General features: G+C 47.5%; 1 long non-coding RNA gene across 1 annotated transcript; it reads left to right on the plus strand.

The window, feature by feature from the left end:
- The first annotated feature begins 14,278 nt into the window (after positions 1-14,278).
- LOC138565835 (uncharacterized) lies at positions 14,279-110,900 on the plus strand. The gene is made up of 3 exons (XR_011301646.1): positions 14,279-14,343; positions 19,522-19,638; positions 110,137-110,900. It is a non-coding gene; the product is annotated as an uncharacterized lncRNA (long non-coding RNA).
- Positions 110,901-144,179: the final 33,279 nt, after the last annotated feature.

Below are 144,179 nucleotides of genomic sequence, written 5' to 3' on the forward strand. Positions count from 1 at the left end.
ATTGAATTCAACACAGACCCAGCTGATGCACACGCCATCGCAACCTCAGTGCTCTCTGCAACTTAACCTATTTCTACACTATGAGGGTAAAGATGTCACATAAGGCGACACAGTTCAGCTTACTGAACTGTGCACAGGGCGCTTTGAAACAGTATTTTCTTATTGTATAAGTGCTTAACAATAAATAAATCACTCTTGATACTCATCTGTTGACTAAATAGTTTGCCAGCCCAATAAAATGCACACTGCCCTCACACAGAAGATTCTGTGCATCCTCCACAGGGCTCATGCTGTTATGAGCATGTGTGCGTCCCCCAGTACCACTGACATAGGGGCCCTGATCAGCAAGCATGTCCTCGGTGTGCCACGTAATGCCACCCAAGTTCTTTCTTCTTTGACACCTTTTTGGGGGGTACATTGGGCAACACCAGGAGCATTGATGTGGGTCGAGAGTTCCTGCATAGGGCATTTCTTACTGCCATGCTGGACCGTTGCCCGTGCAATTGGAGCAGTGAAACCTCATGCTCAGCCATACACTCATTTATCAGTTCCACCTCTAGCTCTGTGAGGTTCTTGGCACTTCCGCCTTTTTCTCCATCCTGGACACCCTGGCTGCTCTTGGATACCATTTACTAGCTCCTTTTTGCAGTTTGCTGCCTTCCAAATGATCCACAGGTGATTTGTATTAATAGTTTCTTTTTATAACCACTTAATACGTGAGCACCTTATTCGGTTTATAAACGCAGATCCGGGATTCGAGCCTCTGTTGCTCTGCGTGGTCTTGCACGTTGCCCCTGTGCTATTCTCCGTTTGCAGGCGTTGAGGCTACTGTTAGGCTATCACCAACTCTCATACATTCACGCACAATCATGAGACGGAGCCTGGCCTGCAGTGAACTGTCTTTATTCACCCATACAACGTAACTGCCATTTTCCCTGTCTGCCCCTCCCTTTCCGCCCTCTTCCCGCTTCCCTATGTGTCTGTGTTCTTAAAAGGGCTATGTCCCTTTAACTCATGTATAACACCTTCCCCATGCTTAACACGAAAGTCCAGTTACATCTGTTCGATGAGTCTCACTGGTTTCTTTATTGTTCTGGGGGGGTCTCCCTGGGGATTCTCTGCTCTCGCCGGTCATTTCGACCAGAGGTTCTGTTTCTTCTTCCTCGCTTACATTCTCTTCTGCGGTCTCCTGTGCCTCTGGTCCTTCAAGATAGAGTCTCTTGAAGAATGAGGAGTTTCGGGTGATGTCTCCTGGTTCTCTGGTCGCTGTGATCATGGGTCTTTTAATGGCTTTGATGACCCGAGGCTCGGGGTTGTATCGCGTGTCTGTTTTATTGTGCTGGGTTTGTCACACTAGGACGGTTTGCCCTATTTCTAGTTGGTGTTCTCTCGCTCTCCTCTTTTTGTCGGCCCACTGTTTGGCTTTCCTCTTCTTTTCGGCATCCCGTTCTCTGATGGCTGTGTCCTCTTCTGGTGTGTAGTCTTCCCATCGGGGAATGCGTGTTCGGGGTTGGTACCTCACCATGAGTTCGGCTGGTGGCTTTCCCGTTGCATCATGTTGAGTGTTTCGGTAGCTTCTGAGCATACTGCAGATGGCTTGCGGGTGAGGTGTCTGCTCTGCTACTGCTTTCTGTCTGGTTAGTTTGATGGTGGCCATGAATCGTTCCACCATCCCATTGGCATGGGGCCAGAATTGTGTAATCTTCTGTTGGTGGAATCCTAGGTGGCTTGCAAGCCTTGTAAATTCTCGTCCTTGGAATGGGGATACGTTGTCTGTTTTGACAATGTTGGGGATGCCCCACTCGCTGAACAGTTCGTCTACAATGGGTGCTGTTTCCGTGAATGATGTTGAGGGTATTTGCTTGATGAATGGAAACCTTGAGTATTCGTCTATTATTACTAGCAGGTATCCCCCTTCTTCTAGTGGTCCATAGAAGTCCATTGCTACTTTTTGCCAGAGCCTTGTTGGCAGTGTGGTTAGTTGGAGGGGGTTCGGGTTTGGCCCTTTTGCTGCCAGTTGGCAGGGTCTGCAGTGCATGAGCATATCTTCTACTATCGCGTCCATATATGGAAACCAGACGTAGTTCCTGAGCATTCGTTTCGTGTTGTCTATTCCCCTGTGGCCTTCATGTGCCAGTGTTACCAGGGTCTTCCTTAGGTCTCTTGGGGCTACTAGTCTCCTCCCGCGCAGCAATATTCCCTGGTCCATGGCTATGAGTTTGTGTACCTTCGCTAGCTGATTAAGTTCCTTCTGGTCTGCCTCCTCCCCCTCGTTACCTCTTTTCTGGCGCTCTCTCCATTTGTTCGAGCAGGTGAGAGAGACTGCGGCCCTGATCGTTGGGTCAGCTTTGCTCCTTTCCTTGAAGGTTGCAGTTGAAATCTTTGGTGGCATCGCGTTTGAGGACAGGTAGGAGACGTAGTCAGTGGCCTCATGGGCTAGTGTGTCGTCCTTGTTCATCAGGGGGTGTCTGGATAGGTAGTCCACTGGGTTGGCGTCTCCTCCAGGTTTGTGAACGATTACGTATTCTTGTAGTCTTATTCCCCATCGTTCTATACGGGGTGGCATCTTGGTTTTGGGGTTTCCAAATATTGAGAGGAGCGCCTGATGATCTATCACTAGAGTGAACTTCCGGCCGATGATGACGTGATGATATTTTTCGCAGGCCCATACTGCAGCTAGGCTTTCCCTCTCCACTTGCGAGTAGGCCCTTTCTGTGTGTGAAAGGTCGCGGCTGGCGTATGCTACCACCGCATGCTGGGTGTTGTCCGTGGTGTCGGTCTGGGCAAGGATTGCTCCTAGTCCTACTGGACTGGCATCAACCGTAATGATGGTGTGCCATTCTGGATGAAAGTATGCAAGCTGGCGGTTGTTGGTGAGGCTTTCTTTTATGGTTGTGAATGCTTCTTGGCAGGGTGCATCCCAGATGAAAGGTTGGTCCTTTTTCAGGAGGGTGCGGAGTGGGTCAGTTGTCGTGGCATAGTTCGGGAGGTAACGTGCGCAGTATCCTGACATTCCTACGAAGGAGCGCAGTTCTGCGGCATTCTTGGGGGCTTGGAGGTGAGTGATGGCCTTTATTTTGTCTGGGTCGGCTGTGATTCCTTTGTTGGAGAATATGTGCCCGAAGAATTTGAGGCTGGTCTTGTTGATGTCACATTTGGATTTATTGAGCGTCAACCCTGCCTCTTGGAGGATGTTGCAAACAGATCTTGGGGCTTTGTCGTGCTGTTCTTGGGCTTTTCCAAATATTAAGATGTCGTCACTATAGTTTAGTGCGTTCATTTCAGATGCTATCAGGTGTCTGATCGTCTCCTGAAAAATCTCTGCAGCAGATGATATGCCAAAGTTTAGTCTTTTTTATCTAAACAGTCCGTCGTGGGTTGCAAAGGTGGTGATGGGTCTCGATTCCGGGTCCAGGACGATGTTACGCTCACCTGGCTCCCACAGAGGCGTCCATCGGAACTGGACAGCGGCGGTCTCCACGAATGTGACACGTAGGGCCGAGATGACGGACTGGACTGGCCCACCTAGCTTCGTTTGCTTGGCCCATAGGAATATTCTTCTGCAAATGGAGAAAGGGAATTAACCACCCGTGGAGTTGAGCGTAAATCCACCCACACCCGCTGTTCTCCCCACAGATCGCCTTTGATGTCCCCTCTTATAGTCTCACCTGATGGTTTGAAAAGATGAGCTCTCCATCCTGCATTGTGCGCAGGGGCGCGTTGATAACCAGTTGCTTCACTGGCTCAAAGGAATTGGTGAGTTCCAGAACAATATTGACTCCGAGATTCCCGACAAGACGCCGTAAGTATAAAGTTTGCAAGAGTTCAAATGCCTGACTTTCACTCTTGTCCGATTCCTTGCAGGTTGCAGCTTGACCCTAATGAAGAGTTCCTCGTAGCAACCGGTAGTATTCTCGTAAGGATTTGTATTTTCCAACACAGTTCGATAAAATAATGTCAATATGTAACCTGTTGCTTTCTCCCTTATTCAGGCGCTGAGAGAAAGTATGAAGTCTTGGGGAATAATACCTCAGGCGGTAAAATCAGGTAGGTCTATTGTGGTGAGGAGGGTTCCCCTTGTTAGTCCCTTTGTTTCACCTTGCTGTCCTTTTGTTTCCCCTTAGGGGCCAGGGTTCGGCGAAGATGCAGTGGAAGCTGCGCCGACCCGTGAAGAGGAATAGTACCCCCGGTGGTAAAATCAGGTAAGTCTATGGGGGGGTAACTATTATTCTTCTGTGTATTCCCTTGGCTCACCTTGCTGTTCTTGTCTTCTCCTTAGGTGCCGGATTGCGGCGGGAACATGCAGGAGGATGCGGCAGAATGTGAAGATGCTGCGAAGGCCGGTGAGTTCAGCGCAGCGCTGCAGCAGGCGAGGCGACGTGCATAAAATAACTTCTTTCTTCCAGCTCGAAGGCGCGATGGATCGGGAATTCAGGTAAGGATTAAAGGTATTGCTCTTGTTCTAACCTTTTCTCCTTCTTTCTCCCTTTTTTTAGGAGCTCCAAACTCGAAGCGGGCGTGGCAGAAGGCTGGATGCAGACTTGCAGGCACGGTGAGCGTTACGCTGCTGGATGCAGAATAACGCGAAGCGTGTGCTGCTCTTCGGCCGTGGTTTAATTAGCCTCCAAAGTAGTCCCAGGTAAGTATTCCTCCCCAGCCCCGCCCGAGTAAAAAATAGTCCCTAAGTAAAGTAGTCCCGTCCAAGCCTCTTTTGGCTTCGAGCTCTTGCAGCATGGTCTGCATCAGGTAAGTTTTAATCTATGAGCCTGGCGCTTATGGCGCCAGGACTGACTCTCCATATGAGCCTGGCGCCATAAGCGCCAGGACTGGACCCAAATAGCCCCTAGCAGGGGTTGTTGGGCTTGCTTAGGATAACTTGATGCCTGCTTCCGGGGTTACTGGACGTGGTCTGGGTCCCCGGGGTAGGCATCATGACAGCACTCCCCCCCCAAGGCCCCTCCTAAAGTCGTTCATCCCTGTGGTTTCGGTTTGTCTGGGAAATTTCAATGGAATCTTTTCACCAATCGGGGTGCATGAACATGGTCACTAGGTTCCCATGACCTTTCCTGTGGTCCGTAACCTTTCCAGTCGATTAAATAAAAGAGTTTTGACTTTATTAGCTTGGAGTCCAGGATGTTCTTAACTTCAAATTCGGGTTCTCCGTCTACAAGGATAGGGTCTGGTGGCTTGGTTAGTCTTGTCCCTGGTTGCACTGGCTTCAAAAGTGACACATGAAAGACGGGGTGAATTCGCATATTAGCAGGTAAGTCCAACTTGACAGCCACCGGGTTGATAATGGCCTTAATAGAGTAAGGTCCCAAATATCTACGGTTAAAGGTCTGTGTTCCCTTTAGAGGTATATGTTTTGTGGCTAACCATACTTGGTCCCCTATCTGGTATTGTGGAGTATCACTTCTATGCCGATCAGTATCTTTCTTGTATTTTTCTTTCGCCTGTTTTAAATGTGTAGTTGCTTCCTTAAAGGCTTGGGTAATCGTAGCGTGCAGATGGTCCACTGCGGGCATTTCTAAGTGTTGGGGTGAGTCAAGGTCTGAGATTCGAGGATGGTGCCCATATAAGGTATAAAAGGGGCTTTGTCCAGTTCCCGAGTGTACTGAATTATTGTATGCATATTCGGCGATCCAAAGAATGTCTTTCCAATTACTCTCAGTCTGATGTAACATACAACGCAGGTATTGTTCGAGAGTCTGGTTGGGCCTCTCCGTTTGACCATCGGTCTGGGGGTGGTGACTGGTCGATAACCTCACATCGATTTGCGCCAATTGACAGTATTTTTTCCAAAAATGTGAAATGAATTGACTGCCCCGGTCAGAGACCAATATGGACGGAAATCTGTGTATGCGAACCATGTTTTCGAGGAACTCCTTGGCCAGGATTGAAGCTGAAGGTAATCCCTTTAAAGGAATAAAGTGGGCCATCTTGGAAAAAAGATCCACAATAATTAGAATGGTGTTAAATCCATTGCATGGGGGTAGATCAGTAATAAAGTCTAACGATAAGATGTGCCATGGTGTAGGCGGAATGTCTAAAGGTTGTAAGAGTCCAGCTGGTTTTTTCTTTTGACTTTTGTTTTGGGCGCAAATGCCACAAGACATCACAAATGATTTAATATCCTTTCGCCAGGTGGGCCACCAGAATTGTCTTTTAATTTTAGCTTCGGTTTTTGCAATACCTGGGTGCCCCTCCATTAGGGTATCATGATAACGGGAAATTACTAGCTCTTTTAGTTCCTTGTGTGGCAGAAATAGCCGCCCTTGGTAATAAGGCAGATCATTGGTGACAGAGTAGTCCGGGCCTTTTTTTATCCAGTCCTGCAGGGCTGTAGGATCAAAGAGTTGCTGGATCTTTACCTGAATGTCCTCTAGTGTCTGTAGAGTAGTCATGCCAAGAATTCTTTGTTTGTAAATTATAGATACTGGTTCTGTGTTCACTTCTGCCTCTCCCATCCCTATTCGGGATAAGGCGTCTGCTTTACCATTCTTACAACCTGGTCGATAGGTTATTACAAAATCAAACTCGGCAAAGAACAATGTCCATCGGAGTTGACGTGACGATTGGGCCTTGGCTGTCTTTAAATACTGTAAGTTCCGGTGATCGGTGATCACAGTAATGGTATGCCTGGCACCGGGAAGATAGTGCCGCCAAGCCTTGAAGGCGGATTTAATGGCTAATAACTCCTTGTCGGTAACCGCATAGTTTAACTCGGGTGCCGAGAACTTTCTGGACCAAAATACTACTGGATGAAGCTGGACAGTTTCAGGGTCCTTTTGAGACAGGACAGCTCCCATGGCTAGACTGGATGCATCGGTTTCCACTATGTATGGAAGTTCAGGGCGCGGGTGCTTTAATACAGGTGCAGACGTGAATTTCGCTTTCAACTCTTGGAAGGCAATTTCAGCTTCTTCAGTCCACATAATGCGTTTATTTTTTCGCAAGAGTGCTATGATGGGATGTACAACATGTGACAAATCTGGGATGAATCTGCGGTAGAAATTGGCAAAGCCGAGCATGCTTTGTACTCCTTTAACTGAACTTGGTGATGGCCACTTAAGGATTGCGTCCACCTTTCGTGAGTCCATTCGGACTCCCTTTGGGGTCAGGATAAACCCAAGGAATTCAACTTCTGTGGCATGAAAAACGCATTTTTCCAGTTTTGCATATAGTTTGTGCTGGCGCAATTTCTCAAGGACTGCTCGGACGTGCTTCACATGGTCAGATTCTGAAGAGGAGTATACTAGAATATCATCGATATATACGACAACACAAACGTCAATGAGTTCACGAAGGACATCGTTCATGAAGTATTGGAAGGCTGCTGGTGCATTGCACAACCCGAAAGGCATAACCTGGTATTCGAATAACCCATACTTAGTGCGGAAAGCAGTCTTCCATTCGTCGCCTTCTTTTACACGTACCAGATGGTATGCCCCCCGGAGATCTAATTTAGTGTATATACAAGCGTCCTTCACTTGGTCTAGTAGTTCAGGGATCAGAGGCAATGGGTATCGGTTCTTAACAGTTATCTGGTTCAATGCGCGGTAGTCTATGCACGTTATGAGGTCACCTTCCTTTTTGGGCACGAAGAACAAAGCTGATGATGCAGGGGACTTGGATGGGCGAATAAAGCCATTGGCAAGGTATTGGTCTAAGTATTGTCGTAGGTGAAGGTTTTCAGGTTCCGTAAGGGCATAGATTCTGCTACAAGGGGGTTGTGCACCGGGAATGAGATCGATTTGACAATCGTACGATCTGTGAGGAGGTAAGGTGTTTGCCTGTTCTTTTTGGAAGACATCCTGGAATTCTTGGTATTCTGGAGGTAGTTGCATGACTGCTGTGGTTACTGTGGCCAGGCCTGCGTTCTAACTTTTCTTTGGGTAACAGGTTTGTGCACAATCCGGGTAGGTTATTCTCTTCTCTCGCCAATCAATACTAGGATTATGTGTTTCCAACCAAGGTATCCCCAGTATTATTTGGAACTGTGGGGCTTTGATTAGATCAAACACAATAGTCTCTCGATGCCCATCCTGACCCAATAGTGTCATCTCTTTGGTGGAATGAGTTACAGGCCCAGAGGCAATTTCAGTTCCATCGACTATGGTGATGACATCTGAAGTGGTGTTTTGGCAGAGAGGTAGGTTCATCCTGGACGCCAATTCATAGTCCACATATGGCCCCGCTATCAATGTATGCCCTTACTGCGTGCATACGCGATGGCTGCCCTGGATCTACGAGGACCATTGGTATGATGAAATGCGAGGTCTGAGTATCCTTCTTCAAGCTTGGCAAGCGGACCTCTACGCTTGTCGGGCGTGGTCGTTTCCCAAGTCTGACTCCATATGGCTTTATCAGCAGCTCCTACCACCTTCTTGGGTGGTTTTACAGGGCAATCCCGTAGAAAATGCCCAGAAGTTCCACAATATAGACACAATTGCATTTGCCGTCTCCTTTCTCTTTCCTTCTGGGTTAAGGATCCTTTAACCTCTCCGATTTGCATGGGTTCTGAAGCATCTGCTCCTTTGGGGTTAGCGTGGGTTTTGACCAACACCCGATTCTCAAACTTGACTCGATCAGCCTTTCTGTTCTGAAGTCTGTGATCTAACTGGACCACTAAATCTATATATTCAGCGCAGTCTTGAGGTGGGTTCACGACTTGAGCCAAGACATCCTTGAGTTCTCCTCGAAGCCCTCGATTAAATAACGTGATTCGTTTTACCTCAGGCCATCCAGTTTCCACTATCAACCTATTAAAGGTTGCGATGTAGGACAGAAGGTCCTGGTTACCCTGTCATAGGGACAAAAGTTCGTTATCCAGGGCCTGTCCTTGGGAGTGCTGGGCAAATAGTCTTTCCATGCTCGTTTGAAAGCCCTGAAAATCCCGAAGAATTGGGTCATCCTGAGTAACTAGTGGAATTGACCAATCAGCTGCACTGCCGCTGAAATATAACAATACAAAGGCTACCTTGGCTTGATCGTTTGGGAAGGCTCCAGGTCTACATAAAAAGTGCAAGCGGCATTGGTTCATAAACACAGCGAACCTTTTGGGATCTCCGGCAAAGTGTTCGGGTGGAGCTAATGGAATATTTCCTGGTAGGTTTATTTGCACAGGGTTACTCGATAACACAGGAGCTGGATTTCCCCCGGAGCCAGGTAGGGGTGCTTGTCCAGTCTGGCTTTGCAATAGTTGCCTATCAAGGTCATCAGTTTGCTCCTTTGACAAAATCAGTTCTCTCCTAAGAGCATTGGTTTCTTGACGGGCGGAATGCACTTCAGCACTCAGTTCCCCTAGTAATTGGGCCAATTGGTTGGTCTCTGAGGTATCATAACGCCTGGGTGGGAATTTGTGGGTTGTCTTCGCGTTCTGTTACGCTCACCTGGCTCCCAGAGTCGTCGATCGGAACTGGACAGCTGCGGTCTCCCCGAATGTGACGCGTAGGGCCAAGATGACAGACTGGACTGGCCCACCTAGCTTTGTTTGCTTGGCCCATAGGAATATTCTTCTGCAAATGGAGAAAGGGAATTAACCACCCCGGAGTTGAGCGTAAATGCCCCCACCCCCGCTTTTCTCCCCACAGATCGCCTTTGATGTCCCCTCTTATAGTCTCACCTGATGGTTTGAAAAGATGAGCTCTCCATCCTGCATTGAGTGCAGGGGCGCGTTGAATAACCAGTTGCTTCACTGGCTCGAAGGAATTGGTGAGTTCCAGAACAATATTGACTCCAAGTTTCCCAGCAAGGCGCCGTAAGTATAAAGTTCGCAAGAGTTCAAATGCCTGACTTTCACTCTTGTCCGATTCCTTGCAGGTTGCAGCTTGACCCTAATGAAGAGTTCCTTGTGGTAACCGGTAGTATTCTGGTAAGGATTTGTATTTTCCGACACAGTTCGATAAAATAATGTCAATATGTAACCTTTTAGCTTTCTCCCTTATTCAGGCACTGAGAGAAAGTATGAAGTCTTGGGGAATAATACCTCCGGCGGTAAAATCAGGTATGTCTATTGTGGTGAGGAGGGTTCCCCTTGTTTGTTCCTTTGTTTCACCTTGCTGTCCTTTTGTTTCCCCTTAGGGGCCGGGGTTCGGCGAAGATGCAGTGGAAGCTGCGCCGACCCATGAAGAGGAATAGTACCCCCGGTGGTAAAATCAGGTAAGTCTATGGGGGGGGTAACTAATATTCCTCTGTGTATTCCCTTGGCTCACCTTGCTGTTCTTGTCTTCTCCTTAAGTGCCGGAGTGCGGCGGGAACATGCAGGAGGATGCGACGGAATGTGAAGATGCTGCGAAGGCCGGTGAGTTCAGCGCGGCGCTGCAGCAGGCGAGGCGACGCGCATAAATAACTTATTTCTTCCAGCTCAAAGGCGCGATGGATCGGGAATTCAGGTAAGGATTAAAGGTATTGCTCTTGTTCTAACCTTTTCTCCTTCTTTCTCCCTTTTTCTAGGAGCTCCAAACTCGAGGCGGGCGTGGCAGAAGGCTGGATGCAGACTTTCAGGCACGGTGAGCGTTACGCTACTGGATGCAGAATAACGCGAAGCGTGTGCTGCTCTTCGGAAGTGGTTTAAATAGCCTCCAAAGTAGTCCCAGGTAAGTATTCCTCCCCAGCCCCGCCCGAGTAAAAAATAGTCCCTAAATAAAGTAGTCCCGTCCAAGCCTCTTTTGGCTTGGAGCTCTTGCAGCATGGTCTGCATCAGGTAAGTTTGCAGCATGGTCTGCATCAGGTAAGTTTTAATCTATGAGCCTGGCGCCTATGGCGCCAGGACTGACTCTCCATATGAGCCTGTCGCCATAGGCGCCAGGACTGGACCCAAATAGCCCCTAGCAGGGGTCTTTGGGCTTGCTTAGGATAACTTGATGCTTGCTTCCGGGGTCGCTGGACGTGGTCTGGGTCCCCAGGGGTAGGCATCATGACAGACGAGCCGGTGGTAGCCCCGATTGAGGTCCAGTTTTGAGCAGAACCTTGCTTGATTTTGCCGTATTAGCATGTCTTCAAGGCTCGGGCCTGGGTGCCTCTCCCTCTGGATGGCAGTGTTTGGGATGCACATATCGACGCATATGCGGAGGCCTCCATTGTCTTTGGGCACGATAACTATTGGGGATACCCATGGCAATGGTCCTTCTGCTTTTTCTATGATGTCATTGAGAAGGAGGAGTTGGATCTCCTTCGACACCTGTTCTTAGAGGTGGAAACCCACTTTGCGGGGGGTGTTGTGGTACCGGCGCGATGGTGTCGTTGATGTGTAGCTTGATGGGTGAGTTTTTGAGCATCCCCACACCTTCAAATAGTTTGAGGAATTGGCTTTTGAGGTCTCCTTTCCCCAGGGGTCGGTCTATTATCGCCATGAAGGACTCACGTGTCGATGGGTGTCCTTCTATGATTTTAGACTGGCCGTAGTGTAGGTCAATCAGGGCCAGGACACTGGCTGTCCGGTAACTGAGGAGGCAGCAGCCGATGGATGGGCTCTTTACGACATGTATTGTGGAAGTCACCGTGAGGTCACGATGTCGTAGGTCACATTGGAATTGTCCTCTGGAGGTCATGTGTAGGGCCGCCCCCCATTGAAAGATGTGTGTCCTGGATTCCCGTAGGGGGTGTGAAAAGGCGATATCCCGGTGTAGGTCTTTGTTCATGACGTTTACCGTCGCTCCAGTGTCGATGATGAATTTGTTTCTGGTGTCCCCCATTTGAATTGTTACTCTGGGAGCTGAAGTGTCTTCCACGTCAACACTGAGGAGGCGGACATACTCCCTGTCGTAGCCATCTTGTAGGTATTCAGTATGTTCGTGTTCCCTTGACTGATATCTTGGCGGGGAGTTGAGGTACGGGTTTATGTCCTGTTCGTGGGGAACCAGGGCTTCGCCCATGTATGTCGCCCCTTGCTCTGGCGCTTGCATGAAGTCTCGCTGACGGATGTTGTATAGCTCATGGTCTTTTCTGTCTGGTTCGATCTGGAGTCTTTCTATCTGCAGGGCGATGTTGTTCCGTGTGTGTCTCTATCATGCGGTTGGCAGGCCTCTGACGGGTCGAGCTTCCTTCGGGTAGGTGTTCCTTGCACCTCACTTGGAAGTGGTTTTCCATTTCACATCTTAGGCAGCGCTTCCCGATGGCGGGGCACGGGCCTCTGTGTGGGTACTCAAACCCACAGCGGTAGCATTGGCAGTCGTTTTGTGTCCGCTGAGCTGTGTATCTTGGGTTTGTTTTGTTTTGTGAGGCAGGGTGTCTGACATAGGGGTTTACAGCTGCGATAATGTTGCCCTTCTTGGGATTTTCAATAGCTGCAGCTTGAATGTCCACTCTTTCATAAACTCTGGCCAAGTCCAGCACTTCTTTTAGAGATAAGGGCTTCTCTAGGAGGTGTTTCCGGAACATCGAGGATATGCATCTTTCAATTATGCGAAGCCTGATGGCTTCGTCGTCATTAAAGTTGGCGAAGTCGCACTTCGTTATTTTTCTTTGAAGGCGAATGACAAAGTCTCCTATTGATTCATGGGGGAGTTGACCACATTGATTAAAGGTGTATCGTTTATAGTCGCGGTTGGGTGAGATGACAATTTTCTCATTTATGGTTGCAGGAGCTTCGCATATGTGGTGCGGTCCTGCAGGGGGACTGTGCGTATGATGTTTTTTATTTCTCTCCCTGCAACATTGGCAAATATGCTGAGTATGTGGAGTGGTTCTTGGGTGCCGATGGCACCTATGAAGTCCTCAAATTCTTCCACCCACTCTTCCCATCGCTGACCCTGATCGTGGTGCGGGTTTAGTGTGAAAGGGGCGGGTCTCCTCATTAAACTAGCGTGGGAGGAGGGTGTTCCTGGTGGTCCTGGTGGTTGGGCATTGGGTGTGCTTTAGTAGCTCAGGTGGCACGTGGATGCCGGTTGTTGTTGTCTCCTGTGACACTGTGGTCGCTTGTCAGGTGTTGGTGTGTGGCCTTTCCTTCTGGGCACTTGAGTTGGCTGGTCTGGTGGGGCGGGTCAGTTCTGGCGTTTGTCTTTACTTGATGGTATTCACGTGGGTCGTTAGGCCCTGTGTTTTGCCCTTTTCCATGGGTATGCGTCACTGGGTGGGAGATCCGGGGTTTAATCCTGTTGGGTCCGTAATACGTTTACTTAGGCGTGTCCCGTTGTGGGAGGCACGGGGCTTCCCGCCTATTTCCTCTGTTCAAGTGTCACTGGTTGAGAGGCACGGGGCTAAGCCCTGCTAGGCCTGTGGTACGTTTGCTTTTATTGGTGGGTCTGATTTCCACACTCTGTAATGTCACGGTGTGTGCGACGCGGGGTTCCCACTTTGATTTATTATTTATTTTTGTGTGTCACGGAGCGGGAGACGCAGGGTTAACCTCGCTGGGTTGTGTCAGTTTTTTTTTTCCAGCTGTCACTCTGGGAGACACGGGGCTTCCCTCGGCTGTGGCATCTTGCTTTCCCACCTTGTTTGAGCTCCTTACTTGGGTTGTTGTGGCCACGTCGGGTGATTCTACTCGTTCACTCCGGGCGGCGGGATGGATCAGCTGGGCTTGTAGCGCGGTCGCAGGCGTCTTCTCCTCACTCCGCTGGCGGGCGCGACGGATCAGCTGGGCCTGCAATGCGGTTGCTGGCGTCCCTCTTCTCTCCGCTGGCTGCTGGTACTTCCGTCGCAGGCAAACAGTCCGCTACCTCTTCACAGGGCACACGGGCCTCTGCATTCACAGGGCACACAGGCCCACCACGATTGCTGGGTGCACGGGCCCTTCGGCAGGGCACACGGGCCTCTGCGACTGCAGGGCACTCGGGCCCTCCAGCAGGGCACACGGCCGCTGCACCGTTACAGGGCACACTGGCCCTCTCAAACTGCCGGGCACACAGGCCCTCCAGCAGGGCACACGGGCCACTGCTTTGTTACAGGGCACACAGGCCCTCTCAAACTGCCAGGCGCGCGGGCCCTCCAGCAGGGCACATGGGCCACTGCTTTGTTACAGGGCACACGGGCCTCTCAAACTGCCGGGCGCACGGGCCCTCCAGCAGGGCACACGGGCCGCTGCTCAGTTACAGGGCACACTGCTCTTCAAACCTGCTGGGCTTACAACCCTCCGCTGCTGCCGACACATGAGGGTTTGTCGGCCTCGTCGCCAGTGTTAGGCTATCACCAACTCTCATACATTCACGCACAATCATGAGACGGAGCCTGGCCTGCTGCGAACTGTCTTTATTCACCTATACAACGTAACTGCCGTTTTCCCTCTCGGTCCCTCCCTTTCCGCCCTCTTCCCACTTCCCTCTGTGTCTGTGTTCTTAAAGGGGCTATGTCCCTTTTACTCATGTATAACAGCTACTTTCACTTCAGAGAGTGCGTTTGAGGGTAAGTGCCCTCATATTTGCTACTTCGGACGCAATGCACACATTTTAATACCACATAATGGACAGATTGAGAGATGCATTGGATACACGCCAGAAATAGGCTCCTCGAGACTATCGTGCCCATTTATTTGCACGTTTTCGATTCATGTCGCGCATTTTCAGTGGCTTTTTTTTCTAAATACATGCGTCTCTATAAGATACGCGATGGCGCATGAGCCTCTTCGCAGAATCACAGATCTCTTTGAGAAGGCCTGGTTTGAATGGATCCGTCCCATATTACCTGTGAGTGAGACTTTATTGGTTGGTGCCTGTCTTCATTTGTGTTGTGACCCCCTTTGTGTGACCGCCCTGTCTAGAAGTCTGGCCAAAGAGGCAGTTTCCAGTCCACTTGGTGGCCAGAACGAAACACTACAATGCCCCCAACCCCCCTGATCTGATTGGCACACGTCACTCCCAAACTACACCTCTGTGTCACGCAACAAAACCCTTCTCAATATCAATACATCTTTGCTAAACCAATAAAGTTGAAATTGTAATTTGTACTTTACAGAAGAAGTCTAATGTGAAAACACAGCTGTTGCTGCCAAGTAAATGGGTTTTCTGTCACCTGCCCTTACGGAAGGCCTTACCTGAATGTGGTTTCAAACTACCCATGCTAGCACACTGTGGTGTGACCAGCCGGTCTGAGGACCCACTAACCACTGGTCCTGAGTTGCAGGCATTCTGTTTGAACCACCTTACTTGCAAGTGGTAACACATGACTAACCATATGATTTAATTTCAGATAGAAGGTTATTATTCCAAGGTGGACAGTCTGGTACACTCCTATTCAAAATACTCTTATGAGAGAAGGAAAGGGGACAAATAGCACCAATGATTGTTCCTGCCTGCTTTACATTAAATCACAGAGCAGTTCAGGAATATAACAATGATTAGATATCTCTATATAAAGGGTTACATGTATGAATCAGTAAATACATAACAGAAACATGGCATGGTGCTCACATCACTGTTCACAACATTCACCCTAACATTTAAATGTTTGTAACCATGAACCATGCATACTCATTCTGACATCTTAGGTTTTTTGATGTGAGGATACAATGGCTGCAACAGCAGCCACTAAAATGGTGTATACAGGCTCTTTTGCTTCTTGTTTATGGAGAATTTTAGATGAGGAGGGGCTGGGTCTTAGTCTGAGCATGTCCAGTCCTCAATACAGAAACCTCTTTAGGGAAAACTATTCTTAGACCATAACGGATACCCTACAAGAAACACCAAATAAAGTGAGAAAAATGTACAGAAAGGATTGTACTTCTTACAAACGTTAGCCTTACCAGTAAAAAGCTGATGAAGCGTTTAAAACAATACCGGCTTCTAATGCATGGTAAAGGGTCCACAGTTTCTTAGCCACTACCTCCTCAGCATTCCGCAGGCCTCAGGGTTTATTTATGCAAAATGAGAGCATGCCCAGGCTTTATATAACTGAACTGGCATTAGCATCTCTTATTAGTGCTGGCCTGCAGTTAGTTAAAATCATGGTGTGGCGGTGTAGAAAGGGTGTTTGGCTTACTGGATGTACTATTTGAGGCAACTTCTTTGATAACGTTATGTGTTTACGTGTGGGGACAGTATGGCACTCTCGTTAGAGCTACATATACAAACAATTCCAGTGTGCTATTTAATGGACATGGGACACATCAGACAAAAACAGTCATACGTGCTGTTACATAGAGGAGCAGCACATAGAAGCCTCCATAAACCGGGCGGCGACTTGGGCAGCACACAAATCATTCCTGCACAATATCACTGCATTGATTTGCCACGGACTACGGTCTGCACTGATGACACAATGAACCCTGCTTTCCTAATCCAGGTGCCAAGTCACACTGAGGAGTAGTGCAACAAGTGCCTGGTTCCTCATGAGTCTTACAGTGGCCAGGACGTCCTTGACTAGTCCCCCTTCTTCCCCGCAGCACCCCTACCAGCACTTACCCTCAGAAACCCCTCCCGGACTAGCCTGAATCTGGTCCACCCCTCCTTCGCACTCCTCCGTTTCCCACATCACCTGCTCTTGCCCTTCGTGGCCCCCCTCAGCACTTGCTCAGCCCACTGGGCACCCAACTCCTGCACTTCACCCACTCCCCTCTACCCCTGTCCCGTTCCCCAGCCCTAACCCTACTTCCTCCCACCCTTGCTCCTTTTGTCTCTGTACTTGCACAGGAAGAATGTCACAAGTATAAAAGGTGTAGACCTTTTAAAAATGTATTTACACGACTGTTACTGTTGGTTCTTTTTTCCCTTTGCCCCCCCCCTTTTTGTCGTGTGGTGCCTTGAAACAAACGACTTGCGCATAGGCGCCTTACAAATGTCCGAAAAATCAGTATCTTGTAATTTGTATTTAAAATGGAAACTGTATGTACTTGTCTTTTTTTTATATCAAGTTTGCTAAAGGTTACTTGTAAACCAAATAACAATAAAAAAAAGCACAATAAATAGAATACATTGAGGAACCATCTGCAGAAAATGAAAAGTTCTGTGATGCGGAGCAGCCCCTAGACCACTTAGGCAAGGAAATGGCAGTTAACTTTCTCAGGCATGCGCCATATGTACCTAAAAAGTCATATTCAAAAATAAGGTTTTGGCACGAGATTAAAGAACATAGTTTGAAACTTTTTCTGTATGGGACATTAATTCTCCTGGAAGATTGTGTAGATTTGGAAAGCTTACTGATGCTTTGTGCTAGTCTTCCGAATAAAAATGCCCCATGTTCAGCCCTTATCACTGTAGTGTGAAAACAATTGCCTGTTAAATGAGCCATCACTTATAAATTGCCCCCACTTTAAAGGCTCTGTAAACCGGAAGCTGGAGAAGGGGGTTGGAGGGAGTATGTCTTCAATGCATCCCAGAGGCTGCCTATTTGAATCAAAGGCAGGCTAAACTTGCAGCTGTCTGGGTGGGCCCCTTCCTGCCCTCCTCCCCCACCTTGAGCTGCTTTAGCTCTGATCCCTGGGCAGCCGCCCACTCCACCCCCACCCCCCAGGAATCTGGGCTGTTTCTGGATGCGTCAATAGTCCCCCTTAGGAATGTTTGGCGATCATGAAAGCACCACAGCCACAACTGTGACTACAAGAGGTACTGCGGTGAGGCTCCAAAAAGTTGACTTATTACTCTTCAAAGTGAAAATATTGTATTTAGAAACATAGCTTTCCAACTGGAAAAGAAGAAAACATTTGGCAGGCTTAATAAGTTTCAGTGTGCACCGGCATTTTCCTCAAATACTGTTTTTATGAAAGATGGGCTGGACAGAGCCACACATCCTATGTTCCTTTCGGAATAATGTGGACTCTTGTTTATTGTAGCAATAGAACCCAATACCGGTCGGGTAATGTCCCTGATGCTCGAGTTAACGTTGGCCCAGGGGCATTACCCGACCGGTAATTGCCCGTCACCAAGGGTTTTATTGCTATTAGTACCCCCAGAGTGTTTCTAGGGGTTACGGGCAGAAATATATCCCTCAGCTTAGCCTTATTAGATGTAGGCATTTGTGTTTGTACTCAGCGCAGATATGAAATGGCTGCCGGCTGTCATCAGTCGAAATGGAATGAGAAGACTGGACTCTCCTTCTATTCAGAGTGGTGATGGTGGGCGGCCATGTTGGAGGTAGTAGAGAAATGCTAATCAGTGGTCTTTGTAAAAAATACAAAGTAAATAAACATCTACTCAGCATGCGAGCTGGGAACCCGTCTGGAGTGCCACTCCTGCTCCACTCCCAGAGCAGTAATCGGGGATGGCAGCAAGAGCAGCTTCTGGTGCTCTTTATGTGTACTCATATTCCTCGATTCGGGCAAAACCAAACCACTGGTTAGCATGCTTTTCTAAAATAATAATGCAAATAGGATACAGGAACCAGGCGCACAAAAAGAATAATTAATAAATAACAGAAGCAGAAACCGCATGAACCCACCCAAAACGTATGCTTGTGCACGCTGAGCTAAACACTAAACCAGACAACACATTTTAAACATTAAAAATAAACTTTATGATTAGTTCAAAACAAATTCCAGAATGATGTGCACAGCTGAGCTTTAAAAAAAACCCACTGTGGAGCAAGAAAAAAATGTAGTGCGTTAACCGAGCAATGAACAGGTAACTTGTATTGTGAGGAAAAATCACTAAAATACAGTAGCACAGAGTTACTGTGGAGGGTTATTCAATTGGACAATTCCATAAAATGTAAATGAACAGTTAGCGAATTGAGGATTAGTTGAAACATTAGTGAAGGAAGTAGAAGAGGCAGTAGTGACCTAAGGAGAATTTGAAGGAAGGGAGAAGTTTAGTGCTGGATTAATGGAAGGGCACTCAGAAGTAGGTGAAGGAGAACCAGCATGATAAAAGATGGAAGACCAATTATTATGTTCATTGGTGAGAGGATTCCAGTAGCTATCAATAGACGAGGCACTTCTATGGCCAGTGACTGACATGATTAACCAGCATTGACTAAGAGTTGGACAGATGTTGCCCGAATAGAATGATTTTGTGTAAATAGTAGGTAGATTGGCACGTTTACAAATTTTGGGAACACAATTGCCAAGACTGGTCTTTTTCAGAGGATGGTTGATGTACCAGATATTTTCAGATGTATACTATTTTGCTTTGAAAGAATGTGCCATGAAAACAAGAAGCATCTGGTGCTAGCTTAGAAATATAAAACAAAAGATATTTTACAGGAGAGTCAGGGTCTTTGGGGGCTTCATACATTCTCCCTCGCAGGTCACTTCGGTGGCAGTATACAAACAAAGGATGATGATTTTGGGTCACTCCGTTGTAGGATATAGTGGCGTATTTCTTTCTTTTTCATCGGATAAAATCTGAAAAGCATGAGCAGGAAGCAGCCGTTGACCTTCGCATCCATGATGAGCGAAGCGTAGCTGTATGTCAAACCACACCTTGAATTGTAATGTGGTGGGATTATTTCCATTGAAAATGCCTGAAATGTTGTCAAGGAGCATGTCATTAGCGTTTATGTGTGCTTTAGGAATGGATAAGTCTTTACCGTCACGGCAGAGACGTTTGATTACGCTGATAAAGACATTGTTGGCACTAATGAATTGTTCATTAAGCATAATGTCAATTTTGCGGGAGTATGAAGGGTTGTTAAAGTGATGGTTTCTTCCAGACCGCAGCGAAATGAAAGTTTGTGGTTGATATTCGGCGCCAGACACTGAACAGACTTCGGCATAAAAATGTTGTTAATAGGTGGCAAGAGTTGTAAGAGATGCAGTTTCGAAACTTGGTGAGTAGCCCTTTTGAATTAGCCAGCGTTTGAAAGTGTCAGTAGCCAATTTAGCGGCAGATTGTGTTTTGATTTCTTGTTTGCACAGTTCAATTCCATCCAATTCAGCACCATTGACATTAGCATGTCGATGAATTGTCATCATGGTTGAAGATGAAGGCTGGACTACATTGTCCTCTGGGCTGTCTTCAAGCCACTCTTCAATATTCTAGTCACCAATAATTTGGAAGTTTATAGTGGGTGACACTTCAATTTCAACAGATGGTTCTATTGTACAGGCTGCAGTTGTAGATTTGGTTGACATTTTATTTCTGGCCACTAGATGGCGTGATGGAGGGCACCTGTGGATGTTTATTTTTTTTTATAGGCGGTCGAGCACACACTGCTCGAAAGTTTCAGAAACTGTCTTTCGTTTCTGAAATTTGAAGAGTGATGCCCGAGAGGATGATCGTTGCACAGATTTTAGATTCTGCGGTTTATTGATTTTGTTTCCAATAGTTCGCTTGATGCTGCATTAATGCTGGCCTGCAAATAAAATGCCGGACGGAGCTGAAGAAACACTCACCTCGCACCAACAATTGAATGTTTATGGTGTGCGCGTGAAGAAGAATGCATGAACAAGGAGCAACGTCTTACCCTTTGAGGTAAGGACTGGGCGAGGGCCAATCATGTTGCACCTTTAGACATGATTGTGCCTTGCCAGGTACTAATTAAGCAATATGCCCCAAGCGGTGGGAGCATTACCGAGTCAGGCATATTTCTATTAGTACCCCGGTCCACAATTTTTGCGAGACCGGGCTACTAAAAGCATTTTTACTCTGCAGCGTCTGGAACAGAAAAAAAAAAGAATGACTCAGAAAATGGCCACCGGGGAAGGGAAAACAGTCTGTTTTCCCTTTCCATGGCGGCCATCGGGAGAGGACGCGCTGGGAACACTTCTGTTCCCAGCGCGTCCATTCTCGAAAAAAAAGAGAAGAAGGTAAGTGGGGTTGGAAGGGTGGAAGGGATGGAGGGAGGGGAAAAAAAAACATACCTAGGTCCCCGGCAGGGGACAATGGAAGCCTCCAGCCATGTGGAGGCTCTGAGCGGGGATGGCCCGCTCCAAGTCTCCACATGGCTGGAGGCTGCCATCGTCCCCCACCGGGGACAAAGCAGGCTGAAGGTAAGTGGGGTTGGGAGGGCAGGGAGGGGGGAGGGAGGACAAAAAAAAACAAACCTGAATCCCCAGCAGGGGACAAAGGCGGCCTCCAGCCATGTGGAAGCTCGTAGCGGGGATGGCCGTGCATCGAGCCTCCTCATTGGCTGAGGGGCTGCCATGCCCCCACCGGGGACAAAGGCGTGGAATCCGACGGGTTCCCAGCCGGGTAATGCCCCAGCGAGGGCCAATCAGAATGGTTCTTTCATTCTGATTCTCCCTCGCCGGTACTAATGTTGCTTAGTCTTAATTCGACTGTAAAGTCATTAGGTACAAAACACATCCACATATAAAGGCACATTAACAATTAATTACATTATTCATAAAACCATTATTCACCAAAACAAGATTAAAATCACAATTAATAAAATACAGGTATATATGTATAAAAACAGACCTTACTCAGCATTACTAAAATACTAATACAAAAAGTGCTCATGGGATTGCTACAGACACCACATGTATACTTGTGTTGATAGACGTGGCTGTGAGTAACATCTTTCTCCTTTACCATGCCCAGTAAATATATCGCGATACCAAAAATACGACATTTGGGTTGGAGGTAGGTTTACAAAAAACAAGGGTATCCACTATGAGGCGGATGCCATACAATCGAAGTAGGAGTTTGAGATACATCACAGTAAGTGATTTAAGCTCCTCACAGATAAACATGAAGTGAACAAGCGTCTCAACCTCTGCACCACATAACAAACGGCTTCAGTAATAGATTTCCAACAGTTAGTATGTTTACGTACTTTGGGACAACCAAAACGAAACTCCAAATACAAAGCCTGTGCAAATAATGGGGCTAATAATGTCTAGGTAGTCCTCAAAGCCAAAGGTCATTTTGCAGAGGAGATAACCTGTCCCAAGGGCAAGTCAAAAGCAAGAACTCTCCATTGTCCTCTTTCTGTTCATGCCCATAGCCACCTTTGCCCCTTGCTTTAGATTCCCAAGTGATGCAGGGTGGCTCGTCCCAAAGGCTACGTAGCCCCAGCAACACCAGGCTCTTAACATGAGTTAACCAGGCGTTTGGTGTCCAAAGACATGATACGGGTCAGGGCTTTCTTATATTTACTCAGCGTGGGACTAGCCGGGATCTGTAACCAATACAGGACAAGTCTTAGGGCCTCATCACGACTTGGGCTATCTGCCCTACCGCCGAACCCCCCGGCGCTAATAGCGCCGGATCACGAGTTCGGCAGTAATGGTATTCCCCATTCCCCATTGAGCCCATTCGGGAATGCCCCATTCCCCATTGGGCTCAATGGGGAAATCCGCCGACGGTATGAGCGCGAATTTTCAGTGGATTTCCCCCCAGCTCAGAGCTGGGGCGAAATCCGCCGAAGCCCAGATTTGGCGGACCCTTAAATCGGGCGGTAATAGCACTACCGCCGGATTTAAAGGGTTACCGCCAAAGTCGTGATGAGGCCCTTAGACTAGCTTCATCTTCAATCAGGCTCAGATCACTTTCCATGTGAACATGCGCAGTTGGTACACCGCGTGATAGATGGAGGATGCTTTTTATGGATTTATCCTCTATTTCAGTCAAGGATCGCGCAGTAACATAGCACCAACTGTCGGACCCATATAAGGCGTAAGACTTAGCCTGCATCTTATGAAGCTCAAAAGCGGGTTTAATTGTCCCTCCTCCATGACCTTAGTAAAACCTTTCGATTGCTCCACTAGTTTTCTCGAGGGCAGAGCTGGCTTTAACTAACTGCATAGACCACTTTGAGTGGCTTGCAAAGCGAAAGCCCAAAAAATCGTACCATGTTACTTGCTCGAGTATGACATCACCCACTCACAAGTGCAAAGCTTTAGTTTTTGAACTCTTGGGACTAAAGACCATGAATTTGGTCTGTGCTGCATTAATTTCCAGCCCCAACTCAAATCTGAATTTAACCTAGAAGGGGTTGTTGACAGAAGGACTGCGTCATTCGCGAAAAACAGTGCTGGAATTTTGTCAGGCCTCAGCAGGGGAATAAGAGCTACAGGTTAATAACCCATCTATAATGGAATTAATATAGACACAGAACAAGTGGGGGGCTAAAACACAGCCTTGTCTTACACCTCTGGCCACATCCAATGGTTGTGTATCGTCCCCAGCCAGACTCCATCGCTCTACTGCAGACTCTTGTAATTCAAATGAAATCAGTTTCTTATATTGCACTTCATGGCAGACTCCAGACTCTAAGCGCTGTACAGATTCCGAATCCATACTGCACAGTCTAGGCTTGCTTACAACACCAGAGCATTGACCTGAGATATCCATCTCAGTATGAATGAGCCAACACATTGTTGCTACTTTCCTGGACTCTGCGGCAATGGACCCTTATGTTTGACATAGATATATGCAGTGCTTAAAGTGGGGCCGGGGACTGCCGGGCTCCGGCAGTCTCCAAAAAGTGGGACTGAGCCGGGGCCCTGCCGGGGCCCCCCATCCCACACAACATTGGCGGGATGCATTATGCCGCCGCGGCCGCAGCCACGACGTGAGATGCGCCCGCCAGTTTAATTTCAGGCGAGATGACAGAAGTGCCAGCCAGGCACAGCTGAGGCTGGCTGGCACTTCTGTCAGTCACTGTAACTTCCCTGATGACCCCTCATCTGAGGGGTCATCAGGGAAGTTACAGTTCCTTTGTTTGCCCTCACCAGGTCACTGACCCTCAGCGAACCTGCGGGCTCCATGATCTAATATGTAGATTAGATCACGGAGCCCGCGGGTTTGCAGAGGGTGAAAGGCGCCTCGGGCTCAGTGATCTATCTGCTCTGAGCAGAGATCACAGAGCCCGAGGCGCCTTTCTCCATCGGCAAAGCTTTATAAAAGATGCCTTGAATTGTATACGTTTCAAGCCATCTTTTATAAACGTAGAAATATTTCTATGTTTATAAAAGACCGCTTGAAACGTGCACAATTCAAGGCATCTTTTATAAAGCTTTGTCGATGGACAAAGCCACCTCGGGTTTTGTCCGTCCTCAACGCTTTATAAAAGATGCCTTGAATTGTTTACGTTTCAAGTCGTCTTTTATAAACCTAGAATAAATCTCTATGCTTATAAAAGGTGGCTTGAAAAGTGCACAAACCATAGTAAAGTAAGCACACAAGTGTGCGTAAATTACTATGGTTTGTGCACTTTTCAAGCCACCTTTTTATAAACATAGAAATACGTAACATTGGTATGTTTATAATGCGTGAAAGGTACACAAACCATAGTAGTACGCATACAAACATATAAATGCTCACATACATTTATATATCTGTTTGCACACCTTACAATGATTTGTGCACGTTTTAGGCCACGTCCACAATGGAAGCCACGCCCCCAAACTAGGCCCCCCCTCAATTTCTTACCCCACTTAAAGCACTGGATATATGAGCTGAGAAGTGCTGTGTGCTGTGTTGTGTGCCTGGTTTTATAAAGTGCAAACCTTGCTGTGAAGCAACACAGTGCTGTACATGAAGAGGATACAGTGGTACACAAACGTCGTTAAAATTAGAAGGATAGCCAATGGACAGAGGGGATGTAAGGTGTTACAGTCACTGTTTAATTATTTGTTGGCGGTTCCACAGCTGTGCTCCTGTTGTAGCTTCATGTGATCAGACCTTCATAGCTGCACTGTTGAGTTCCCGGGTCTGCATCAACAATCCCTCCATTTCCTTCTTCTCTTAAGTGTTATGTTTATTTATTTATAAAGTGCATCATACGCCACAAGGGCATCATGGCACAGCTCGACAGGACACTGGACAGACAGAGTTAGAAAAGGTGAGTTTTCAAAGCCCATCAGAAGAAGAGATGATTGGAGAAGCTGCGTAGCTCATGGGGTAAGGAGTTGCACAGCGAGGAGACTGCACCTGAAAATGCCCGGCTGCCGATTCAGCTGAGTCTACATCTAGGAAGTGATAGCGGGCAGGCATCAGAGGAGCAAAGTGCACGGCTCGACACATGAGGGCGGAATTTCTTCTGGAGATACTCCACCCCTTGACCATAGTGATGGTCGCACTACACCAAGCAAGCTGTTTTAAATTTAATATGCTGGGCAACAGGCAACCAGTGAAGTTGGCGTAATATTGGTGAGATATGGATATATGTTTATTTGTTTATATTGCGCCGGAGCCCGCAAGCATCAGGGCGCAAACACAGAAACTGAAACCAACGGGACAAGCACATTACAATCTAGACAAACAGTAGTGTTTTGAGGCTCTTCCTAAACATGGAATTATTAGCTTCCCGACGCATCTCCAATGGGTGTTTATTCCACATCACTCCAGCCTGTGAGGCAAAGGAGCGTTCATTACCTCAGACTCTTCTACATCTTGGTTGAGCCAAGCGCCTAGAGTCCTTTGATCGAGTGACTTTGGCAAGGCGTTCCACAGCCAGTCTTTCCTGCAAATATTGAGGTGCTATTCCGTACAGACACTTATGTTCAATGTGTTTAGTTTAATACATATTTTGGCATCCATTGGAAGGCAATGGAGCTCTCTCTTATGTATGGATACTGGGTCCTGTCTTGTGTAGCGGGAGGTGGCCGTGGCGAGGCAGGCTGCAGAGTTCTGGAGAACTTGGAGGCGTTGCAAAAGATAAGTGCCAGAAATAGAGAGTTACAATAGTCGACAGAAGAGATCACCAGGGCCGATATCACAGGGGCTCAAAGCTCAACGGGAGTGAAAGGAAGAACCTTCCGTAGGAGCCTCAGCTGGCAGTAGCCCCGCTTGCATACAGCGGATCCGGGATTCAAACCTCTGATGCTCTGCGTGGTCTTGCTTCCAAGACCAGCACATTGCCCCTGTGCTATCCTTCGTTCATTTTATGTTATAAAATGTATTAGGCGCACATTCGCCAAAAGGCAGCTCAGTGCTAATGTTCAATCCAGTTAGTTAGTACAGGTCTGGATCAAAAATAGGGTGTGACTAAACATACAGGTCGGACATCTCGTGGACGTGATCTACAGCTCAGCGATTTACAGAGAATGCACGTCCGCACGTCCCGATAGCTTAGGGTAAATGCGCTTGTCTCCAAAGCAAGACAACACTGAGCTGCATGGATTTGAGGCTTAGAGGCTGGACTCTGGCAGGAAGCTCGATATAAGAACCCAATTTAATGTTGCCACTTTGGAGGAGTGTGCTTCAGGGAGGGTGCTCCTCTTTGGATAACATTCAGGTGCCTTTGCTGGATCTATGTTAATTTTTTTTTCGAGAAAAGAAATACTGAAGCCAAAAATACTGAATCATTATATCGCAAATTTCCACGCAATCATATGCAGGAGGAGACCTCCCCCGCAGCCCTCCCCATACACCCCATACATTATGTATTACCCTAACACACACACCCACACATAATTGAGTAGAAATGCACAGTTAAATATTCTCTGAGCATTTTAATCCACGAAATGATGAGGTGATGCCCCTTTGCTCACCATTTGGGGTGGGTGCTGGGAGTTCTTCTTGCAGAAGCCTCGGGTTTGTGGATATCCATTGTCCGTCAATTTCAGGATGTTGAACATTATCTTTTGTTTTATCAGAACTCAGGGCCAAACGTAGGATCACCTCCCAAATCACTGGCACATCAGATTTGCTCATGTACTCTTAATTATCACCATGCAATTCTTCAGCTTGGTGCCATGAATCAATTAACACATATCGCGCTCGTCCTAATTCGGCGATGAACACACTTTCTCTCTTAAAAATGAATCATGCAGAAAGATAAAAACAAAAAATGATTGGAAGATTCTAGAGCACTGTATTATTTGTATATATATTTACAGATGTGTGAAAGGTGCAGGGTGCTGCCTTGTGATTGCTACAGTGTACATTGGCAAATCTCAGATTGCGTTGATCCGCCAACACCTATTGTCCCCTGTCACAGATGGACGCAAGAACACACCAACTCTCGGAGACTGTTCAAGGGTTTTAATTGAAATGATCGAGAGAGGACTCACTAAAGACAGCCCCTTTAACTCCCATCGCCCATGGGCTTTCCGTCCTTTGCCCAGGCATCTCTAAATCCCAAAATGGTCACTAGAGTTTGGTAACGCCTACCATCTAATAGCTGACTGGCCAGTTGGGTTGACCTAAAGGCAAGCATCTTATCTAGGTGAATCTAATCCAGGGTAGCCACAAGACTAGAAATGGTCTGAGAAAATGGGCTAAATGCCTTTCAATTGCCCAGGCTTCACTGGGGCTTCCTCCCTCATCCTTCTGCTGTTCGCCATAATCCTATCTCTGTCTCTCTATCTTTTCTCTTCCTCTGCTCTCCATTTTTCCTCCCACTGCATTTCCTCCATCTATCTATCCCTCTTTTGTCCCTCTAATATTTCTCTCTCACTTTTACTTCTGCGTACCTCTTCTCCCTGCTTCCACTGCTCTCCACTCCTCCCACTGCCACCGCCCACTACTCTCCATTCTCTGCTCCCGCTACTCTCCCTTCCTACTACTCCAACACATCCTGCTCACTACTCACCACTCTCCCCTCTTCACTACTGTTTACCCCTTCCTACAACTACGCTATCCTCCCACTGCACCACACTCTACAACACTACACCACACTCTCCTGCCCACTGCACTACACTCTCCTCCCACAATCATCCTCCTTTGACTCTCTCTGTCGGATTTCCCAACCACTCACTCACAGTTCTACTCTCTCTCTTATTCTCACTTAGTCACCTTGCACACACTCTCACTCCTAAGTACCATCTTATCTCACCAACCTATACCTCAGCATGCACACGCCTTCTATAATTATGCACCATCCTTTCTCCGTCTGGTCTCTTGGTCTGCCTTCTCCTCCTTTGACCTTGACCGAACAATCCCCCCTGCCATGATCTTTCTGCCCTCTTTTATCCCCCTCCTCCATTGATTGGTTCTCTGTGTCATGTGGTTCCCTGTGCCAATTGCTGCCTTTGGTTTCCCCATGGGCCGGGTTACAGGTATCCAAAAACATCAAACAGGCCTTACGCCCGACTCCATTTTGTGCACTGATGAGCCAGCTGAAATCACAGCCCATTTCCCAGTCTGTGTTCACCTGGGATGAAGCATCTACATTGCCTGTTGGACTGGTACAGTTGTGGCCGCCTCTCTCTCTCGAACTCTGAAGTCGGGCCTCAGTCGCAAGGATCTTTTGTAGCTGTCAACCTACGGGACAGGGAAAAGTAATACTGGCCAGGTATGGCCAAGCAGAAATGGTACTTGATACATGCAAACATGTGGAAGGGACATAGAATGAGGTTCTCCCAACTCCCTCATTCCTTCCTCTGCGGAAGGACTGGCTCTGGCAAGTACATACATGTTTCTCGTTGGATCAAGTTGGCTAGGGCAAAGTGCACGTTCCCAGTGGCGATATAGTAGGTTGCCCATAGTCTCAAGTGGTTTCAGCACCTACTTGATAAGGCCTTGCAAAGCGTTTCCAGGAACTTAGATTGCATTCTTTGCTCCAATGGGAGCTATTGAGATTCTCTTTGTTGAGGTCCAGGCATGCTCTGGTTTGTTCATTCTGCTGTTTGAGAAGACCAGTGCAATAAACCAGCTTTGAAGGATCCAATGATCTCATAGAGTACGGTGGTAAGACATGTGTTTCATCACAGTACTAATGCGCAGAGTGACGATAAACTCTGTGACAAAGAGAGTACGAAGATTCTGAACTCGGGTCGAGAGCTTGGGGATATCCCCAGATGAGGAGGGCAGCAGGATGGCAAGAAGACTATTAATGCAATCTCAGTCTTAGAGCTGTAGAGTTGAGATAGGGCTTAAGGTGTAGGTTCGCAGGGTATCTGGTCACAGATGAGTCTGGCTGCTTGGTTTCCTGGAGTAGTGAAGAGGGCCAATGTACAAGAATCAAGTCTTGTGGGAATCATGGCTTGTAGTAGTTAGGCCCTACGAGAGCAGGTGATGTAAGGTGCAGTATTTTGGACTGATGGAAGGGGAAAGGTCCACGCCTAGGTTTTTGGCACAAGGACCCTGTGTTTGTTTGTAGTTGCAGGAGTTTTCGTCATGAGCTCTCTTCTGAGGCCTCATCTGAGAAATGACTACTTACTATGCACTAAAGGTATCCCAACGTCCCCTTTATTTTTAAGGCAAGTCTCCTCATAAAGACGGCTGTGTGGGCTCCACGGTTGTATACGAATTGTTCGTTTTACAACTGTTCGAATTACAATTGACCTTTTCACAATTGACCGAATTGTGAAGGTCAATTGTAACATATATGTGGGGGGAAACCCCCCACAACCCCCCACCTAACGCCAAACCCCCCAAAACCCCTATATATATATATATATATAAATATATATTACCAAACAGATATATATATATTTATATATATATATACGGTCAATTGTGAAAAGGTCAATTGTGACCCTTTAAATTCGGTCAATTGTTCATTCGAACAATTGTAAACAAACAATTTGGGTAATACCAGCTCCACTGGGTGATGGCAGCTGTACCCGGGGAATGTCTCTACTGGGAGCCCCAGTGTAAATCCAGTACGAGCTCAGCAGAAATGTGCCTTCTTTCTGGCTTTGCAGCCTGCTGTAATGTTTGAAAGTGCTAAGAAGCAGCGGTCAAGAAGCGTTTTAGTGCTATAGAAAACACCAAAGGAAAAAAACGATCAGACATTTCTCCCACAAGAGAGAGGGAGTGGGATATGGTTTTGCCCATTTAGGGTCATGGCTACTCCATGGCCCACAGTGCAATGGCTATGCTTGGCACAGCCAGGTGTGTCTAGTTGTGTGAATGGTGTTTTGTCAGTATTAGCATAAGTGATCTAAAAACATTTCACCTAAAAAATGTAAACACATGTTTTTAACCTTTTTTTCAGTCACATTTAATTAAATATATATATGGGGCGGGTAAGGGTATAGATCAGTGGTCTTCAAACTTTTTTGGCCTGGGCCCCCTGAGCAAAGTTTGGGCAAGCCGGGCCCCCCCAAAAGTGCCAGATGGACAGTATGTAGAAATCGCTATGAACTTTTGCGTGCCGTCACCGCACCCTACTCCCAGTACAGACCCTGAGCTCCCCCAACCCTACTCCCACCACTATCCCAGTGCTGCCGCCCATCCTGCTCCCACCACAGTCCCATAACACAAGCATACACATATTTAAATAAAAAATAAATCGCCATAAACGTACCTTCTGCAGGGGCCTGCGCGTGGTTGCTAAAATACCCTGCTCCAGGTTGCTCTGCCCGTATGTGCAAGGAGGCGCAGGAACACCCCCTCGCACATACATACATGCAGTGCCAAAGCCAGCATTTCCAATGAGCTATGCAAGGCCTGCGAAGCAAAACACCCCCAGCGTTGCATGGCTCAGTGATCATGTGTGGCTAAGGAAATTAACTGTCAAAGGCAAACAGTGTTTCCCTTTGACAGTTCAGCCAGCCCAGTAGCACTCCCTCAGCTGGAAAAAGCAGTTGAGGGAGTGCTCAGTGTTTCACTGGGCTGGCTCCTCGGCTCCTCCATAATGGGTGAGGTGGCCAGTGGGTGGACGTCCTCTCACCCATTATGGATGAGCCGGCAGGCTTGGACTTGCCTATAGGGCAATAGGACGATGACCGTACCAAAAATGCAAAATTCTAGTCTAGGCCAGTGAAAATGTGCCACTTTTTTGGCCAATGTGGGCCAGTTTGAGGAGTTACTTCACTATGCAGCTAGTAGTTTTGACCATTTTTGCTGAATAAATATTCTTTAAATATCACAATTTGTTTATATTTGAACACAAAACAACCCCTTGGGGACTATTCAAACAGTCTGTGACTAAAGGACTGAATATCCATTTGCAACTCCTGGCCATTTTTTCATTGGTGCCCAAGACCGTTTTATGGTCCAGTCTGACCATGTGAGCTGCCCCTTCCCATTTCCTTCAATCTAAAAAACAAAAAAAACAAAAACAAGTTTTTTTGTTTTTTTTTTACATTTCATGCTTGCCTCTGGCGCGGACGTGGCCCTCAGTTTGAAGACCTCTGATATAGATTAAGTTGAGGGGAAGTAGGGAGAGTTGTGGGGGGTCTCCCCCTGCATTTTAGACCGAAAAAAGGTCAAATAAATTCAATCAAATGTGATTAGGTCAAATGCTTTAGGTCAAATAGGCCCAAACCGTTTTGTCTAAGTGTAAATCCTCATGAGAGATATCCTTGGAAGAAGGTTGCAATGGTTGACTCTGTGAGGGGCCCCCATTGACTGGGTGGCTGACAGAATGTTTGAATTAATTCTTCCTTGCAATTGGGGCCTCTATTCCCTTCCCAGCGCCATTCCCCAGCAAAGTGGAGGGATCCTGGCCTTACCTTGGAGCTCTTGGGAATGTCTCAAAAGCGCAGGGGATAATGGAGATACACCTACCTAACGCTGCCAAATTGCAGCCTTATGAATTGGAGAATTTTAACTTCCAACCAATCTCTGAAGAAGAGATGGTAAAGGTGTTGTCTAAGATGAAACTGTCCTCTTGTGCCGAAAATGTAATTCCTCCCAAAATAATTGTAGAGAACAGGGAACTGTTTTCTCCAGTCCTGTCAAAAATAATCAATGCTTCCTTCCATGACGGCATGATACCCCAAGACATTAAAAAGGTGACCATTACACCTTTGCTTAAAAAATCACGTCTGGATCCTACGGACCCTGGCAACATGCGCCTGATTACCAATGCCAATTTTATCCTGAAAATCATGGATAAAATAGCGACGGAACAACTGCAATCCCATGTTGAAGCCAATAACATACTGCACATGCAGCAATCGGGCTTCCGGGCTGCACACAGAATGGAAACCGCGATGCTCGACCTACAATCACAAATGCTATCCATAGTGGATAAGGGCAAGACAGGGATGCTAATGCTACTGGATCTAAGCGCGGCTTTCGGTCTTGTGGATCACCAACTACTACAGCAGGTCTTGGAGAAAACAGCAGTATGTTCCAAAGCAGCATTTTCCTTGCTGGCATTTTTCCTCACAGATGGAGTAGCCAGAGAACACTGGGAAGAGAAGTTTTCGACTCCTGCCCATATAAGTGCAGGGGTGCCACAGGGAGCCAGTATATCCCCTCTCCTCTTTAACCTCTTTATGAAATACTTATGTGTACTCTTAGAATCCATCGGCGTATATTTTACAAACTACGCCGATGATACACAGCTGGTGTTGGAACTAGAGGGCGATTACCAAACAGATAAGGTTAAGATCATGGCTATATACGACCTAATTGACAAGTGGTGGAAGAAAACTAGATGTGTTTAAACAGCAAAAAAAATGAGCTGATGATTTTCGCTGCCGACAAGAGAGAGAAAAGCTAGGAGTAGAATACGAGGAGTTTGTGGTTAAAGATTCTTGTATTAAGGTAGTCACCTAAGTAAAAACACTTGGGATGATGATGGAAGCCACTCTGGGTACGGAGCCTCAGACTAACTACCTGCGCAAAAACAACACCTATTACATTCGGCTCTTGAGAGCCATCCGCCTGCTCCTGACCGAAAACCACTCGGCCACGATTGCCAGGGCTATCATTTTATCGTGCCTTGATTATGGCAATTCATTATTACTGGGAGCCTCTAAAAAATGCATTAAGAAATGCCAGATAATGGAAAATAATGCGGTTTGGGTGGTAAAAGGGATCAACAGAAGAGATCATGTGACAGAAGGAAGGAGAGCACTTCACTGGCTCAGGGTTGAGGAGAGAATCCTTTTTAAATCCATGACGCTAGTGCATAGATGCTTGTATGGGGTGACCCCGCATGTATCTCAGATCTAAGTTCACTAGATACATTCCTAACAGGACTCTGAGATCAGAAGCACACAGCAAGCTGCAGGTACCTCCGGCAAATCGAGCTATGGGTTTCAGAAAATCTTTTCCGGTTCAGGCGGCCCAGCAGTGGAACAACCTCCCTGTGGCTTAGCGCCTAGAACCGAATCATAGAATTTTCAGGAAGCACCTTAAGACCCACCTCTTTAAGTAAATCTCTGCATAGACATAATTTCCACTAGTAACCTGGCTTTTTGTCCACTGTACCCTGTTTTATATCTCTGCGCTCTGATGCCTGTGGGCTTTCGGTGCATTAAAAATGCATAAATAAAAATAAAATAAATGGAGACTGTTCATGGCAGCAAAGCTCTGTTCTGAGCCCGGTTGCTCTGAACTTCCAGCTACGGGTGAGAAAGATCAGGTTTTGCAGTCGAGGCCTCAACCTGACGGGCAAGCTGAGCTGCAAGCCATAGAGAATCTCTGCCCTCAGGAAGCCTTACTGCTCATACTATATGGAGCTGACATGAAGCAGTGAGGGGACCTGACACCAAGTGCATCAGTAACCGAGAGCGACAGAAAATGTCTAGTTTAGCAACACTGCACCTCCAGTGGCACCACGGCTCCTATACATGATGGAAGAATGTCTGACAGCTGCTCCAACACCATCTCTGGTGAAGTGGAGCAAAAGGAACTGTTGGATCAGAGGTTTTACTGGTCATGGTCAGAAACGTCTCAAGATCCCCAACAGCATGGGTCCGAACACTCGGTTCACTCCCGTAAAGGTGCCCAAGTGGACCTAATTCTAATATTGACCCTATCACTAACATTGGGCCTATACTTAATTTTGGGGATCACACCACATTAAGACCAGGATTGCAATCAGCCAATCAGATGCCCGCCCCTCTTCCACCCTATTTCTTATAGGAGACCAGACCACAGTTAAGTATAGATCCAGAGGACCAATGATGAACTTGCTAAGGCCTAGTTGACTTTGGACTTTCTGGTTGACACTAGCTAAAATGGTCAAGATTCAAGAATACTCCATTCAAAGATTTGGGACTTCCTGAACCTAAATTACTCAACTTTAACAACACTAAAACATATGTGATAGTAACGTCCACATCTAACCATAGGTCCCAGGGTTTCTGTTCGGCAACTAGTTAGAGGTGATAGTGACAGGGTTGTTTGTAATGATTGATGTAATTCAGAAGAGCGTATCACTGAAATGGATCACCAGAATGAAGACAAGCCTGGAGGTCACAAGGAGGTCATAATTCAGAAGGCCAGATAAATGGAATGGGGGCATAAGGGTGAACGGATGCAAGGATGAGGATTTCCATGTTCTCGCTACTTGAAAGCAAATTTGCTAATATTAAACCATCTGTGTATTCCAATAGGATACCTGGAAAGGGAGCTGCGAGTTGGAAAAGGCTTGCTGACGTTACTTGGCGCACACCACAAGCTGAGGGTCAGATGCATACATGTGAAACAATGTGTAGCTCCTGATGGTCTCTGGCGTCTGACACGCGTATGCCTAAAAGAGAAGAGGGGACAACGAGGGACTCTGAAGCGCTCTTGTCTAGAGGAAAAAGGAATGAACCCAGTTTAACCTGTTATGAACAGTTGGATAGGAATGATTGCGGAAACGTGCAGATAGAACCGGTCAGGCTAAATCAGACTCCTAGACATCCAAGGAGTACCTCTGAATGCGGCAGACAGGCATAAGAGTATTAATACTAGTATACTAAATATTATACTAGTATATTAGCATTAGTAAAAGGGCTGTTATAGCAGAGTTCCAACAGTTGAGGAGGGTCCATATTGTTCTGTTTGATTGCCTTGAAGCCAGATTCACAAATGTCCATGATATTTTCGCTCACAAAATAGGTGCAATATGAATAGGCGGCCAGTTTCTCCAAAACCTTGCCCATGCTGAGGCGTTGGAGATATGAGACAGTGCTGCATGTGCTGGGCAAGGAGCGGTCCAGCAATGTCTTAATTTCACTGGAAAAAAGTCCCCTCTCTGAACCATTTCTGAATGGTGATGGTCAAGTCAAATTTTGAAAGCTCAGCCACAAGGATGAAGGATGTTCCTGGGCAAGGATCTGTGAAGGTCCGTGGTGGCTGGGCATTCTGATGGCCTTTATCATGTGGCGGAAGTAAATGGACCAACGTTACGGACGTGCGAGCTGGGAAAGCCGGGGAGATGGACAGAAGAACTCCCTTAAATCTTGAGGGGGTCATGTAGTGAAATTGAGTTTAAGGTTTCAAATTCTTGGGGCATAATAGTGTTGGGGGTGGCTGCAGTTGTCTTGGGAAGAATTGAATTGAGTTGATTGTTTATTTGTATAGCGCCTATACACAATGTGTTTCAAAGCGCTTCAAGGAGGAATGGAACAAGGGAAAATACAATTACATTCTTACAAGTCCTTGAAACAATTTATAATGTGAAAAGCAACTATCATAATCAGCCTGGCGACATTTCAAATAGTGCAAGTGCAAGAAACAATTAAGGGGACAATGTGGAGGGAAGAATGAGACAAAACCAGCAGTAACATTACTGTGCCTGACGACAATTGTTGTAGTGCATGAATAACAAGAGGAGGGGGAAGAGGCGGTGTGTGGAGAGAGGGAGGAGAGAAACAAAACAAGTGGCTATCATAATAGGTCAGAACGACGAATTCAGAGAAGTGCTGAGGGGAGAGGGCGGAGAAAACGAGGAGAAAGGGGGGACAGACATCAGAGCTCAAGGGACAAATGATAGGAGTAAGTGCAATGGACATAATTGGAGGAGAGAGGGGAGGGTGGCTGCAGGATGGGAGGGGGGCTGGTGGATGCAAAGGACAGGCGGCTACGATTACTATGCCTGACAGCAATTGAGATAATCCCTGAAATTAACAGGAGGAGGGAAGGTCAGGGGAAGTAGTAGGAATCCAAGACAATCACAGGGGGTGGGGGTGTCATTGGTTTGAGTGTTGGGCACACAAGACACTCACGATGGTTACTGGGGTAGGTGGGGTGCAAAAGACAGGTGGCTACGATTATTATGCCTGATGGCAATTGAGGTAGTGCCTGAAATTAACAGGAGGAGGGAAGGTCAGGGGAAGTGGTGGGCAACCAGGACAAAAATACAGGGGGGCATTGGGGTGAGTGGGGGCACACAAGCCACTCACTGAGGCATTGGGGTGGGTGGAGCACACACAAGACATTAACAAGGGGCATTGGGGTGGGTGGGGAGGCACACAAGGGACTCAGGGGGGCATTGGGGTGGTGGGGCACCCACAAGACACTCACGAGGGGCATTGGGATGGGTGGGGGCAAACAGACACTCATGGGGGGCATTGGGGTGGGTGGGGGCACACAGACAAATACAAGGGGCATTGGGGTGGGTGAGGGGCACACATACACTCACGGGGACATTGGGGCAGGTGGGGGCACACAGACACTCACAAGGGGTATTGGGATGGGTGAGGGGCAAACAGACACTCAAGGGGGGCATTGGGGTGGGTGGGAGCACACAGACAAATATGAGGGGCATTGGGGCAGGTGAGGGGCACACAGACACTCACAGGAGGCATTGGAGAGGGTGGGGTACACAAAAACACTCGCATTGGGGTGGGTGGGGGCACACAGAGACTCATGAGGGGCATTGGGGCGGGTGGGGGACACACATACACTCACGAGGGGCCTTGGGGCGGTTGTGGGGCACACAGACACTCACAAGGTGTAACTCTCACAGGGAACGGCTATGCAGCGTACCGTGGTGGACAGGAGTAGTCAGGGCCTTCGTTGTGGGCCTTGGTTCAATGGACCGGCTCCCGCCGGGTTGCTGCTATTGGCTAATGAGGCCAGGGGCAACCAATGGGAGGGGGAGATGGGCCAGGCTCAGATGAGAGGCACACAGAGATCGTGGTGCGGCCATGTTTGAAAGGCCAAGCCACAGTAAGACAACAATTTGCATAAAGCACCAAGTCAAATTTAAACACAACGAAGGTCCTTGTGGGAAGGAGGAATTTGGAAGGTGGAACACCCTTTGAGTGCCGAGGTGCTGTTATCTGTATTATCAATGCTGTCAGTGAAGAAGTCCTTTTTGGATCTGGTGAGTGGTTGTTGGATACTTGCCTGCTTTATGCAGCAGGTGAGTTTGCCAAGTTCATCCAATGTCGTTCCAGTCTCCTGCGCTCTCTCCTGATAAATTGGTTAAAATCATGTTATGGATACGCCACCAGTTTAGCCTTGGGAGGTACATGAATATTTAGGAGCTCATATTCTAAAAATTCTTAGCTTGGTTGCAGGGAGCTGTTAAGTGTGCACTGCTACGTAAACGGCTATCCGCCACCAAATTGCAGGTCGGGGAGGGTTTAATTGTAATTGTACACGCCTCCTGCCATGCTTGAATGCAGCGAGTGTGTACACATGAATTCCTATGTGGTCCGCCTGCTTTATGGTGATGCATGAAGCAGGCGGACCCCAAAGAGATATCCAGCATTTACGCCGGCATGAAAATCACTGCCAGCGCAGATGCTGGAGCATGTGTATGGTGGGGAGGAGACCGGCGCGGAAACACAAGTTGCATTCCACCCCTCCTCTCCGTGATACAAATGAGAGAAAATGGGCCGTAGTGTGAATGCAAGTCGTACTCACAGAGTCTTTGCTAAGGGGGCTGAGGGGGCTATAACCCCGGGTCTTTTGGTTGTAGCCTAGAAAGCAGCTAGCTAGCCCCGAGTACCAACATTAGCATAGCCCCAGATCTTTTCCAGACCTATCAACACCCCTGCGTACTCAAGGCTTGTGTGCCTTCCATTCACGTTACGGCTCAATAGAACGTGAGCGACTTAAAGTTTCACTAAATGAGGAAAGCTGTTCATCCACTACTTGATGATTTGCCCAGGTGATATGATATGATATAGCATGTATAACACGCTTATACACAAGTGCTTCAAGAACCTAAGGATTGAAAGGGTTGGAGGCAGGGGAGAAGAAATCTGCAGACATGTCACACCAAGGGAGGAAGACAGTCATCTGTTGACACAAGGCATAATTGTGCACTGAAACAGGAGATGAAAGTGAACAATGTGCTGATCAGACCGCGAAACATACATGGTGAAACATTGGGTTATATGAAGGCCAATCACCTCTCTCCATAGGTCAGATAATGTTTTTACGGAATCCCTTGCTTGCCTGCAATGGTTATGGTCTTGGACTCACAAACCACTTTCCTGAGCTGCCAGCATTCCCCATGGTCTCTTCCCACCCGGCCGTGGCTTGTTTCTCAGTTCCTGCTCCTCTTTTCTGCTCATCTGTAATATGCAGGACACCCAGCTGCCACTCTGGAGTTTGCCTCACTCCCAGAATCTCCCTAGTTCTTACTGCAACAGACAACTCTTATGGAGTTCTCCATCTGCCAACCGTGCACTTCGCACAGCTGTCATGCCATGCACAGCGTCTCCTCCAAGACTGGATGATGAACACTCCCATTTCTCTCAGCAGAGTTTTTCAATTGCCGATGGTTCTACAGGTTCCCTCACGTGTCTCTGAAAAAAGGAAAACGATTTAGGAGACAAGTATATCTTTGTTTACTCTACTTTCTCAAAGGAGCAATGCATATCTACTTAGACTATGGAATAAGAATGATAATATGTTCAAAATGGCGATGAATCATCTAGAAAACCAATAACGATGATAAAATGTTCAAAATGTCAATGAAAAATCTAGAGAACACATAAGAATGATAAAATGTTGATGCATAATCTAGAAAAAACAAAAAGATGATAAAATGTTCAAAATGGCGATGAATAATCTAAAAAACACAAGAATGATAAAATGTTCAAAATGTCGAGGAATCCGCTGGAAAATAAAGATGATAAAATGTTCTAAATGTTGATGAAAAACCTAGAAAACACAACGATGATCAAATGTTCAAAATGTTGATGAAAAATCTAGAAAACACATAAGAATGATAACATGTTCAAAATGTCAATGCATGAATCATCTAGAAAACCAATAACGATGATAAAATGTTCAAAATGTCAATGAAAAATATAGAGAACACATAAGAATGATAAAATGTTGATGCAGAATCTAGAAAAAACAAAAAGATGATAAAATGTTCAAAATGGCGATGAATAATCTAAAAAACACAAGAATAATTAAATGTTGAAAATGTCAATGAATAATCTAGTAAACACATAGGAATGATAACATTTTCAAAATGGCAATGAAAAATCTAGAAAACATATAACAATGATAAAATGTTCAAAATGTCAATGAAAATCTAGAAAACACATGGAGAAAATGTTAAAAATGGCGATGAAAAATCTAGAAAGCACAATGATCAAATGTTCAAAATGTTAATGAAAAATGTAGAAAACACATAAGAATGGTAACATGTTCAAAATATCAATGCATAATCTATACAAAACAACAAAAAGATGATAAAATGTTAAAAATGTCGATGAATAATCTTGAAAATACATAAAAATGATGAAATGTTCAAAATGGCGAATAATCTAGAAAATACATTGGTATGATACAATATTCGAATTGTCGATGAAAAATCTAGAAATAGGATGATAATAGGTTCAAAATGTCAATGAATAATCTAGAACACACAATAAGGATTATTTTATAAGAAGTACTAATTGTATGCACGGGACCAGCAATGTTAGCTCTTATGTGCTGTTGGCATTCCGTGCATGAAATTTTAAAGGTTCACAATGCAGAGAGGAACATTAAAGAGTAAAACAGGGTGTATACCCATTTACTTTTTAGTTTTCCTCTCCGTCTTGTGAAAAATTAAATAACGCCAGAATATTACGCTTTACAGGCCCCATTTATTATTGGATTCCTATGGAATCTGCCTTGTCTTGAGTAGGTGCAAAATGGAGGCGTATTCCATAGGAATCCATTCCTATTACGCTTGCATGAAAATCCCATTGAAACGAAAAACGCAGTGACAAGGTGTAGGAGGCCAGTGCTTCAGAGATCTTATGTTTGCTCCGCCCCCTCCTCTGCCTTGTCACTGATACAAATAGGTCAGAGCGGTAAATGGAGCATTAAGCCTCCCTTTTACGGCTCAATTTCCACTCCGCCCCTTTTAAAATGAGGCTGAACACCTTGAATTTGTAAATTACAAAATAAACATCCAGAGACTTGAGGAATGAAAGGAAAGAGTATTTCGGCAGGTGAGAGCAGTATTGTTGTGTAGGGACTCAGTGAGGGTAGGAAGTGTATGGGATTCCAGTGCCAGCCGTCAGGTCTGACAATGCCCTGCGTGAGATTTGTGCACCCCACCACCACAAATCCAGAACAGCAGGGGGTTCAATTCTGTTGTTTGGCTGATACTAGAACATTGGTTTCTTATAAAGCACATAATACCGATACGAGTTCGGTTTCTACGCGAGAATCCGAGATTCGAACCTCTGTTGCTCTGCGTGACCACCACGTTGCCCCTGTGCTATCCTCCGTTCACAATGAGATTCTGAATCCGATGCTGTAGTGCAATCTGTTGCCCTACTTCGAATTACACACAAAGTGCGGTCCCTGAACTGCTTGCTCCCCCGAAGAAGACTTGCCTTGTGTGCATGGAGTCGAAATGTTGGGTTTTATGAACAAATATGCATTAAAACTATGAAAAACTGTTAAGAACTTAGCAAAACGCCTCTGTGATAGACTTTGAGTCTTCAATAGAATGAAATGATTGGTTATACAAACTATACATTATAATAAGACCCCTATATATGGTAGATCCTACTAGAGGCATAGCACATTTGAGTCATTGGATTTGAAACCTTGAATTGTCGCTTGAATTTAAATGTTGTTATTTTTGTGTTCTTGTATGTGATATATGCTTTCTCAAAGGCAGGTAGTTCAAGTGGGTCTCCGTATTCACCTTTTCTCTATATGTGCAAATTCAATAAAATGTTGGTCGGATCAAATACTTCATATTTTTCTGAATCGTTACACTCAGGAATTTTCTGGTTTATACCTACTTTGAGGCCTCTAGTGTTTCCCTGTTTTTTATGTAATGCGATCCGCAGCATTTTGGACTGTGGTTGCACCTAATTATACCAATAGGACCATAGAACAATCCATGCGACTAGTAGAAGACAATCCACATCTTGCGGATTCATGATCCGTACGTCCTTTGCCGCTATTCTTCTAACAAGACTTACATTAAAGGGCGGGATCATCAACACTCAGTTTTCTTACTGTAGCATTGTCTAATTATTCAGGCCTTATAGCAGTAGCCACATTAAACCCCAACACTCTCTACTCTCCTACCTTTGTGGCACATCCTCCTGGGTATCCTGTGATCTACGCCGCTACCCATCTCTACTTGGGTGCCCTTCAAAGCTGCACCCTCTTCTGCTCACTACTCTACTTGGTCCCTTACCAACACTGTCTCCTCTTATCATTAACACCACTCTGTGGAGGATCCCAAAAATTCTTCTCACTGACTTCTTTGCCATCTTCCTTCCAAAGCCCCCAAAACAAACTCCCCTTGATGCCATTCATCACCTGCGTCCCTTGATGCCGGACCCTGATAAGATTGCGATTGTCTGTCGATGCTCATGGACAGACCCAAAACTCTCTCCTCTCCCAGCCGATTGACCCTAAATTAATTATTCCTGATATTGATTCCTACATTTTTAACCGGACACCTTGAAGACCACTTTAGCAGGGAATTGCGGCTTTCCTTAATCAGTTGCACTTCCATCATCAAGAATCAAGAATCTACCCACCATGCCCACAATCTGATCCTTGACGGTGTGCTGTAAAATCCCAGAACAATATCTCTGGTTTAGATGTATATTATTTTAATGAATGTAACTGTATTTTTAACTTGTTGTGTGGCTAGTTTGTGCCTTATCAGAATGGAAAATAAAAAATACATCTGCTAATCATCGGCGTAATGTTATACTTGCAGGATGGGCCAGGCCGAAGGAAGGTTATGATTCCAATAAGGTGCTTTTTGGGATGTTTATTAAGGCACAACCATCATATATGGAAACTCAGGACCGGCCATTAGCACCCCTCCTGGTCAGTCCTACAACCGATCCCCCACCTCCTTCATCAAAGTCCTCTTCCACCTATAACCAAAGATATTGCTCTAATGCACTGGGGAAAGGGGGTTGTGGCTGCGGACTCACTAGGACCTAACACATCTCCCTCCTCTTATTCAATTATTATAAACAAACATAGTATAAAATAAAGATTCAAGTGTTACAGTTTAAGTATGCAAAGCTTTTCTACAGAATGCTGTTGCAACACTCGTGCGTTACGCTTTGTCGGGGCAAGAAGTAATCCTCTGGATAGTAGAAATTGAAAACCTCCAACCGCTGGTTGTATTATGATGCTGCAGCTGGCACTAGGAAATGGGTGCTGACTCTGGGAGGTGGGTCCTGGCATAGCTGAGCGGTGCAGGGCAGACAGGGGCAAGAATAAGCAGAACAGAGACAGGTTAGACACCGGTGGGCTCAGGATGCATTGGGACTAGGAGGCGGCAGATGAACTCTTAAGTTTAATACTGAGATGGAAGATGAACTAGGACTGGGGACATGTGGCCAATGGAGACGTAGCAGGAGCAATAAACACTAATAATGGACAAGCGGGAGGACGCTCTCTAGGGAGAGAGCAGGAATTGACCAAGACTGTATTGGCTGTTAGGGCCAAATGGGTAGTTGGTAAGCGGGCAATCGTAAACACCTTGGATGATTACAAAAGAATGTTAGAGTAATCAGAGGAGTGAAGGGAGGTTGAGACGTGGACATGCTGCCGGTTTCTTACACTCCTCTGCCTCTTGTTGCTGATCCGAATTTGCTGTGTGGACTCTGTTTTCCCTAACAAGCAAACCACGTAAGATGACAGACAGTCATTCACTGCTTTGTTTCAGTACTATTAAACACTTCTTGTGTTGTACCGTGCAAAATGCCAGTCTAATGGCACTCCCCAGTTCTTGTCTAACCTTGACGGCTTCTACGATTGGGATAATCCTGTATGTGCATGCCTGGGGAACTTGGTCTTCACCCAAGGGCAATGTTCCAACTGTATCTCTGTCTGGCATCATACCTCTTCTTGGCCATTTTTTTACTGAGCCCTAATCCTCCCTTTTTTCTCTTCTGTCTAGCAAGCAGGTCCTGCTCATCTGTTCTGGTGCCCTGCCTTCTACGTCTCAACACCTGAAATGCTGATGTTGACACCTACGACATGGCATGCTCGCCCCTCCTGTGTTGAAAAACCTGCCCTCACTGAGTTACCACCAATGCGCACTGCTATCCTCACCACATCCATTATGGTGCTGTTGAACTGCTCTGCGTAATCATTGGCCCTGGTATGATAGAGTGATGTACCTGCATGAGAGTTGCCATTTTGCTTGAGTAAAGCCTGCAACTCACTCAAGAGGAATTGAGTGCCAGTATGCAAGAGGAATTGCGTGCCAGTATCCTGAGACATGGTTCACGGCCAGCTCTGTCACCAGCTTTGACACACTCCTACCTGACGGCTACAAGATCCTCTCCGTGCCCAGGCCCAACCGTGCTGGGGGGGGCGTGGCCCTTATCTTCCCCGAGTGGATTCCTGCCACTGCTATTCCCACGTAGACCTACTCCTCTTTTGAATGTCTTGTCTGCCGACTCTCTCTCTCTCCTAGCCATTCCCTTACCGTGGTTACTATCTATCGGCCACCTGGTCAAATTTCCTCCTTCCTCTCCGAGTGGGCGGACCGCTCCTCCTCACTCCTGTCCTCAACCACTCAACTCCTCTTTCTTGGAGACTTCAACATCCACCTGGATGCCTCCTGTCCCCCCTCTGGACTCTTTCGCGACCTCTGCGACTCTCTCTCACTCTCTATTCTCCCGTCTGGGCCAACTCATTCTGCTGGGCACACTCTTGATACCCTGATCTCTTCTGACCTTCCCCTCTCTGTCCCTCACTCCACTCCTCTCTCCTGGAGTGATCACTTTCTCCTCTCCTCCCACCTCACCCTCCCTACTCCACAGGCAAAGCCACCCTCATCACTGCCATCTTCCTTCTCGGTCATCCGACCCATGAAGCGTGTGTCAGTTGAGGCTTTCGCTGCCACCTTCTCGCCCCCTCTTCCCCCCTCGGCTGACTCCCACCATGACACAGCCCTCTCCACTCTCTACTCTGCTATATCTGATACTCTTGATATCATTGCCCCTGTTATGAGAATCCGCCTGAAGCGCAAAGCCAAATGTAACTCCTGGTATGACTCGGATCTCGTCACCCTTAAACACTTGTGCAGGGTGGCAGAGAGGAAATCGCGTGCTTCATGTTCATCCTCTGACAAATTGGCCTGTCGCCTACTCCAAAGGCAATACCGGCTCTCCGTTCTCACCAAGAAGAGAGCCCTTATCCAAGCCTGCATCACTGCGGCATCTAACAATTCGGCTGAACTCTTTAAAATCTGCAAGGAGCTGGCCAACCCTGCTGCAGTCTCTACCTCTCCTGTCCCCTCCCAGGCCCTCTGTACGGCACTGGCCTCTCACTTCATTTAAAAAACTCAGGACATCCTGTCCTCACTCTCCTCCCATCACCTCCCCCCCTCTATTCCCTGCCCATCCTCTGGCCCTTCTGCAGCCACCCCTCCTCTCTCCTTCTCTGCCTTTCCCCTTTTTTTTGCTGATGAGGTTTCGAGACAAGTCCGATCTATGAAAGTCTCGTCAACACAGGTCCACCCCTGCTCCTCCAAAACTATTAAGGACCACATCGACTCCTTGGCTCCTGCCCTTGCTGACTTCTGCAATCACTCCTTCGCCTCTGGAGTCTTCCCATCCCCTCTCAAGCACTCCCTTGTGCACCCCCTTCTTAAGAAACCCACTTCCGACCCGTCCTGCCCAGCTATCTATCGCCCTATCTCTATCACTCCTTTCCTGGGCAAGCTCCTGGAGAAACTTGCCATCTCCCAGCTTAATCTCCATGCTGAATCTGTTTGTAGCCTTCATGACCATCAGTCTGGCTTCAGAGCTGCCAGAAGCACGGAAACTGCTCTCCTGAACATCCGTGAGGACCTGCTCTCGAACCTTGACTCTAACATTCCATGTGTTCTCATTTTGCTTGATCTCTCTTCTGCCTTTGATACTGTCAACCATACCATCCTGCTCAACTGTCTCCGTGATAACCTGGGTATCACTGGTCAGGCTATGGCTTGGCTGACCTCTTTCCTCTCAAATCGACCCTCCCAGGTCCAACTGGGGTCTTTCCTGTCAGACATCTTTTTCTCTACCTGTGGTGTCCCCCAGGGCTCTAACCTATCTCCCTGGCTGTTCAACCAGTATCTGGCACTTCTCGCCCACCGCATCGCTGCTCTCTGCCCCAACTTTCAGTGCTATGCGGATGATACCCAGCTCATTTTCAGGCAACCCTCGGCCTCCTCTTCTCCTTCTCTTAACTCTGACTGTCTTTCTGCTATCCAGGAATGGTGTGCCGCCAACGACCTCTGCCTTAATGCCAGTAAGACCGAGATTCTACTCATCGGCACACCCACTCCCTCCTTCCCTGCAGCTCTCTGGGGGGCCTCTCTTGGCCCTCTTCCTGCTCCTACCTGCAAGGCAAAAAACCTCGGGGTCATCTTCGACTCCACACTCTCCTTCTCTCCTCACATTTCTGACGTTTCTAAGAAGTCACACTACCAGCTGCACCTCCTCAGAGGTATCCTTCCTTTCCTCTCCTTCCCCCAGAAGCTCACTGTCTCCAGAGCCCTGGTTCTCTCGAAGCTGGACTACTGTAACAGCCTCTATCTAAATCTGCCTGCCTCTACTCTCCTCCCTCTGCAACTCATCCGGAACAGGACTGCGAGACTTGTCCTTTGCCTCAAGCCCATGGACCGTATCTCTCCAGGACTGAAATCGCTACACTGGCTCCCTGTGGCTGCGAGGATTAAGTTCAAAACCCTCTGCATTGTCCACAAGGCCTTCTAGGGCCTGGGGCCAAATTACCTTCAACTCTCTCTTCCTAAATATCTTCCTTCTCGAGCACTTCACTCTTCCGCCTCCAACTCCCTCCGGGTCAGCCGCTTCTCCAAGCAACGAGCTGGGGGGAGATCTCTCTCCGCAGCTCGGGCCTCCCTCTGGAACAGCCTTCCTGCCTCCCTGAAACTTGAGGAGAACCATCTCCGGTTCCGGAAGCACCTCAAAACCTTCCTCTTTGCTTCTGCTTTCTCTCTCCCTCTCCCCTGCTAAATCACTGAAACTGTATTGAATCAGGAACTGGGCCACTCACCAATCCCGGTCCTTGGCCCAGCCACTCTCCCCTGCACTGCCTTCCTGGCAACCCCTGCACTGCGGGACTGTCTCTGTATCCCTACAGCCCCCCTTTGCAGCACTTGTCTGCACTTATCTTGCACTTGGCACCAGCTGGCCCTTATTATTTATCTTGTTCATTACTAACCCTGTACTGCACTTTCCCCTCTCCCTTTCCCCCTTGTACTTTTCCCGTCCCCCCTACCCATGCACTTGCGCGATCTGAATGACACCTGGCCTAGTAGGATCATTGTCTGTCTCCCCTTGTTCCCCCCTCCCTGCCTCGTCGCGCCTTGAAACACTTGTGTATAGGCGCGTTACAAATGCCATATCATATCATATAATTGGGATCTTAGTGGCAAACGCGTCCCTCCAGAATACTCTCTGTAAAACTGTGACCATTGCTTTGACACTATTGTGGCCACCAATAGTGTTATCTGAGTAATCCATTGTTTGATGGACAGTCTAGAATGTTTATCATGGCCTACACCCACGGATTCTGGATCTTGGAGAGGTCGGGGTGTTGATTCTCCTCGACCTCTCTGCAGCCTTTGATACGGTTGACCATGAGATTCTCTTGCAGCGACTGGAGGAAGCCGGCATCTCTGGAATTCCCTCTGCCTGGTTCTCCTCTTTTCTATCAGACCGTGTGCAATCAGTGTCCTTACGGCCCTCTTGTTCTGCTCTGACTACTCTCTCTTGTGGGGTGCCCCGAGGGTCCTCCCTTTCCCGTCTTTTATTTAATCTATATCTTCGCCCACTGTCAGACCTTATTGCTCACCATGGGGTGCATTTCTATACTAATGCGGATGACACGCAGTTGGTGGTTCACCTTGATTCGCCAGTACTGGAGCCACCAGGTAAACTGAAAATATGTCTCTCAGCAATAGGGGACTGGATGGCAGAAAACTGGATAAAACGGGGAGAAAACTGAGGTTCTGTTGATCAGCTCCCTGTGATGCTGGAAATGCATCGGAGGGACAGAGCATCCGAATCCTTGTCCTTTACTGCCTTTTTATCGTGTGTTCTGTCGTGTTTTCCGCGCAGGAGTTCATGCGGGACTCCTGGCGGTGCAGCTCTCTCTCTTTTGGTTTGGTGAACAGACCCGTGGGATACCCTTACGGCACCCATGGGTGGGGGCACAACCCTGTGCCCCTAGTGTATGTTTTTGGGCACCTGTGGGTGGCACGCAGAGCAGGGTATGGGCTGGTGGCAGCTCCATGCTGACTTTGACAGGTGCGCTGAGTATCCTCCATTTTGGGGATCCACAGGCCCTGCCATTGGAATCAGTTGATTCCTGATGAAAACAAGATGGCCCCTGTGGCCTCTTGCTTTCTATTACCTATTACCTTGTTTTCCCAAAGTCCTGGGAAGCCCTGACTCTGTCCCTTCCCTCTGACTGGCTGTTGGGTGGAAGTTCCATATGGTGTTGTTGTGAAGTCCAGTCCAGACTGACTGGAGCCTTCCCAGTGACTGTATGTTGTGGGTACGCCCTGTGGGTGGGACCTGGGTGAATGGAGTGTGTGACCAATATGCACTTCTTGTTGTGGCTGTCTGGTTTCTGGTATGAGAGACAAAGACTGAGACAGCCCTGCCCGAAACTGGCCTGAATGCAGAGTGTAGTGTTGAATGGCTGAGTACTTGTCCCAATCCACATTCCTTGTTGTGAGTGTCTGAGAGGGAGGAGGATGGCCTGAATGCACTGTGTGCCTGATTGGCTGACTGACTGCATGAATGCCCTTCTGTATGATTGGCTGCTGAGAGTGTCCCAGCAGTGTGGATGAGAGACAAGATAGTATATCTGGAGACCTCTCACCACTGGAAATTGTTCAGAAGCTGTGTCTACACTTTAAGAGTAACTGGAACTGCTGATCCTCGATGCCCAGCTGGAAGACGAAGACTTGCTGTTGCATTTGCTTCAACCCGATCTGAAAGCTGCCGAATTCGTCAAGGACTGATCCGAGAGAGGACCTGGTAAGGCGCCCTCTTCCCGTGCTCCGAGGGACCATCGAGCACCGCTAACCTTCGCCAAAGCTCCCTGGAAGTCAGACCCTCGAAAGGCTGCCGACCCGAGACGGGACCGCTGAGGAGAACGAAGCAAAGCACCCGGACTTCACCGCTGTTGAAGTCTATTGCCGTCGACCCGGGTTTGCAGGTTTGTGTAACCGCTGAAGGCCCGTCGAAGTTGTGTTGCCCAGCCGTGGGGACCACTTGACGCCGTGCCGCCAACGACCAGAGCCGCCCGCTCCTTTGCCTAAGTACATTTGAATCCAAGGACTCCCTTGTCCGCAACGTCGACCGTTTTGTCCCGCCCGAGAAAGTCGAGGACGACCAACGCGCCGAGGAGAATCCGCCGGTGGGTTTCCTGCCACCTGAAGGCCACAAAGACTTCGACGACTCAACGCCCTTGTTGGGCCACAGTTCTTCTGAAACTCTTAGCGGTCCTGAACAATCCATTGCCAAGGTGCCCCGCACACCTCATCCTCGCAGGACTTCGCTGACGAGCACCGCCTGGATCGACATCGGGGTCTCGGCACTCTTGAACTTCTCATCCCCACCGTCGACGACAAGTTCACCATCTTCGACGCCTCTCGACGATCCGTGGCTCCTGCTTTAAAGGGAGTCACTCAAGAAGGATCCTTCGACGCGTCTTCGAAGAACTCTCCTGCACCAGGTACATTGGGGGGGGGTAAAACCTTAATAGGAGGAAATAAGGCTATTGAACAATATATGGACTGTGCTTTTGCTTTATATCTTTATTTTACAGGTTGCCCGGGTGGGGGATCTCCACACAGAACTGCGTCTATCGGTATAGGCCCGCATTCTGCCTATTGTGTCAACCATCTTACGTTCCATCCTATCTCTATTGCTGGTGTCCTCGTTATTGATCTGTGTGACATTTTAACCGTACAGTTGATGCACTTTAATGAGATTCGATAACATTGGTGGTACCACTTTAGAATTGTATATATTTATCATTGTTGATTTCTGAATACAAAGTGCGTTATTGTGATCTTGTACATACCTTTGAATATTAATTATATAAAGGCTGTGTTTTCAGTAATACAGTGTGTGAACATTCCTTTGTGGGGGGTTCGGGGACTACACTGTACTTAAGAACCAGCCTGCATCACCTCCTGAGAAGCTAGGCCTTGATTGCTCGACTATGTTACCAATAATAGAGAATCTTGGCTGGGGTCCTCTGTGCCTCTCCTCTACCATATAGAGAGCGCAAGTACAGACACCCCCTCCAGTCTTCACACTCCCCCTGCCCCAATTCCAACTGGAGGTCAAAGTGTTGTCCAGATCCTTTTGGACCCTAACCCGAGTAGTTCAGTAAAAAGTGTAGGGTGAAGCTTTTACCCTCCAGCTCAAGAGACTCCAAAGCTACTGCAGTATTTAATGCCGGCTCTGCTAGATTGAGAAGTATCAGGACGAGTCTCCCTTTTCTCCCTTCAGAGTGCAGAACTCAGCTAGTCACGTCCTCTATTATGGGGGCGCTTGACTACTGTAATGGGATATATTTGGGACAACCCGCGTGTCAGATCCAGCGGCTGCAAGTTCTGCAAAATCACTTGACGCTCCATGCGTTTCTTCAACACATGCCAGGTTACGTCAGCTTCACTGGCTTCCAATGAACTCCTGTAGCAAATGTAAGGCACTTTGTATGACTCCCCATGCAATGCATAATGTAGGTCTAAATTATTTACAGGTCAAGGTTTCCCGATACCAGCCTAGTAGGCCCCTTCAATCTGCTTCTTAGAATTGGTTAAACATACCTTGTTAACAGAGAGCGCGTCTAGGCGGTCGCTCTTTATCATTTCTGCTCCATCTCTCTGGAACGCTCTTTCTGCTACATTGTGTGAAATGACCGACCATGCCCAGTTCTGTAAGGGGCTGAAAACATACTTGTTTTAATGGTTCTCTTGCCATGCGGCCTTCCCAGCTCCCGGTCTTTCCTTAGCGACTTGATGCCTTCGCGTCTAAGATTGCGCTGTATAAATGCCCCTACGCACATACATCATTTAACGCATGCTTAGGGGAGAGACAATGGAAAAGTTGATACAACACTGATACAGATTCTCTGTCGCCAAGAACACACTATAGTCAGAGAGAAGAAGCAAAATACCAAGAAACAATTCTTGGGGTTGCAGTGAGGGCCCTATGTGTGACTGACGCACCCAGACATCTGGACTGATTCCGACTGATAGACTATTTAGGGGGGACCGCTAGTGGGGTTCCTTCCAGTTACTGTGATGTTACAAGTTTGATCGCACCTGAATTACCACAATTGTCAAGACAAGAGCTACCCCAAGCATAGCTAACCGACTCCACCATTAAAGAAGTTCACAAGGCGAAATAGAATGGAGCAGAAGGACCCCTGAAATGTAATGACCTTGCAGACCAGCAAGCTTTCACTAAAGAATGGAAGGCACTAGTCAGTAAAGTCAACTGCAAGACCGCCTGGTTCATCGCCTAATGCTCCCCCGCCAACTCCAGTAAGCCACATTTCATGCTACATGATCAACATGGCCATCTAGGCAGTGAACACACTCTTGATTTAACAAGGAACTGGTTTTTGTGGCCATGGCTGGGCACAGATGTGGATACCTATTGCAGAACATGTGCCCAGTGCATTTCCAGGAAGTCACCCATTCATCCGGCCGCAGCACTGCAACACCTGCAAAGCTCTGGACCGATGGATTTAGTCTGTGTTGACTTCCTGAGCCCAGAACTAGACAGAAGCAGGATTCAAAATATATTAGTAGTCACGTATCATTGCACCAGATATGCCCAAGCATACCGTAATAAAGATCAGAAAGCGCGACCATAGCCAAGGTACTATTGGAGACATTTTTCATCAACTATGTCTGGCCCACTAGGCTCCATTCTGATCTGCGGTCTGATGTTGGATCCAAATTAATCAAGGAATGAATGCAACTGAAGGGGGTTGTGCAAAACAAGAACCTTACCAAACCATGCTCACGGTGACGCACAAATGGAGAGATTTAATTGCACCCTCCTGAGCATGTTGGGCACCCTTACCGAAAAAGTTAAATCCTGATGGATACAGCATCTGTCCACATTAGTACATGCATATAAATGCACTAAAAATCAACAGCACTGGTTTAACTCCCTATGAACTCATGTTTGGAAGAGACGCCAGATTACCCATGGACTTGTGTTTTGGGGTATCTTAGGATGGGACCGGAGTTGAAAATTACAGAATATGTTAAGAGCTACAGGAGCAATTCAACCAAGCTTACCAATTAGACCAAGCTGCTGCCGAAAAGCACGCTACTGAAAAACAAAAGACAATATGATGCCAAAGTCAGATTTCAAAAGTTGGGGGATCGTTGGGAGTTTGAGCCCTACATCCTTGATAGACAGCTGCCTGGACTGCCAGTATTCAGGGTAAGAGAAGCGGCTAATCCTCGGGCTGTTAAGACTCTTCACAGGAATCACCTCCTGCACATAGGAGATGCTGTAAGGTGCACCCGGGCACTACTGAGGTTTCTCTTTCCCCTGAAGGATGACTACCAGAAGTAGGTCAAGGGAGTCTGGCAGTGAAAACAACTCTAAATCCACAAAGCCGACTACTGGACCGCACTCAATATCCAGCTCAGAGAACTGAGATAGGGACGTGGATGGTGAAGCGCTAAATCAAGAAGGCATCAATAGTCCTTTTTTCATTCAGTCAATTCAAGAAGAGGAGGAGGATGAGGGTCACAAGGAATCAGAGGCCAATAACATAGCTTACTGGCAGGAACCCAGACCAGACATGTCTAATACCTCCATTCCTTTAATACACCCTGAGGCTGGACACAATGGAGGCACTGAAGGGGTGCAGAACCTGTCCCCCTAAGGGGAACAGGTCATGAACGTCCCCTCCAAGGCACCAAATCTGGCATGAGAGACCCAACTGCAGATTCAAGGATTGGAAGAAGGAGCCAAGCTTCATATGGAAGCACCATGTGAACTCAGGAGACCTCATCGAGAGGTCAGACCAGATATGGTGCTGAGTGAGGATGCTCCTGGAATTCACCAGAGGGGACACACCTATACAAGTTTCTCACTGCACAAATGTTAGCACTCGGACACAAGGTTCCAGTATCCAAGCATGGTGGGGCATACCCCTATTACAGATTGGGACGCTATATTTGATACCACCTTTGCCACAGAGATAGTTTGAAAACCTTAGGGACAAGGTTTTTTCATCTGAGGGGGAGGTGAATGAAAACCTGGACTCAGGGCAGAGTTGGGCTCGGAGCCAGTGTTCCTATGTACGGAAACGCAGTACGCTCCGTGACTTCATGGCACTCAGAGGTTACTATTGTTGAAGCAAAAATGAAAGTAAAATTGTGCTACTGTAAAATGTGCTCAAAGACATTTTTACACTCCTGAAACTGTAATGTATGGGTCTTATTTATGCACCTGTGTGCTATGTAGTATATATGTTGTTCTAATGGTGTGGAAGGAAGGTTTAGCCCATGTTTCCATACCATAATAGATATGTTTATTCATTTACTATGTTCTCCATGTTGATCTCGCAGCGGAGATCCTCGTTTGCTAAGGAGATATCGAATGGCAGGTTTTGGTGCAGGCGCGTGGACGGAGTTATTGGATGTACCTGAAGAGAAGTAGTATTTTCTGACCACTGCGCCCCCCCCCCACCCTCCCCTCTGGGATTAGCGAGATGGGATGGACCCGGAGGAGAAAAAAGTCCAGTGTTTTGGGAGACCTGGAGAGAAGAGGATGAGTTTGACAGGCAAAGGGTGCACACACCTTTGGCGTGTTCCTGTCAGTGCTCGACAGACCTGTCCGGCTGGTCCATGTTATGGGGAGCGCTGCAGGCCGCTCCCCCACCCGTCACATTCATGCAATGAAACTCAAAGCCGGGAATTTCAATGTTAGAACTGGTGCACAGGGAAGCGTGCGCCCCCTTTATTGAACACGGTAACATAGAACGCCATGTGACTTGACCACGACCTCACCGGTACCGTCAGGCAGCGTCTTGGGTCACAACATACCATCAGGCAGCGTCTTGGGTCACAACATCCAATGGACAGGGTATCAACAACCAAACCATACATGATTTAATAACAACTGAATAAACGGCTTCTCAGAGTTCCAGCGCTCTCCGCTATCTTTGTCCTATGGCAGTCTTATGCAGCTGCACCGCCACTATGATGCTCAACCTTCTCCTTGTCGCGACCCCAGCACTGCTCTCCAGGACAGCCTAGGCCCCTTCTGACAGAAAGAACCCCTCTTCATCCTCTTGCTTACGTATAGCCAATGCACCACCATTGCGGCCATCATCGTCCTGATGTTCCTCCCCAGGCTAGGCACGCTCCTTGGCAATGAACGGTATGTTGGCCGCCACTTCGCAGCGCCTGTTCTTCCATTGATCCACGTTCTTGGGAGTTCCTATGGATGACCATACCGTTTTGCAGAGAATGGCAAAGTGCCCTGATTTGTGGCATCTCCCGCATTGCGGCAACATTGCCGTACACTCACCGACGTGCGGCATCACTCCGCCAAAGTACTTGCATGCCCGTGGGGCGCTTCTTCAGTGCCAGCCTTCTAGGCTGCCCCTTTCTTCGCTCCGCTCTTCTTGCTCTGCACCCGGCCGGATATACTTCGCCCATCTTCAGCCCCTTGATGGCATCCTCCATCATCGCTGACTGTGTTGTGACCAGATCCTGGGCTCTTCCCTGCTCTAGCTTCCTTACTAGGGGCATCCCTGGTTCTTTCAATATCTGAGAGCACAGCTCGTTGGAGTGGCAGGCCTGTATTATTTGGCTATGGAGCTCATCCCCTCCATCCACAAACGCACATGTGGCGGCCAGCAGTCGGAGCCTGGTGTAAAACCAGTCAAGGGACTCGTCTAGGCCTTGGGCAGCCTGACGCTGCAGAAAGCAATCAAAATCAATACTTCACATTGGCACAAAATACTCTCTTAGCGCCTTTATCGCATCATGGTACTGTTGGGCTCACTCGTACCCCGCAGGCATTCACACGCGGTAAGGCTTAATGAGGCCAGGAGCCATTTAACATATCAACCATTCTTTATTCGTACATCTCTTGACTGCCTGACTTCCCCCTCGTCCCTCTCGTTCCGCCCTCTTCCCTCCCTGGCGTGGTTCCATCCTTAGCCACGTCCATTTTCAGTCACAACATCTCCCCCGTGCTTATCATGAAAGCAGGGATCACATCAATTCGATGAGCCTCGCAGGTCTCCGCACTGTTCTGTGGGGTCTGCCTGGGGACTCTCTGATTTCACCAGTTACTTCAATCGGAGGGCTCGCATTTACTTCAGGCCCTGGGTTCCCTGTTGCATTCTCTGATGTTTCCGGGTCCTCGAAGTATAGTCTTTGAAGAATGATGCATTCTGTGTTATCTCACCTGGTTCTCCTGTTGTGGTTATCATGAGTCCTTTTACAGCTGTGATGACTGGAGGTTCTGGGCTTTAGCGCGTGTCTGTTTTTCTCAGCTGTCTTTGTCGGACTAGGACCGTCTGTCCTACTTCGAGCTGTGACTCTTTGGCTTTCTTTTCTTGTCGGCCCACTCTTTGGCCTTTGCTTTCTTTTCAGCAGCTCATCTCCTTATGGTGGTGTCTTCTTCTGGTGTATAGTCTTCCCATTGAGGGATGCGTGTTCGGGGTTTGTATTTCACCATTAGTTCTGCTGGTGTTTGTCATGTCGCATCATGTGGTGTATTTTTCTGTAGCTTCTGGGCATGCAGCAGATTGCCTGTGCGTGTGGTACTTGATCTGCAAGGGCCTTCTGCCGGGTTAGCTTTATGGTTGCCATGAATCGTTCTACCATTCCATTGGCCTGAGGCCAGAGTGGTGTGATTTTTTGCGGATGGAAACCAAGGTGGTCTGCTAGTTTGGCAAAATCTCATCCATGGAACGGGGGACCATTGTCAGTTTTGACGATGTTGGGAATGCCCCATTCGCTGAAGAGTTCATCTATGATGGGTGCCGTATCACAGAACGATGTTGATGGCATCTGTTTGATGAAAGGAATTCTTGAGTACTCATCAATGGTCACAAGCAGGTAGCCTCCGTCCTCTAGGGCAGGGGTGTACAACTGATTTTGACAGAGGGCCAAAAGTACCTTACATGAGGGTAATAGTGCGCTGAAAAGTAAAAGTGGGTGGGGCGGTTGGCGGGACATGTCAGGAGGCTTTTTCAACCCCCAATTTGTATTAAACACATGGAAAAAGAATATGTTTTTGAGGGGTAACGATTTTTATTGCATTTGAAACTTACATTTTGTACTACACATTTTCCATTGTTATCATTTATTTCAATGTAGTTATTGTATATCGTCTGTTTAATTAAATTTTATATATTTTATTGACCCTTGATTGGACATTCCGTTATTTTGGACTGCTATAGTTTGCTGTTTGGGTTGCCCAAGAGGAGTATGGCTTTCGTTGATTCAGGTTTCCTCAAAAAAGCAAAGGATGTACATCTCCTAACTGTGCCTGTTTTAGATGCATTATTGAGTTCACTCTTGGAGTGCAACACTATGCCCCATGGCCCCCTCACTCCCAACCAAACACTGTGCCCCATGGCCCCCTCACCCCCAACCAAACACTATGCCCCATGGCTCCCACCCCCAACCAAACACTATGCCCCCTGTCCCTCACCCCCAAGCAAACACTATGCCCCCTGTCCCTCAACCCCCCATGTGCCCCTCACCCCCAACCAAACACTATGCCTAATGGCTCCCACTCCCAACCAAACACTATGCCCCATGGCCTCCACGCCTCAAGCAAACACTATGCCTCCTGTCCCTCACCCCCAACCAAAACACTATGCCCCATGCTTCCCTCACCCCCAAGCAAACACTATGCCCCATGGCTCCCACCCCCAACCAAACACTATGCCCCCTGTCGCTCCCACCCGCAACCAAACACTATGCCCCCTGTCCCTCACCCCCCAAGCAAACACTATGCCCCCTGTCCCTCACCCCCAACCAAACACTATGCCCCATGGCTCCCTCACCCCCAACAAACACTATGCCCCATGGCTCCCACCCCCAACCAAACACTATGCCCCATGGCCCCCACGCCTCAGGCAAACATTATGCCACCTGTCCCTCACCCCCAACCAAACACTATGCCCCATGGCCCCCTCACCCCCAACCAAACACTATGCCCATTGGCTCCCACCCCCCTACCAAACACTATGCCCCATGGCCCCCACGCCTCAAGCAAACACTATGCCCCCGTCCCTCACCCCAACCCAACACTATGCCCCTGTCCCTCACCCCCAACCAAACACTATGCCCCATGGCCCCCTCACCCCCAACCAAACACTATGCCCCATGGCCCCCTCACCCCCAACCAAACACTATGCCCCATGGCTCCCACCCCCAACCAAACACTATGCCCCATGGCCCCCATGCCTCAAGCAAACACTATGCCCCCTGTCCCTCACCCCCAACCAAACACTATGCCCCATGGCTCCCACCCCCAACCAAACACTATGCCCCATGGCTCCCACCCCCAACCAAACACTATGCCCCATGGCCCCCACGCCTCAAGTAAACACTATGCCCCCTGTCCCTCACCCCCAACCAAACACTATGCCCCCTGTCCCTCACCCCCAACCAAACACTATGCCCCATGGCCCCCTCACCCCCAACCAAACACTATGCCCCATGGCCCCCTCACCCCCAACCAAACACTATGCCCCAAACACACTCAAGCATGCACCCATACAGACCCGAACCCCCCAAATCAGCACACTCTCAAACATGCACCCATACAGACCCGAACCCCCCACCCCCAACTCAGCACACACCCTCCCAAACATGCACCCATACAGACCCAAACCCCCCAACTCAGCACACAAACTCTGAAGCATGCACCCATACATGCATCTCAACATACACAACACAAACATACAAAAACAAACATTCATACACACCCAAACCCCCCACCCCCCCCAACTCAGCACACACTCTCAAACATGCACACATACAGACCTGAACCCCCCACCCCCCAAATCAGCACACTCTCAAACATTCACCCATACAGACCCGAACCCACCCACCCCCCAACTCAGCACACACTCTCAAACATGCACCCATACAGACCCGAACCCCCAACCCCCCAACTCAGCCCACACTCTCAAGCATACACCATGAACCCATACAGACCCGAACCCCCCACCCCCCAACTCAGCACACACACTCTCAAGCATGCACCCATACGGACCCAAACCCCCAACTCAGCACACAAACTCTGAAGCATGCACCCATACATGCATCTCAACATACACAACACAAACACTCAAAAACAAACACTCATACACACCCGACATGCTCCCCACCCCCATCTCAACATACACAACACAAACACTCAAAAACAAACATTCATACACATCAGACACGCCCCCACCCCCATCTCAACATACACAACACACAAACAAACATTCATACACATCCGATACGTCCCTCCACCCCCCAATCTCAACATACACAACACAAACACTCAAAAACAAACATTCATACACATCCAGCACGCCCCATCCCCCATCTCAACATACACAACACAAACACTCAAAAACAAACATTCATACACATCCGACACGCCCCCACCCCCCCATCTCAACATACACAACACAAACACTCAAAAACAAACGTTCATACACATCCGACATGCCCCCGACCCCCCATCTCAACATACACAACACAAACACTCAAAAACAAACATTCATACACATCCAACACGCCCCCCATCCCCCATCTCAACATACACAACACAAAGGGCCTCATTAGGACCCAGGCGGTAAGGGGTTTACGCCGGCGTAAACCATGCCGCCCCTTACCGCCTGAGTACGAGTTCCCTTAGCGCCATGGTGATTTTAACGCCTGCTTTTAGCAGGCGTTAAAATCCATGGCGCTAAGGGACCTTGTTGTTAATTACGCCACCATAATTTACGGTGGCGTAATTAACGCCTTCCCCACTCCCATTATGCCCTATGGGGCCTAAAATGGGAATGGGGAAGGGTAAATGGGGATTGGGGACTTACCGCCCCGCCAAGGTCGGAATGGGGCGGTAAGTCCGCCAACCACCATGGCGGAGTTGGCAGCTTAGCGCCATGGACCATGGTGCTAATAGCGCCATGGTCCTCCGCCAAGGTCCTAATGAGGGCCAAACACTCAAAAACAAACATTCATACTCATCCGACACGCCCCCCACCCCCCATCTCAACATACACAACACAAACACTCAAAAACAAATATTCATACACATCCGACACACCCCTCAACCCCCCATCTCAACATACACAACACAAACATACAGCAGAACAGACCCGACACACAAACACACAGACCACTTACCGGAGACGTGCTGGAAGGCAGGTAAGCTGGAACACTGGTGAGGTATGTGGAATCGTACTACGGCTGGCGTGGCAAGCAAGGCTGAAATGCCTTCCGGCATCAAGCTTTACTGGCCACACCAGTCGTAGTGCTGGCCCTCCATTGGTGCAGCACACACGCACTACGTGGCTCGTAGGAGTGACGTGGTGTGTGTGTGCTGAGCCAATGACGGCCATTGTTTTGTCCGGCCCGGAAGACAACAAAGACTTTCCTAATGGAGGGCGGCCGATGCTGCTTGCGGGCCGCCCTCAATTAGGATAGTCTTTGTGCCTCGTGGGCCGGAAGAAACAGCATGGCGGGCCGCAACTGGCCCTTCGGGCCATATGTTGTGCACCCATGCTCTAGGGGTCTGTAAAAGTCCATTCCGACCCTTTGCCAGGGTCTCTACGGAAGTGTTGTCAGTTGCATCAGGTTTGGATCTGTCTTCTTCGCTGCTAGCTGGCAGGGTCTGCAGTGTGCTAGTATGTCTTCTACTATGACGTCCATGTAGGGAAACCATGAATGATTCCTTAAGATCTTTTTCGTGTTTTCAATCCCCCTGTGACCTTCATGGGCTATTACTACTAGTGTTTTCCGCAGGTCTTTCGGGGCTACTAGTCGATTGCCTCGTAGCAGTATACCTTGATCGGTGGCCACTAACTCTGAGTGTATCTTGGCTAAGCGGTTTAGGTCTTTCTTGTCCGTCTCCTCCCCTCTGTTTCCTCTTTCGTGCACGTATTTTCCTTTGTTCGTGCGCGTGAGGTGTATGGCAATCTTGATGGTGGGGTCGCTTTGCTTCTGGCTGCAAAGACTGCTGTCGAGATAGTGGGAGGCATGGCATTGGATGACAGATATGCAATGTATTCTTCTGCCTCGCAAGCTATGGAGTTGTCGTTCTCTGCCCTTGAATGTCTTGACAGGTAGCCGGCCGGATTGGCTTCTCCTCCTGGTTTGTGGACAATATCGTAATCGTATTCTTGTAGTCTTATCCCCCATCGTTCTATCCGGGGGGGGCATTTTCGTCTTGGGATTTCCAAACAGAGATAGGAGTGCCTGATGGTCCGTGACCAGTGTGAATCTTCGTCCAACTATGAAGAGGTGGAATTTTTCACAGGCCCACACGGCTGCAAGGCTCTCTCGTTCTGCCTGTGAGTAGGCCTTTTCGGTGTGGGATAGGGCACGGCTGGCGTAGGCTACTACCGAATGTTGTGCGTTGTCCTTGGAGTTGGTTTGGGCCAGAATGGCCCCGAGGCCGACCGGGCTGTGATGACAGTGTTCCACTCGGGGTGAAAGTACGCTAGTTGGCGGTGGTTGGCAAGGTTTTCTTTGATGGTCAGAATGGCTACCTGGCACCATGAGTCCCAGTCGAAGAGGCTGTCCTTTTTAAGGAGGGTTCCGAGTGGGTCGGTGATGGTGGCTTAGTTTTCGAGGTACCTTGTGCAGTATCCAGCCATTCCTAGGAATGATCGTAGTTCCGCTGTCGTTGTGGGGGGATGAAGATCGGTTGATGGCTTTTATTTTGTCCGGGTCAGCCATTATGCCCTTGTTAGAAAATATGTGTCCAGAAACCAGAGTCTAGGTTTGTTAATGTCACATATGGGGCCGTTAAGAGTCAGACCAGCTTCTTGTAGGATCTTGCATACTGCTATGAGTGCCATGTCATGTTGCTCCTGATTCATCCCAAATATAAGGATGTCATCGCTATAGTTTAGGGCATTGACCTCAGGTGATATTAGTCACATGATTGTCTCTTGGAAGATTTCCGCGGCCAAGGATATGCCAAAGTTGAGGTGCTTGTATCTGAAAAGTCCCTCATGTGTGGCAAAAGTGGTTATTGGTCTGGAGGCCGGGTCTATGGCCAGTTGGTGGTAGCCCTGGCTGAGATCCAATTTGGAAAAGTTTGTTGCCTGGTTCAGCCTGATGAGCACGTCTTCCAGGCTCGGTCCGGGATGTCTCTCCCTTTGAATGGCGGTGTTGGGGATGCACATGTCGACGCATATGCGTAGTCGTCCATTGTCTTTGGGGACAATTACAATGGGGGATACCCACAGTGTTGGTCTTTCAGCTTTTTCAATGATGTCATTTTGTAGTAGGAGTTGCAGCTCTTTGGATACCTGGGCGTGGAGGTGGAAGCCCACTTTGCAGGGGTGCTGCGGTACTTGTGTCACCATGGGGTCAATGTGCAGTTTAATGACGGAGTCCTTGAGCATGCCTACTCCTTCAAATAGTTTTGGGAATTGGGCTTTAAGGGCATCTTTGGTGAGGGGCCGACTGGTTATTGTCATCACTTCACAGCTTTCCGATGGGTGCCCTTTTATTACCTTGGTTGGTTCGTATGATAGGTGAATGAGTGCCAGAGCCCTGGCTGTTCTGTAGCTGAGGGGGCACCGCCCTACCAAGGGGCTCTGTATGACATGTATCGTTGTGGTTGCTGTGAGGTCTCTGTGTGTTAGGTCACATAGGAATTGTCCTCTGGCTGTCAGGCGTAGCGCCGCTCCCCACTGGAAGATGTGAGTCTTCGATTGGCGTAGGGGGTAGAGATCTGCTATAGCACGGTACAGTTCCTCGTTCATGATGTTAACGGTCGCTCCCATGTCGACGACAAATTGGTTTCTGGTGTTCCCCATTTGTATTGTCACTTTGGAGGCGGGTGTGCCTTCGGCGTTTACACTGAAGAGCCTGACGTATTCTGTGTCGTAGCCATCTTGCTGGTATAGGGGTTGTTGTATTTCCACTTGGAGAGACCCCGATGGGGAGTTGTTGTATGGGTCGTAGTCTGATGTCGTGGGGTTTATTTAGTTCCCTTGTTCCTGTGGTGTTAAGTGTTCCCTCGTGTAGGCCCCTTCGAGGTTGGACACTTGCGTTTGGTCGTAGCGGTGGTAGTCATATAGTTCGTGGGGTTTCCTGTCAGGTTTGAGTTGTAGTCCTTCTAGGGCCCTCACAGTGTTTGGGCGTTGTTGAGCTCCTGTGTATGTCATCCCTCTCTCAACAGGGTGTCGGTCATGCTGTTCTCTTAGTGGTTCCGGAGGGATTTTCTATGGCCGCAGCTTGAACGTCTATCCTTTCATATACTCTGGCCAGGACGAGTATTTCTTTGAGAGAAAGGGGTTTCTTCAGAAGGTGTTTTCTGAACATTGATGAAATGCATCCTTCAATTATTTGTAGTCTAATGGACTCGTCGTCTTTGAAGTTGGCGAAGTCGCACTTTATGATTTTCCTCCGGAGACGGATGACGGATTCACTTATGGATTCGTGGGCCAGTTGGGCACATTGATTGAAAGTGTAGCGTTCATACTCTCTGTTGGGTGTTATTACTAGTTTCTCGTTGATGGCTTCTAGAAGGCGTTGACATGTAGCACGTTCCTGTGGAGGAATTGTTCGTATTATGTTTTTGATTTCTCTTCCGGCGACATTCGTGAAGATACTAATCTTGTTGGGAGGATCCTGTGTGCCAATGGCACCCATGAAGTCTTCAAATTCTTCCATCCATTCTTCCCATCGTTGACCCTGGTCATGGTGCGGGTTGAGGCTGAATGGGTTTGGTCTTCTCATAAGGCTAGCGTGAGATGTGAGGCTAGCATTGGTAGCTGCGTCCGCAGCTGCTTGTGCTTGGTCTGTCATGGTTGTACTCTGGGTGGCATGGCAGAGTCTCGGGGTGGCCCTGTGGTCAGTTAGGGGTGGTAGTGGTATCCAAATGGAAAGTTTCTAGTTTGGTTGTTTGGTATTTCTTGTTTATGAGGCACTTGCTTGTTCCTCAAGAGTTCTGTGTCTGTGTTGTGTGGCCTGGTGGAAGGCTATCTGAGGGGCCTTGTTGGTTATGGGATTTTTTCCTGTTGTGTCTGAGGACCTTCCAGCACTCACACGTGTTGCCCGTTCTTGCATTATATATATATATATATTTTTTTATTTTTTTTTTATTCCTGCTGAGGGCCATGTGGCGTATATGTGCTTGTCCCTTTTCCTTAGTCCTGCCGGGCTCATGTTGTTATATATTTTGTTTCCCGCAGTGGGGGAGGGGCACAGACTCCTTACCTGTGCTCCACTGCTCCCCTATGGATCGTTGCAGGCTTCTGTCGTAGGAGTACGCGCGTGTCCTGCGTAGTACTTTTCCCTGGATACTGTCGGGCCCAACGCTGCAACGGCTGGTTCTCTCTGCTGTGGCTGAGTCGGACACTGCTCCGGTTGCGTTCTTTTGCTGCTGCAGGGCTCCTGCTCTGGCGGTGCCCTTCTGCTGCTGCTGGGCTGTTGCTCTGGTGACACTTTCCTCTGCTGCTGCTGGGCTCCTGCTCCGGCCGCGTCCTTCTGTTGCTGCTGGGCTCTTGCACCGGTGGCGTTTTCCTTTGCAGCTGCTGGGCTCTTGCTCCAGCGGCGTCCTTCTGTTGCTGCTGGGCTCCTGCACCGGCAGCGTTTTCCTCTGCTGCTGCTGGGCTCTTGCTCCGGTGACTTCCCTTCATTGCTGCTGGGCCTGGCGCTGTTGCGGCGGTCCACCTCTGCTGTGGCCGTGTGACCGCGTCACTCCTGGGCTCGACTCTCTCAGCTCACTGACATGCCGTAGATATGGCCTCTACTCTGTTGTCCTGCTGGGCATGTGTGCCCTCCCTGCTGCACGCCTGGGACGGCGGCTTCGTCGCCAGTTGTTGGGCTCACTCGCACCCGCAGGCTTTCACACGAGGTACGCCCTAATGAGGACAGGAGCCTCTTTAACATATCAACCATTCTTTATTCGTACATCTCTTGACTGCCTGACTTCCCCTTCGTCCCTCCCCTTCCGCCCTCTTCCCGCCCTGGTGTGCCTCCTTCCTTAAAGGAGCCACTTCCATTTTCAGTCACAACAGGTACGTTTCGGCTCTTGGGGACAATGTCTTATAGAGCCTATGAATGTAACTCCCGACGTAAAACAGGAGGAGGGTCTTCATCTTGGCATCATCCACTATCTCTGCCACCTCGTAAAACATATCCAACCTCTCCAGCCAATGTGCCCACTTGGCACCCCGGGATGCAGGGCTCCCTGTCACACTGAACTCTGGGCAACGGGTGGCTGTGAAACAGATAACCTGGTACATGGACCTGTCCGCTTGTCCCCTGCCATGACGCCTGGTCATCACCTGGCCCCTGACTCGGCCCACGGAAGTTGCTGGCCCAGGCGTGCTGAATATAGCATTGCTGGCGGCCCTCCTGTTCCCACTAAACTTTTGATCAGTATACATCTTCCCACTCACGCCATGCCTTCCCCTTTAACCTGGTATCCGGGGCACCTGTACCACTCCACACAAGCACCCCCCAGTGATGGGAGCTGCGGCAGACAGGATGAAGACACACCTCGCTGGCAAAGAGTGCCTGCCCGTCGTACCTGCTGATGTCTCCAACCGACTTCCTTCTGCCTCGACAGCCTGCCATACCCCTTTAACCAGACACCCACCCCCCTGTGGGTCTGGGCCAAACCGCACAAGCATCCTCTTGACATGAGCCGCAGCAGGTGGGAATTGGTGCAGTCCAGCTTTCTCCCTGGGTACCTCTGGGCTACTGTGCTTCTTATGGCAGCCCACCTCAGCACACACCGGAGCTTTACCCCGTTGCTGCAGCAAAATATCTTTATTTTGTTTTTCATACACTCACCAGGTCCTCCAGAGGCACACTTCCTTGCCGTGTGGTCTATCTCCACGGGAGCAGGCTTGTTGCTAGTAATGTTCTTACGCAACAGGGCCAACACGCGAGCGCTGCGTGTAGCGCCATCCAAGGGCATACCGGGGACTCTGGCAACACCCGCCTGCAGGCAGCGGGACCTCATCAGGAGACTGGCGGTTGCCGGACCCTGTCAGACCGAGACGGAGCACCACGTGGCAGCCGCTCTTCCATACATGCACCGGCATGCAGACAGGGTCCTTCTACATCCGTCGTTGCCAGTTGTTATGAGGGGCAGTGCAGCGCCCCCACCCGTCATATTCATGCAATGAGACTCGGAGCTGGGGATTGCAGTGTTAGATATGGGGCACGGGGAAGCATCCACCCCTTTTATTGAACACTGTGGGCCTCATTACGACTCTGGAGGAAAGGGTTTAACGGCGCCAGTAGAGCTGCCGGTGCCGTTAAACCCATTCCGCCCTATTACGAGGTCCCCTTGCGGGACCCGCTCTGGACATCTGGTCAGACCACAATGAGGCCCAAAGAGTTCATTCTTTTACAAGGGCCTTAACAGTGTGATGAAGGCATCGAGGAAGCTATTACGAATTGCTATGCTTGAATCTCTGCTCTATATATCATCAGTGGGTGAGTGCACCCACTCCACCCTTCCTCCAACACCTTTTCCACACCTATTTCAGGGTCTGCCCACCCACCATGTATAATAGAAATGTGATGGTTGCCTCCTTCTCGTTTGCCTGTTCTTCCCTACCTCCTGGGCTTAGTTAGGATTACATTAGTAAACATGGGGAAGTTGGGATGAACATCTCTGTTGAAAATGTGCTATAAGTGTCTTACAAATTGCTGGGAACTGGTAGCTTTCTGACCATTAACAACAGGTTGAGCTAGTACAAGGAACTACATAACTGCCCATTACTTAGTGGTAATCTTCATTTCAGATTCTGTCAATTTCCTGAGTGAGACTGTACCTCAAAGAATAAGGACTGTGACGAGGAAGAAAAACCAGGAAGTAATGGAGCCATTTAAACCCTCAGATACAAAGAATCCCATGTTCTGTTACTTCAATTGTACATTTGAATAATCTTGATTAACTCGCGGGGGAAGGGCAGCAAATACAGGTAGATGAAGAGGGTAGGGGCTAAAAAGCACTCTCGGACACAAAGCCCTTCATGGTGTCCTAGATGGACAAGACAGTTTTAAGGATTCCTCAGGCTATCCTGCCTAAGATCGTTTCAGATTTTCATATAAATCAGGAAATATGCTTACCTACTTTCTTTCCAAGCTCGGCTTCAGAGGCAGAGAGGGCCGTCCGCTGTCTTGATGTCAAAAGGGCTCCAAAGTGTTATCTTCAAAGGCCAAGTCAGTTCAGGAACTCTTTCATGCTATTCTCCACTTATGCTCAGCCTAATCAATGCAAACCAACATCCAAATCCACCATCGCAAGGTGGATTGTCAATTGCATTACTGAATCTTACAGTGCCAATGGAAATCTCCTCAAGAATGTCTTCATGCACTTCATTCAGATCGTGGCAAAGGAATCCTTGGCAGCTTTCTAAAGACATATGCCCATAAAGCTCATTTGTGAAGCAGCTGCCTGGGCTTTGGTCTCATCTTTCTGCAGCACTATTTGTTATTCTATGTTGGATATCATTCTTTGTTGGATATCAGCTAAAGAGCAGATAATAGGTTCGGCCCAACAGTTCTTCAAACCTTGTTTGGGTAGATTAATCTTCAATCCACTGTATACATCTTCCATAAGTATGTAAGGGCCAAGGTGGGACGCTGGAGTATGCAAAAGTTACTCACCATGCCGACTACTCTATTCCAGTTCTTCCAAACATCTTCGGGTAAATTAATCTTCCATCCCTTTACATGCAATTATAACGAATGGAATAATAACTAATGAAAAAATAACGAATCAAGAACAACTAATTCCAAAATAACTCATTTCTTTTTTGTTGTTTTTGGGGGAGTTCCTCCCAAATCCCCCCTTTTTTTTGATAATACTTTTCTCCCACCCACAAAACCACTATTCCCTCTCACAACCCAATTTTTAGTTTTTTCCGGATTTAGTTATTATGTTTTTAGACATGCTGTATACTCACTGTAATGACTATATTGCTTGTCTATGGTATGGTATGATATGATATGATATAATATGATATGATATGGCATTTATAACGCGCCTATACACAAGTGTTTCGAGGCGCTGCGAGGCAAGGGAGGACAGAGACAGCGGTCCTACTAGGCCAGGTGACATTGAGATCACGCAAGTGCAGGGGAGGGGGGAAGCGGAAAAGTGCAGGGGCAAGGGGAGGGGACAGTGCAGCGCATAGGATAACAGAAAGATAAATAAGAACAATAAATAAAAGTGCTGCAGCTGGTGGCAAGGGTAAGTGCAGACATCAGGTGTCAAGTGCTATTATGGGTTGTGGGGATACAGAACAGTCCCTGAGTGCAAGGGTTGCCAGGGGGAAGTGCAGTTGTGCAACTGGCCAGAAGGGGACCTGGGATCAGAGGGTAGCCAGGTAACCAGTGCAGTTTCAGATTGAGCCAGGAGATCAGCAGGGGAGAGGAGGAGAGAAAGCAGAAGCAAAGAGGAAGGTCTTGAAGCGCTTCCGGAACTGGACATGGTTCTCCTCAAGTTTCAGAGAGGCAGGGAGGGTGTTCCAGAGGGAGACCCCAGCAGAAAAAAGAGATCTACCACCAACTCGCAGTTTGGAGAAGCAACTGACCCTGAGGGAGTAGGAGGTGGATGAGCGAAGAGCTTGAGAAGGAAGATATTTAGGAAGAGAAAGTTCAAGGTAGGGAGGGCCCAGGCCCCAGAAGGCCTTGTGGACAATGCAGAGGGTTTTGAACTTAATCTTCGCAGCCACTGGGAGCCAGTGCAGAGATTTCAGTCCTGGAGAGATACGATCCCTGGGCTTGAGGCCAAAGACAAGTCTTGCAGTCCTGTTTTGGAAGAGTTGGAGAGGGCGGAGAGTAGATGCAGGCAGATTTGGAAAGAGGCTGTTGCAGTATTCCAGCATAGAAATAACCAAAGCTCTGTAGACATTGAGCTTCTGGGGGAAGGAGAGGAAAGGAAGAATACCTCTGAGGTGGTGCAGCTGGTAGTGTGACTACTTAGAGATGTCAGAGATGTGAGGAGAGAAGGAAAGTGTGGGGTCGAAGATGACCCCAAGGTTTTTAGCCTCACAGGTGGGAGCAGGAAGAGGGCCAAGAGAGGCCGGCCAGAGAGTAACAGGAAAGGAGGGAGCAGGTGTGCCAATGAGGAGAACCTCGGTTTTACTGGCATTAGGGCAGAGATCATTGGCAGCGCACCACTCCTGGATGGTGGACAGACAGTCAGTGATGAGAGAAGGAGAAGCGGTGGCAGAAGTGAGCCTGAAGATGCGTTGAGTGTCATCCGCATAGCACTGAAAGATGGGGCAGAGAGCAGCAATGTGGTGGGCAAGAAGTGCCAGGTATTGGTTGAACAGCCAGGGAGAGAGGTGAGACCCCTGGGGAACACCACAGGTAGAGATAGAGGAGAGGAAGGACACAAGTTGGACCTGGGAGGGTCGATCGGAGAGCAAAGAGGTCAGCCAAGCCAGGGCCTGATCGGTGATACCCAGGTTATCACGGAGACGGTTGAGCAGGATGGCATGGTTGACTGTGACAAAGGTAGAAGAGAGATCAAGTAAGATGAGGACACAGGGGGTGCTGGAATCGAGGTTGGAGAGCAGGTCTTCACGGATGTTCAGGAGAGGAGTTTCCATGCTTCTGGCAGCTCTGAAGCCAGACTGATGGTCATGGAGACAACCAACAAATTCAGTGTGAAGATTAAGCTGGGAGATGGCCAGCTTTTCCAGCGGTTTGCCCAGGAAAGGAGTGATGGAGAATGGGCGATAGTTAGCCGGGCAGGAAGGGTCGGCAGAGGGTTTTTTAAGAAGAAGGTGCCCATGGGAGTGCTTCAGGGGGGATGGGAAGACACCACTGGTGAAGGAGTGGTTGCAGAAGTCTGCCAGGGCAGGAGTCAGGGAATCAATGTGGTCCTTGATGGGTTTTAGAGGAACAGGGGTGAACCTGTTTTGACGAGACTTTCATAGATAAGACTTGTCTAGAAACCTTGTCTGCGGAGAACAGAGGAAAGGCGGAGAAGGAGGGAGGAGAGGTGGCCGCAGAAGGGCCAGAGGAAGAGCAGGGAGTAGAGGGAGGAGGCGAAGAGGAAGAGAGAGAGGACAGGATGTCCTGAGTTTTAGAGATGAAATGAGAAGCCAGGGCCGTGCAGAGGGCCTAGGAGGGGACAGGAGAGGTAGACTGCAGCAGGATTGGCCAGATCCTTGCAGATTTTTAAAGAGTTCGGCCAAGTTGTTAGATGCCGCGGAGACGCAGGCTTGGATGTGATCTCTCTTTTTGGTGCGGACAGAGAGCTGGTATTGCCTTTGGAGCATGCAGCAGGCCAGTTTGTCAGAGGATGTACCGGAAGCACGCCATTTCCTCTTAGCCACCCTGCACTTGCGTTTGAGGGTCACGAGGTCTGAGTCATACTAAGGGTTGCACTTGACTTTGGGCTTCAAGCGGGTCCTCATGACGGGCAAGAACATCGAGAGTATCAGATATAGCAGAGTGGAGCATGAAATTGGCTGTGTCAGGGTGTGAGTCAGCCGGGTGGGGGGAGTGGCGACAAAAGCCTCAACTGACACACGATTCATGGGTCAGATAACCGAGAAGGTAGGTGGCAGTGCTGGAGTTGGCTTGGCCTGAGGGGTAGAGAGGGTGAGATGGGAGGAAAGAAGAAATTGATCACTCCAGGAGAGAGGAGTGGTGAGAGGGATCGAAAGGGGAAGCTCTGAAGAGATCAGAACATCCAGAGGGTGCCCTGCAGAGTGAATCAGGACAGAGGGGAGAATAGAGAGTGAGAGAATCGCAGAGGTCAAGAAAGAGTCCAGTGGAAGGACAGGACGCATCCAGGTGGATGTTAAAGTCTCCAAGAAGGAGGAATTGAGTGGTCGAGACCAGGAGGGAAGAGGAGAGGTCTGCCCACTCAGAGAGGAAGGAGGATATCTGGCCAGGTGGCCGATAGATGGTAGCCACAGTAAGGGAGTGGACAGGAGAGAGAGAGGGAGCCAGCAGACAAGGCATCCGAAAGAGGAGTAGGCTTGCGTAAGAATGACAGAGGCAGGAATCCACTCTGGGAAGATCAGGGCTACACCACCTCCGGAACGGTTGGATCAGGGAGCAGAGAGGATCTTGTAGCCATCAGGGAGGAGAGTGTCAAAGCTTGTGGCAGACCTGGTCATGAACCATGTCTCGGTGAGACGGAAGACATTGAGGTCAAGTTCCTCCAGGAGGCAGCAGATGTCAGAGGAGTGTTTGACAGCTGAGCGAGAGTCTAGAGTGACAATATGGAGAAGGTTGCCATCCTTGAAAGTCATCCGGGGAGGGGTACAAATCAGAGGTATGCCCTGCGGATGTGTAGAAGAAGCCTGAGCGGGGTCAAAAGAGGAAGGAGGAGAGAGCAAGGTAGCCAAGGAGGAGACAGCAGGGGGAGGCAAGGAAGCCGTGGAGGGAAGAGAGGGGACAGAAGGAGAAGAAAGGAAATTGATGAGGTGCGGGAAGCATCTATCCAAGAGGAGGAGGTTGGCTTGAGGGCCTTGGACCAAGAAGGTACCATTCAGGTAAACATTAATGACGACCTTAGAGCAGTGGAAGGAGGCCAGGAGGGCCTCCCATCGGGTGCCACCATTAATGGGAGAAGAAGAGAAAGGAGAGAGAACAGAGACCATATGTAGAGTCCATAGGTCTGGCGAGGGAACGACAAAGAGGATGTTGGTGAAAGTTTGCCTGGAGGAGGCACTGGTATAGGTGTCAGCGAAAGGGAGGCCTGGGTTGGAGACCAGGATGTCCTTTTAAAACTTCTTCCTACCAGATTTAGTGAGAAGAGCAGGATAGTCAATAGAGAAGCAGTTAGAAAAGATAGGAGAGACAGAGAGCACCATAGAGTAGGTAGGGAAAGAAGAGGAAGGGAGTGGGAAGGGAGGACACAGGGCAGGGTGCAAGCAGACGAGACAAGTTGACAATAGGACAAGACGACCGCCACTTAGATTTAAAGACTTTCACAATGTAATTTTAAAATCAGGAGGGGAAACACCTAAGTTTGAGAGTCCTGAATAGTGGGGAAAAAAGGCCTAGGTTTCACAATGCAATTTTAAAAACAGGAGAAAACACACCTAAGTTTGAGAGTCCTGAATAGTGGGGAAAAAGGCCTAGATTTCACAATGCAATTTTAAATACTTTAACAAAGCAATTTTAAAAACAGGAGAAAACACACCTAAGTTTGAGAGTCCTGAATAGCGGGGGAAAAGGCCTAGGTTTCACAATGCAATTTTAAATACTTTCACAATACAATGTTAAATACTTTCACAATGCAATTTAAAAACAGGAGAAAAACACACCTAGGTTTGAGAGTACTGAATAGGAATATAGACCCCTTTCCTTCATCCGACCTACCTCCGGTGCCACTTCTACCTGTTATTATTCTGACCATGATGGTCAAGTAGACTGAGTGGAGCCAGCTGGCGGGCCAAGCAAAGTGGTATTATGCGCCATGTCATTCAAGTTGGAGTATTTTTTCTTTTTTTGTGCTGACAAAAAAAGCTCTTATTCCTTTCCATACGGAGACATCACATACGTAAGGAGGAAAGGGAATGGGATGTAGGAGCACCTGATTTTAAATTGATGATAATTTCAAAATGCAGGAAAAGGGGGGGCTGGAAAACAAAAGGCACCATTTTAATACAGTTGACTCGATGTAGGGCAAGTGTTTCGGCCAAATATGATGTTGTTGAGGCTTCATCGGGATATCGTACATCATACGTTCAGCCGCTGAGTTTTATACTGCATCCCACTGCCATGAACAGGACTCCTGGCACTAAGGGATACGACATGAGGTAGGTTGGGCTTGATGAGTATGGATAGAGGGAAAACAGGAGCTAGCTTTACTCTTACTTTGGAAGAGCCTGGTTTATGTGGGCAGGCAGTGTAGAAAATGGCCCTGAACAAGACAGAGCAGAGCTCCAGAAAAGTTTGTTTACCGGAGCTCTGCTCTGTCCTGAGTTCCAAGGGGTGGGGGGTAGCCTTGGAAACGTACAAATCTGCTTCCAAGCCAATGGGCCTCATTACGAATTTGGCAGTAGCCATGCCGCTATTGGCGGCCGCCAAAATCGGGTCCGGGTTCAGGTTCCCAGAATGGGGAATTACAGGGCCATTCCGAGTTCAGAGTGCCCAGTAATTCCTCCCTCCAGGAACCCGGGCCCAGACGTTCCCCATTCCCATTCCCATTTCAGCCCCCATAGGGCTGAATGGGAATGGGGGAGGGAGCAAACAACGGGCCAATTATGAGCGGCCTGTTTGCTCCCTCTTCCCTCGCAGGACTCGGTAAGCACGCCTGGTTTGACCGGGCGTTACTTACCGGGTCCGACGAGGGGAGCTTGTAATGAGGCAGAACGGTTTTAATGGGCAGAACGGGTTTAATGGGTCCACCTCCTTTAGTGGGTCCCGTTAACCCGTTCCGCCTCACTTGTAATGAGGCCCAATATCTTGGCAGGTGATCCTGAATGCAGAACCAGCCAAAGCCTTGCATTCTCCTCCAAAGTTCTCCAAATCTTTTTGTTAGAGTAAATATTTAGACCAATAAAAAGAGCTAAGTTCAACTTATTACGCAGTAAAAGAGTTTCTTGATGAATCACAATCTCAGACAGGTTTCAGTTTTAAAATTGTTGCCATTCTTATGTTCCCAAAAGCCCCTTTGATTTTATGCAAATCGTCAGGCATGGGTTCCACGAAGAGATACAAATGTGGCGGAAAGGCAACAACGGCGCTGGTAGTGCTACCGGCAACTTTGTTACCTCTCCACCATATTACGAGTTCTGCTCGCGGGTGCCGGACTGCACGCGTGGTCTGACCAGCAGACCGGGACCCGTGAGCAGAACTCGTGATTGCAACAGCACCGTTATGAACGGGGCCGGTGCAACCATGCTCCCGACCCCCATTCTGCCCTATGGATGGGGAATGGGGATCGGGAGGCCGACCATACCAGCACCTGCGAATGAGCAATTACCGGCCCATTCATCTCGTAATGGGCCGGTAATTGCCCATTCGCGGGTGCCGGTAGCGAGTTTGGCGGTAGCCGGGCCCCTAATAAGGGCACGGCTACCGCCAAACCCGTAATGAGGCCCACTGGGTTGCGCGACCTGGCCGAAGGAGGATAGGAGGAAAGGGTTCCCACAGCCGTGTGTGCCTACAGGGCAAGGGTGAAAGGAAAGGAAAGGAAAGGAAAGGAAAGGAAAGGAAAGGAAAGGAAAGGAAAGGAAAGGAAAGGAAAGGAAAGGAAAGGAAAAATACAATTCCTGTTGGCTGTCTTGATCAGTATGCATATTATCAGGTGTAAGGTAGAATTTGATAATGTTAGTGAGGGGATCAAGCAGCGAAGGGTCCTATCGGTATTTGGAGTATCTTATCCGCAGTAGCCATGTAGGTGTCCTTGGAGTGGTGCATCTCAGAGAAGTGGGAAAAGCCCCAGGCCAGGAACTCTTCTCCATTGCCTTGGCCATATTGCTTACTACTCAAGTTCTCCCCAACAGGTCAAATGGCCAAACACACTCCTCGGCCTGCAAGATCCATGTAACCTTTTGGTCTTATAATGTCCAACATTTACCACAGATCGGATGGTGTCATAGCAGCTCACCCCAGATTCTGTCCTCCCTGCCTCTGCATGCTGGCCGCTGTGCCTCTTCATTGGGGAGGGTCTTTCTCTGCATGGGGAAGACTACTGCCTCCCCTCTGGTGGGGTAACTTTGAAAGGAATGCAGCGGTAAGAGCACCCGCCGCAGCCTGGTTTTGTCACTCAGAAGCACTGTCTTTTCCTACGAATCTGTAGCATCGAGTGATGTCACTGATTAGCCTTGTGGTATATGTTGTGTGCGTGGGGCGGTGTCAGGCCCCACGCTAGCATTCACTCATGTGCTCCGCATTCGCACAAGGAGACACGCCGGAGACGTGTGGTTGCTCGGGTCCCCCGGCGCGAACTGCCGGCGGCCGGTCTTTATTTTACACTGCGCATGCGCGATCCTCATTATCGCTCGCGCATGCGCGCACTCGCGTATTACTACGCAACATCCCTCCTTTTCCCCCCAAACAGTAAACTTTAACAAACATTATATTTAACAGTGCACTCTTCAAACCTTCTCTGTCCATAATGTACTGACTACGAGGCACGGTCCATAATGAAGTCCTGGAACCGCTGTGGCAGCTTGCGTCCCGCCCGGCTCGGGTATCTGTGTGCCTCGGCCTGAGGCACATCTTGTGTCCCTTGAGTCTCTGGCGGTTCATCGTGTCTCAGTGTCGGTCCTGCGTTCGGCTCTGGTCCTTGTGTGTCGGTCTCCTCCGTTTCCGCAGCTCTGATGCGCTTGAAGAACGAGACGTTCCTGGTGACTGTTCCTCACGCATTGGCGGCGGTAACCATCGATCCTTTGACATGTGTCACTCCCAGGGGCTGCGTTTCGTATGGTAGCGACAACTTCCCTTCTGCTTTCCTGTTTCGCACCAGCAGTGTCGCCCACGGCAATCTCTTTCTCTGGGAGTCTCCTTCTGATTGTCTCCCTTTCATTTTGAGCGGCTCTCTCCGTTTGCACGTGTTCATTATCAATTTCTCCCGGATGACGACCTTCAATTTCCGGGAGCAACCCTCTTGGTATACGCTTGAAGAGTGCCTCTGCTGGGGCGACCCCGGTTGATTGATGCGGGGTCGAGCGGTATTCTCGAAGGAATTCAAATAGGTTGCGTCGGATGTCTTCTCACCCATCCGCCGATATGCGAAACACTTTGTTGAGCGTTCGCATGAAGCGCTCTACCTCTCCATTAGCCCTCGGCCAGAGGGGGGTGACTTTCCTGTGTCGTATCCCTCTCTCTTCACAATAGCAGGCAAATTGTTGTCCCTTGAATGGTGCCCCATTGTCCAAACATATCTCCAGGGGAAACCCATGTGTGGCGAACATTTTCTCCAAGGCCATGATGGTGTGGTCACTGGCCGTGGATTCAACCCGCTCAACCTCTGGATAGCGCGACCACTGGTCTGTCACCGCCAGAAAGTATAACCCTCGGCCTGTGGACCCGAAGTCAGCATGAACCGTCCCCCATGGCTGGTCGCTCCTCTCCATGGCCTGGATCGGTGGGCCCTTCTCCACAGGGCGTGCTGCTTGGCAGGGGATGCAAACTCTCACAAACTCCTCCACTCTGCTTTCCAGGTTGGGGGGACCAGACTTTTAGTCTCAGTCGTGCTTTCATCTTGGCCATCCCCTGGTGGCCATTGTGGGCGAGGTGTAGGACCTTGTCAACCAGTGTTCTTGGAATCATAGTCTGGTGACCCCTTAGCAGGAGGCCATCCTCAGCTACGGACTACTCGTGTTGCACCCTCCAGAGGGCTTGCAGGTCTTTCTGTGCCCCTGCGTTCCTCCGGGAGTTATCCTGAAGGACCTCGCGCCATTCCCCACTTGCCATCGCAAGCTGTATCTTTATGAATGTCTCGTCCTTGTTGGATTCTTCAGCGATCTCCTGGCGGGCCAGGGCGACGGGTAGCGCCGACTCAACTGCTAGGTGAACTGCCTCTACGCCGTCAGCCACCTCCATTGAGTCACGTGGTCGCCCAGCGCCTGGGTGGCGGGACAGATAGTCTACTGGGTTGTCTGTACCCGGCCGATGTAGTAGTTTGACACCGTACTCCATTAGCGAAAGCATCCATCTTTCTATGCGAGGTGGTGGTTTGGACGAAGTCTCTGACAAGATCGGGATGAGTGGTTTGTGGTCCGTTACGACGACTACTGGTTTTCCCAAAATGTAGATCCGGAAGTGCCTGCACCCCCATAGTATGGCCAAGGCCTCTCGTTCAATTTGGGAGTACCGCTTCTCTGTCTCTGTGAGAGCTTTGCTGGCATAGGCGATGGGTCTCATGGTCCCCCGATTGTCTGCCTGCATGAGGACTGCTCCCAGTCCTACGGGGCTGGCGTCAACCACGATTTCCGACTCCCGGTCAGGGTTGAAGTAGGCCATTGTTTTGTGTCCTGATAGGGTATTCTTGATGTCGTTGAACGCCCTCTGTTCCTTACCGCTCCAGTTCCATGCAGCGTCATTTCTGGTGCGCGCTCTCAGGGGTTCTGACAAGGAGGCTAAGTCACGGATAAAGTGACCACAATAAGTCACCATCCCCAGAAAGCTCCTGATTTCCGCTGGTGAGGTTGGCGGGGTCGCTTCTCGGATGTCCTTTACCTTTTCGGGATCCGGGGAGATGCCCCCAGCATGGAAGACAAATCCGAAAAACTCCAACCTATCTTTTAGGAACTCACATTTTTCTTTGTGTAGTGTTAAACCGAGGTCACGCAGCCTTTCAAGGGTGTTCTCTAGGCGCTTTAGGTGTTCCGCCTCCGATCGGGCAAAGACTAGGACATCGTCCGACATGTTGATCACCCCCTTAAATCCAGACAGGGCCCCCCTGATGGCATTCTGGAAGACCTCTGCCGCAGACGAGATCCCAAATCTGAGTCTTTTATATTGATATAACCCCTTGTGAGTCATAAAGGTCGTAATGTATCTTGACTCGGGGTGGAGCTCTAACTGGTGATACCCAGATCTCAAGTCCAGTTTCAAAAATACTTTTGCTCCCTGGAGTTCTCCAATAATGTCGTCCAAGGTGGGCGTTAGGTGGCGTTCTCTTTTAATTGCTATGTTGGGCAGCCTCATGACCATGCAGATGCGTACTGCACCCGGCTGCTTGGGCTTTGAGGCCATCACGATTGGAGAGACCCATGGGGTGGGGCCTTCCACCCTTTCAATGATGTCCCGGTCAATTAGGGATTGTAATTCTTTTTCCACCTGTGCCCTCAGATGGAATGGGATGCGGCGGTGTTTGAGTGCTTTCGGTCTCACTGACCCATCGATGTGGAGGCGTATCGAGTCGGCCTTCAGTTTCACCACGCCTCTGAAAATCGTCTCAAAACGCTGCAGTATACTCTCCAAGTCAGCGCGGTAAACAGCAAATGAGAAATGTACAATGTTTAGTGCCTCAGCTGCGGCACAACTCAGAAGGGAGTGTGGGCTCACGCTTGTGACAAAGAACCTTGCTCTTATTTTGTTCTGCCCATGAGTTACTGGAGCCACGAACACTCCTTGGATGGGAAGAGGTGTGTGTCCTCCGAAGGCGTATATACCTGCTGTGGATTCTGCCAAGCCTGGCGGACCAGGGAGTGCGTTGTAGTGTTCAGTCACCAGCACACAGACGGATGCTCCAGTGTCTATCAAGACTGGCGTTGGTGTTTCCCCAATGTATACCGTGCACGTGGGTTGTTGTCTTCTTCCTGGGCCCTTGGCTATGCTTGAGATGAAGATTTCATCCTCCTCCTCCTCCTCCTCCTCCTCGGCGATGTTTAGATCTTGCATGCCTTGTTCGATGGACGACACTCCCCTTATTTTCCGAGTGTTTCCTCTGCCAATGCTCTCGTGCCCTCTAGATGCTGCGACTGGTGTCGTTGCCCTGCACACCCTAGTATAGTGTCCTGGTGTGCCACACCGGCCACATACTCTCGATTTGGCTGGACACTCACCCACGTGCGGCAGGTCATACCCACAGTATTGACACGATGGGGCGTTGCCACGCCTCGTGGGGCTCTCACCACCTCTTGATGCCCATCTTGTCTTTCCTGGGGTGGAGCGTCCAATTGCAAAAGCTTCATCTTCCTTTCTCCCGTGTGTGGCTGCGTCCATCTTCGCTCCCCTGGCATCTGCCAGTTCGTACGCTCTCCCCGTGTCTAAAATCTGTTGCAGAGTCAAACCTGGTTCCCTCAGGACCTGTCTCGTCAGTTTTCCCGAGCTGCAACCCTGCAACAGCTGGTTCCGAATCATCTCCTCTTCGTTCCCCCATCTACAGGAGCTTGCCAAAATTCTGAGCCGCGCACAGAATTGGTCCAACGACGTCTCCTCACGTTGCTTCTCCGCACTCATGACAAACCTGTCAAAGTTGACATTTGCCATGGGAAGAAAGTGATCTTTGAGTGCTTGTTTCACGGCATCATATGTGGCGACCACAATGTTCAAAGAGTCATACATTTTGTGGACCTCCGCCCCTGCCGAGTTCACCATGATGGCAATCCTTTCTTCATCATCCGTAATCCCCGAGGCCCTGAAAAACATCTCCAACCTCTTTACCCACAGGAGCCATTTAGGTCCCAGTTTGGATGGAGGGCCCGTGGTATCGAATTCGGGCATGGGAGCTAGCGTACTGGTCATCCTGCGTGGGATGGGGGCAAGGGCGTCTTCCTGATCATCTTATTCCCCCATTCTGGAGCGTGGTACTCACAGGTAGTTGTCGAAACTCTCCAGTGATTGATGTTCTGGTCAGCCTAGTCCACTTGTGGCGTGGTTCCTTCTTCCTGCACCTCTTCTCACCTCCAGGCAGTATGCCACAGCCTTGCAGCTGCAGAGGCTGTGGGAGTTCCAAAAATTGATGCTTTGCGGTGCAGATTGCAAATGGCGCACGAGCACCCTCACGGGCCGCAACCACTGCACTCCGCGTGCGATCCAAAATGGCCACCGGCCACACCTGTGGGTCCGTGTCGACACGGAGCAGCGTTCGCCTCCTCGAGCGCTATCGGAGCGGAAGACTGCTCCCGCGCCGTCCTCGTCGCCAGTGTTGTGTGCGTGGGGGCGGTGTCAGGGCCCATGCTAGCATTCACTCATGTGCTCTGCATTCGCACAAGGAGACATGCCGGAGACGTGTGGTTGCTCGGGTCCCCCAGCGCGAACTGCCGGCGGGCCGTCTTTATTTTACACTGCGCATGCGCAATCCTCATCATCGCTCGCGCATGCGCGCACTCGCGTATTACTACGCAACAGTATATATTCCCCAACTCCTACGTCACTGATCTCACATGCTGCCCTGTGGCCAGCATCTTTCTGACTGCTTGCTATCTATAAGTGCTTCATGTCTTGGGGTGTCACCACAGTAGTGTACGGGGGCATAGAAAGTGGTAGGCGTATGCACCTCACACACATTGGTGGAGTGCTGGGGGTCTTAACGCCCGCTTTCCAGAGTAGAGGGCAGGGAGAAGTTATCCTTGTGGAGTTTGCTTTTTGCTATGGTACTTGTAGGGGCGCGCGTGCACGCGTGAGCGTGTGTGTGTGTGTGTGTGTGTGTGGTCACTTGGTTACCTGCTAGGTGTGTGTTAGGTCACAGTAGCCTACATGGAGATGTATTCATGGCAAATAAAATGGACTCACCCTCTACCTACTGGTGACTCTGTGTCCATTACCTCCACGTCCACTCCTCCTTGTCCGTATTGTGACGAGGAAGAGTAGGACTTGGAGTAATGAAGATTACCGGTAAGTAATCAGAGCCTGTGTCTACCCGCAACACTACTCTCCTAGAGACACAGGTAATCAGCATTTGAGATGCAAGCCGTGTCATGCTTGGCCAATTAGCATCTTCTTACCTGTGTGTGACAAGGCCACAGGAGAAAGCATCCATGGAGCTACCAAACGATTTGCTGATTGACCTGTTTTCGCCGTTGGCCTTTTAGTTGGTGTATTCAGAGTTAGCCAGGCGGATCATTTCTGGCCAGTCAACCACATGCCTGCCATGCCTTGCATGGATGAGAAGGGCATTCCTCTCTCCCAAGTGGTGGGCGCTGGAGGAGGCGCGCGTGCGCGCTTCCTTCAGTACGAATAATAAACAGGGAACATGAACATTTCTTAATAACTACCTTTACAAGGTGCACAGCGTGGGTGTGTGTGGGTACGTGTGTGTGTGCGTTTGTGGGCACTCAGACATGTGCCAATTTCATGAGTGCCAATTTGCGGTGGGATGGGTTGAGTTATGGCTTCTCCAGGCCCCTCTCAGAATTTGAGCCTTTCCTACGCCCCTCCCCTTCGGCACCGAACGCAATTAGAACTGCCCATCATCAGCTCCGTCTATGCAGTGAAAGAATGTGCATAGCGTGCACGAATTCGCCTCCGGTAGGTTTCTATAGAGGGGCGGGGCGCCTTTTCCATTTCCATCAGGGCTCCTGCATTCTCTTCTGTCCCCATAGTAACCCGTGTCGGCAGGAGAGGGGAGACAAGGGTTGCCTGGCAACGTGATGCTGTAGAGCATGGATACTACTCCGAGTATATGGAAATGAAGGTGATTCACAAATTGGAAGTGTTCTAAATTAGAGGCCTAGCTCGCTTCCGCCCCCTCCCCTTTTACCAACAAGTGAATGAACGCTCCATGGTGCGGCGCGTGGGCATCGATGGGGTGACTCATATATACAGAAACGCTATAGTGATGGCATTGGCGGTGTATAGATATGCAGCGGTTGATGAATTGGTCAAACCAGGTCAGGTGCATACTTGAGTGCTTAATAATAATGTATGCAAATAGGTTCTATGTAAGGCGCTTTGGATAAAAGCGCTATATAAATAACAATTTATTATAGTTATGATATCAATCGATCTATCAAAAGATGAGGACCAGAGAACCAACAGGGATGCAGTGCATCTATGTGATCACTTCGAACACGAAAATATCGATGTTCCCCCCTCACATTTCCCCACAATTATATGTGTAGGGAGACCACCGCATACGCCCACCATAGTCCCCTTATATTGCTTATTACCCTATACCGCCCGCCCCCGCACATATAATTGTGAGTAAATCATGTGTAGTTCGAAATTCGGTATGTTCGTCTTTGAAATGTTCCGTGGCTCAGTAATTGACAGACACCGCATGCGGCCGCTCAACACCTGGTGGAACGCTGCTAGTCGTTGGTTCAAGGCCAGAGGTCAGCGCTACTTATTAGGTGAAATGAGTTTGGCGGTATCTGCCAAGTCCCAGAGATTGCATTTCCATTTATTTCAGTCTTAGGAGGCGCCTTGCTCACAAAACCACCCCTTCAGCTCAGGAAGACTGGGAATAAACATGTTTCAAAAAGAAGGGAAGGCTGGACCTGAAAGCATAATGACTGCATCTCTATCTCGCATGTGGCGAGGGCCTTCATTCTACAGCCTTCATTTATAAAGGCAGGGCGAGAAGGCAGGCACAACAAGGTTTTTGTATTTGGCTTCCACCATTAAAGGTACATATATTTATGTATTTAAAAACACAATTACAATGAGTCTTACATACAAATGCTATAACCAACCCTGAGCTGCATTGGATTATCAATGAAACGAGACACATCCTAATTGAACTGTAAATCGCGGGAGGTCCAGATTGTGTTAGAGCTTCCCATTTTGTTTGGCCTCAAGGTCTGGAGAGATGAGACTTTTCCTTACAATCGTGTATTTTCTAAAAAGCAGCAGAAAGGGCGATAAGTCATCAGTTCCTCCAATTTTACACGCACATATCTCGCCAGACAAGAGTTAACCCAGCACCAAGGCGTGTCCCAGGTAGGGGCGACATTTAGAAGCATGTGGGCTCGCAATGACCTTAACCTCGGAGAAAATATGGAGATCATATCTTCAGAAAGTAGGGGGTCCTTCATTGTTACCCACAGTTGTAAAGAGCTAGGATTATTAGTGGGGGTGTTGCTAGGTCAGGAAAAGATCTGGGGCTACTCTAATGTCAGGACTGTAAGGACTTGGGGCTATCTACAGCCTTTTCGTTGTAGCCCCTGAGCTTCTATCTTGGGCTATAACCAAAAGATCAGGGGCTATAGCCCCCTCAGACCACCCCTAGCAACGATCCTGGATTAGCATGAGCCTAACCATTGGCACACCATTCCGCCGCTGATGCCATCTTGATTTTTCTCAGATAAACTCAGCATGCATTAGCCATGGCCAGCTAGAATCTAGAAAAACAAGTCCAATGCCATTGGTGCCAAGTCCTTGTAATCCGGCGCCATTCCTTCGGGTGCTCCGACTCGTGACCTTTCGTTATCCTTTATTCTACCTTGGAATGTCTCGGACGTTTGGGTAGCTTGGATCTTATCTTCACGTATAAAGCGCAACATACGCCCTAGGGCATCTTGGCTCTAACTTCATCAAGTAAAGGAACAGAGAATTAGAAATGATAGGTTTTCCTTGATCGCCGAAGGAAGGTCTAGAGGGAGAGCGTTCCACAGAGAGGCGGCAGCCACTGAGAAAGACCGGCTCTCCCCAGCGCATTGGTTCTTGTCCCTTCTGACAAAGTTGCTTCTCACTTGGTGATCTACCTAGCGCCACAGTGCTGCCGAGGCGGTGCTCAACACAAGACAAGCGTATAAGAGGTCACAGGAATTCTATGATGGTTCGGTTAGACGCGAGTAGTGGGAGTGGCTATACATGTGCTTGTGAAGGGAATAGCTGATGGGCCGTTCTGGTCAACAAAGGGCGGTGTTTCAGGATTTTGATCCTCCTCTCCTAAGCAGGGGCAAAGGGAACTCAAATGAGATAGAGCACAGTCTCTCCGAAGAAGTACAAATAAAACAGGCCGCTGCGTCTCAATCCCGTTGTGCTAAATAGAAAGGAACATTCTTGCACAGTCCTTGGGTTGGGCTCTTTTGGGCCCTAATTTACAGTCTGTTAGAACATCCTTGTTGTTTGTTCTATGGCTGTGCATTTGGGTATCACCAAGCCTATTCTTGGCTCTGCAGGAAAGTCCATCCATGGTCCCGACATCCCGGGTTCAGTCCATGTCTCTCTCCCTTGGCTGGGATGACTTAGGTCTTGGTCCCCGATACTCGCCACTCCTTTCTATACCTGACATAACTTCTCTGACCCCCGATGCCTCCTCCCGTCTGTGAAGTCTGCCATAACCGACCTGGTCCACTGAACCCTCACCGGTTTCTCTGTTGCTAGTAAATTCCCCTGTTATGCTCCTGCATATTTACGTTTTGTCACTTTTATCTCCCCTTTGCTTTCCTCCCTCCAGATATCATGCCTCTCTTCCCACCTTCTCAGTATGCTAGGTGGTGGTACTCATCCTTGAACCTCCTAATGTCATTCTCCCTCCGGCATCCTCAATACTCTCTCTGTCTAGGTGGTGTCACTCCTCCGCCATCTTTCTCAGTACTCTCTCCTCTAGGTGTAACCCATTCCTCTCCAACTTCCTCAATCTCTCGTAAGTACCAACTCCTCCTCCAACACCCCCATACCTCTTTCCACAACTTCCAAGTCTCTCCTCCAGCATGCTTCTCATTTCAACGATAGCTCTCCAAACACCTTCTTCCAGGTCCTTCTCCAATGCCCGACACTGCCAGACTGTACCATCTGCTTTTTTAACGTGGTCTTCACTGCTCATTGGTGGTGATTATGGGTATTGATTGTACCCGGGATGTGTGGGCCTGGCTGCTTTATGATTAGGCAATTTGCTAAGAGCCATGTGGACTGAAAGAGGGCTGGCCTAAGTTTATTTGAAGCCCTGGAGACATTTTGGATTTTAGAATTGGCATGGGTATGTGTGAGGACTCCTTCAGCCCTATTTCCACTGATCTACCATGGGCCCTTCCCCTTGTCTAGTGTGCGAACTACAACTTAGGAAGCCTCCCGTTGAGCGTATGAGGCTGTCTGGTACATGTACGTCTTCTTCGTCACAGGAGAGTTGCAACTTAGCCACTCGAGCAGATTTCACCGAAGTTTGAGAATGGGCTTTATTTATTTTATTTTCCTTACTCATAAATCTGTATCAGTACTCGCCACTCTGCCCGAGCATCACTTATAATTGGAGATGTTTCCTTTGACTTTGGTGCCGAAGAAACATAACGTATTGGTCTATCGTGGGCGGCTTTGAAGTGTTGCACATTTTTTTTCTTAAAGGGGATAGTGCTATTTCCTACACTGTGGGCCTGATTCACAGAACGTTTTCCTATAGCATTGTACCATTATAAAACACTCCCACGAATCAGGCCCTGTGTGTTTGATTAGGACCGAGCTGGAATGGCTCTCTAAAGGGGTCAACCAGATGGGAAGGGGGATCTTCAAGGGTCATTGAATCCCAATTCCCCTATTTTGGCATGGGTGTCTATATGGGTTGTGGGTTTGTGAATGCTCCTGTGACTGCCCCCTTGGTGGCCATAGGGGTATGTAGGGGTGTTCGGGGTTAGGTGCTCCTGTGACTGCCCTCTGCCTTAGTGTGGGGGCCATGTTGGGGTCTTCTGGGCCTCCTCCTTATACTTCCTTCAGGTCCAACATTCAGCAGTCTGGCCCTTCTGACCCCTCCGCTGTCGGTTAGGCAGGGGGGGCTTCATCCCACTGTTTAGTGGAAGCCTGCTGTTCCTAACCTCAGAGCACGTATTTGAAAATGGGTGGTCTTCAGAAGGTGATCAGAAGTGCCCCCACCATGCTTTTTAAGGATAAATAGGTGTGATGCAATGCACACACTGTGTAGTGTTTATATACTGAAACATGCTGATTGGAAGGGTATGTGCATCACCAGTTGGAAAGCGAGAGGTGATATGATATGATGGGTTATTTATAGCATGCTTAATACCCAGAGGTTTATAAGTGCGGACCCACGGATCGAACCTGTGTTGCTCGTGTCGTCTTGCTTCCAAAGCGAGCACGTTGCTGCTGAGCTATCCTCCCGAGACGCCTAACAGATTCTATGGTGGAGCAGTGAAGACGGTGTACGGAATAATGGCTGTGGTTCTGCTTTCTCTGCGGCTCATCAGAAATAAAACACTGTATGGCTACGACAGTGTCCAAAGGGTGAAGTATTTATATTTGTATTTATTGACATTTGAAGAGAGCCGTCACCAAAATGCTGAATGGAGATTACATAAACATCGGTAAAAGCAACAAAAAGGAAGATTTGGCAAAAATATTATTAGCAGAAGAGACGGAGACAAAAATTAGGTATCATGTAGAGAAGAGAGAAAGTGAACTTTGAGGCGTGTATGAAAAATGTCCATAGAGGGGGAAGAACTGGAGTCCAGGGGCAACAATTTCCATTGTTTGGGGGCTGGAGGGCAAAGAAAAGTGGAAGAGGCCCAAGGAGGTTATGGAACAGAAAGATGATCAAATGGTCGTGACTGAAGAGGTTGAGTAGGGGAATAAAAAGAGATAAGAGAGGAAAGATAAGATGGAGCCAGACCATAGCAAATATTGCTCGACACTTCAGAGTAGATATAAGAGAAGACGAGAGTGGCAAGGTAGATAGGAGGTCAATATCTATCACTAACTTCATCAATGCTTCATTCGACTCTAATACAGTTCCTGCGAGTATCAAAGAAGCTTGGGTCACTCCCCTCTTGAAAAAGCCAACCCTTGACCCGTCAATCCCCACCAATTACTGACCAATAACTACGGTCCCATTTCTTCTAAAAATAATAGATAAAATAGCATACTCCCAAATCCAAATCCATCTAGAACAAAATCACCTCCTAGGCACCCGGCAATCAGGCTTTCGCCCAAACCATAGTACGGAAACGGCACTCCTGGACTTGAAAATCCAGATGGATTCCATGAGAGAGGCTGCAAACTATATCTACTCATGCTGCTAGACCTCTCCGCGGCCTTCGACTTGGTAGATCATGACAAACTGTGTGCCTCTCTAAATAAAGACTTCAGTTTCTCCAACTCAATGGGTAAAATCGTTCGTAGCTGAGAGAACCTCTCGCATCACCATTGGTAAAGAGTCGGCTGATCCTATACCAGTTCATATTGGCGTTCCACAAGGATCCTATCTGTCACCCACCCTTTACAATGCCTATACAAAACTATTATTTGCAGCTCTTGATGCCATGGGTATCATCTACACCAACTTCGCAGATAACACCCAGATCCTCATCCCCCTATCGGGCAATTATGATCAAGACACCTTACTGATTAATCAAATCTATGCACTAATTCAAAATTGGATGGCCCACAATAGCCTCTGTCTCGATGACGAAAAAACAGAGCTGCTCATAGTCGGATCCTCAGCCAATATCTCTACACTACAGTCTGACTATAGTGAATTCAATATTGATCGCACCTTAATACCAGTTTCCAAACATGTGAAAACCCCTTGGCGTCTACCTAGACGCCAATCTAACCATGACAAAACAAATAAATGCCCTCTCCTCAGCCACCTCCAATACGGCCAAGCTTATCTCCTTTAGCCGAAAATCCTTCACCCCCATAAACTGTGTCAATTTAGCAAGAGGCCTAATACTTTCTAAATTGGACTACAGCAAAGTACTCCTTCTAGGCACATCCAACTCCAACCAGGCGAAACTCCAACTGATGCATAACAAAGCCCTATGTGCACTACTCGGAATCAAAAAGTCTGATCACATCTCCCACATTAGGAGAGAAAATCATTGGCTGCCCATCAATGTAAGAATCATCTACAAAACACTTTGCATCACACATAAATGTATCGCCAACAAAGCCCCTAAATATATCAATAATGTAGTTACTAAAAGAAAACACCACTATAACCCTCAGATCTAACTCCAGCTAACTCCTGGAAATCCCACGCTACAAAAGCGTGAAAGCTGGGGGCAGCAGTTTCAAAATCTTAGCTCCCAAACACTGGAATGTCCTCCTGACCAACATTAAAAATGAAGATTCCTTCCATCAATTCAAAAAATCCCTAAAAACGTAGCTTTTTAAACAATTCTATACTCACAACTGTATGGGTGCGACGGGTCCTCAGGGTCCCTCGCATTGTACGCTCCTCAGTACAAGGCTTGGACCACGTGCCTCCGGTAGTGGGATTGACCCTTGGCCTTATGTAAAGTTAACCACGGTTGACTGCTACATAGATGGGACTACTGAGCAGGACACGGGGCATCCATCTTTTGGGCCCCCTTTCGACTCCATCTTGGGTAAACAGGCCTCACTGCGATAGTACAGCAATGCTCAGCTCCCCTTTCACCGCAGCAGCCAAGGACAGAGACACACACACAAGGCGCGCAGGCAGCTGGCTGACCCCCACCCTTGCACTCCCCCTGCGAAGGAAAGCTCTGCGCATCCATTTCTCACGCTGAAGCCGGAGAAAGTTGCAACCATCAATATGCTACAGTTTTCTTCCTCTGAGATCACTGCTTGTGTGAGAACCAGCATGTGAACCAGAATGAGCTAAGCACTTTCTGCTTGATTCATCCCCATAAACGTGCAAGCCACCCACCCCCATTAAGAACAATTTATTGCCATCTTGACCCTACGCTCCTTGTAAGGCATTTTCTTTCAAGTGCCAGACCCTCGCCTGTGCTGTGAAACCCACTCAACACACCCACTACTAACCTTAAGCATCTTACCACAATATATGTTTTTACTTATACTAATAGGTCTAAAAACCTAGCAGATATGTGAAACTCAGCTTGATTCTTTTACATGCACAATAAGGTCAAAGCCTCCAATTAAAGCCACGAATGACCCAATTGTACTGACAATAATTGTTATGTGTAACGTGTGTAGAAATATGAAAAGTAGCATAAAATGTTTTAGATAATTTGTTATTTAGTGTTTTTCAAATGCAACATATTAGCTTAGGTATTGACCGGACCCTAACCTGCGTGGAGCACAAGATATTTGACGTCCGTCATCTCGTCAGCCACTCAGCCAACCAGAAGGAAGAGATGCCACCCACACCTACAGCACCACACCGCCTGGCCAATCGGGTCCATTTAGCATTTTTTGTTAGAGTTACTTTAATTGATATATACACAAGCACTGATGTAAATGTTGGTGGGAGTTTTTTGGGTTATTTCCTAGCTGGAGAAATAAACCATCCTTTGAACTCTTGCAGCCGGGTCTCGGTGCCTTCTTCCCCGAAAGGGGTTGCTTAGTTTATTTTCTCTCACACGTAGTAAGCCGGGGAAGGGCCCCTACACAACCTACTTGAATTGGTTGGCATCTTAGTATTACAACCCTTACTGCATGTTGCTGTTGTCGTCTGCTGCATGCCACTGCTGTTTAGCATTTTTCTGCATTTTTCTATTCTAAAGCTACTGTAAATGCTAAAATGTACTTATCAAACTGTCTGCAACTACGCCGTGATACCTCAGAGTCTGGGCATATAATAAATGTAATAAATACATACATACATACATACATACATACATACATACATACATACATACATACACACATACATACATAGAATGGAGGTGGAGCTAAATGAGTGGCCACAGAGTGAGAGGAGCAGACGGATAGCAGAGTTATAGATGAAGAGAAGAGGAGTGAGATGAGAAGAGGGAAGGCCAAGCAAGAGAGCAGAACAATAGTCAAGACAAGAGAAGGAAAGTAAGGTGATCAGAAGTTTAGGAGCTTGAAAAGAAAGACGGGTGTGCACAGCGAAGATGCTAGAGGTAGAAGCGACAGGTACGAGCTGCGTTAGTCATTTAATAGTAATATACGAATACTCTCTTTCCTTCATCCCTCACATTCAGGACCTTGCAAAGAAGTCCCACTTTCAACTCTACCTCCTCAAAGGAATTCTTCCCTTCCTCACTTTCCCCCAGAAGGTCAATGTCTCTAGAGCTCTGGTTCTCTCCATTCTAGACTACTGCAATCACCTTTTCCTTAACCTACCCTCTTCACCCTACGACCCCTCCAGCTAATCCACAATAGGGCTGCAAGACTTATCCTTGGTCTCAAGCCCAGGGACTGCATCTCTCCAGCCCTAAAAACTCTCCACGGGTTCCCGGTTGCTGCAAGGAGCAAATTCAAATCCCTCTCCTACATCCACAAGGCTGTCTGGGGCTGGGGACCATGCTATCTGCCAATTGCTCTCACTAAATACTCTCCCTCCAGATCTCCAGCACCAACTATATGTGTGTTAAGTGCTTTGCTAAACAGCGAGCTGGTGGACGATCTCTTACCTCAGCAGGCTCCCTCCTATGGAACAGCCGCCCCCTTCCTCTTCATCTTGAGCTGGATCTCCTCAGATTCTGGAAGCTCCTCAAGACTTTCCTTTTCACCTCCTCCCTCCTCTGCTAATTCCCACAGTTGCTGAGATGGTGACCAGGGCCCTTATGTGTCCTCCTGGCCTCCTACACCCAATCACCAACAGCCTCCAACCCTCCCAGCACTCGCCTTGGCATCCTCCGGCCTATTCACCACAGGCCTGCACTTATGAATTTATCTGTCGGCAGCCGACTATTCCACTTAGGCACTTAAAGCTGCTCACTCCCTAGCCCTTCCCGCCTGATACATCTAGCACTTATCCCCTACTGCCTCGTGCTTTCTCTCTTCTACTCTTGCACGTACTGAATGCTCACAAGGCCTAGTAGGTCCGCCTCTATCTTTCATTTTTATATCACTCCCATGTTCCCTCCCTGTTGCCCTGTGGGCGCTTTGAAACACAATTTACTTGATGAATAAGCTCCTTACAAATGCACGATAAATAAATAAATAAGGAAAGAGATGGCTCAAAGAGTATGAAGAGATTATGAGCAGAAGAAGAAAAAGGGAGTAAGAAGGGAGGGCACAGAAGATCCACAGAAGCATTGGAAGGGGAGGGTGAGTAAGAGGGAAGAACAGAATTTCTATCTTAGAGGATTAAAATGAAGGACGCAAGTGCTCATCCATATTTGGATGCCCTAATGCAAGAAGTGGAGTGCAAGTGATTGGGAAAGGAGGCAAATGAAAAGAAAAGCTGGAAATTGTCGGCGTAAAAATTACAGGAAAAGGTTGAATCAGGAAAGAAAGAGGAATGGTATAAAAGAGGAAAAGTAGGGGACCAAGAACAGGGCCCCAGTAACAGAAGAGGAAATGGCATAAGGATGAGAAATGGCCAACCCAAGAAACTGAGTAGAAATGCTCAGAAAGATAAGAATGGAACCATTGTAGGACAAAACCACAAAGGCCAAGAGAGGAGAGAGGACAGAAGAGTGGAGTGATCGACAGCATCATATGTGGCGGAGAGGTCGAGAAGAATAAATATAGAGGACAGATAATGATGACGCGCTGACAAAAGGGAGTTTGATACATGTAAGAGGGGATGCAGATTGAGGAATGAAGAAATGTCCATGTAGACAACTCTTTCAAGGAGTATAGATTGGAATGGGAAAAGAGAGAAGGTAAAAATTGGAAGCAATGGAGGGATAAAGGAAAGGTTTTTAGAGTGGGCATGAAAATGGGATGTTTAAAGGAAGATGGGAAGGACGAAGTAGAAAGAGAAATACTCAAAGGAGAGCTAAGATAAGGAAGGTGATAAACAGATGGCATTAAGAATGATGGTAATGGGTCAGGGGGGAGATAGTAGGAGATGATAGGATTGACATGGCTGGTAAGGAGGCAGTATCCATCACTGAGAAGATTAAAAAAGGATAGTACAGGGGGCGCTGTTGCGCACAAGGAAAATGGCCGCCTGATTTCGGAGCTCCCGCTCCACCCAAAGATCCTGAGCCAATCTATCCTTTTTGAGACCACCTGGGAGGCTGGAACACTGTGCCGCCGGTAGCCGGGATATCCGTGCGCCTGCATAGAAAATCCTGAGCAGCTACGGCACATGGCGACGGAGATACAGCCTTTTGAACATTGACCGGCACCTTGCACTGCTGCAATCCGGCATAGAGAACCAGGCAGAAACACCCGTTGGCCGAGGTCGCAGAGTGGCAGAAGGCTGCTGGGGGGAGGAGCCATTGGATGCGGTTTGCGCCCGACCCGACACACAAGTACTGGCTACGCCGAGCTGGAAGTCGGCTACGACCCACACTGGCAAGCGGACCCGATACGGAAGCCCTGGCTCCCTTCTCGGATGCCACGACAGAAGGGGGCTCTACAGCAGATCCTTGAATGGCACTGCGACCACTAGGACTCTCCGGGGGTGACGCGGCACGGACACGCGACTCTAAGTGAGCGAACGAGGGAGAGTGGCTGCGGCTGGGTGTTGAGCCTGCTGCTGCCGGCTCCCGCACGTGCCGAGGCTCAGCCTCGCGGCTGTGGCAGCCGGGCGTATCATCGGCGGCTGGGGTCGGCCGTCACCCGACCCTGCAGTGGCAACGCTCACGGAGCGGAAGGGCGGTTGAGATAGAACTACAGCCGTCAAGGGGAGTGATCCCTGGTTGTTTGTAACCGCTTCGCGCCTGGGCCCTGCACACTATGAAAAACCCTAGCCTGTGGCAGACTGCATGTTTTTAAACATTTGGAACAGTGATACGTGGACCCCGGTGGCGGGCACATACGTGTTGGCCTGTACTTAAAGAGATTATGTGTGCGGTACGTGACACCCGGTAAGACATACTCTAATTAAGGGGTGCGCTGACGCCCCCCGCGCTGCTACCGGATACGGGGGCGTTGGTTGGTCACCTGAAATCGGGGGCGTTGGTTGGTCCACGCGGCCCTGTATTGGAACATCCAATTCATACACAGAAACTGAGAGAAAGGGAGGACTCAGGGCCAATGGACAACAAAACTTAATTGATGTTGAGAAAGAGGGAACTTGGAATGCATATGGGTCCCAGGGGAGGAAGCTGAACTGAAACTTTGTGATAATACGGTCACAACATCACATACGGGGGAGGTGACAGTCCACTCGTGGCTTATACGGCTTGATGCCCTGACTCTCGGAAAAAAACACGGGCATACCCGTAGCTGCATCCCTTGCAGGCAACGCGAAACGTATTACTAAGTAACAAACACCAATAAGCATCCCTGTCTTGGACACTAACAGAAGTACAGCTAGGAGTGACACACACCCCTACAACAAAATGGGGGAGCCGCATAAAACAGCAAAGCAGCCAAGACCCCTGGAAACAAGAAAAAGGGACCAATGGACACTTATACCAGTGGCCAAAACCAAAACGTGACAGTTGAGGTGCACACGGAGCCCAGTTTAAACCGCGAAGAAAGTGAGGAGAGAGAAGACAAGCTAGCGATGCTGGTGCAGAATGGGTTCCTGGCAGTAAACATGAAGCTGGATGAGATAGTGGCCACTATAGGCTCCATGAGGGCCAGAATAGATAAAGAAAGCGCACGTATCACGGACACTGAGAACAGAATAAGTGTAAATGAGAATACTATTACTCAACAAGGTCGGGACATTACTCTTATCAAAGAAACAATGCGCACATTGCAGAATAAATGTGAAGATCTTGAATCCAGGTTGAGGAGGAACAATGTCCGAGTGGTGGGCGTGGCGGAGTCCTTTGGAAAGGAGCAAATGGAGAAACAACTAGAGGCGCTATTCAAAACCCTGTTACAGCCTGCGGCATTCTCTGAACATTTCCTGGTGGAGAGAGCACACTGCACGCTTGCACCGGTTCCCAAACCAGGCGCACCACCACGTACGATAATTGCACGTCTCCTTAATTTCAGAGATAGAGACACTATCCTGCGTCTGGCGAGAGAAGCTGGAACACTGCAGTATGATGGGGGCCATATACATATATACCCAGACTTCTCTGCCACGGTTCAGGCTAGCAGACGGTCCTATGAACCAGTTAAGAAACTTTTGAAAGCACGCCAGATCTCTTATGCTCTGATGTTCCCAGACAAGATGAGGATTCAACATGCAGGGAGAGCGCACTTTTTTGAAAACCCAACTGAAGCCTTGGTGTATATAGAGTCCTCTATACCCCTTCCTCCCAGAGGGGACAGGCCGGCACAGAACAACAGACCCCGTCCAACGGACTAATAACACAAGATAAATTCAACTATGCTTCGGTTGCCGGTGTTTCCCCTACATGTTTGGCTTTTGGCCCAGGGCGAAGCTGAATGTCGCCTAGGTCGGCCTCAAGATCCGTTGATTGGTGGGGAGATGGGAACCGAGTTTGGCGGTCATGTGAGGCAACATGATCACCCCAGGAAAATTCCACAAGTTGAAATGGGAACATCGTCAAGTTGGGGGTGATGATGAGGGTGGAGGGCTGGTTAGAGGGTATAAAATAAGTTGTTGTTGTTACGCAGACTCACAGTTTGAGACTGTAAATGGGCCCCGTGTTCAGGAGCCCAGTCCAGAGGTAAGGACAAAAGAAGCAGAATGTTTGTTAATGGTTAAACCAGTGGTCGCGCAGATGCTAGCAATACTCGCCCTGTACAAACAGTATGTTCCTAAAATGCGTGATGTCAACGAAACATTTCTTCATGATACATTGGTGATGGGTTAAAAGTGGGACTGTTGTCATGGAATGTAAGGGGGCTAAATAACCAGTTGAAAACTAAGAAAGTAGGCAACTATATAGCCAGGCATGGTGCCCAGATTGTTATGCAACAAGAAACACACATGATGAATCCGAATAACGAGCAGATACTGCTTGGCAGATATGTACTGGTCTGGGGTGAGGTCACGGGTCAGCGTCTGCTTCTGGTGAACACATATGGTCCCAATATTGATGAACCTTCCTTTTATATGTCTATATATCAGTTGATTGTGTCAATAGGTATACCCACTATACTATGGGGAGGAGATTTTAATATTGCCCTTGATCCTGGGTTGGATACATCCAGTACTCCCATCAGGACACCTAGCAAAACAGTTGTTACCCTGAAAAACATTCTACCACAGCTTTCACTTGAAGATGCCTGGCGTTTGCTACTCCCGAATAGAAGGGGATACACGTATTACTCCTCAGTTCATGACTCTGAGTCTAGGATCGATTACTGGTTTGTCCCCCCTGCTGCGAACATTACATTGCAGACATGCGAAATGCTATCCCGCACACTGTCCGATCATTCCCCTCCGTTTATGGAGGTTGAGTTGCGCAACTGCCCCAGACCTGTAAAATGATGGAGAATGCCGGGAGGAATATTGAGCGACCTTGGGGTTGTAGAAGAGCTACACACAGAAGTAGCGGAGTTCTTCAACAATAATATCGGGTCGGTCGACAGATACTCTACTGTCTGGGAATCCTTTAAGGTCTGGGTCAGAGGAACCTTGATATCTAAATCCGTGGGGCTCCTGAAAGGGGTCCGAACTGAACTAACCAAAATCGAAAATAGACTAGGGGAGCTTGAAGAAACCTACACTCATACACAAGATAAGGCAATACTGGCTGAAATTCAGACATGGCTTCACGAATTTGGCAAATTGGCCACAAGAGAAGTACAATATATGGCGGCACCGTCCGCGCCCGTAGATATGGCGAGGGGAATAAAGCCGGGAGGACACTGGCCAACTTGCTCAAACAAGATAGGCAAACAAACCTGATTGCAAGTATACAGACATCGCAGGGGGAGGTACTCCTGGGGGAGCAAGACATTAACAATGAGTTCACTAAATTCTATCAAGAATTATATAGCAACAATGACACTTAGGCAAGCCCGGAAATCAAATCCTATTTAGAGGCACTTGCAATGCCCAAACTCTCTGAGGAGGCCCGACTGGCATTGGAATAGCCGGTCACCGGCGAGGAAATTGCAGAGGCGATTAAAGCATTGGCATCGGGTAGAGCTCCAGGGTCTGACGGTTTGGGCGCGGACCTCTACAAGGAGTTCCGTGAGGAGCTGGTGCTGGTGCTGTTGCATGTGTGGGAGGAAGCACTCCCAAGCAACATACTGCCCCCGACATTGAGAGAAGCTATAATAACCGTACTCCCTAAACCACGTTGCCCGCCTCAGAATATATCATCATACAGGCCCCTTTCTCTTATAAATACTGATGCCAAAATATTTGCAAAGGTGCTGGCAAACCGGCTCCTACCGGAAGTCCCTAAACTTGTCCATCCCGACCAAAACGAGTTTATCCCCACTAGATCCACGGCCCTTAATCTCCGTAGACTTTTTGGTATTATGGCACAAATTGACCCTAAGAGGAGCGCAGTGGCCATATCCATAGATGCTGAGAAGGCTTTTGATTCGGTGTCGTGGACCTATTTGCTAGCAGTGCTAGAAACATTTGGCATGGGCCCAAACTTCATCAGATATGTGAAGCTGTTATACACTGAACCTGGGGCACGGGTGTTGACTAACGAAACCATCTCAGAGCTGTTCCTACTGGGGAGGGGCACAAGGCAGGGGTGCCCATTCTCGCCAATATTATTTGCCTTGACAATAGAACCAATGGCAGTCGCGATTAGACTGAGACACTCAGGTAGGGGGATACATTTGAAAGGCTCTACCCAATTGATCTCCCTATATGCGGATGATACGCTCTTGTACGTCCGTGAACCAGAAACCAATATTGCACCCATAATGGCAGAGATCCAGAACTTCACGGTTTACTCCGGATATACTATAAATAAGACCAAATCGGAAATATTCCTGCTCACTCCGGCAACCAGATGCCCGGATAATCTATCTGGACTCAAATGGTCTGAACAAAGCATTAGATACCTGGGAATACTGGTCTCTGGAGACAGGCATACACTTTACACAGATAATTATGAGAACACGCTACACACCTTAAGCATCAAATTGTCGATGTGGGGACTCCTTCCGATCTCACTGCATGGTAGAGTCGCAGTCCTTAAAATGATAATCTTGCCCAAACTACTATATTTGTTTGTCAATATCCCAATATGGCCGGGACGACCCTTCTTTGCTAGGCTCCGATCCATGGTGGTCACTTTTTGTGGAATGGTAAAACTGCAAGGATAGGATGGGGAAAAATGACCGAACCATACTCCTCCGGCGGCATAGCGGCGCCTGATTTTGAACTGTATTACTACGTTGGCCCAAGCCCAAGCCCAGTTCGCGCGATACTGGTATGAAGAGACGGAAGGCCCCCCCCCCCCACACGTGGATAGAAGAACACACCACACACCCCACGAATATACAGTCTGTAATTTTTGATACACATTATAAAGACACGTGTGATTATAACCCAGTGAGCTGTACGGTTGGCGCATGGAAAGCTATATTTAAAAGACTGGGAGTAGAAACCCCCTATAACCCAGAGGTCTCCCTCTGGAATTACCCGGGCATACCTCCAACACACGATTGTAATCTGCAGGAGGCCTGGGATCCCAATGAGGAAATTAAACTGGGTGATATGTACGTTAAATTTGCGACCTTGCAGGACACACTGAGGGCGCTGGGAGGGTTCCACTCAAAACACTCCAATACTATTGCATGAGATCAGCTTTTCAGAGGCACTGGCCACTCTTCCCGGATGAGCCCCCCAAACACCCATGTATACAACTGATAACGGCTGGGGGCAACCTGGGGATCTCCAAGCTGTATGCAGCGGTCCAGGCACACTCTCCTACAACGAACCATGTCAAAGACAAATGGGAGAGGGATCTGCAGATCCCCATTGATGATACGACCTGGGGCAGATACTGCTCACTTACCAAAAGGGTATCCTTGAACGCTGGCCTACGCTTGATTCAGTTTAAGATTCTAAACAGACTACACTACACTCCATCCAAAATAACCAAGTTCATGTTGGTCGGCTCGGGTGAGTGGCCTAAGTGCAAAACACCTCAGGCGGGAGCGTTCCACATGTACTGGGGGTGTCCGGTGGATGCAGACTTCTGGAGAGAATTGGCGGAGATGTTGGAGGAAATCACGCAGGTTACCCCGGTGCTAGGGCCACAGAAATACCTATTTGGTGACATAGGCAAATGCTCTGAGAAAATCAGGAGACTGTTTAACATCTCATGTGCTGTAGCCAAAAAATGCATTTTGCAAAATTGGAAGAGTGCTGCCCCACCCAACATGAAACAGTTCCTCCGAGAATTAACATATATAAACGAAGCAGAGGAACAGTTTGTTATTACCCGCCCAACTACGAGCAGGCCCAAAGACATCTGGGGTCCTTTCAGGATGTACTTATGTGATATGATTTCGGAGGAAGATGAGACTATGTAATCATGAACACTCGAATGAGGTATATATCATGTACTTGTTGTGTACTGTGAAAATGATGTGATAAATGCTGTGTATCTTTTGTGACCACTAATAAAAAGAGTTTTTAAAAATAAAAAAAATGATAGTACAGGGGCAGAAAGTGAGTGATGGGGGCTACCGGGGGATTGGATGGAGTGGGAGGTGACGGGTGAAAAAAGAAAGACGGACAGACAGAAGAGACTTGGTTAGTGATTGATTGATTGTTTATTTATTATGCGCTTATACACAAGTGTTTCAAAGTGCAACCATGCATGGGAGGGGAAGATATAGGGAAGACAAGACAGACAATCTTACTAGGCATGGTACATTCAGATTATGCAGGTAAACAGAAACAGGAAGTGCATTGGAGGGGGGGGCAATAGGGACCAAGTGCGTCTAGTCCCGTAAGAGCATAGGTTAAGTGCAGAGAGATATTCTCATGGGTCGTAACCTAAGAGCAGTAGAGCTGCAGCAAGTGCAAGGCCCGGGGGAAGGAATCAGCAAAGTCACTAGAAGATAAGGAAGTGGATCGGGGAGAAAGAATACTGTTGAGCCGTTGAATTATGCAGCGAGAATGGTGGGTAAGGAAGAGGATAAGGGCTGAGAAATAATGTGTTTAGTTCCAAGAAGGGGAGAGCCATAGGAAGAGTGAAGGTCCAAGAGTGATGAGATCATCTGCAAGTGGGACTTCTTCCACCTGATTTCAGCCTTGCTAATAGGGACGTAAAGAGGGAGATAACCAGAGTTCAGGAGGTTTATGGGAAGGAGAGAAAGGTTGAGAGGGAAATTGTGAGTCAAGATGAATAGAATATTGGAATGTAAGGATGAGACAACTAACTCGGCAGAGAGAGGGAAGAAATGAGTGATGGTGGCAAGGAAAGAGCAAGAGAGAAAAGGGAAAAGGAGTTGGAAAAGCCTAGGTCACGCTGCTGGAATGATACAATGATGGAATGATACTCCTACCGTTATCAGGCACATGTGACACAGATGTATCTAGGATCAATGAAATGTACACCATCATTCAGGCATGGATTGTCCTCCACGGCCTCTGCCTGAATGATGACATCACAGAGATACTCCTGGTCCGCTCACCCACCAACCTACAGAAACCCAGCCCCAAATACACTAGTATATGCATAGATGGGAACAATTTACCAATTGCCAAAGTTGTAAAAACCCTAGGTTTTCACTTCGACGCCAACTAGAAACTAACTAAACATGTAAACATGACTGCCTCAGCTACGGCCTACACTAGCAAACTGATCAGGGCGTGTAGACCCCTACGATCATCCAATAGCTGCTTTACATTGGCCAGAGCACTCATACAGTCCAAATTGGACTACTGCAACGGTCTTTACCTAGGCGCCAACAAAACCATATTAAACAAACTGCAGATTCTACAAAATAATGCGCTTAGGGCCACACTAAACATACCCAGAAGAGAGCACATCTCGGCAGCTATAAAACACTGTAAATGGCTCTCCATACAAGAAATAATTGACTTGAAAACTCTCTGCCTCACCCATAAAGCATTGAACCACCAAGCCCCACCATACCTCACTGACAAATTCACATTGAGATCCTCTACCCATACCACGAGATCCATCAACACCTCCGACCTAGTGGTACCCAGATATAACCTCAAAAGAGCAGGCGGTTCCAGCTTCCCAGTCCTTGCCTCCTAACTATGGAATACTCTTCCACAGGACATCAAATCCATCCAAATTTAGAAGTAGTGTGATCACATGGTTACTTAAATATCTTCTCTCAGCCTGGCCCCTAGTCATGACTGTACTTATGCCAGGACTAGTGCAAGAATTGAAATTCTCACTGCAACTTATAACCATCTTTTATGTACTATGCAATCATTGTATGCTCTGCAACTTGTAACCATTTCCATGAGCGCCCAGATACCTCTGGGTCAGGCGCGCTTTATAAATAAAATAAACAAACAAACAAGTGAAGGGAATGAGAAAGAAGTAGTGCGGGAGGATGGGCAGAAAGAGAAAAGGCAATGACCGGAGGAGTAGAGAGGTTGAGCAAACACAGAAGAGTCGGGCGAGGAGGGGGAAACGATTAGGTCAAGGGAAGAGCCCGAGATGTGGGCATGAGAGCAGGACATTTGCATTGAGTGCAAAGAGTCAATTTGACATCACCAAAGAGAAAGAAGGTAGAAGAAGAAGGAATGAGAGGACAGGAGGTAAAAATCCCACACTTTTAACCTCGCAACCTCAAGCTACTGATGATTGGATTGGCAGGTTGGCGATAGAAAGGCACTGGAAAGGCATTTCCTTACAAATATAATGCCTGGCATTTCTACACAAGGCCCCTATTTCTCAATTCTATGACATAATCATACTTTACAACAAAACATGTCATTAAATTCATGTTTTCAGGATCTAGTCCACCATTAAAACCTCTTCAGAAATCATCCAGTCTTGCTGATGTGTTCTTAATGTCAATATTTATTGTGACAATGGGCCTCATTACGAGTCCGGCGGTAACCAGGCGGTTTTAAAACCGCCTGGTTACCGCCGGACTCGTACTACCATTCCGCCTCCGTGATTCCCGGAATTACCGGGGCATTACAACCCCGGTGACCTGGGAATTCCAGAGGCGGAATGGTGTAAATCCCCCTTCCCATTGAGTCCTATAGGACTCAATGGGAATTGGGATCATGGAAATACCGGCACCATCTTGTGATGGTGCCGGTGTTTCCTCGTCCGCCTGCAGGCGGGCGGTGTTAAAACCGCCAGGTCAGACCTGGCGGGATTGACGCCTCCGCCTGCAGGAGTCGTGATCACCCGGTATGGAAACAACGGTGGCGGCGGGTTTACCGCCACCGTTGTTTCCATACCGGGTGAGTTGTAATGAGGCCCAATAACAAGGAAACAGCAGAGCAATGACATAGTCACATGATTGCCCTAAAGAGCGCATGAACACGGCGCAATGGCTGCGTGAAATCGCGACAGGTTGAATACCATTGAGTTAGGAAATGGAAATACCTATCATTCAATCAAGAGACTGTTGTAATTGTATTGATCGCTAGATGTAGCCATCATTATTACATTATAGTTTTCCTGTTACCCTTAAGGCTTTGCACATCCAAAATGTAAAGGATTCCACAGTTCTGTGAAGGAGAAAAGAAATAAAATACTATCAGTAAGGCGTTAGAGAATCCAAAGTGAATCAAGATGGCCTTGCCGGGTATAGCTGGTCCTGCAGTCTTCATGCCCACTCCGGGGCCCGTGAAAATATTGTGGGCTTAGTGGCATAAAGGTTTCATGCACTACCTCAAAGCGGCCGGTGGCAATTCATATTCCAGTGAGAGGAAACTTGCGCTATTGTTGCATTTTTTGCATATGAAGGGCCAAGGATCTTTGAAACACTTCCACAACCAACCAGAGACAGAAGTGGTGACTCTGCAAATGAATTTGAAGCGGCACTTCTCAATTTGGATTTACACTTCAATCCCAAGATAAGCACATTATTAGTGCGCTTCAATTTCCGCATACGAGTCCAAGATCAAAGGGAATCAGTAGAAGGGTACGTGACTGCTTTACGAAATCTGGCCTTGTCTTGTAAGTTTCAAGGGTCATTCTATGAGCACATAAGAGACCAATTTATGACCCATTGCAATTCGAACAAAATTCGTGAAGAGTTATGGTTGAGGGATGAGCCCACCCTTGACGAGGTATTGGACATAGCAAGACATGTGGAGCATTGATTGGCCTGTGTGGAAAAATTCACGAGGAAAGAAACCAGTGAGTCAAAGGAAAGGAAAGTGGAAATACTTAATGTGGTTGATGCCAAGAGTAAGAAAAAGGAGAAGGACAGACAAGCAACACGTGGAATTGTGGAAGACAAAAAGAGAAAAGGAGGCTACCAAAGAGTAGAGAAAAAAGAGGAAAGACTATGTTTCCGATGTGCGAGCAGCAGTCATTTCGCAGCATCAGCGGTGTACCCAGGGCGAAAAGCTATTTGTGCAAAATGCAAGAGAAAGGGGCACTTTGCAAACTGTTGCAAGAACTATCAGATGGGTCAGTTTAACCAAAGAACGGTATTATATGTCAACGAAGAAGATGAAGCAAGATCGTCGGATGAAGATGCAACGCTACCTTTACAGAATGTTATTGTCAACACCATAAATGTGGTGCGGAATAATGAGGATGAGGATAAGTGTGAGCATCCGTATGCCACAGTGAGTGTGAATGGGAATGATGTACGAATGATGGCCAACTCAGGGTCTAAAATCACGTTAATGTCATGATGCCTACCCCCAGGCATCCGGACCAAGCCCATCAGCCCCGGGAGCAGGCATCTAGACATTTAGTAAAACCTCAGCAGCCCCGGCTAGGGGCTATCTGGGTTCAGTCCTGGCACCTTAGGTGCCAGGCTCATAGTAGGAATCAGTCCTGGCACCTAAGGCGCCTGGCTCATAGTCATTACTTACCTCAGGCAGACCATGCTGCAAATGACTCCAATCCAACATGAAGCCTGAAAGGGACTATTTTTCTACAGGGACTATTTTTTACTCGGGTGTGGTTCTAGGGACTTCTTACCTGGGACTACTTTTGAGACTATTTAAACCACGCCCGACCAGCAACACACGCTTCGCGTTATTCTGCATCCGGCAGCGTAACACTCACCGTGCCTGCAGCCTGCATCCAGTCTTCTGCCACGCCCGCCTCGAATCTGGAGCTCCTAAAACAAAGAGGACAGAAAGGGACAAGGTTAGAAAACGAACTTATTTCTATTCCACACCTGATTCTGGATGCATCTCGTCTCCGGACCTGTAAATAACATAATTTCTGCACGCGCCGCACCTCCAGCTGCAGCGCCGCGCCATACTCACCAGTCTTCACAGCATCCTTCGGGTCGGTTCTGCCTCCATCATTTCTTCGCCGAACTTCGGCACCTAGGAGACAAAAGAAAACCACAAGGTGAGCCGAGGGAACCAACAAATATAATTCTTACCACCATAGCCTTACCTGATTTACCACCAGAGGCATCCTTTTGTGACTCTCCATATTTTCACGTGCCGCATCTGTAAAGAGAGACAAAACAACACGTTTTCCTCGTGCAACATTTACCGGACAGCGCCGGGTAATACAGACTCTTACCTGAGCTCCACCAGCTGCCACAAGAGCATCTTTTCACGAGCCAGCTGCAAGACATGAAAGGAAGGGGGGAACAAGAGTGAACATCGGACATATTGAACTCTATGAACTTAATACTTACTGGTCCTCACCAGGAACATCAGAGTCAATACTCTCCGGAACTCTCCCGAGCCTTCAAACCAGTGAAGTAACTGGAATCGACGCGCCCCTGAAAATGCATGCAGGATGAGAGCTCATCTTTGAAGAATATAAGGTGAGATTGCTGTGAGGGCATTTCGGAGGTGATTAGTTGGGGAGGACTGTGAGGGTGCCATCACTTGAATCCAAAAGTGGCTAAATCCATCTCTCCACTTGCAGGAGAATATTTCTACGGGTTAAGCAGACAAGATTAGGAGGGCAGATCCAGTCAGTCATTGCTGCACTACTCATCACGTGGGTGGAGACCGCAGCTGTCCGGCAGAACTGATTGTGTCAAAGGAGCGCACTGATGATCTTGCTAGACAATTACTGCAAAACCAAGCTGGGCAAACACCATTACCTGGACTCGGGGGGGGGGGGGGGGGGGAATCCAACTCCTGTTTCATCGAGCAATCCTGTGCAAGTGGTTCTACCAGGGAGCATTCCTTTAGCTCCACCCGAACGTTTTGCTGGGGACCCAAAAAGGTTTGCTGTGTTTATGAACCAATGCCGCTTGCACTTTTTATGCAGACCTGGAGCTTTTCCGAACGACCATACCAAAGTAGCCTTTGTACTATCATATCTTAGTGGCAGCGCAGCGGATTGGTCAATTCCATTAGTTAACCAGGATGACCCTCTTCTTCGGGATTTTCATGGTTTTCAATTGAGCATGGAAAGACTATTTGCCAGACATTCACAGGGACAGGCCCTGGATAACAAACTTTTATCATTAAGACAAGGTAACCAGGATCTACTAACCGATATCGCCACTTTCAATAGGTTAGTGGTGGAAACGGATGGCCAGAGGTAAAACGAATTACATTATTTCATCGTGGACTTCGGGGTGAACTCAAAGACGTTTTGGCCCAAGTTGTGAACCCACCTCAGGATTGTGCAGAATATATAGACTTAGTGGTCCAGTTAGACCACCGACTTCAGAATAGAAAGGCTGATCGAGCTAAGCTCGAGAATCGGGTATTGGTTAAACCCAATGGTACCCTCAAAGGAACAGATGTATCAGAACCGATGCAGATCGGGGGGGTCAAGGGACCCTTAACTCAAAAGGAAAGAGAAAGAAGACGGCAGATGCAATTGTGTCTGTACTGTGGGGCCTCAGGACATTTTCTACAGGATTGCCCTATAAAAACATCTAAAAAAGTAGTGGGAGTTGCTGATAAAAATCAAACAGAATCTGATTCGGGAAACGACCATGCCCGAGAAGCGTAGAGGTCCGCTTGCCGAGCTTGAAGAAGGATACTCAGACCTCGCACTTCATCATACCAATGGTCCTTATAGATCCAAGGCAGCCATTACGTATGCACGCAGTGAGGGCATACATTGATAGCGGGGCCATAGGAAACTATGTGGACCACGTGTTGGCTTCTAGGATGAATCTATCTCTCTGCAAAAAGACCACTTCGGATGTCATCACCACAGTCGATGGAACTGAAATTGCCTCTGGGCCTATAACTCATTCCACCGCAGAGATTACACTATTGGGTCAGGATGGGCATCGAGAGACTATTGTGTTTGATTTAATCAAAGCCCCGCAGTTCCAAATAATACTGGGGATACCTTGGTTGGAAACACATAATCCTTGTATTGATTGGCAAGAGAAGAGAATAACCTTCCCGGATTGTGCACATACTTGTTACCCAAAAAAACCCTTGAACCAAGGCCTGGCCACAGTCGCTACTCCAGTCGTGCAGTTACCTCAGGAATATCAAGAATTCCAGGATGTTTTCCAAAAGGAACAGGCAAACACCCTACCACCTCACAGATTATACAATTGTCAAATCGATCTCATACCCGGTGCACAACCTCCATGTAGTAGGATCTACGCCCTTACGGAACCCGAAAACCTTCACCTACAACATTACTTGGACTAATACCTTGCTAATGGCTTCATTCGTCCATCCAAGTCCCCTGCATCTTCAGCTTTGTTCTTTGTGCCTAAAAAGGAAGGTGACCTCAGAACGTGCATAGACTACCGCGCATTAAATTAGGTCACGGTTAAGAACCGATACTCATTGCCTCTGATCCCCGAATTACTAGACCAAGTAAAGGACGCTTGCATCTACACTAAATTAGATCTCTGAGGGGCATATCATCTGGTACGTGTAAAGAAAGGCGACGAATGGAAGACTGCTTTTCGCACGAAGTACGGGTTATTCGAATACCAGGTGATGTCCTTCGGGCTGTGCAATGCACCAGCAGCCTTCCAGTATTTTATGAACAATGTCCTTCGTGAACTCATTGACGTCTGTGTTGTTGTATACATAGACGATATTCTAGTGTACTCCTCTTCAGAATCAGACCATGTAAAGCACGTTCGTGCAGTCCTTGAGAAACTACGCCAGCACAAGTTATATGCAAAATTGGAAAAATGTGTTTTTCATGCTACGGAAGTTGAATTCCTTGGATTTACCCTGACTCCAAAAGGAGTCCGAATGGACTCTCGAAAGGTGGACGCATCCTCAAGTGGCCATCACCCAGTTCAGTTAAAGGGGTACAAAGCGTGCTCGGATTTGCTAATTTCTACCACAGATTCATTCCGGATTTCTCACATGTTGTACACCCTATCACAGCACTTTTGCGAAAAAACAAACGCTTCTTGTGGACCGAAGAAGCTGAAAAGGCCTTCCAAGAGCTGAAAGCGAAATTCACGTCTGCACCTGTCTTAAAGCATCCATGCCCCGAACTTCCATACATAGTTGAAAATGGTGCATCCAGCTTAGCCATGGGAGCTGTCCTGTCCCAGAAGGATCCTGAAACCGGTCAACTTCACACAGTAGCATTTTGGTCCAGAAAGTTCTCGGCACCCGAGTTAAACTATGCGGTTACCGATAAAGAATTATTAGCCATCAAATCCGCCTTCAAGGCTTGGCGGCATTATCTTCTCGGTGCCAGGCATACCATTACGGTAATCACCGATCACCGGAACTTGCAGTATTTAAAAACAGCCAAGGCCCAATCGTCACGTCAACTTCGATGGGCATTGTTCTTTGCCGAGTTCGATTTCGTGATCACTTATCGATCAGGTTGTAAAATGGCAAGGCAGATGCCTTATCCCGAATAGGGATGGGAGAAGCATATGCGAACCCGGAACCGGTGCCTATAATTTCAGAACAAAGAATTCTTGGCATAACCACTCTACAGACACTAGAGGATATTCAAGTAAAGATCCAACAACTCTTCGATCCAACAGCCCTGCAGGACTGGGTGAAGAAAAGCCCGGACTACTCAGTCATCAATGACCTGCCTTATTATCAAGGGCGACTATTTCTGCCACACAAGGAACTACAAGAACTAGTAATCTCCAATTATCATGACACCCTGATGGAAGGACACCCAGGTATCGCTAAAACTGAAGCTAAAATTAAGAGACAATTCTGGTGGCCCACCTGGCGAAAAGACGTAAAGTCATTTGTAATGTCTTGTGGCATTTGCGCCCAAAACAAAAGTCAGAAGAAAAAACCAGCTGGCCTCTTACAACCTTTGGATATTCCACCTACACCATGGCACACCTTATCGTGAGACTTTATTACAGATCTACCTCCATGTAATGGAGGTAACACCATTCTAGTTATTGTGGATCTTTTTTCCAAGATGGCCCACTTTATTCCTCTGAAGGGATTACCTTCTGCTTCAATTCTGGCCAAGGAGTTCCTCGAAAACATTGTTCGAATACACAGATTTCCTTCCGTATTGGTCTCTAACCGAGGTAGTCAAATCATTTCACATTTTTGGAAGAAATGTCAACTGGCGCAAATCGACGTGAGGTTATCAACCAGTCACCATCCCCAGACCGATGGTCTGACGGAGAGGACCAATCAGACCCTTGAACAGTACCTACGTTGCATGCTACACCAGACCAAAAGTAATTGGAAAGATATTTTATGGATTTCCGAGTATGCATACAATAACTCTGTACATTCAGGAACCGGACAAAGCCCCTTTTATACCATGTATGGACATCACCCTCGAACCTCAGAACTAGATTCGCCTCAGCATTTAGAAATACCTGCAGTTAGTCATTTGCATTCTACTATTACACAAGCATTTAAAGAGGCAACAGAACATTTGAAACAGGCAAAAGAGAAATATAAGAAAAATGCTGATCAACATAGAAGTGAAACTCCACAATATCAGATTGGGGATCAATTTTGGCTGGCTACAAAACACATACCTCTGAAGGGAACTCAGACTTTTAACCCTAGATATTTGCGACCTTACACGATTAAGGCCATTATCAACCCGGTAGCCGTCAAATTGGAATTACCCTCTAATATGCGCATTCATCCTGTCTTTCATGTTTCACTTTTAAAACCAATTCAACCAGGAACAAGATTAACCAAAACACCCAACCCCATCTTGATAGATGGAGAACCTGAATTCGAGGTAAAAAATATCCTGGACTCTAAGATGGTTAAATCAAAACTTTTTTATTTAATCGATTGGAAGGGCTACAGACCACAAGAAAGGTCATGGGAACCTAGTGACCACGTCCATGCACCTCGGTTGGTGAAAAGATTCCATCGGAACTTCCCAGACAAACCAGGGCCCAGGGGAAGAACAACTTTAGGAGGGGCCTTGGGGGGGGGGGGGGGGAGTGCTGTCATGATGCCTACCCCCAGGCATCCGGACCAAGCCCATCAGCCCCGGGAGCAGGCATCTAGACATTTAGTAAAACCTCAGCAGCCCCGGCTAGGGGCTATCTGGGTTCAGTCCTGGCGCCTTAGGCGCCAGGCTCATAGTAGGAATCAGTCCTGGCGCCTAAGACGCCAGGCTCATAGTCATTACTTACCTCAGGCAGACCATGCTGCAAATGACTCCAATCCAACATGAAGCCTGAAAGGGACTATTTTTCTACAGGGACTATTTTTTACTCTGGTGTGGTTCTAGGGACTGCTTACCTGGGACTACTTTTGAGGCTATTTAAACCACGGCCGACCAGCAACACACGCTTCGCGTTATTCTGCATCCAGCAGCGTAACACTCACCGTGCCTGCAGCCTGCATCCAGTCTTCTGCCACGCCCGCCTCGAATCTGGAGCTCCTAAAACAAAGAGGAAAGAAAGGGACAAGGTTAGAAAACGAACTTATTTCTATTCCACACCTGATTCTGGATCCATCTTGTCTCCGGACCTGTAAAGAACATCATTTCTGCACGCGCCGCACCTCCAGCTGCAGCGGCGCCATACTCATCAGTCTTAACAGCATCCTTCGGGTCGGCTCTGCCTCCATCATTTCTTCGCCGAACTTCTGCACTTAGGAGACAAAAGAAAACCACAAGGTGAGCCGAGGGAACCAACAAATATAGTTCTTACCACCATATACTTACCTGATTTACCACCAGAGGCATCCTTTTGTGACTCTCCATATTTTCATGTGCCGCATCTGTAAAGAGAGACAAAACAACATATTTTCCTCGTGCAACATTTACCGGACAGCGCCGGTTAATACAGACTCTTACCTGAGCGCCACCAGCTGCCACAAGAGCATCTTTTCACGAGCCAGCTGCAAGACATGAAAGGAAGGGGGGAACAAGAGTGAACATCGGACATATTGAACTCTATGAACTTAATACTTACTGGTCCTCACCAGGAACCTCAGAGTCAATACTCTCCGGAACTCTCCCGAGCCTTCAAACCAGTGAAGTAACTGGAAACGACGCGCCCCTGCAAATCCACACAGGATGGAGAGCTCATCTTTCAAGAATATAAGGTGAGATTGCTGTGAGGCCATTTCGGAGGTGATTAGTTGGGGAGGACTGTGGGGGTGCCATCACTTGAATCCACAAGTGGCTAAATCCATCTCTCCACTTGCAGGAGAATGTTTCTACGGGTTAAGCAGACAAGATTAGGAGGGCAGATCCAATCAGTCATCGCTGCACTACGCATCACGTGGGTGGAGACCGCAGCTGTCCGGGTCCGACCGACGCCCCTGTGGGAGCCAGGTGAGCGTAACAGTTAATTTCAAGAGATGTGTTTGAAAGGAAGGTGAAGGGTGAAATACGATATTTACTGAAGCCAGATATTAATCCTGGGGGATATAACCAGGACAGGATAGAATTGTTAGGCTATGTTGTGGGAAAATTTGAGTTCAAAGGTCGCCACTGTGAAGGAAAGATAAATGTCACTAAGAAGGGACTCACATTGCTAGGATGGAGAGAGCAGAGGAGTCTAAAGATAAGGCTTGACTCCAATGAGGAAGAACAAGTGTTGCATGTGTCGTGTACACCTGTTGTGAATCCCCCCAAAGTTTTTAAGAAGGGTGTGGGTAAGGGGTCCAGCATCTGATAATTGTGAAAAAGGGAAGTGTACCTATAGTTGCCAAATTGAGACATGTTCGCTTGGCCCTGAGGGATGGTGTTAAGAAAGAATTGGAGAAATTGTTGCAGTTGGGAGTGATTGAAAAGGCAGGAGGAGTGGAGTGGACGTCACGGGTAGTGGTTGTGAAAAAACGGTGTGGCGAGTTGAGACTTTGTATTGATTTACGTGAGTTCAACAAGTGTGTTCTAGTTGATAGACATCCGTTACCAAACATGGGAGAGATGTTGGCAAGTGTGGGGCATGGTAAGGTATTTACAAAATGGGACATGGCATCGGCCTACCACCAAGTGGAGTTGGAGGAGGATGTAGAAAGTTGACAGCATTTATCACCCAGGAAGGAGTTTACCATGTTTAAGAGGATGCCATTTGTAGAGTATTTGGGGCATGAAGTGTCCAGTGAAGGGGTGAAACTGAAAGGGAGTTTGGTGAACTCTATAAAAGAGGTGAACAGGCCGGCAAATAAAGTTGAATTACGATCATTTCGTGGCATGACCGAATTCTACTAAAAATGTGTGGAGAACTATGCAGTCAAGGTGGTAGAGATGAGAAGGTTGTTAAAAAAAGGTGCTAAGTTTGTATGGAATGAGGGATGTGAAATGGAATTTCAAAGGATAAAGGATGTTATAAATTTAGCACAGCCGTTAGGTTGTTTTGACACGAGGAGAACTACTGTCATCACGGTGGATGTGAGTGACGGGTGTGTTGGTGCTGTTTTATCTCAGATATGTGATAATGGAACTGAAGAAGTGATTGTGCACGTGTCTCAAGGTTTAAGTGGTGCAGAAGTACGGTATTCTGTGTTAGAGAAAGAAGCTTTAGCATGCTACTGGGCGTTAGAGAGGTTCAAAAACTTTGTATGGGGAACTGATTTTATTATTCTGACGGACCACAAGTCTCTCAAGGTGATTTTTGAGAATAAGGGTTTGGACAAAGTTTCACGCAGGGTGGCTGGATGGGTCACTTGGATGCAGTGTCATCGATTCAAAATGGAAGTTATTCCAGGAAGGGAGAATATCTTAGTGGACAGTTTGTCGAGATTAAAGGTGTCGTCGTATGATGTGGTTGAGGATGATAACATGGAGATGGTGTTCATCAATCCTCATGGTATTGTCTCTAAGGAGGAGTGGCTTGAGAAAGTGAAAAAAGATGTGGTGATGAGTAGAGTAATGACTTATGTATTTTCGGTGGCCTAAGAGAGTTGACTTGCTGGAAAGGGAGAAACCATTTTGGGAGGTGAGAGACAAGATGTCTGTATCAGATGGCATTTAGTTTAAGTGGAAATGGGCAGTGGTTCCAGAGGGTATTTGAGTTAAAGTTATCAATTTAGCCCATGGTGGCCATATAGGGGTTTCCAAGACCAAAGGAGTTTTGAGATGTGATTATTGGTGGCCGGGTTTCGACAGAGATGTCGAAAGACGGTTGAATGAATGTCCGATATGTGTTAAAAATGGCAAAGGCATTGAGGAGCGGAAGCAACCTATGGTCGTGTGGGTGTTCCTTCAGCGGTGTGGTGTGATGTGGCCATGGACATCTTAGTTCCTGTTGATTTGGGCTATGGTACGGGTAGGTTTGTGGTATTGGTCATGGATCTGTTTTGGAGATGGTGTGAATTCAAGGTTGTGAGAGAAATTTCGGGGGAGAGTATGGTGGATGTGCTTCAGGATATATTTGCAAGGGAAGGTGTGCCGGAAAGTATCCTGATGGATAATGGTACCCATTTTACTGAAGGATGTTTTTTCAATTATTTAAAGAAATGTGGAGTAAAACATAAGAGGTCTGTGCTGTACCATCCTGAGACTAATGGGGTGGTCGAGAGAATTAATAGGTGTGTGATGGAGAGTATTTGCATGGCTCAAGAGTGTGGATATGATAAGAAGGTGGTTATCCAGAATAGGCTGTGGGCTTTGCGTATGGCTCCTCATACTACCACTGGGTTGTGCCCTTTTGAAGTGATGAGAGTGCGTAAGCCAAATTCGGTAGTGAGTCCTCCGTGGTTGGGTAGAAGCAGAGAGTCAGATTTGGTTGCAGATGAGGTGAGGAGGATGTTAAAGAAAAAGAAAGAGAAATGAGTAATGCGTGGGAATGAAAGGAGAGGCAAGAAGGAGTTATGAGTAGAATGTGGTGATTGGGTAAGAATCAGGAAAGGTGTGGTTAAGAGAAAGGGAGATTCCCTATATTCGCAGCCTGTGAAAGTGGTTGCTGTGTTGAAGGGAGCAGTACGGGTGCTGGGTGGTCAAGTCTGGAACAAGGACAGAATTGCGATGGTAAGAAGGAGTTGTGAGTAATCGTGTGTGTGTGTGTGGTATTGTATATATGTGAAAGTGGGGAGATGTGTTGTAATGATGTCAGAGTGTTCTTGTTTTCCTTTAAAGAATTTGTTTGTTAGCAGTTGAAGAGTTTCTGTTTTGTCTCTGGATGCTATGGCTGTGCTGGGGGTCCTTATACGGTATAACTTGCAAATAAACCACAAAGTAAAAGACTAGTTGCTGTGTAGTCTCCATCATAACAAGTTCACTACTTAGCAAATCTGCTTTTTAATTGTTTGATTTACCGTCATGCCATTAAGTAGAAAAGCGTTTTGCTCAGATTATCAAGGCCCAGCTCTAGAGCATTCTTTCTTGCAGTACCTCCAGTACCTCCAGATGTCATGATACCCGCTACCCACCAGGTAGCAGGTATCATGACATCATGGCAAATGATAATTTAATTGAAGAGCCTTTCCACAATTATGCTGATTTTCATTCGCATTATGTGCAGGACATACAGCTGTGGCCCTTGTGCATCGAATGTAACAAAAACTGCTGCAGTTGGTGCAAATGTGTTCTGGGTTTCAGGGGAGGAGCCAGCTTCAAACTGTTGGAGGTCCTGGGGGACAGTTTTAAAAAGCATGTTACGGGCAGTGCCATTTGTGATCTGCCATACTCACTGCCCCTTCAAGTGCCTGCATACCCACTAACAATTGTATCCGTGCTCTATCTATTTCAGTTTTTTGTAGAATGAACTTCCACCAGAGGCATCATGGCGCTTAAAGATATGATGAGCAAATGCTATTGAAGAAGAAATGCATACTTGCAGAACTTTGAAGCCAAATGTGGTCCATCATTAGAACGATGACAAGCCAGTGAGAAAGTAAGTGTACGCGAGTTCTGATCCATGCAACACGGTCTGCGCAGAACGAGTTTGAACATGTGAGAGATTCATCTCCATAATTGTTGCTGCACGATCATAAATAAGGAGGTGTTTGGACTATAATGATGGTGCACAAAACTGGCGTGTTTTGGACTTAAATATTCACCTTGATGGGAAGAAAAAACAGAAAGCATTAAGTTTGTCGACTTGTTCTACATGTTTGGTAGTCAACAGAGAAATGCGGTAATATACTAAAGCGGCGCTGTTGTACATCCCGTGAAGAAGGTCCTAGAATAACGTTCTGAGTAATAAATATGGAATGAAACATGTTGGGTAAAGAGCCACCACATGATTGTGGATGCATGAAACAAGGGCACTTGATTATCAGGCGTAGTGTTGAAAATTACTGCTTTTCATGAATGATGTTTGGACATGTTACCATTGTGTGTGGACATGATTACACATATGTTTCAAGGTGTTCAATAAACGATTACATTGTAGAAAGATTTATGATCAATGTTCTTGTGCTGTGAAACATAAGAATATTTGTATTTTTGTCATGCATCAGTCACTTTTTGGGGTGCACATGATAGTTTAAATGCTTTTAAGAATGTTTTTTTATGAAAGATGTATGTATTGATAAAATAATGATGTGATATTACATACACGGAGTAGCAATCTTATTGTCATGACTCTTTACGGTATACTAATTATATATTGATCATTACAATAGTTTAAACTACATACAAACCTTGCAGGATTTCTTGGTGTCTTAGTTGAATAGTTCACTCATGCTATAGACAATATTGGGAGAGAGTCTATACAGTTTGTTGTCTAAAAGATACGAAACAGCAAGGTGACGATAGAGTCAAAAATCAGAAAGAAAGATGTGTCTTAAGTTAAGCTTTAAAAAGACTGAAATCTTGAATAGTGCGAAGAGAGGCTGGGAAAGAATTCCAGTGTTTAGGGCCAGCCACAGAGAAAGCGCGACTACCACAGAGCTCCAAACGGTAACGAGGAACTTTGAGCAGTGCAGAGCGTGCAGATCGCAGAGTGCGGATTGAGCGATATGGAATCATTTTCTCTTGAAGAGAAAGACACTCTTTGCCATGGTGCACATGATGAATCCTACAAAGCGTTTTAAACTGAATGAGTACCGAAACCGGAAGCCAGCGAAGATGCCGGCGAGCAGAGGAAACCGGCTGGCCATATGGTATGACCCTAGCCGGCCGAACAGCTGCATTCTGCAGAACTTGCAAACTATTTAAATGATAAGCTGAGCCAACAAAGTGGCATTACAGTAGTCCAGGCTGCCATTTATAGTGGCAGCAATGACTGGGGCATGAGATCTGGAGGGGATATAATGAACCACTTTCTTTAGTTACATCCTCTGTGCCCCCTGTGGCCTACACAAGCTGCAACTCTGGTCCCATCTGACCTGAGACAAAATGAGGAACAAAACTGACGCATATAGGTCATGGTTGATACGTTATTTGTGCTAGGAATCAATCGGGACACCTTCTGAAGGTCAAAGAGTTTCCTACAGGTTCCAGAACAGCAAGAAAACCTGTATCAGTATCGCACCTGGAACTGAATCTGGGGCCTGCAGTGTACAAATAGTCGCAGTAGGTTCATTAACGCAATGGGTGATCTTTTCTGGCCTCACACCTGGGACTGCAAGATGTATACTCTCACACACAGTTTTCCTTCATCCCTTTCTTCTTCTGTTATGCCTTCCTTTGACATCTGCAGGCATGAGCCTTCTAACAGCTGAGCAGAGCAGTTCACTCTAGATCAATGTGGCATACATGACAACATTATCCAGTCCCTTCGAGAGACACTTGTTCAGTCCTGGATTTCATTTTCCGAGACTTGTAGTCCTGGATTTCCCCATTATAAACCCAGGACTGCAAGTTCTAAGAAGGACAGATCACACTTTGTTGCTGTCCCCTGATGGTTGTGTCAGGGAAGATGCGTGGTTAAGGGCTAGGGGTGAACGCCTGTTGCCCGAAGAAGGGAGCTACAGTCGGGTGTTCTTCCAATCCCTGAGCTAGTGGTGTCCCCTGCCGGAGACCTCGGGGATCTCTAATGAGGAAATATCAGAGGTCAGCACGATTTCTTCCTCAAGGATCTTGAGCATATGGGCACACTCAGTAGGGTAATGATCTCCTGGTAATCCTTCAACAGGGAATGTGCTGTGTGTTCCCAATAGAAGGGAGGCCCTGAGTGAGAAGTTAGAAGTCCATGCCCTCTCCCCCATGCAGCATCCTCGGTGGCAAATGAGGCATGGCAACTCAAGGAAGGGTGGAGTCAACCTTCATTGAATCTGGAAATGCCCAGTCCAACCCTTTCCAAGGGTACCTTTTAGCCCAACTTCCAGGTTTTGCGTGCTTTGGGAAGGTCAGAGATGGGTATGTGGCAATACTACTGTAGGTATCTGTCGTGGCTTCTTCAGCGCGTAGGGAGGCCGAAGAAATGTCCCATAGGACCTGCTTAAGGAGCCGATGGGTTTCTATCTCATGTACAACCTTGTTTCTCCGGAACTTTCATATCCCCCCCAACGCGTATTATTTGTTCCTCCAGGGGCATTGGTCTCCGTTGTAGTTGTGGAGCGCGGAGCCCGCCCTCGATTGCGTTATTGGTTGTTCTTGATTTCCGCAGCAGGTTAGTTTATGGTGATGTCGGTGGGATCAAAGGAACAGGGGAAGAGCTGGAATTCAGAAGTTTTGCATGAATGGCATCTCGTGGGAGTGGTCAAGAACAGGTCTATCTCCTGTGCTCCTCTCGGCCCCTATGGTGTGAGCGGGAGCGAGATGTAGATTGGTGCCGCCATCTTCCCTCTTTATGGCACGGCAGCTACGCTGGTTCCATGGCCCAAACAGCCGGCATGGCTAGAGGCCAGAGCACTCATCAAATGTCCTGGTACTCCTTCTATCGCTCTAAAAAGATGAAAGGCTGTCTCGGCCCTGCTGGGATCATTTGGACCTGAAACCCAAGCAGCACATTCTAGTAGCAAGCACTTCAATAAAGGCGCTTTCTCCTACAGGCCCATTTCCTTGATAAATGGGGAGGCAAAAGCGCTAGCCAGAGTCCTCGCCAATAGACTGCTGGGGGTGATTGGATCTCTAACTCACCCAGACCAATGTGGATTCATGCCAGGCAAGTCCACTCGAATGAATCTCCGCAGGGTTCAGATTGCCCTCGACCGAGCTGGCGAGATCCGGTCTCCACTGGCCCTCCTGGCGGTGGACTTTGAGAAGGCTTTCGATACAGTGGGATGGGATGCCCTGTGGGACATAATGGAACGCATGGGCTTTGGACAACACTTCATGTCATGGGTTAAACTCCTTTACTCCCTCCCCGAGGCCTCTGTAAGAGTCAATGGGAAATCATCCTCCACGTTCCAGCTGAGTAGGGGGACTAGACAGGGATGCCCCTTCTCTCCCCTGTTGTTTATCCTCGCCATTGAACCTTTGGCAATCCGGTTGAGAACTGATGCACGATGGACAGGATTCGCCTGGCCGCGGGGCGGGGAGGAACGGGTCTCGCTGTACGCGGATGACCTTTTGATATATCTGAGCAACCCAATAATCTCCTGCCCGATTGTGACTAGAACCCTGGAGGAATACCAACACTTCATGGGACTAGGGGTCAACACACAGAAAACAATCTACTTCCCGGTACAGGGAGGGGAGGAAGCAATCCCAGATCCCTGTCCATACTCCGTTTCAATTCTGGGCTTCACCTACCTAGGCATACGAATCAACAAAACACAGGAGGACTTCCCCAAACTGAACCTACACCCGATAATGGGAAAACTGGAGAACGATGTCGCCCACTGGCACTCCCTCCCACTTTCATTACTCGGGAGGGCGGCACTTTTTAAGATGCTGGCACTCCCGAGATTTCTGTACGTCCTCCAAAATGCCCCGCTCCCCATCCCGACCACAATATTCACAGATATAAACCGGACTCTATGCACACTTCTCTGGGGAGGAAAACAGCCGCGCATTGCCCTGAAAACACTCTATCGCTCTGTGTGGGACGGGGGTATAGGACTGCCCAACATTCGCACATATTATTGGGCGGCACAAGCGGGAGTGGCGAATGAATGGCTACACGGAGACCCGCTGCTACCACATATCCGTGTGGAGACAGGGGACACTGGCTCGCCATCCCCCCTGCACGTACTATATGACAGCCCAAGGAACCTAAGAACAGCGCCGACCGGGTCCCGTCACATACAGCGAGTTTGGAGGGAGATACACAGATACTTAGGCTGGGCAGACAGACCAACCCTGATCCAACCCCTCTGGCGTAATGCACACCTTCCCGAAATACAAAAAATGGGCCACTTCGAAACCTGGGAGAGAAAAGGGATAACCACACTGGCGGACATAGTCCAGGAGGGGCGAATGGTGGACTTTGAAACCCTACGAACGAGACACGGGCTGTCACCCATGGACCGCTTCAGATACCTCCAGCTCACGCACGCTATTAATACCCAACTCCCGAACCTGGCCGATGTACCCGCCTGCTCTCCCCTGGAAACAAACATACTCCCACACCACATCCCCCACAAGGTAACCTCCACCCTCTATCAGGCAATTAACTCCTTTGGATCCAGGGAACTTGACAATCTCAGGGCTAAATGGGAACAGGACCTGGGCCCACTAGAGGCGGAGGAGTGGGTGGAGGCCCTGATGTCCCCGAGGGAAATAGGGATAGATGCCAAACTCCGGCTGATTCAGCTACGAATCCTGCACAGGTCCTACTACTCCAGAACGCAAATGGCCAGTTGGGGTGGGGATGTAAATGCAGAATGCAGTCGATGTAAAAGGGCGGAGGGCACCTTCTACCATTTGTTATGGGATTGTGGGGTGCTGCAGGAGTTTTGGACTGCGTGTTTACTCCGCCTCTCTAGAATACTTGGCTCCACAATCCCGAGAGACCCTAAGCTTATCCTGCTGGGTATAGGAGGCGAAACTGACCTTAACAAATATGAAAGACTGTTTCTAGGAGTAGCGCTTGGTGCTGGAAAGAGACTCACGGCAGCCACATGGGGCTCGGGGGACAGGATAACCATTGACAGATGGTCCAATGAAATGGACAGATGTGCCTCCCTGGAGAGGCGAATTTATAATGCAAGGGGTGCCCCCCGTAAATTTCAGAAAATATGGGGAAAATGGGAACTATAAATGCAAAAACCAAAACAAGGGACAGCGGCGACGCCCTACGCAGCTGCCGGGTGGAGGGTGTGGATTTTCGATTTCGAACCCCGGTCCCCCCTCCCACCCCCCCGCGCAGAACCATACAACTGCCAAGGAATATGTTGCCAACTGCTATCTATTGTGATCTCGATGATAGGTCTCCTAATGTCTTTTGTGTACTCATGCTGTAAGCGCTACCCTTCTTTTTCTTCTTCTTGTTCTTTGTTTAACAAACAAATAAAAAAAAGATTTATAAAAAAAAAATAAAGGCGCTTTCTTTCCTTCGCAGCATATGAAATGTAAAAGAAATCCAAATGAGTCCTTTTGCTAAGTGCGAGTCTGGGAAGAAATGAGAGTAATAATGATAAATTAAGTCCCACATCACCACTGGATTCAATTGTACAATATGCCAGGAGCCTAATTAAGTCAGGCTCTGAAGGGTACACTGGAGAAAAGTTAAACCTGTCAGGTAATTTCAGAAGCTGCGATTGTTATATCAAAACCAGAATTGGATTGCTCGATTAATTACATGGAATTCTTTATTAGTTAATGAGCCAATGTCTTTCTTCTCTGCCGGAAAATGCAAAGTGTATTTTTCTTCACAATATGTCAGAGGTGAAGGGGGGAGGGAAGAGAGCAGCCCACGTGCCTGAGGCTCCACCAATCAGCTGCTGGGATTCACTTCAATTGATGGTCTCTGCAGAGAAAAGGACAGTAAGTGACAATTCCAGGAAGATGATGTGGGGGTGTAACAAAAACACGATTCTTTTTTATCTTATATGTGTATGTTGTGATGTTTATAGCACACTATATGCAACACGATTCACTACACATTTTGAGTCTCATATAGCATATCTGTGTGAGATTAATGAAGCACTCTGTCATTTGATTGTACCGCATTTACGTTTGTGGGGGTAACGTCACACCGAAATGACGTAAATAAGAGCCAACACATATGCAGTACCCGAGTAAGGTGCCTTTATAAAAGAAGCTGGATGGCTGTTGCAGCGTAACCGAGTTGATGGCGGCATAGTGTAGAAAGATATGACCCCCATTACAGCTTGCCGGTATCCCGCTGGTAATTGTGGTGGGATACCGACAAAAATGCCTTACTGTTTCCGCTGACTGTAATATCCTGGTTTTAGCGGGATATTAGGGGTGGTGGAGATCCCGGTAAGTTCCAATTCCATGGCGTCCATGGATGCGATTGCCGGAATTAACGGTACGGGTAGTACAGGTACCAGTGATTCCGACATATATTTGCCGGTAGGGGTCTGAACTCCTGGAAGGTCAGGCATGCCGGTAGTTCACTGCCATCAACAGCAAACTTGTGTTTCCCCAGTGCCGGAAAAATGCTGGTGCCGGTATTGCCAGAATTTTCCAGGCTTTTTTCCCAGACCGGGGTACTCCTAATTAGCCCGTCAGAACAGGGGTTGATATAGAGTACAGACATAATTAAGACCCACATTTAGGGCCTAGAGTCTGTTCAAGCCAGTAATGTACATATAAACACTATACAACCAATTATTGAATCTTTGTTTGGAATGATGGGCTGGGGTCAGTAAGTGGACTGTGGGACGAATCACCAGATGTTCCCCAGCAAAAAACAAGGTCATTTTAAAAAATAACTTTAATAGACATAGAAGAGGGAGGATGAGCACTGGAAAATATATATGAACGACTAGAATGTCCACAAATAGGCTACAATGACTGGTATATCAAAGATGTTGAACTGCAGCCAGATCTGTGGTACCTTCATAACGTTTTACTACCTTTCTAGAGTTATGGCAACCATTTTGCGATCAATTTGCAACAAGTATATTTTTTCAGGGAGATTTCAAGTCTGCGTGAAGGATGATAAACTCTGATGGTGTCACATATGTGAGAATATTGCATTAACTTTCTTTTACTTACGTGTCATCTCTCCTTTACGCCCATCCATCCTTTCCTTCACTTTCCATGGCCTCCCCAGAGCAATGCACGCTTTACTTCCTTTTATGCCACCACGTCTTCGCTTCTCCGTGTCTCGTATCAGGTTCACATTTTACCTGCAACGTACCCTGATCTGAATCCCCCCTTATAAGTGAAGTGTTCTTAGAAGGATCTACCGAGCCTATTCTAAAAAGTGGGTCAATTGACTGCACTGCAGAAGATTGTCTGGGAATTGGGGCGTGTAATAATAAGACAAGCCTGCCCCATTAAACCAGGGTGTCTGGTCACGCTGGCGATGGTGGAGGTGTGGTTGCTGCTCTTTTGCTGGCTAGCTGATGGCGTTTGAGGCTTCTTTGGAATAATTCCATTGATTGGCTGATTTTAATGTCAGAGGGAGGGGCAGGTAGAGAGAAGGGACAATTGAGGAATAAGAAACAGGGAAGGGGTGGCTGAGACAGAGGAGGCATAATTCAAAACTGCTTTATTAAGTAAAGAAAACCCTGTTCAAATCACTATTTCTAAGATGAGTTCCCTGTGCTACGAAATAACAAATCTGCTTGTCAGGATGTCTCGCAAACTAAAGTCAGTCGTCTGTCCCAGACCTAAGCAACCGTAACACTATTCTATTCTATGCAAAGGAAGATAGAAAGAAGGATCCTAAGATGCGGCTTAGTTAAGGGTTACTTCACCCCGGGACATAGTGGTGGCTGGTTTCTGACTTGCACCCCAGAGTTAGGTGAGACTTTCCTGTTGTGCTCAAAATACTGTCGTCCTCCAACCATAAGATTTTGTACCTTCTCCAGGGATTTAGAGATTTGCACTGGGAGTCTCGGTACCCCACCCGTCCCCAAGTCCAGGAATGTTCATTCCTGGGTCCTCCTGGGATCCCAGGCTTGACGTCTTCAAGTAGACACCAGGCTTCCTTGCTCTGATTTGCTGTTATTTTACCTTCTATCGTTTGCTGCTTTTCCTAGCCCCGGGTGAGCTATTGACTGCTCTGGCCCTATTGGTTTTTCGGTTTCATTTACCCCCTTCAGGGGTATACTTGTGGCTGTCCCCTCGTGAGATACAGGCTTCTCCGGCAATTCCGCTGATTTGTTTTAGTTCACTGTCCCTTCGTTTTCTCTCTTTCGTTTACTCCGTCCTGGGGTATGCTCTCAGTCGGCCCCTCATGGGCTACAGGCTTTTCTTGCCCCTTCATTGGTGCGGTTTCATGCACCCAGTCCTGGGGTATGTTCGCGGTTGGCCCCTCACGGGCTGCAGGCTTTTCTGGCCCTTTCGGTAATGTTGCTACAAGCAGTCTCATCCTGCAGGGAGCGTGGGCATCTTTGCTCCAGGACGCCAGTACCCCTCTCTGGCTTGAGGTTCCACCTTCATCAAAGCTGCAGCATTCTCTGCGCTGTCTTTGGATTCCACACACCACAGCGTCTATTTTGCAACGGGCTCCTCCTCTGGACAGCCGCGCAAGCCTGCACTCCACGGCCAATGCTTTCCTTTTTAATGCTTGTTTGTCGGGCTTTAAATCCCTCCCTGAAACAGAAGAAGAAACATTATTGGTGCTGGCTTCCACAGGCAGGTGACGTCAAATGTAGGCCAGAAACCGAGCCTTCCAAAATAAAGGGGTCATGCACATAATTATCGTACTCACTTCTCAGGTAACCAGAACACATGTCAGTCTTATGGGGAAGGGAAGGCAGAGTGTTATCCTTCTTTGGGCATTCCTTGTGTCCAGAGGAGGGGCCACCGCCAGTGGGATACCGCTTGCCCTATCCCTTAGGGAGGTTGTTGCATAGCGGGATGACCTCCCTAGTCCCAAAGGGGTGGCTCCCCCTTGGGGAGAAGGAATGAATTCTTTAGATTCATCACAGAAAGTAGCGAGCGATGTAGTTATATGCGTGAAATCTGCAGTCGAACGTTTGCATGCACTAGGAAACACTGGCACAGCCCTTTATCCTTACTAGCTCATTGAGCCTCATTACAAGTTCGGCTGTAGCCTTGCCGGTAAAACTGTGCGGACGTACATGGCCATTAGAACCTTGGCGGACTCTGTATGTTCTCATTGCCAGGGGCCAGAATCCATTACTCCCCATTCCCATTGAGCCCCATGGGGCTCAATGGGAATGTGGAGGTCGGATGCACCGGCACCATTCAAAATGCTGCCAGTGCATCCGACATGCTGTGTTCGCGGGTGCTGCTCTGCCCGCCAGGTCCGACCTGGCGGGCAGAAAGGCACCTGCGAGCACAACTCGTAGTTTGCTAGTCTGGGAGCTACAGTACTGGCAAGCTTACCAGTACCGTAGTTCCCGGACCGGCAAACTTGTAATGAGGCCCATTAAATTGAGTACCTGAGTACAACACCTACTTCCACTGTGCCTCTCTTTCTCAACACCAGGGGTGCTGAATATGCAAGTTCTCCGGTGCCCAGGCACCTGCTGGCAAGGTATTAATGTTAATAGCAATTGGATGTCATGTGCCAGGACATTCCTAAATGGACTTTTCTGCTCAACACAGTCTTTAAATAACTTTGTATGGCATGTGACGAGTAGGACTAGGAGTAATAAGGATGTCCAGTTACTAACCTAGGCCTAATCCCAACCTATACTATACTATTTATGTGTAATGTAAGAGGAAATGCTGTTATATGTGCATTAAAAATACTGTCCACTTTCAACATTCTGGATAACTTCATGGTCCATATAGTCTCCAGCTTTACTATCTGGTAAACTATGCACGGGCCTCCCCTTTGTTCGCAAGTCAAAGAACAAGGCCTTCCTCCTACTTTCAGCGCCCAAGACCCTGTTACACAACTTCAACTTAGCAAACTCATGCCCAGAATGGTTAGATTTGGCCAGACATAATTTCCCGAACGTTTTTTTTCTAATGGAAAAAGTCATGACCAAAAAAAATGGATGAAAAAAAATCGATAAAGGTTAAAAAGTGTTTCCTGGTGGATGCGGGAGTTGTTTTTGATGGCTGAGACTACGCAGTGCCGGAAATTAGGCAACATTGTGAAAATGACTGATTCTTTTCCCAATTACGTGAGCAGAAAAACTACTGAAATCATAATGCATAAAAAACAATTTGTGGGATTTTTTTTATCAGCAAAATAAAGGGAACACTATCCCAAGGAGTTTTCACTTAGATGGCTGTCCAAATCTGAAAAATATATGTAGAATAAGTTCAAACCCAGTTTTAACAGCAAAGAAGTTCTCAAGCTATTTGAGTTTTCCACTTACTAGACATAAAAACTACAGATAATGCTTTGCTGCCTGTTTTCCTAGCAGACTAAGTTTCCTGAGAATTTCTCCATGATGTCCTTCATTTACCGTACTGATTATATTTTTCCCCCACAAACATCGACAATTTTATTAAACTAGTGAACTATAATTGACAATTTCACAAATGTGGCAAAAGCAAAATTGATCACTCCTAAAATAGGCGCTAGGAGGCCTTTCCGGTTTACCCAAGGGACAGCACACAGGCAATCCACGTTCTCACTCCCTCATATTTATTTATTTTATTCATTGGGTATGTATAATGCGCCTATGAACAATGTGATTCAAGGCGCAACAAAACAAAAACGGTCCTACTAGGCCTTGTGGCATTCGAATCGTGCAAGTGCAGTAACAAGAATTGCGGGGGAGAAGGGAGGGGGAGGGAGTGCCGGTCTAGGCGGAAGGGCCTGTTAGATAAGCGAGTGCCAGGGGAGGCCAGGTGGACAGAACCAGGGGAATGCAGAGAGTTCAGGGGAAGGAAGGTCCAAGTGCTAAGTGCAAGGTAAGGGGCTTGAAGGGCTCAAGGGGTGCAAGCCCAAGCCAGCCTAGTGCAGGGGGAGGGGGCCCAGACGGGCAAGTGCAGGTTGGGGACAGGGGTCATGGGACGCCAAGTGCAGAGGTAGACTGAACGAGGATGACCTGGTGGCCTGTAAGAATCTGAAGGAACCAGCAAGCCAGTCAAGCAGCAGATGGGGACATTAGCAGGGGAGGGGAAGAGGGAAGGAGGAAGAGAAAAGTAAAGTCTTGAGAAGCGTTCAGAACTTAAGGAAAAATGCCTCAAGTCTTGGAGGGGCAGGGAGGACATTCCAGATGGAGGCACCTGCGGAGGAGAGAGATCTACCCCCCACTCGCTGCTTTGAAAAGCGTCTCAGCTACAGAGAGTTGGAGTTAGAAGACCGAAGGGCTCTAGCTGGAAGGTATTTAGGGGGAGAGAGTTGGATGTAGCGGTGTCTCAGGCCCAATAAAGCCTTGTGAATGATGCAGAGTGTCTTAAACTTGATCCTTGCAGCAACCAGGAACCAGTGGAGAGATTTTCGAGCTGGAGAGATGTGGTCTCTGTGCTAGAGTTCAAGGATAACTCTAGCAGTTCTATTCTGGATTAGTTGGGGCAATGGGAGGATAAAGGTAGATTGAGAAATAGGCTGTTGCAGTAGTCTAGCTTAAAGAGGACTAGAGCTCTGGAGACATTGAGTTTCTGAGTAAAGGTGAGGAAAAGGAGAATGCCGGCCTTCTTGGCAAGGTCCGTGATGTGAGGAAAGAAGCAGAGAGAGGAGTCGAAGATGACACCAAGGTTTATTGCCTCGCAGGAGGGTGAGGAGAGGGGGCCCATGGAGGACGGCTATAGCGTGGGAGGAAAGGAGGGCGCAGGTGTCCCAATGAGAAGGCTCTCTGTCTTACTGGCATTAAGGCAGAGATCATTAACAGCACACCATGCCTGAATAGCAGACAGGCAGTCAGGTATGAGAGAGGAGGAGGCAGAGGAGGTAAGATTGAAGGAGAGCTGCATGTCATCTGCAGAACACTGAAAGTTAGGACAGATTGTGTAGATCAAATGAGCTAGAGGGCCAGGTAGATGTTAAAAATCCAAGGAGTGAGAATAGAGCCCTGAGGGACATTGCAGGTGGAGAGTGAGAAGAAGGAGAGAAAAGGACCCAGTTGAACCTGGGAAGGTCGGTCAGAGGGGAAGGAGGTCAACCAGTCCAAAGCCAGGTCTGTGATGCCAAGGGTATCAAGGAGCCGAGTTATGAGGGTGGAATGATTGACCGTATCAAAGGCAGAAGAAAGGTCAAGAAGGAGGAAAACGGAAGGAGAGTTGGAATCGAGATTAGAGAGCAAGTCTTCACAGGTGTTAAGGAGAGCAGTTTATGTGCCTCTGGCAGCTCTGAAGCCAGACTGGTGGTCCTGGAGACAACTAACAGATTCAGGCTGGTGGATAAGCTGGGAGATGGCTAGCTTTTCCAAGAGGTTGCCCACGAAGCATTTTGAGGAGAGGATACACAAGGGAGTGCATGAGAAATGAGGCGAAGGATCCAGTGGCAAAGTAAGGATTGCAGTAATCAGCCAAGACTGAAGCAAGGGAGACAATGTTATCCTTGATAGTTCTAGAGGAGCAAGGGAGCACCTGTTAGAATGAGACGTTAATAGAGGGGGCTTGTCTAGTAATCTCATCAGGTGGTATGGGTGAGAAGTAGGAGAATAGGAGGGAAGAGGAGGGGGGCCAAAAGAGGCCTGAGCAAGGATGAGGGTGAAGGGTGTGGTGTAGAGGAGAGTGAGGACAGGATGTCCTGAGTATTAGTGATGAAATAAGAGGCCAGTGCAGTGCAGATGGCGAGGGAATGCAAAGGAGAAATGAGACTGCAGTAGGATTGGGGAGTTCCTTGCAGATTCTGAAAATTTCAGCCGTGTTGTTAGTGGCCTCAGAGATGCGGCCTTGGATATAGGCACTCTTATTCGAGCAGATATATAATGCCTTTAGAGGAGGCGGCAGGCCAGTTTGTCAGAGGATGGGCTTGATGCCAGCCACTTCCTCTCAGCAGCTTTGCAGCACATCACAGAGCCAGTTAACATTGATAGCCAATCTCCCAGGCTGAGTGTTTGAAGCAGGACCTCAAAGAACCAACATCTGTCTGCCTTGTAAGCGTGCCCTAATATCTTTCTGCATACAGACAATATTGAGTAGCTGGTAAGCATACAACATGCATTCAGAGAGGTGTGGGTGAGCCAAGCTCCTGATCCACCCCATAATCTGGTGGGGTAATCTTGATAGGTTCTAAGAACAACAAATTACAAATTCTGACAAAATTACCAAAACTTTGAGGGAAACACCTAAATCCTCTTGCACTTGTCCGACTCACCAAACACCCAACTTTCTCAACTTTATTTTTGCTTGCCTTTTAATTTTTATCTGTCGTTTCAACCTCTCCTCTGCTGAGGTTTCTACAACCCTATTTTGTTGAAGGCCTCAAGAAAACGGTAATTTCATAAATTGCACTGAAAATGGGTGCCCTGTTGATGGTGTTCAGAATTCAAGCAACAAATCAGTCTGCATGGCTTACATTGGCCCAGAACTCTGAAAAGAATTAACAGTGGATATCAACCCGGTAGACCTGGGTGCTGTTCAAGCTCTGCATAAGTGAGGTACGGACACACCACAAAAGAAACTTTCTTATGCCAGTAAAAGAACATGTCCCCAAGCAGAGAAGTAAAGCATGGCAGTTGTGTGGGTGTGTGAACATTACTATCTCTGTATCTAGATCTCTGCCTTTGGTCGGGGCCTCCGTCTGGAACAGTCTCCCTGCCACTCTAAAACTTGAGGAGAACCATCTATGGTTCTGGAAGCACCTCAAGACCTTCCTCTTTTCTTCTGTATTCGATCCCCCTCTCCCCTGATGATCAGTTCTCTCTTGGCACCGTGCACCTGGCCACCCTCTGTCCTCCGGGCCCAAGTACCTGCTCACCCTGCCACCCTCCCACACTGCCTCTGGGTCACCTGTGCACTGGGGTCTGTATCTGTACCCATACAGCCCCCCCCTTTTTCTTCCTGCACTTATCAGACCTACCCTGTCTGCTGCCTTAAACCTAGCACTTGCAAATTGCTGGCTGCAGTACCATTGTTTTTGCTATTATTATTCATTTATTTGTTATTATTTATCTGTTTCTCCTCTGCTTTGTACTTTCCACTCCTCCCCCTTCCATGCACGTTTCCCCTCCCCCTCTCCCATGCACTTGCACGTTCTCAATGTCACTGGGCTTAGTAAGATCGCTGTTTTGTTCTCCCCTGTTTCCCTCCCTTGTCTTGTCGGGCTCTGAAACACTTGTGTACGAGTGCGATAGAAATAAAATATCAATATCAATATCTCTTTCACTAAAATTCACTATTGCTACGAACAAACGAGCATTAGCGACCATTTATGGAAATCTACAGGCAACAAGGCCTCCATGTATAGCCAGAAGGCATTAACATTAACAAGAGCACAAGGTTAACACAAATCTGGCAAGGAACATAATTCACCTGGCTACTTCTTTATATATTGGTTATCTACTCATAAGACTTCAAAAGCAGACCAACATATCAACAACGTTGTTCTTAATGCACATCCTACGTCAATGGAAACAACGGAATTGAGTGAAATGACCAAATAGGCTTCTACTTGGGTGATAGTGATCAAATACCCTGAAACTGTCAAATGGTGCCAAGCCAACCAGCAAGTTCCATCATCCAGTGCCATTGATCGTGAAGCCCTCAAGGCTCTCATTCTGGTCAAGGATGAGCTTTCTTTGCCAGGAGGTAGTTATTTCTCTAGAGAAATTGACTCATTGTTACTGCATCTTTGCAGCAGGAAACAATGCATTTGCACGTTAGGTTAATGAGCTTTTATACTGCGAACCTCACCACCGTAGTGTTCTTAGAGCGCCAAAGCCTTGTCTGTGTGAGTGAATTGTGACCCCACCCAGGGTGCAAAACAGACCACGGTCTGTGGGGTAAGAAGGAAATGAGGATAAAGGTAAGAAGGAATAAACAACAGCGGGAGAAAGACAGAGCAGGACCAGGAGACAAAGGTAACAAGGGGAGGATAACATGAGGATTGAGTGGTAGCATTAGCTGCGATGTATTTAACCAAGTATGGGTTTAGATCAAAATGGTCATGAAAAGAGTAAGGTGCTGTCCATTAAGGGCAAATCAATTATCTTGTTAGGAGTGTTATGGGTTTAATTATCAGTAAGGTTATGGATGTGTGATGGCCTTGAGATGTGCTCAAGAGTTCCTGGATGTTGTGGAGGCTCAGAGACCAGATATTCGTATCCCGTCCCTTATGGGGAGTCTTCAAGAGACCTGGTGCTACTAGGCTAGCTGACTGGGGTGTCAGAGCCCAGGGTTAGCTATGTGCTGAAAGAAAAGTTGGAGGATGCGAAAGGGTGAAATGACAAACGAGTCTCCTCCGCGTGGAGTCATACTCTGATAGCATTCCATGGCGGGGAGAGAATGAGAATGCGCACTTATGTAACAGGAAGTCCTGACCTTATCCTATGCTATAGAGGACCATTGGAGAATATAAAGAAACTGCCACACTATAATGGACAATAATGTTTTACTGCACCATGTTCTGGCGGGTGCTGTAGATCAATACAAGGAATAGACTATGCTCCTTCTCGCTCCGGGGACTTTCTTGCTGGTAAACCATAGTGCAATATCCTTCTTAGTGAACCCTGCATGGGCCATGACTTAAACATCCGTTGAAGCATGGTATGGACCTTTAGCGTGTCCCCACTTTTCCAGGGAGAATATTGGGCTAGCGTATGCTAAGATAAGGCTGAGTTGCTAAGTCTTGCATGATACATCTTAACATGCCACTTGGTATCATTGGCCAGGGAAGAAGTGCACAAGAGGAATGGGTACAGGTGCGAAACGCAGAGTGAAATTGACTGAGAGAGGAGTACTGAGGTGACGTAGCAGACGTATGGGCAAGTGGTGTATTATAACTAAGGGGCAAATAAATAGAGGAAAATTAGGTTCCTAAGGTAGAAGGCAAGCCTGTGGAAAAATTGAGAAATCAACACTAATATTTGCAGGGAGAATACCCGAGGGTCAAGAAGCAATTCAGAAATTCATGTCACATTCCAGCAGAGAAATTGGAGTGATGAGGCTTATCCTCGGTATATACAGAGCACCGATTGAAAGATTAAACTGTAGGCAAGATGAAGACAAGGATGGAACACTCTTCTTTGCAGACGACGAGTGCAGAGATGGGTCACCGAGCACAACGTCCCTAATATAGTACAACAGGGTATTCCCAAGACTATGCCGAAATCGAAGGCCTAGGGTCCTGGAGAGCATGTGTCTATTCTAAGTAGAATCCTGGGTTTGAGTCCTTAGATTTTAATAATCCTTCTGAGAGAATGCTAGAAGGTGTCTAGTGTCATAAAATCTGTTAAAATGATTGTGTAAAACAGTTTTACATGAAATACATAGAGCAATGGTAACCACACAATGGTTAATGGGACAGATGGTTTGGTTCCCAGGAATACATATGGTAGAAGTGACCTTCAAGAAGTGCCATATGGCAGAGCACTGCAACACAAACCTATCCTGAACCCTTAATGTTGATGGCATTGCCAGCAGACACAGGTCAAACAAAAAAAGTTTAACTAAACTAAAACTATTCAGTCAAGCCTTAGACCTTAGGTACTCATAAATTTCAAGTGGCAGCTGACACAGACAATTACAAATAAGGCACACACAGAATGTTCACCTAACAGCAAATCAGAATACCAGAAAGCTACAAAAAGAGGGGATAATGACATATTACTAAGATGGATGTGTATTGATATACAATTGTCATCTACTTCCATGCGTACCAATAGTTATGCTGCGCTAGGTGTTGCTACGGCGATGCCTGTGAGCCAAAACCTAGAGATGATCTCTATCAATGCTGATATTGCCAATCAGAAATCACCACACCTAGATGCTACACGTCCCACAATCCTCCCAGTACCTTCCCCTGTCACCCATTCCTGTTGTTACAGAGTTCTAGGCCTACATTCCTGGCAAGGCTATGCTTGGATGCTGTTGTCACAGTTGTCATAGCAGACAGTGGAGCTCTCACCCCCCCCCCCCAGTTCCAAAATTAAGCAGCGCTGCCAACGGTCCATGTTTCCTGACCTTTTAGCAGAAAGGGCCTCCCATGCTGAGACTTGTGGGGTCATACATATAATGGCAAAGCAGCATTAATAGTCACCGGGAATGCAAAGAGCCATTCGCTTAAACCTAGACCAGTATTGCCCTGATGACATCACAGTGGGCCTATTTTCTATTGTTTGCTCTTTCCTTGTTTTTATAGATTCAGGCGTGGTGAAGGACTTAGTCCCAAATGGGCTGACTACACATTGAATCTGTTTCCTTGCTATGCTCTTGAATTCAATGATTGAATCATCAATAACATATATGTGGATTTACTTCTTTTTGACTAAATGTTCACTAGGAATTCCCTTCATATTATACCAAGAATAGCTCTTGTTTAGGAGGGCCCTGTTGACCCATTGGTACTTGGGGAGGATCCCGAGGTTCATCTTTTTCTAGTAGGCTCAGGTCCAGGGGCCATGGTTGCTTCCATACTGTTATGATATAGTGATAGATAATGTCCACACAGTTCACTATAATAAATGCAGGTTTATTCTTTACAGAAGAAGTCCCCCACAGCTAACCCTGAACAACAGCTGTCTTCTTTCCGTGTGACTCCGGTACAAAGTTCCAGAACCACACGGAAAGAACACTCTACAATGGAACTATATACACAGAGTGACATTCACATTATAACACATACCCCATTCGGAATCAGAAATGGATGTTTCGATGAATATTATAATCATTGATGGTGGTGCCTACCCAGTCTCTTAACTATGTGAGAACAGGCCATAGTCCTGCCACAATTGATGTGCAGGAATCACAAGGACATGTGTCAATCAAGCATGTGGCCCTTTTACTAAGAGAGCTCTGCAGACAAAAGGCTGAGCGCTCCGCCCAAGTGGCTCGAACCCTCTTCGCTTCAAGTTGTACAGCAATCTCGAGGTATCTTAATGTGCATCATTAGTGAATGGAGAATTTGGGATATCTGTAAAAGCAAAGCAAAATGACAGCGTGGTCCCTTTATCTGACGCAGAGGGTCAATCTGAAATGCAGCACCAGTCTCACCTAGGCCACTTTTCCGCACTGGTCCGGCACTCAATAGAATAAACAGGGAGAGTCATGTGGAAGAGTTGCTAGAGACATAATATACTATAGCCGACTGCCCACAATAACCTATCCCCATACTCGCAAACAACACAGACCGCAAACCCCATGATCTGGCTCACCATTAGGTAGCACATGCCAAGGCCGACTCCCACGACGGGGCTGTGGAATGCCTGCATCACACAATCACAATGAAACTATCGGGAGGATAGCTCAGAGGCAACGCGTTCACCTTGGAAGCAGGACGATGTGTAGCAACACAGGTTCGATCCCTGGGTCTGCGCTTAGAAACCTCTGGGTATTAATTATAAAATGACCAATTATAATTATTTCACTAAAATACTTAAAGCTAAAAAAAGAGAACTACTGATCAGAAGCATTCTGTAACATAATTTCAATGAAGAAGCAAAATCACTGGAATCAGCACAGCTAATCATGCTACCATACAGCCAGCCTGGAGTCCGGGCCATTCCTATGTCTGAATTGTAGTGGGACCGCACAGCAAGGCCCCCTGTGACGCTGATAAAGGTAGCTTAAATAGCTTTTCTAAGAAGGTCATTTGGGATTTCAGCGACCCAGCCGGCTGTGTTTCTTTGTTCTTTTGTGCAGAGGCAAATGAATCTGTTCCATGATAATCTGCAGCTATTAACCCACTCCCTCTGTTACTTTATCTAGGATTTTGCTTCAGAATGCAGCCACAAGTTAGGGATTCAGTCATGCACATATACCCTAGGGAAGCATGAGGCATCGCAAACTAAAGGCTGCATCACTTTAAATGTGCATGTGTTGGACAAAGCAGACCTCTCCATATGGTTCTCAATGATCATAAATTGCTCCCTACTTTTAGCCTTTTGGTATAAGGCACTGGATATGCTTGGAGATTAATAAATGTCTAGGTGGCTCGTGTTATGCAACCTCAATGATAAAACCAGAGAAATCGTCCATTGCAATCTGCTTTGGGAAACGTATTCTCTTTAGAAATCTGTGCACTGCACAGCCGCCACCCCCAACGGATGTCCTTTACCTAGGTTGTGCTGAATTCATTCATCCGTTCCTTGCCGCGATTGTGTGATCAGATATGGGCTCCAGGGAGACAATTCTTCACCAACTGAAACTGCTTGGGCCTCAAAAAAGGAGTTACCCTTTTCCAATGACCTATTTTAGCATTTTATAGCCTTCAGCTACACCATATTAAGGCATTTCCGTCTTTAATATTCCAGTAGCAGTTCTTTATCCAATGAAATTTGCTGTAACAGGATATTTGTGGACAGAAAATATTAGGAAACTGGCCATTAATATTGTAAATGGAAGAGCAAACAGAGAATGTCCTGGGATGACTATTTTCCTGTAACATTTAGTAATTATAATCAGGTTATTGGCCCAGCGATTTTAGATATGCGGATTCGTGATCATCGACCACAATTTATAAGTCAGGCAACCTGTGTTCAATCATTTAAAAGGTCCAAATTCACAGTGACCCTTTAGAAAAACACCATGAAAAATAGGATAAAAGTATCAACAAATAAAGTTACATTACTAGGCCAGTGAATATGTAATATTGGCAACATGGGTGACAACTCATCACTGGTCCATCACAATTCTCAAAAGTTCTTTTAAATCGGTCCTTCGGGATAGCATATATAGAGAGAAGTCTGCAGCTAAAGTAATGAGGACCATCGATAAACAAAATATAACAAAAAAAAGAAGGTCCTTCAACAACAATTCTAATCCATCTCGCGGTGACCAGGGTTTACTTGGAAGCGCTTAAAATCGGCAAGGAAGCCTGGGAAGCGAAGGGAATGCATTAGAGAACCAATGGAGCAAAATGCTAACGACTACTATTTCCAATGTTGGGAAGCTTTTTTGGGGAACTAGTTACTGAAGCAAACTGCAACCAAAGTTGGGCATGAAGAAATCAGAAGATATTTGGGAATGTTGCGTGAATTGTAATCTATACAAGGAATAGCCCACTGATCGTGAAGTAACTTCCTTAAAAAGTTCTATTTGGAAAGACAATTTTTTTAGGGAATAGGAAGGAAAGAGGAGAGCATAGAAAAAATGTATGCGTACCGACCCATGTGGTGCGGAAGACCTGCATGAGGACTGGTCATTAGTCTTGGATGCTTTGGTTAATAATATAAATGCAAGAGGAATTCTTCCAGAAACATGGCCACATTCGATTGTAGCACCCATACATAAAAAGGGGAGGTACGACGATCCCAATAATTATAGATTAAAAACACTCCAGGAGACAGCAAGTACAATGTTTGTCTCTGTGCTCTTGAAGGAGTAGAATAAGTAGGCTAACAAGAATACAATTCTAACAACATTACAAGGCTGTCATAGAGGACAAGGTGCCTTGAATAACAGCATAGTGCTGTCATATCTGAAGAACAAAGTCGCCCTCCTTTGTGTGCAGCTTTTTGATTCAAGCTATGGAATAAATAAAAAAAAACTGGTATCTCTAATGAGCTTTATTACAACTTATTGTAAAATGGTACTCCAATACAAAAGCGTGTATAAGACTGAGTGAGCTTGTTGTCCTAACAGAGGGTTGATAAATAGAGGCGGTCGGATCCCGTGCCTGTTCATGCTCTATATGGCCGACCCTGCCATTGCACTAAGAGATGCAAAAAAGTTGCACCAGAAATAGCACAGCATCATGTCCATTGGTTATCCTACGCGGATGTCTTCATTATTTTGTGATCTATGTCTAAAGGCTGGTTACAAAAGGCCCAACATGCGCATTCCAGAACAAATGGCCGCCTTCCGCAGGATTCCACACACCTCTGACTGCTTTGCGGTACCCTTGGCCACCTCCATCCAACTTCTCCCCTCCCCACTTACCTGCTGCAGGTTACAGCCTCCGGCTGCCTCCTTCCTGCAGACTAGATACTGCATACCAGGAAGCATGGTGCACAGCACACCACCCTTTTGTGAGCAACCATTTGTTCCTTTATGAAGGCGGTATTTACTTTACTTTTGATCAGACAAAATGGAGTTTGTTAAGTTGAGAATTATCTTGAGATGATTATTACTAAATAAAAACAGTGCCATTTACCGATTAGAATACATTAGAATCCATTCAATACGTCTTTAGAGGAGGAACAGCTAGAAATCGTTAAGCAATATCATTACTAATTTACAAATATATGAAAAGAAATCAATGAAAATATGGGCAGTAGTAACAAAGTTACATCATTTTGATAATAAACATGATTGTTTCTCCTTATTTCCCCTGGTCACAGCTTATAAAGAAAAATTACGCCAATGCTGATATATGGTTTAAAGATAGAGATTATAATAATTTACAATCTATAAAAAAAAAACAGAAAGGACATATTTGGAAAACTGTACCAAATCTTCCAGATCCTACTTCTTGCCAAGTGATATGAATGGAATTAAAATGTACATATTTAATGAGACAGATGGATCTGAGAAGAACAGCATTATTTTTTTTAAATATAAATGGCACATCAAAAGTCAATACTTAGACTTGTCAGGATGATTTTGATATCAAGGGGGGACAATCCTATGAAGCCTTGTAAAGATGAACATGGAACACTTTTGGCTACATAGATTATCAGTTTCTTAGTGACGCCAGCTTCATTAACTATTGTGAAGTTAAAAAATTCATATTTCAATCAACTTAAAAAAAAAATCATATTTATGGGACAGAATTAAATTATGTGAATTTCTATCTACTAAACCTTTGATGAAACATTTCAAATTCCCCAAGAACATTAACATACCAATCGTGACTAACCTTGAACAGAGGGAAGCATATTGGATTAGTAAATCGGACTTGGATTCCCTGAGGGGGATGAATAAGGAATTGCGCCTACATTTTTTATTTAAAACAGTCTTATGTAGTACTGCAGAAGAAATTGTGCAGCTCTGTGCACTTGATTGTAAACACTTGTGAAGCAATACCTCTATTTCTTGAGATCTAATGACTGTATATGACGTGTTTTACCTTCATCTAACTGCAAGATAATTTAACAGATGAGTAGAAGTAAGGCAATGGACGTAGTGATGGTAGCGTGGATTAGATTTGCTCGAATACATATATATTTTGTAAATGCTTGTATTTATTTGATTTTTCAATTGATTTGTCCTAAAGACTTCACAAATATTTTGTAAGCACATACATGACATCTAGATTGGGAGTCTTCGTTTTTTTCAGCATCCTATCAATGTATTTGACATCATATTCATGTATTTGTCCTTTTCAAACTTGTTTTGATTTATGCTTGAGTGCACTACTTTGTTGGATGTATCAACCGTATTGTATCAATTAGAAATACTTGTGGATAGGAGGTTGGTTATACTACTGATGTGAACTACATATTGGGACAAGGCGCCAGAAGCAGGAGTCAGACACAGAGGTAGCATGATTCAAAGTGAGATTTATTTATAAGAAAAGAGAACCTAACTAGCACTGACTCTAGAGGGATTCCCAAACCTAATAAACAATAATCTCGGGTCTGTCTAGTCTAAATGTCCGTTCAACTAATCAATCTGTTCTCCGTCCAAACTCCTAATCTAGCCCTATCACTACTAACAAAAAATCACTAAATACTATTCAGGAGGATGACTCCCTGCTCCTGATTAACAAGGTTTCGACCTTCCAACACTAAACATTAGAATTCACATCGGGACGCCAGGAGAATGACTCCCTTCTCTTGACTAATTTCCAACAAGTATTTCCAAAATGTGAGTTTATCTATTCCTCTAGAGCAGAGGTCCTCAAACTGTGGGTCGTGCCCCGTAGGGGGGGGGCAGCCCTATCCCCAGGGGGTAACGAGAGCCCAGAATTAAATGCAAAATAAATGTTTTTTTATTTTTATTTTTAGATTGGTGGAAACGGGCAGGGGTGGCTCACATGGTCAGACTGGAGCATAAAACGGTCTCAGGCGTCAATGAAAAAGCGTTCCGCAGTTGCAAATGTATTCATTCATTTAGTCACAGACCATTTGAATAGTACCCAAGGGGGTGTTTTTTGTTACAATGTAAGGAAATTGTGATATTTAAAGAATATTTATTCTGCAACAATGGTCAAAACTACTAGCTGCTTAGTGAAATGACTCATCAAACTGGCCCACAATGGCCAAAAAAAGTAGCTCATTTTGCCTGGCCCACACTAGCATTTTGCATTGTTTGTACTGGCATTGCCCTATTGCCCTATAGGGCAGTGAGAGCCTGGCGGCTCATCTATTATGGGTGAGGGGGCTTCCACCCAGTGGCCCCCTCACCCATTATGGAGCCTGTTTCCTTTTGTTAGTTCAGTACTGTTCCCCAGCTGCACATGCTCACTGAGCCATGCAAGGCTGGGGGTGTTTTTGCTTCACCAGCCTTGCATGGCTCATTGGAAATGCTGGCTGGGGTACTACATGTTCGTATGTGTGAGGGGAAGCACCTTCACTTCCTCACACATATGGACAGAGCAGCCGGGAGCGGGGCGTTTCATCACCCACGCACAGGCCCCTGCAGAAGGTACATTTATGTTTATTTATATATGTGTATGAATGTGTCTATGCTTGTGTTATGAGTGAGTGTATGGTGATGGGTGCTCGTGTGAATGGTAGAGTGATTGCTGTGTGAATGTGTGTGTGTGTGTGTGTGTGTGTGTGTACTTGTTTTGGTCCATGGAGCTGATTTTGGCGAGTGGGTGATAGAAATGGGGGTGGGGGGGTTGTACAACAAAGGCATTTTAAAAATGCCTTTTTTGCACAATCCCCCTACCACCTGCCAAAATTAGCTCTCTTTCTGAGGCACTGTGGAGCCCAGGGGACAGAGATGGTATTTATTTTACTGGATATCTATCATAGATGTCCAGTCAAAAATACCATGCTTTCCCCCTGGATACCCCAGCCCCAATTGCAAGCTGTTTGGCTTTTTAACCTTTTATTTTTTTAAGTATGCTCTAAAATGCAACATTTGAACCCCTATTTTTTTTAACTATTCACGGGGGAAACCCCCAAAGTCCTCCTTCATTGGTTCAAGCTCCCTCACTGCGCTCAGACGCTATGGCATACTTGGTGGAAATAATTATGCCTCTCCACTTAAAAAATTCACTAGCCACCACTGGTCCTGGAACTGTGCTGGGAGCAGGGTGGGGGAGCCCAGAGATTGTAGTGGGAGCAGGATGGGTGGGAGCCATGGGATGGTGGTGGAAGCAGGGTTTGAAGAGCCCAGGGTCTGTTGTGCGGTGGGATGCGGAGAGCATAGGGACTGGGCTAGTAGTGGGATGAGGGAGTCCAGAGACTGTGATGGGAGCAGGTGGGGGAGCCCGGGGACTATACTGGGAGTAGCGTGCGGTGACGACGGGCAATAAATTCATAGCCATTTGGATTTACTGTCTATTTGGCATTTTTAAGGGGCCCGGCCTGCCCACATTTTGCTTGGGGGGGCCCAGGCCTAAAAAGTTTGAAGACCACTGCTCTAGAGTTGCCAACCAGGAGAATGTCTCCCATCTCTTGGTATAAGGTTCCTTAGTATGATCAACAAACACCTTTCATCTGGCGTTGTAACTCCTGCCAGAGTTCCCCCAATGGGTGTTGCACTTTCTCCTTTGCACCCTGGGTAATAGTCCAAAGATATTCTCTTTGGTTCTCTGATGATTTACAAATGATTCCCAACTTTGAACAGTTCCTCTCTTGATGAGATTGGTATGAGGGAGTTTACTTTTGACCGACACTGCACAGTTCATTTCTTGAGTAGTTTCTTCACCGCTACTGTGATGAGGGTGACCACCCTGTTGTTGAGATTAGAGTCCTTTCCACCAGTGGCTTTATCTCCAAAACTGGGCCAAATGAGATCACTTTCAATGCACAGAGTACAGTTTCTTTCACCATTCACCAGTAGCCTTGTCTCTGATTCAGGGACAAAGGAGATAACTCCTGCTGTACAGGGCACAGTTTCAGCCTCGTCTCTTTCACTGGAATGAGGGAGATTACTCCTGATGCACAGGTCACAGTCTCTTTCACCAGTAGCTTTATCTAAACCACTGGGCAGAGGTAGATTACTCCCAATGCACGGAGTACAATTTCTTTCACCAGTAGCCTTGTCTCTGCTTCCGAGACAAAGGAGATCACTCCTGATGTAAAGGGCACAGTGTCTTTCATCAGTAGCCTTATCTCTGTCACTGGGCCAAGGGAGATTACTCCTGATGCACAGGTTGCAGGTGCTTTCACTAGCAGCCTTTTACTACACTACCCCTATATTCCCACTGGGTCTCTTATGGCTCCTTTTACTTTTCTGTGGGCTGCGTCACGTCACTGGTTCTTCCTGGGACTGGGGTCCGTGTTTGTGCATGCTCTGGTTTCTCTGTTCTCTTTCTGCTATTCTTTGATTGCTCAGCGGTCATTGTCTCTGCACAGTATCAGCGTAGTAGTTGTACGAATGGTCCACTTCGTCGAGGTCACACCACTGTTCCTCCTCTCTGATCTTGTAGTTGGGTCTGCTCCTGCTAGGACCCTGCAGGACTCTCTCAGTTTGGTGCCGGCGTCTTTCGTTCTGCAGTCTGTCCTCAAAGTTGTAACTGCTCCACTCCTGCTGCTGTTCCCAGCTGCGCTTGAAACTTGGTTAATCCATTGTCTCTTTTTATACAGTGTTGCCAGTTCCTCCCCGGCGGCCTATCAGAGTCCTTTATCACTTAAAGGTAATGATCTTCATGCCTCTTCGGGGCCTCCTTGTCTCAGTACTGAAGGAGTCTACCGTGTTACAATATAACATGTGGGCACTATGAAGAGTGTTATAAGACTGTGGTGGGTAACTTGGGGTTTCAGATTGAAGGGAGTCAGGTAAGGGAACCATAGAATCAATGTCTCCGTCCCCAAGAGGGGAATCCACCCCTGGAAGGTCTGCCCGCATCTTTCACCCCTACAGGGCTTATTGGTTAGCTGCCGCACCACCCAAGCCTTACAGGGAAGGTTTCCCTCCTGGGGAGAAGAGACATCATCCAATGATTTGTCACAATATGTAATGAGAACTGAGCAGTTATCTACACATGCATAGCAGATTGAGTAGTTTGTGTAAAACATTGTGTTGATGTATTTTTATTTTATTTTAACTTGTTGAGAATCTCTGTAGATAAAACTCTGTTGTTTAAATTGAGGAATCCTTTGGGTTGTGATGACTTCATCACGCGGTAAGTACATGCTATAGTTAGCATTTCAACCCAACATGCATCTCCAGACAAGTGACTGTCTCTACAGCACATTTTGCTGAGAACGTGTAGATGGAATCATGGTGAGGTAATGTCATGGTCATGAAGTCAGGGGCCCAGGCACAGAGGGGGCGCATGCACAGGAGACCTGGTTGGACACTCTCCTGGCGCCAGGCTCATGAACAAGAGTAAACAAAAACATCCATTTAACACCAAAAAGCTGTTATTATGGACATAGAACTTCAGATGCATTAACCTTGAACATTCCATCCATTAAGCAGGATGAATTAACCTTGAACATTCCATCCATTAAGCAGCCCCAAGTCTATTCTTGGTGTGGCTGCTAATGGACTTCTTTCGCACGTGCTCACTCTCTAGGAGTGGCAGGGAGTGGCTGGTAAGCCGGCCATAATGGGCGTGCCCCCGATCTCAGCTATATAAACTGCCCCAATCCTCTAGACAGACGCTTCACGTTATTCTGCACTTGCAAGCAGCGTAACGCTCACCATCGCCTGAGGTCAGACTTACCTTTGAAGATCCTGCTTTCTGGACATCCTGCTTCCTGCCAGCATACTTACCAAATGGGTGAAGCTGTTCTTACCTGTACATCTCTTTGGCGAACCAAGTATTCATCTTTACACTTTCCGGAACGCAAAAATCTTCATCGTGGCACCACAGCACGACACGCTCCATCGTCGACAGCAGCGGCTGCAAGCAAAAACAGAAGACAAGGTTAGACATTGAAAAAACAGTCAGTTTGAGGATGCACTTCACCATACTTTGCGCTTTTCCTTAAACCATCACTTACCTGCTGTCGAACATTGCGGTAGCATCCATCTTCCATCCGGCCGCGTCTCGCGTCTCACAGCTGCATTGAGGCTGCGTTTCCATGTAAGGGAAGAAAACAGAAGAGAGACATTATTGCGGGCATAAATAGGAGCAAGATATAAAGACATTAAACAGAACAAACAGCATCTCAAGAGCTCAAGAAAGACTTACCAATCATAAGGAGAAGCATAGTCGCAGCTGGACTGGACTAAACCTTATCAGGGATCAGTGAAGGAACTAGATCCCATTCGACACGCCCCTGCCAGAAGTAGCAGGATGGAGAGCTTATCTTCCATAATTCACAGGTGAGCTTTATCTGCCGGTGTATGCTCACAGAAACCGTACTTTGTTTGAAGGGTTCGAGAGGTACAACAATCACAGATTGGCGCACTCACACATTCTTATCTCCACGCAGGAGCAGTATCACCACGTGGTTCATAGTGACTGTTTCAACAGTCCCAGTTTCGAATGGCAAAAGTGTCGGAATAAGAAGTTTTCGAATTTTCTTTTTGTGGGGCCCCCGCCCCAAACTCCCGTTTTTATAAAACACTTATTTTACAATATAAACTTAAAATAAACCCTTTAATATTAAAAAAAAATACATTCAAAGCTTTTTTTTCAAAACTTTTGTTTCTGAACTTTTGTCATTTTAAACTTTTGTTTCGAAACTTTGACTGGACACCTCACCACGTACCACCGCTCACAGCTCTTCTACTGAGGGAGAGGCCTGAAGGGGGAGATTCAAGTTCAGGGAGGGCTGCAACCGTGCCCCAAGGCCTCCGCAGAGAACAGGTGAGCGTAACAGGTAAGTACTTACAGGACAGATGGATTTGAGGCGCAAAGGGAATATCTATTTAGTATTTTCATTTACTATCTTGATATTGTACTTGATCAATTGCAGATTCCACTTTTTTTGACATGATTATTCAAGCTACTACCTTTATTCGCTGTCGAGATAAGGTATGTGATAAAACTTTGAGATGTATGGTTAGTGAACTTGCACCCCAACAGATATAAACCATGTACAATTGATATATTAATAGTTACCATTGTCGCGTGGCCTGTCTAGGGATCATCCCGGCTAGAGTAAGAGGTCTGATCCTAAAGGGGGAGGTCCCCTCTGGCTCCCAGCTTTGCTAAGAGTAAGCTCTAGCGCTCTCCTAAGCGACAGGGAAACTATTAGCCACTGAAACAGAACCCAAAGGGCATCCATTCTCATCTGATCTCAGTACCGATTTTGTACTGCTATAATGACTTATAATTGGGTGGGGGGGGGCTCAAAACATATTTCCCTTCCCAACTCAGTTTCACAGTTCTAATGAGCAACCCTTCTACTACACTTACTCACTGGTCCTGCAACCTGTACACGATAGGTCCTTGCTGTTACTAATGCACATATTTATTCAGGGATCGGAAGAGGACAAAACAGAAAGACTTAAGGGAGAGAGGCGTGATACGCATCACATAACACTTCATTCTTAGTAAGCATTTCATTGTATCAACGTCCCAGAGTCAAAAAGCATCACGCTGTAAACAAGGAGTTTATATTTACATATTAAAACCTCAATGCATTCTCTCTCAATAAGCAATAAACATATTGTTCCAACACATATTTGTCATCATCAAACAACTCCCCTAGTTTCTCTCTATGTGCACATAGAATACAATCCCATTTGGTTGTAGATAACAAGTCATATCCCTGTAATAAAATCAATCCACACTTATAACCATGGCTTCAAAAATACATGTCTACAACTTAAATCCCTGTCCAACGCCACATATGGTTTAAATCACCATTCATTTGGCAAAGACTCAAAGGCCCTGCTCATGCTTCAAGAACATCAAAGTTCAAATACACTGCTCAATTCAAGGCAACACTATGATTTTCAAATTAAGCCAAATGCTTAAATCAATATAGTCGGTCTCCCTACAAAATATCCCCACCAAAAATATCGCCGTACATATGGCCGTTTGTCTCGCCATAGGCGATATTTTTGGGGAGGATATTTCGTAGGGAGCAGGGGTTGCGGTGGTGTCCCCCGCAGGGTCCATGGGTCAATATCGCCGCAAAAATATGGCGATATTTTTGTATCACTATATTTTTGCGGGGATATTAAGACATGGAACCATATAGTCAGCAATGCAATACAATAAATATGATTTCAAATTATAATGCAAAGCAGAATTCAAATTAACTGCATCAATTATAAACGAATAGACCAGTATTATTGCACTTTTTTCCCTCAAGCAAGCCACATTGCAATAAAAAATGACTCAAAGGTCCCCCTGACCGAAAGGCACCCCCTGCTCTTTCTCTCTCTCTCTGACAGGATCTCAGCATAACATCATCTCAGCAAATCAGCCAGCCCGCTGTGTGAGGACTATCATGGTATATATATTGTTTTTTTTTTTTTTTAGAATGTCCCTTACCATCAAATCTAGATGTCATCTGTTTCTAATTCTAAACTGTGTAGCTTGTTTGTTAGTTCCTTCCCCCACCCCTGTGAGGTAGGTAAACTAGGAGACGCGCTTCCCATTTCATGTTCTGAAAGCGTCTCCCTGGGTTATCAATCTTAGACCCTGGCGACAATATCTGTCCTTCGAAAGTCGCTCGAAAGTTCCTCACAGGAGTGAGTACCAATGTAGGACTTGACTCAAGGTCTCTACGTACTTGTCTCTTCGGCTGACTGCTGTTATCCCTTAATATGGGGAATAAACATGGATTTCATTGCATGGCTTACTGGTTCAGTATGTAAATTGTTTGCATGCAGGCATGTATGAAGGTTCCTGCTGTTTAAAACTTTAAACTGCTAAGCGTTTTGAACAGTGGCGGCTGCTATCAAGGGGCGGGCGGGCGCCGCCCCCACCCCAGAAAAGAAGAGAAAGGTAAAAGAGATTCAATCTGAGAACTTCTCTGATTGAATCTCTTTTAGCTTGCATTTCCTTTGCCAACAGCGCGGGGCGCTGTGGCAAGGGAACAATAAAAAAAGGGCCGAGCCCTGCTGCTTTCACAGCGGGGCGCGTCCGGTTTTACGTCTTCCTTCTTCAATAGTAGAGTGCGTGGAGTTCGTAGCTCCACGCACTCTACTTAAGCCCCTTTAATTAGAAGGCTGGCGGGGCGCTTCAGGGGTGTCCCCGCCAGTCTAAAATGTGCGTAAACAGCGCACTAGTGCCGGTCGTCACTGAACTTCCCTCCCCTCCCCTGCATGGACACAGTAATGTCATTGGCTGTTTGGCAGCCAATGACAACCCTTGCATTGGCTGGCAAACAGCCAATGACATTACTGTGTCTAGGAGTCACGAGTCAACGCGAGCTCAGCTGCCCGGGTCCGGCCCTGAAGACCACCAGCAGTCCAGCAGAGACGGCCTGGACCCTGGTCCACGACACGAGTTGCCGGCGGGTAAGTAGTCCCAGCCAGCAGATGTTGTGTGTTTTGGGCCCGGGGACGTGGTCCACGGACCACAGCCCACTGCCCCAGTCAGCAACACTGAAAGACGTGTAGGCCAGGGCCTACGTCTTTCAGTGTTGCTGACTGCCGTCAACTCAACTTACTGGGGCCTTATGTCTCACTCAAGTCGAGTCTCCGGCGGGCCTTGGTGGTAGCGGGCCCGGGCCCCCAGACCACCAAGGCGGGGGCCGCCTGGCCTGTGCCTTTACCCCTGGTCCGTGGGCAGCAAGGCCCAGGCAGGTGTGCGTGCTGCTGCTGCCCAGTGCGGGCCGAGTAGAAGTCCATCCAAAATGTGCCGTTTCATATTTTCGTCATTTTTTGACGAAAAATGCCGAAAATATAAAACGGCACAAGTAAGTCCAGGGAGAGCCAGAGCCCTGGCAGCGTGATGGAGAGGACTGGCCGCCTGGCACAGTGGCACCACCACCACGGCTGGTGCGGTGACTGGTGGCCAGGCCTAGCAGCATGATGCGGGCGGGGTCGCGGGAGGTGTCGCGTGCATCGCAGGCCGCGGCTGCACGTTAGAAAAGTCTAATTATTTGTGACATTTCATCCATCATGTTCTAAGCCTCGGCGGTGGAAAGAAATAGCATTTCATCTCCCTGGCAGCAAACAAATTTACTAACCGCCTGCAAAATGAGCCCCCGTAGTTCAAACGGCAGCATTTAAAAGGGAAACAGCAAACGCAAAATAAAAAGGTATGAGTATAGCCAGTGTTTTTTGCTCATACCTTTTTCATTCGGGTTTGCCGTTTACCTTTTAAATGCTGACTTTTTCTGTGAATTACATTTTTCATCCGTCAGTTATGTGTCAACAATCACGGTGCTGCCAGCCTTGCAGACTCTACCTGCCGGAATTACAGGTTCTGCGGTGGAGGGGTGCGGGGCTGCTCGGAGACAGGGCCGTACATTTTGATTGGCACGGAGCATTTACTTTCTAGCATGGGCGCGCATCTGCTCTCACACTACTAGCTTGAGAAAAAACAGACTAATCGATTCCCAAAGGTTAGGATCGTATGTTGGGATTAGACAGCGTGTGCGTAAAGAACCTTGCGGCTACTCAGCTTCAAATAGTTTTATTAGAATGGCATTTGGGTAAGGTATTCTGGCGCAGCAGGAGCACCAGAATTGCACGACGTAACGATTTTGCACTCGTTCCGCCGGTTGTCCATACATTGCTTGTTTGAGCTTGCCTGCCCTCATGTTTACCCGTCTCCCAATTGAAATACTTGTGAGCATGTGGGGCACGCCGGGGTGAGTTCACTGCCTATTCTGTGGCTGTTCTTTGCTCATGTAGCGAAAGTCCAAATCTGCGTGGCACGGTTTACTGTACTGCAGGAAAATGCAGATTTCCAACGAGCACAGCCTTACCAGATCCCCTACAGATTTAAGAAATCTGCAGATTTTGAAATGTTTGCACAGTTTCAGCGGACTTCCACTCTTTAATTAGGGATTATTGACTCGGCAGAAGTATGAACAATATTTATAAACGTTTTATGTACAGTTGGACTGCCTTTACGTTGATTGTGTATAGCCTGGGACACTTATGTCAACACACTGCGTATGCAGCTGTATACCTGTGCTCTTCCTTCCCAGGACACCCTGCAGTACAACCACGTGTGTGTGTGATAAATGTGTTGTATTCTGGTGGGAGTGCGAATGGTAAATAAAATACATTGGGGAAGATCATCAAACAAAATGAGACTTGGTAAAGAAACAGCATACATCTATAAAATCCCTTAAGACTAATGACAGTGAAAAGTGACAGACTAAAAACAACAAATACACATTTCAAAATATAATTCATGTGCTAGTTCCCTTTCTGGGAAACTGCTCACTGAATACTACACATGGTCTCAGAATTAGCAGGTGTGCCTGGTGCTGCAATTGCCTTTTAGTTATAAAGTCGTTTAGCAAACCACCCACCAGAGCACCCGAGGAAGGGGCCGCCAAGTTCTCACACTTAAGTGAAATCTGAATCCTGGCAATGGTTGTAGCCTTGCCTAGAAATACTCGGTATCTGGGAAAGTTTACTTTTGTGTTGCTGTTTTGTAGAAATCTTCATTAAGTGCAACAACCGCTCCATCCCAATTATCGCTGTCATTTAACTGGGACTTCTGACCAAAAATGGTCTGTAACATAACTGCATTTACCTTATGGCACTGCTAACAACAAGGGTAGCAAGTATTCATTTGGGAAGGTGTGTAATAGCGCAGGTAATTTATGTTTAGATGTGTGCATCTTTGGTAAGCCACCAAATGAATGCAGTATGATTTGCAAAAACCTTCATGGACATGCTCTTAGTACACAGTTCGCCAGAACAAGCAATGGCCCTTTTCACTAGTTGGTTCCTTGTTACTGGCTTTTTGTTTTGTAGATTATTGTGATCTATGGATGCCTTATTTTCCATCCAGTTCTCTGCACCTAAAGGTTCACCTCGCACTCCTCTGCTTTCACTAACTTGGCTAAAACTATCCTGGTGTAATAGATTGTTAAGATTAAAGTGCATTTTAGGCGGAAGTAACATGTTAGGGGAAAAAAAACAATATTTAGGCTGAAAAAATGCAGAGCATTCCTCCAAAAAGGGACTGTTGGTTGGCATAGTGCCAGGCTCGTGTGAGGCGGTGGTGAGCCCCCTCCATAGAGGGAGAGTCCCTGGGCACACCTTTGGGAGGCCTTGGGCGGGGCATGTGCCCACGGCCCCCCATTGGAGCCAGATAATTGCTATGTGCTGTGTGGGCCTGTCTGTGACACCAAACTTCTCATTTGTGGGGACCTGCTGTCACTGTGGCGAGTTCCTCCCCCTGTAATTACCCACTCAATTAATGCCACTCTGCTCCCCCCTCGGCCCCTCTTTCAGGCCTGGATGGTTTCTGCTGCAGCCAATGTTACTAGATTGGCCTACATTGGGCCACGCAGGGGGCAGGCCATGTCAGGCTAGTTTTGGCGTTGTTTCAGCTTGGAGGATATGTGCGTCTTAAAAAGACCCTGCACTGGTATTTTCTGAAAGCAGGTTGCTGGTGTTCCTTTGTTGGTGTGAGGCGGCGCAGGAGTATTGCGGTGGGGGGAGTTAAGTACAGTGGGAGGAGGGAGTTGACTGAGGTGGAGGAGGGGCAGGTAAGGCCCCAGTGGGCTTGGAGACAGGCTTGTGTCTGGGTAGGCCACCGTCTTTCCTAAAGCGAGGGAGCGGGGAAAGTGCATTCATTGGAAGTGGTTAAGTCTCTAAAGTACAATGAAAGGGCCTAGACCAATGGGCCCGGCCTAATCATTATTGCTTAGTGTATTTTTGGGCCCCTGTATATCGGAG

Source organism: Ambystoma mexicanum, chromosome 2p (genome assembly GCF_040938575.1).
Source record: "Ambystoma mexicanum isolate Mex_15411 chromosome 2p, UKY_AmexF1_1, whole genome shotgun sequence".
Taxonomy (NCBI): domain Eukaryota; kingdom Metazoa; phylum Chordata; class Amphibia; order Caudata; family Ambystomatidae; genus Ambystoma; species Ambystoma mexicanum.